This window comes from Aquarana catesbeiana, linkage group LG04 (genome assembly GCF_042186555.1).
Source record: "Aquarana catesbeiana isolate 2022-GZ linkage group LG04, ASM4218655v1, whole genome shotgun sequence".
NCBI lineage: Eukaryota > Metazoa > Chordata > Amphibia > Anura > Ranidae > Aquarana > Aquarana catesbeiana.
In genome coordinates this window covers 387,502,545-387,646,723 of record NC_133327.1, presented here as the reverse complement: position 1 = coordinate 387,646,723, position 144,179 = coordinate 387,502,545, and positions in this window count along the sequence as shown.

Here is a 144,179-nt window from a genome sequence, read left to right as displayed (position 1 = left end):
GCTTTTCCAAACCAATGCAGGTTTTTTTTTCTTTTCTTTCACGCCCACAGTACAGAAAATTATCACATCAGGTCATGGAAAAAGTAGGAGGCTATTGTTCACAAAGGATATGAATAGGCAAAAAAACATCAAGACAATGCAAATGAAAGTCATGCCCTTCATTGCAGAAGCTGAGGTATAGAAAACAAAAAACAAAAACTGGCAGCACAAGTAAGAAAAAAATCCACAGCTTAATTTTAATTAAAAGTAAATTCAACTGCGTATGAATTCTATAAACAAAAGTTAAATTATAGACACATACAGTATATGGATATAGCCTGTCCTCAGCAGCCAGTGTTCAAGGAGAGGCAATCATGCTTGATGTAAAAAACAATTTGTAAAATATTTATGCAAAGTTTAAACAAAGGGTTTCTGCTCTGCTCAACAGCCATCTCCTCACCACTTTAATAGTAGACAACAGAATTCTCCCTCAACACTTATTTTACATTTTCTACAAAGCTTTATTTAATATATTGTATACTGAATACCACAAACACAGCACAAATTCTACCTTTTATCATCATTGAAGGATTTCTATTGCCAGTACTTTCTTTTCCAGAATTGTGAAACATTTGCCAAAAAATCCTCACAAGCAGGCACAATGAATGTTTATCTTCAGACAAATGTACCCATGCTTTTTTAAACTTATTTTTAATTACCTAATGGAAGACATGGGTTAGCCTGGATATATGAAGAGCAATGGCATAACAAGTAGTGGAACTGATGGAGCACCTTTTTCAAGCTAAAACATATAGATAAAACCTGACCTGTCTCTAAATATTTATGGAAACCTATAATGAAAAAAATTCTACATCATTCATAATTTGTTGTCATTTTGATTTGTACCATCTTTTAAATGTAGTGTTAATGTTTGCAGACCCGTGCTATGTGGCATCCTACTGAAATGGAATTTGTGTTTTAAAATTGGAATAGTGGAACTACTGAAATCTTGTATCCAGTTAACCGCTTCAGTATTAGCCTGTAATATTCATCCATTATTAGGCCATTTTTCAGTATTTGGTGCTGTGATAGTTTGACTGATGATTACAACATGGTACTCAATGATGTATAGAGTGTTATATCATTCATTTTTTTATAGAGTTTTTTGTTATATTCAATAACGACTGATTTGTTTCTTTTTTTTTTTTACTATGAGAAAAAAGACCTAAAAATGAAAAAAAAAAACGGTTTCCCCCAATTTCTGTTATAAAACATATCAAATAAAAATGACAGGACAGTGCAAAACCTCCAAGATGACACTTCTTTGAAAAGTTGCCACCCCAAGATCATGATCTAATTTTTTGCTACAATTTACACTTTCTAATGAAAGAGGAGAGGGCAGGCTCACCAATGTAAACATTACACTGTTTACATTTGTGATACCTGTGATTGATCATCACAGTGATCATATGGCACAGAGCCACTTGGGTCAGCTCTGTAGACTGTATCTGTGAACTGAGCTGTCTGAGTCATTAAAGAGGAGTTCTGCCTGGCCCTATAAAAATTAAAAGTCAGCAGCTACACATACTTTAACATTAGGACACTTACCTGTCCTGGAGTCCAGCGATGTCAGCACTGCCGGAAGTGGGGACAGGGTACCTGTAAAAAACAGGTACCCGCTCCCCTCCCCCAAAACATGCCACATGTGGCACCGGAGGGGGGAGGAATCAGATAAGCGGAAGTTTTACTTTTGGATGGAACTCCGCTTTAATGAGCAAACTGGCCACCAAAGGGTGATTTTAGCAGTGCCATTTATAAACAGCACTGGGGCAATAAACATATTTAAGTGTTTAAACATGTTTATTTAATTTAAAAGTAATTTTCAATATTTGTAAATCTACAGCTTTTATTAAAATAATGTTATTCAGTCATGTAGGTTTGTAAACATGCACTTTCTATTATTAAATAACAACTGTCTCCCGATTGTGCTTCTACGTTATCACCTTGTAACAGGTACCCCTGAAGTAAACTATTAGCAGCTGTGCCAACACAAGGAACAAAGGCATTATACACTGTTCCCACTATCAGGAAGTCAGTACAGAGCAATGCTGTGCAGCCAACACTGAAGTGAGAGCATGTAGAGTGGAAATGACCAAAAAAGGCTGGTAGAAATCAGCAGCATTGAGATGAGAAATGAGAAAGGATAAATATAAAAGGCCAAAACAATAATTTTGGGGTCATTTTAGTCAAAACTAAAACTAGGTTATTACATTAAGGGCCCGCTCACACTGGAACACAGTGCTGGAAACCTGTGTTCCATGCACTGGGTGTGTGATCTGCTTTGGGTGTCCATAGATTCCTAACAACAACCCAAATGCAGATCACACACTCAGTGCGTTTGCCTGCACCAGATCACATGGTACCACAATACCATGCGATCTGGATGCAGCACATTTTTAAAAGTAGCTCATGCACTACTTTTGGTGTGATCCAGTGAAATGTATGCCCATTCAAATATATGGGCTGAAAATCACATTGCACTGAATCGCACACAAATGTGGAGCGCATTTCTGTGTGATTCTGGTGTGAACCGGCACTTAAAGAATATACAGGAACAAAAACTTGATCCATTGATTTTCTCTGAGCTTCAGCTGCATTTTTAATTTTTCGCACATCCTACCAACTAGTGATGAACCCAATGTACCTTTTTTAACAATTGAACCCTATTGAAGTCAATAGGCACTTAAAATCAGTTCTGGCCAATTCAACCCTCATTAGGCAAGAGATTGTCAAACAAAGAGCATGTGGACCCAAATACTGCCCCAGGGAGGCATGTACGAATGCTAAAAAATATTTTTTAAATATTTTGTTCACTAGGGACTGTGACGAACGCAGGTGTCAGATCCCTGCGATCCTCGCTAACTTGCGACGAAGGACTGGCCAACCTCACACCGCGCTGTCACTTACGTAACAATGCCACTCTCAGCTGCACCCAGCACAAAGATTTTCAAGCTTGCGGGACCACAATCTAGGTGCGAGCAGCCTGAGAGTGATTGTCACTGGGCTAATTACACAATTAACCCTTTATCTGCCACCACCCCTGTTTTAAAAGACCGAGCTGGGGGAGACCTGTAATTTTAGCAATACCAATTATAATTTTAGAATAAGCATCTGCACACACACTGCTACCACAGGCACGGCTGCTCAGAAGTCTTATGCCCCGTACACACGGTCGGATTTTCCAATGGAAAATGTCCGATTGGAGCGTGTTGTCGGAAATTCCGACCGTGTGTGGGCTCCATCGGACATTTTTCATCGGATTTTCCGACACACAAAGTTAGAGAGCAGGAGATAAAATTTTCCGACAACAAAATCCGTTGTCAGAAATTCTGATCGTGTGTACACAAATCCGACGGACAAAGTGCCACGCATGCTCAGAATAAATAAAGAGATGAAAGCTATTGGCCACTGCCCCGTTTATAGTCCCGACGTACATGTTTTACGTCACTGCGTTCAGAACGATCAGATTTTCCGACAACTTTGTGTGACTGTGTGTATGCAAGACAAGTTTGAGCCAACATCCGTCGGAAAAAATCCTAGGATTTTGTTGTTGGAATGTCCGAACAAAGTCCGACCGTGTGTGCGGGGCATTACTCTACAACAGTAGCGCCCTTTAAGAGGCAGGTTCATTTATAGCTTGCATTAAGAGCTTTAGAAACAAGGTTAACCCTTTTCAACAAAAGGGTTTATTATGAAAAGGTCAAAGTTGATGCAAATAAAACATTTACAGAAAAAGATGTTTCAAAAGATAAAGACAATATACAGCCACAAAAAAATAAGGTAGAATTGTGAAGGAAGAAAACTTGCAATCAATGTCCGAGGGTTGATCAGAGTTTGATCGATGAGCTAGGTAATCGGTTCTCAACTTGGCAGATGTTCCTTCTTGGATGGTAAAAGCACAACTGACCATTGTCTTGGCTTCTCCTCTTTTCTGTCAAATCAAAGAGGGTGTTGACAGCGACCAGTGACCAATCGTCTGGTCATCTTGTTTAGGGGTTGGTTGCTAGGAGGTGTCTACACTTATGACCTTGTCCCAGGTACACTTTGTGATACATATTCATATCTCTGCATTTCTACTGTTTATAGACTGCAAATATCCATATTATTGTTCAGCGTGAGATTTCCTTCAAAACAAATATAAACATGCCATGTCTATAATGTCTAGTCCACGTAGGAGGAATAAGGGTTACCAGTGGTTTCCCATATGACCTGACATAGGGGTGTCTGGACTTGAAATGTTACAAATTATCCGAGGAAACTAAATATGTCCATATTATGGCTGTGCTATTATTAAGTTGGAAGTTATGAAACATGCTGAAGTTTCAGAATTATACTAAACTGTCTGCACTCTATGGGGTTTGAGGTATTTACGACAGGTATCTGTTGGTTCTCTGGATTGAGGGGATGACAGTTTTATTAGGGGTTCTAGCCTTAAATTGTGGATTAGGTAATGGAAAAGTCTGTGTATTCTGATCACTGGACTGATAAGGTCCTGGCCTCAGTCACCAGTTTGTGTATTGGATAACTGAAAGAAAAAAGGTGGGGGCAAGGTCACGGTGGTGTGCCCTTCACTGGACAACATGGCTGGGATGAGCTGCACAATGACAAAATGGCTACTAACCACACAGCTTTGTGATATTTTTACAGTGACCAACTCTTTTTAACAATGTTTAAAGTGAAACATGCCTTAAATGTGCCTGTGAAGTGGTGCATTTGTAGTATGTACTACAGCAAAAATAACAATTCCAATGAATTAGGCCTTAGGCTGCATTTGCATGGACGTTTAGCCATAGTGTAAGTCCCGATGGCAGCAATCTACTAATTCCTGTTGCTGGGATTGACAGCTGTGTGTAGAAAGTAGCAGCCACTGAGCCTGTATACTGCAATGATAGGCTGTTGGTGACCACAGTCATTCGTTCCTGGTCCCAAAGCCAGTGATCCAGTTCACAAAGTGTGTTCAGTAGTGATCATCACAGGTGAAATGAAATTAATAAATACAGCGCTCGCAATAGTGCAAATAATATATCAAAAAATAAAGTAAAAACAATTCATAAGTAAGTGAATGTCCATATATTGGTGAATGATGTGCTCCAATTCATAAAGTGCATTCGTGCTCCAAACTCAAGGTGCACCACACTCCCTCCTGTGTCCCCACTCACCGGATGGAATGGACCCCCAGCTTTTAAGTCTAGGGGTCGTTTCAGGCTTAGAGTGTTGGCAAGCGATGCCTATTCATATCAGGATACCAGAGAGATCTCCAATGCTCATGACAATCAAGCATGGATCATAGTGCCAAAAACGACATAAAGGAAGGGGACTATATGGAAATACTGCTTGGTAAAGGTATTTATTGCGCAGATATAAAAAAAAGGTACTTGTAGATGTAGGTTAAAACAGGCATAAGTTTAGCAAATGATTGCAATGAGAAACGCCGCTGCTGGCGTGCGTTTCACCAAAAACCGGAAGTGAAGTCATGTGGATTTAAAACCCGAAATTGTGTCAATGCATTTCGCCCTCCCACAGGGCGTCATCAAGAAGTTATGAATTGTTTAATTGTTTTCACTTTATTTTTTGATACATCATTTGCACTATTGCGAGCGTGTAATTTATTCATTTCATTTTATTTGTCGAGTGTATAGCACTTTGTGCACAGCAGCTGCAACTTTATTCATATTTTTATTTAATTTAACATATTCATATTTTTCACTTCTAGAGTGAGTATATATATTTAGAATATATTCTTTTCACTGATATCATCACAGGTCATTGCTGGCTGTGCGAACAGGTGGGGATAGCTGCGGCCACTGACAGCCTGTCATTGCAGTATACGGACACACTCGCTGCTGTTATCTGCATGCAGCTGTCAATCCCAGCCTTTACGCTACATGCAGGTTTGCAGAACTGTATGATTCTCCAGGACAGCATTAACAACAGCGTATTTTGACAGAAAATTATTTGTATGTATGATACATTTTTTTCATTGTACATTATTCCTAGGCTTGCAAAAATGAGCAGCACCCCTTTTCTGATTAAATGTAACCTGGTATAATTTTAGGAAGCTTTTGCTGTCACACGTGTTTATATCTAGCAGCAATAGGCCAGAATTGAGCAGTTGAAGTAGTAAACATAACAGATCTAAAATCCATTGGAAGGTTTACAAATCAGTATAAAATAAAGCTAAATCCATCAATGTTGTAACATTTGCTAAACAGAGGCAAAACATGTTAGATAGCAATGCATGTGATCTTCTTTTAGTAGTTGTTTTATTAGTACACTCTATGGTCTGCAAAGTGCACAAAAATACATCAAAAATCCCCATTCCACATGTTAAAAGTTAAGGGACTGACAAATTAAGCACATGGGGGTCTGGGCACTGACCTGGGAGACATGTACCAATGAAATAAAAAAAAGAATTACATTTATTGTTCAACAGAGAGAGGCCATTTTGGGCGGCAATGTAAAATATGCAATTTCTTCATGTTTGGGGGATGCCTTAAAGCTCTATATGGAATAGACTATTATGATGCTCAGGGACAACGTCATAGAAACTATAATCTGGCAAAAATAAATTGCATGTCTATTCATTTACTTTACATTTACATGATTCTCGGCTTACATACAGCAGCAGCAACCCAATATGATTTCTAGCCCAAAATAAATTTGTAGCAGGTATTTTTTGCAAATAAAAAAGCTTTTTTGTGTAGAAGGTATATACTTTAAATACTATAATACTTTACTATTATATACTATTAAATACTTTAAATAAAAAATAAAAAAATCTAAAGATATCAACTTCATATAAATTGCCCAACAGGAGCAAAACATATAACAGAACATAGCTTGTTGTGATCTTCTACTCAGTAACACTATACAAACCACAATCCAAGAGCCCACATTGTAGAGCTGACAAAGTTGCCATGCCAAATAAGAAAAAAAATCACAAAGCCATGTTTCAGAGATAAAAACAAAACATGTTCACACAGTAGCTAGTAGCAGTGTAAATGGGCAGCAATGTAAGATGATTACATTTTTTCCAAAATATTGTAGAGACTCACTGCCTTTTAAGTAAGCATATTTATGTAGCGCTGTTAGATTTTCCAATCTACCGCTTCTAGGTAAATTTAGTGGATTATCTGTGCTGTACATAGTTCAGATCTAATTTACAGTTAGATTAGCCTCTGTTCCAGTTTGGCTGTGTTGTGTGCAGTTCCACATTCTGCCTTATGGTGTCGTTGTCACTCTGGGTCAGTGTTGGAAAGCAACAGGCTGAAACATATGAGTGCTCTTCTGTCCCGGTGAAAACTCGGCTGAGGTGGTCCTCCGGGTTGCATTCTGGGAGAGGGTATTTATGCGGCAGATGCCATGTTTCAAGGAGCTTTACCTCGTGGCTCTCCTGGCCTAGAGGCATGTGTTAGTGAGTGCTAGCTCGCGGCCCACCGGCCTGGAGGGTTGCGTTGCGGCAGCCGAGCGGGTAAATCCAGAAGTCTGTCTGGGGCCTGCTGTTGCTGGGATGGTCCTGTGCTCTCTGTCCTGCGGGAAGAAGCCAGGGGAGGACCCATCTTGGAAGGGACCATGCAAGGCTGGTCTTAAGAAGGGCCTGGTGACTCGATTGGAGGATGCATCCTAAACTACTCTACCGCACAAGTACTGCCGGGTTGGCTTAAAGGTTCTGGTACTGTTTGCTGTCCATTAAAAACTACTACATCCTGTGGCAGAGGATCGTACAGTTTTGTTTCATCCAAGTCTGTGGCAGAGACTTTTTGTTCGTGCTGCGTTCCGGCTGCTAGGTTGGTGAGAGAGACCGGGCGGGCAAAGATTTAATCCTGAGCTGAAGGCTCAGGATTCCAAAGATTCATTCCAAAGATTTCAATTCCTTAGTGTTATGCCAATAAAAGGTATTTGAACTTCCCTGCAGCTCTTCTTCTACCTCTTTCCTGCTACTTCTTCCAGTTATCTCCCATTAAAGCATTGGAAAAGTACTCAAGTGACTGGTGTCTACATTGTCTGATAATAAGCTCAACGGGACCCTAGACCCAGTACTGGTGAAATTACAGGTAAAAAAAGGTGACGGTAACAGCCCTCTAAAAATCAGCAGCTCCACCGTGAGTTAGTGCTACATGTGGGGGCATCGTCTGGGATTGTTTGCCGTTACCTCTCGCAGCTCTGAGAAGTATTTCACGGGGAGTTTTTTTTAACAAGAGGTTTCTGGACTTTGTCACTTTTTCCAGGAGAAGAAGGGGTTAAATTGCAGGACTTTATTTCTGACTGCGTAGGCTGCAGGTGAGAAGTAAAAGCCCGGGAGCTATGTGATCAGAGGAACAAGTAGGAGGAGCCTACTCTACTTGCTGCCGCGTGGGACGCGGTTGTGTGAGTGTTTGGCTCCAAAGGAGAGAGAAGCCTCATGATCGTACTGAGAGGATCAGAGTGCAGCCATGTCTTCTTTTCCATTGGTACCACCAATTATGGGATTCAAGATGTTTTCTACAAGTACCGCTGCGGGTGCTATGTTAGCCGGAACCCTGCTTACAGATACTGGCATTCGTTTAAACTGTAGGGGCGGTTCGTACTATCTATACACAGTTGGAGATATCGAAGGGCTGGGCATGCTTTGCCGCAAGTGTGAAGGACTGGCCATACATCTCCGTCCATTTGTTCGCTGTTTGCAGTGCGGAGAATATTTGTTCACAGTGGAGCAACCTACAATGTCGCCCCGTGCTTATTGTGTGGACTGGGCTACAGGTACTGCCACAGTGGAAACTACTGCCATTGCTGCTGGAGAGCAACAGGCCGTGACCTCGTCTGCTGCTGTGAGTGTTCCTGAGGGAGATGTCTCTGTTACTGCTTCATCAGCAGACATCACTTTTTGTTCAACTTCTACTACACCTATGCCCGCTGCACCTGTCCAAAGGAAGGTGGGATATGTGAAGGCTTCCCGCGGCTGTGGTCGAGCCCTGCCCCAGAGACTACACGAACTGGAGCCGGAGGAGTACATGGATCCGGAGAAGTCCACGTCAGGAATGGGTGAGAGATCAAAGGGGAACATATCTGGGACTCTTTGTAAATATTTGCCAGCGGAAGAGTTGAGAGACTCGGAGATAGATTCTATGTCAAATCTCTCCGGTGATGATGATTTGTTCAAGACCATGTCACAGGAACTATTGTGGGCCCAGGGGGAAGATGTTGCTTCTGCCCTTACTTTCTCAGAATGGATAGCTATGGATTCTGGGAAGACATCACCTTGTGTGGAGCCGCACAGTACTACCAAAGAGACACTGTCTAAATCTATGGTGCGCAAATCACCAAATTCTTGTGTGCCTCCTGGTTTGGGGAAAAATAGAACTTTGCCTAGACTTGCCCATCTACAGTGAGTGCTCACCAAACGTGTTGCCACAGAATATGGTCTGGAATTTCCCTATGTGACTCAGGAAATTATGCAGGAAATTGAGGCCAACCGGGAACAGTGGTACCGTGAAGCTGTTTGGGACTATTTGTCTATACCAAAACCTTTCCGGAAAGCTGGGTATTCTGCTGCTATGGATGAACGCTTCAATGGATGTTTGCTGCATTGGAACTATGGTCGGCACATCTATGCTGACAAGGTGGTCATTTGCAGACCCGGTAAAAATGACATTGTCTATTTTATCACCACTGTGGATAAACAAGGGAGGAAACTGTAGTTGCCAGATCCCCAGTTTTATTGGTGATTAAAAAAAACAAAAAACTGTTGTCTTCTGTTCTTCTAAAAAGGAAAAGAGAACTTTGGGGTGTATGGTCAGATAGTGTTAGTATTTAGAGATCTCCGTGGTCAAGAGATTTTATTTACCTCAGGGCTTATATGTTCAAAGACTTCTGTGATAACCAAAGATTTTGTTTACTGGAAAGGATATAATTTGCCCAAAAAATAGGGATGGACTTTTCAAGTTATTTCAGTTCATTTTCATTAGAAGAAAAGATGTGGGAAGAGAGTGTCATTCTTTTATGGAATGAGGCTTTGCTCCTGAATTGTTAGTGATGCTACTGTACATATTTTGTGTGTGTTTAACTTTGTTTCTTTCAGGAACAACTGGATCTCCTATCAAGCTGTTAGGCTTTTCAGCTAGGTAGATAGTGGGGTTTTGTAACGTGACTAATGTGATTTCTTTTGCTGATATGAATATGTTATTGTACAGATGTTTGAAATTGTAACCTTTCTATACTGTCTTTTCTTCTTTCTCATCCAAGTTTTAAGTTCAAATACCTACTCTCAGGCTTGAGAGTCATATTTTGCCAGACGTTGAGGACAACGTCTATTGTAGTGGGGGGAGTATGTAGCGGTGGTAGATTTTCCAATCTACCGCTTCTAGGTAATAAGCTCAATGGGACTCTAGACCCAGTACTGGTGAAATTACAGGTAAAAAAGGTGACAGTAACAGCCCGCTAAAAATCAGCAACTCCACCGTAAGTTAGTGCTACATTTACTTGACCACTAATTCAGAGTAAGGCTGGGTTCATACTAGTGTGAATTGGGTGTGGGTTTTCCAGCATCCAATTCGCATGACAGGACAGTGTGCCTGGCTCTTAATAGAGGCAGTTCGTACATCTCTGTGGCAGCCATGGAGGCAATTGCACAGGGGTCCTGTGCATCTTTGGCTCAGTTTCAGGTCCCAATTCAGGCAAAAATCCAGGCCTGATTCGTCTCTGAAAAGGAGAACAGGGAGGCAATGGATCCCTGTTGTGAGCCGTGTCCGCACTAAGTTTGAACCCTGCCTAAAAGATGAGGCATATTTTATTTAGATAAAGAAAAAAATTCAGTTTATGTCACAGGCAAGTACAAGAAATATACAGACACGCAACAAGTGTTTTTACTAGGCCACAATGTAACAAGGAGTGAATAGTCAGGTTTTACTCTCATAAAGCATAAGTTGTAGTGTGCTCTTTCAGAACAACAAGCCAGATAAACAGAATTGATTAGTAATTGGACAATGTGCTCTCCTTATATGCTAAGATTCTATGTCAGAGGAAGATCTGACAGAACTGATCTGGGATAAATAAATCAACTAAAATAAACTGGGCTCAATTCACTAAAGCATCACATGCAGCATTTGGGTCACGTAACACATTTTTCCCAAATATCGCAAAGCGATAGTGCAAATGTCAATTCACTATCCTTTTATGTGGTATTTACCTCTACAAGCAAAAATGATTGGTAAATACCATATAAAATAGCTTTAAAGTCAATTTATTAAAGGAAATAAATAAATGTATGATTTTAATAAAAAGTGGTTGAGGCATGTGGAATTTAAGGATGTATGAACTTGTAGCTGGTTGTTAAGGAGCTGACACCTGCCGCATCCTTAACAATTATAACTCATCTGCTGTCAGTGGGATTTGAGTCTAGTATGGATTTTGGGGGGACCCAACAGGTCCCCCCAATAGGTCCCCCCAAAATCCATACCAGACCTTTACCTGAGCGTGTAGCCTGGCAGGCCAGGAAAGGGGGGACAATTAAGCCAAACCCCCCTCCTGAATCATACCAGGCTATATGTCCTCAACATAGGGGGGGCTTTGGGTTGGACTCCCCCAAAGCACCTTCACTGGTCGCTAAGGATGCCAGCGTTAAAAAACGTCATAAGTTTTCACTAGTGAATACTGCATCACATCAAGAAATAGCACATATGGTATTTTAGTATCTTTTTAGTTCATTGCAAACAATTTTTTGAAAAATCACAATGAGCTATTTTACCTCTATCTTAATGTGGTTCTAAAGGCTGAAGGTAAAAAACTTTCAGTATGCAGCTTCCCCCGCAGCCCCCCTAATATTTACCCAAGCTCGATCACGATCCAGCTGTGTGCAGGAAAGCGGCTGCTCTCTCAAACCTCTGCCTTCTCATTGGCTAACAGACAGCAGTCAATCACAACCATTGAGGAGGGAATGGGGGGTCTTATGAACACACAGAACAGGGCTTGAGAGCTAACAGGTACCAAAGTGCTGGAAGCCAATGGAGGGAGGGCTCCCCTGGAGGTGAGACAGGAAGAGTCAGGCCTAAAGTAGCACAGATCGCCTGCAGAGTTGCTTGCAGAAAAGGCTCAGGAACACTGCTGATGTGCTGCGGGGCTGCTGCAGGCAGATGGTGCCTGTGAAATATAACAGGTTTGGTGCCAGGAGGGTAGCAGAGAAGACATGGTCAGGTGGAAGCAGAGGTCAAAACAGGTAGGAGGCAGAGGAGATCTGTTAAAAAAGCCAAGGTCAAGGTCAGGAGGCAGGCAGGAGACTGGAACAGGTCTGGAACAAGCCTGGTTGGTAATCAAGAATCTCAGAAAACAGGAAACACGGGAATGTTGGTAACAGCTGAAGATCAAACAGCACTTCAGCCAAGGACTGGTTTCCTTATAAAGGCCCATGTGACGTGCTGGCGAAGATTCTGGGTCCTAGAGCCCTTCTCCTGCCCTGACAGATGCTGGATCCTAGAGTCCTCCTGTTATTGGTGCCCTGACAGTGCCCCCCCATGGGCAGCCTCCGGATGTCCAACTAGGCCATCTTTCTCAGACATCTGGCATGGAATTCCCAAAGGAGTCTAGGGGCATGGATGTTGATGTTCGGTTCCCAGGAGCTTTCTTCGGGGGGATACCCCTTCCACTTGATCAGATATTGGATTTGCCTACCTGGCTTTCTGCAATCCATTACTGACTCCACCTCGTATTCTGTTTCTTCTCCAACAGTTACTGGTGGCAGGGGTGTTTCCACCCTCCCTGGGAATGGATCAGGAATGGCCGATTTAAGGAGAGAGGCATGAAAAACTGGGTGAATCCTATAAGAATCAGGCAGGGATAATTTAAACGTCACTGGGTTTACCTCAGGTTTGACTGGAAATGGCCCGAGTGTAGTGAATTGTGATATACAACCTCTACCAGTGGAAGCAGCAAATCCCAGTCGTCCTGGGAAAAGGCTGAGAAACAGCGCAGGTACTGCCCAAGGTTTGATTAGTGTGCTCTGTTTGTCCGTTTCTCTGAGGATGGTAGGCCGATGAGAGGCAAAGTTCTACTTTCAGGGCCTTTCAGAAAGCTCTCCAAAACTTGGAGGTAAATTGTACCCCCGATCGGAAACAATGCTCCTGGATAAGCTGTCTCACAATTTCCTTGATGAATGTGTGGGCGGTATTTGTTGCTGAAGGTGTGCCTATCAAGAGTAGCAAATGGGACAGGTGGTCCACCACCACCCGGATGGCGGTAAAACATTCTGAGGGCGGAAGAGACACAATAAAGTCCATTGAGATAATTTCCCACAGACAGTTAGGAATGGATAAGGGTCTCAACAGTCCCTAGGGCTTTGTCTTGTCGCCCTTGTTATGTAGGCACACTGGGCAGGCTCTGACATAGGCTCTACGGTCCCAACTAAGGTTGGGCCACCAGAAGGACCGTTGGATGAACTCACTTGTTTTACGAGCGCTAAAGTGGCCTGCTAACTGGTGGTCGTGGTACATTTTATTGACCTTACGCCTTGCCTTCTGAGGTATGAAGACCTTATCTTGATGCCAGAGTAATCCATCTTGTTTCCTTAACAAGGCCTGTTCAGATTCAGGGCATGAAGCAGAGGCTCGTTCAATGACCGATTTCAAGCTGGGTTGAATCAATAAAAAGTTCTGGGCTGAAAGAATGGTGCTTGGGGAGCAGGTTCCTTATATTCAGGGAACATCCAGGACAAGGCGTCCACCTTCTAGTTCTTGGATCCTGGTCTATATGTTATATGGAATTTAAATCTTGAGAAGAATAACACCCATCTAGCCTGTTGGGGTCTTAGACATTTGGATTTCAGATACTCCAAGTTTTTGTGGTCAGTAAAGATCATGAGTGGGTGATTGGTACCCTCCAATAGATACCTCCACTCTTCAAAGGCCACTTTAATAGCCAGAAGCTCTCGGTCACCTACATCGTAGTTTCTTTCAGGCTGGTTTCATTTCTTAGAGCAGAAAGCTACTGGGTGCAGTAGAACTTTTGGGTCCAGACGCTGAGAGAACATGGCTCCTGTTGCCACTTCAGAAATGTCTACTTCGAGAACAAAAGGGAGTGCGGGGTCTGGGTAAATTGTGGACAAGGAAAGACTACTCCTGCGTTTGTGAGGGTCTGTTTGGGTTTGAGAAGAGTAGTATTGTGGACTGTAGCAAAACTAAAAAAGATGGTGTTGCATGTCCCGCTGCCCAGAAATTGACCCCGGGGTGGTCAGGTAAGGCTATATGGAGAGTGATGGATGAAGGGCGCGTGATCAATAGCTCACATCAAAACATATAAAACTTATTCAAAGGAAATTAGAAGCAAATAAAAACAATTGAATAATACCAATACTACGTATCAAGTGAACAGGTAACAAAATATAAAAGGCATGGAAAATTAAAAATGGGTTGAAAATATCATGAGCCCATGTTGAGGCGGGTGTTTAGAGTTGGCTGACGCGTTTCGAGGATAACCTCTTCATCAGAGCCTTTTGAGAACCAGGGAGCAGTCTCTATATGCCAGTAGGCCAACATATGTACATCAACATAATGGCTAGTTGGAAAAAACGGCCTGAAGTGGGAAATGCGATTTTCTGTGTTCCATACCAGTCCACGTTCAAGCGTTCTATGTGATAGTTGATGGTGTGTGTGTTCTCCATTAAATTTGTAGAGAAAGGATAGTGGGGTGGTGTGGACCTGTCACGGGCTGGGTGGAAGAGAGATTTATTGACCTGTGTCCTCCTGGGAAAGTGCTGTCCAGTTTTTAGGAAGATGGAGGGGGGTGAAGATCTCATGAGAGAACACTGCAGCCGAGTGTGTCCGCAGCAGTCTCTCTGCCTCAAGTGGGAAGTGTTGGAACACCAGAGCAGAGGTAAACAAGGTCTTGAGTTGCTCAAAGGCTACTTGGGCTTCCTGATTCCAGAGGAAACAAGTATGGAGTCGTGTGCGTTGAGTAATTGGGGCGATGATAGTCAAGAAACCTTTAATAAATCTCCAGTAGAAGTTGGCAAAGACTACGAATCTTTGGACTCCCTTTCTGTCTGAAAGTGCAGACCAGTCTAGGATTGCTGAGACCTTCTGGGGATCCATGGAAATCCCTTCAACAGAGATTATGAGCCCCAAAAATTGAATGGATTGTTTCTCAAAATTAAAAAAAAGAATTACAGCGCTCACAAAATAAATTAATTTAACATGTGACAACGTTCATATAAATTGTGCAAATGTGCTCCAAATGATAAAGTGCAATCGTGCTTCAAATTTCTAGGTGCATCACACACAACTTGTGTGTCCCCACTCACCAAAAAGAATGGACCCCTAGCTTTTCAATCCAGGAGTCAATCAGGCTTGATCTTTGGCCATAAATGGCATATCCTTGAAGGATCCTCCACAAATCTTCCCCACTCGTGATGATAATAAGGTGAATATGGGACCAAAAAGTAAAGGAAAGGCTAATAATGAAGTACTGTTAAAAAACGCTTTATTGCGCAGTGTGGATAGGTACTAACAGACTAGCAGAATTAAACTCGCATGAGGTATTGCAGTGAAGAACAGATAAGAAATGCTGCATCCAGCGTGCGTTCCACCGAAACCGGAAGTGACGTCGTTTGGACTTGAAAAATGGAAATTACGTCAACGAGTTTTGCCCTTTCACAAGGCGTCATCAAGGACCTTGATGACGCCTTGTGGGAGGGTGAAATGCATTGATGTAGTATAGTAACTGTGGAGAGATAGGAGCTGGCAATTAGCCAACAGCTAAGTGGCCAGCTCTGAGAAGGAAGGGCTGAGCCCAACCCGTGAGCTAGTCTGAGCCTGCATGACAGGAGGACAGCTTGGTAAGCCACCCCACCACCTACTCCATGTGCTTTGGCTTTAGAATATGCCCCGTACCCAAAAAAGGGCTAACTTGCTCCGTCTGCAGATGATGGAAAATATCCATGACCACCACTTTAGCTTGTGGACACAGAGGCTGCTCACCCCAGACATGCCTTCCAGACATGATAAGGGAGGTATTCTATATTATTATTATTATTATTATTAGCTAATGGAAGTGCTATATGGTGATAGGGGAATGGTGCTTAGTTGCACTGTAAAATCTGGTGCTTCAGTGTACTAAACAACTAAACAGCACCTCCATAATATGCAGTCCTCTGCTGCAAATGAAGGGCAGCTCTTTTTCTGACACCAAGTGATTCATGTTGCTGTTGCTGCTGTTAACCCCCCATATATAACACTTGACGCGTTTCGTGAATCAACACTTTTTCAGGAGCTAATAATATTTAATAGGATATCTGTAGAGAAATCATGTCATTAATACGCCACAAAATATGTTGAGTGTTAGGATATCAACTGGATATGCATATATGTTATCATACAACTATTCATCTTTTTTTATATATAGACAGTACTTAATGATATTTTAATAAGATTTTAATCTTGTATTTGAATACAAATTTGACTTTTTAAGAATGCAGTGATTTGCTGTTTTTGGGTGATATTCCTTTAAAGTCCCTTGGGCAATTTTTATGTTTGAGAGTTCACAGAAACACATTGCACATCGTGTAAGCCTTTTTAGTTACCTAAAGCCTTGTCCCATATTTGCACACTCATTTACCTGAAGATGCAAATGCAGCTGCTGTTGCATGACCAGAGGTGAGTTCCAGCTGATTAGCATATCACATATCAGACAGTTGGCAAGCAGCTGGTGTTGCTGCTGAATTTAGGCCAGCCAAGCAGTGACTGGGTATAACCACCTGAAGAGACAGCATGATCCTCTGGCCTGCCAAAGGTCATCCTTGAAGCAAATGTACCTAACAAGGAACCTCTGCATTACTAGGCTGAGAACAAGGCAAGGTAGGTGTGTGAACTTCAACTGCCAAACAGTGTAAAACAAGTTGTTGTTTTCACACACAACCTTTCAATGATTTGCATGGGGTGTTGCAAAGTGTATGTTGGACACTAGGGTGGCACTGGTGAATTGGAAGATATAAAAATGAGTATGATGGAATAGTGGTGACTGGTCTGTCACCATCACCAAAAAGCAAAACATGTGTGAGCACAGCCAGCTCTTGTACACGAGCACTGTGCACTAGCACTATCAACAAACTTTTACTCAAAGTTGTCATCTCTTCCCTCCCCCCAACTCCAACTCCACACACTGACAAAAGGCTGATGCTAAAGATGACTTTTATAGGGAGGAGGTTGGCACATTTTCAAAGCCACATTTTAAACCATACTTTTCCACCTGACCACAATTCATCGGTCAAAAGCATTCTGGAAGTTAGCTCTTGGTGCCTGTGTGTGCACACCAATGGGTGTGCAGTTTTGCTGAGCCGTAAATATACAAAATACTCCAAGAACTTAAAGCTTTCTAGTCTCTAAACATTATTTATTGCTAATACCATTGCATGACATAAATATATGGTTCCTTCCATTATATTGTGAATTTTTTTCCATGGTAACCAGTCTAAAAATATAAGTAATTTATGATTGCAAAATTTCCATGTGTTCCACAAATTTACAACCCTTTTCTTCATGTACAGCTTTTAAAGATTTTACTTTAGGAAGAAAAGGTTCATTCTTAAGTGATTATTTGCAACTATTAGCTTTTAACCTAAAACATAAGACCTTCATTTGATATTAAAATGTCATTGCAGACTTTTCATTCTGCACAATCTTGTTATTTGGCTGTCATGCTGAGCCTTTGTCTTTAATCATTCAAAACACTTACCGAGAACAAATATATAGATAAGAACTTCTGACTTTATTCTAACTGTCCTGATCTGCTCACTTGTTTCAGGTCAGAGATGGTTGAAAGTGATCTTTGAATTGACCCCTATTAACTATTACAAAATTTAATGAACAATCTGAAATAAATGTATTTTTTTCAAACAAAAATAAACTTGTGTATGACCAGCTTCAGATTAGCTTCCTAAAGCAATCAAACTTATGCAATACAGCCATGCAATAATAAGGGTTTGTAACTTTCCATAAGTTACTGTAAGTGGTGAAATCAGCATTGATAAAAAGTTGTAATAGCAGAGATCTCTGAACAAATTGTTTGCACGTTATTACTGTTCATACATGTCAATGTATTATTTTGAAATGTTAAATGCAAAATTTCTTGTAACGCCTGATGACAGGCAGGAAAGTGAAGGTAACACATGATGTTTGTTGATTGATCTTATTGCCAGCAGAGTTGGATAACAATCAATCAAACATGCAGACAGGGAAATGTTTAGTTATGAGCAGCATTTCCCACATCACATTGGCATATTGCAAAGCATAATCTTTTTTTTTTTTTTTTTTATGTAATGGACTTGTCATTTAAAAAAGATTGCTTTACAAATTCTTAAATTACAAAGTTATAGTATATACAGAACCCTACACCCTTAGTTGGTCTACAGAAAGGCAAAAGAAATCTTTTAAACCGTGGTCCAAATTTTTTGAACAAGGGAAAAAAATCCTTCCAAATACTCTAATGCAGAGGTCTCCAAACTTTCAAAACAAAGGGCCCGTTTACTACCCTTTACACATTAGGGGGGCTGAACTGTGGTCAGTGGGGGTGGAAAATGCCCTGGCATCGGTGGGAGTAATCAATGCCATAGGCTTGGTGATGAGTGGGAGTAGAAAATGACATCATTGGTGTCAGTGGGAGGAATAGTGCCCTATCATTGATGTCTGTGGGAGACTTAGTTCCCCATCTCTGGTGTCAGTAGAAGGAATAGTACCCCATTGTTAATGTCAGTGTGAGGAATAGTACCCCATTGTTAGTGTCAGTGGGTGAATGCCCCAAGGACCAGATAATAGTGCCCCAAGGGCCAGTTAATGGCATAGCGGGTGTGTATGTGACACCGGCGCAAGAAAAACTTAAGGTTCAATCAAAGAAACATGAAAAAACATATGTAAACTGGTTGCTGCAGTCAAGAAACAAATTCCTCCAATAGGTGAGAAATAAAATTATATATATATATATATATATATATATATATATAGTGTTGACTGCGCTACCCCCAATACCATAACATCAAATACACCACTTTACCTAAATAGGTCTATGTGTAACATAAATACAATCAAATCTACATATAACCCAATGATATATAATCACTATTACATGATAACACCACTTATGCCACGTACACACGAGTGTACTTTACGGCAGACTTTGTTCTGCAGACTTTTCGACAGACTTTATGACGGACTTTCCGAATGAACGGACTTGCCTACACACGATCAACCAAAGTCCGACGGATTCGTACGTGATGACGTATGACCGGACTAAAACAAGGAAGTTCATAGCCAGTAGCCAATAGCTGCCCTAGTGTCGGTTTTTATCCGTCAGACTAGCATACAGACGAGTGGACTTTTCGACCGGACTTGAGTCCGTCGAAAAGATTTGAGACATGTTTCATTTCTAGGTCCGTCGAACTTTTGGGGAAAAAAAGACCGCTGGAGCCAACAAACGATCGAATTGTCCGACGGACTCTGGTCCGCCGAACCAAGTATGCTGTAAAGTCCGGTCATGTGTACGCGGCATTAGACTTCCAATATCTGTGTAGTTAAATTCTATTACATAAAGTCCAATTATACTAGTGTGCCAATAAAGACGTGGATCCCTGTGTGAGCTATCCACTATATACAGTGGGAACGGAAAGTATTCAGACCCCCTTACATTTTTCTCTCTTTGTTATATTGCAGCCATTTGCTAAAATCATTTAAGTTCTTTTTTTTTTCCTCATTAATGTACACACAGCACCCCATATTGACAGAAAAACACAGAATTGTTGACATTTTTGCAGATTTATTAACCACTTGCCGACCGCCTAACGCCGATATACGTCGTCAGAATGGCACGGGCAGGCAGAATCACGTACCCGTACGTGATCTGCCTCCCGCGGGCGGGGGGTCCGATCGGACCCCCCCCGGTGCCAGCGGCGGTCGGCATTTGTCTAGGAGCGTTGAGAGGCGAGGGGGAGGCCATCCGATCATGGCCCCCCCTCGCGATCGCTCCCAGTCAATGTGAATCCTCCCCTGCCTGTGTGTAGTTTCACACAGGCAGAGGATGTGATGTCATCTCTCCTCGGCTCGGCAGTTTCCGTTCCGGCGCCGAGGAGAGAAGACATGTGAGTGCACCAACACACACACACACACAGTAGAACATGTCAGGCATACTTTACACCCCCGACCCCCCCCCAATCACCCCTCCCCCCTCCCTGTCAAACTGACACCAAGCAGTATTTTTTTTTTTTTTCTGATTACTGCATGGTGTCAGTTTGTGACAGTTAGAAGTGATAGGGCAGTGAGTATTAGCCCCCTGTAGGTCTAGGGTACCCCACTAACCCCCCCTAATAAAGTTTTAACCCCTTGTTCACCCCCCATCATCAGTGTCACTAAGCGATCATTTTTCTGATCGCTGTATTAGTGTCACTGGTGACGATAGTTAGGGACGTAAATATTTAGGTTCGCCGTCAGCATTTTATAGCGTCAGGGACCCCCATATACTACCTAATAAATGTTTTAACCCCTTGATTGCCCCCTAGTTAACCCTTTCACCACTGATCACCATATAACTGTTACGGGTGACGCTGGTTAGTTAGTTTATTTTGTATAGTGTCAGGGCACCCGCCGTTTATTACCGAATAAAGGTTTAGCCCCCTGATCGCCCGGCGGTGATATGCGTCGCCCCAGGCAGCGTCAGATTAGCGCCAGTACCGCTAACACCCACACACACAGCATACGCCTCCCTTAGTGGTATAGTATCTGATCGCATCAATATCTGATCCGATCAGATCTATACTAGCGTCCCCAGCAGTTTAGGGTTCCCAAAAACGCAGTGTTAGCGGGATCAGCCCAGATACCTGCTAGCACCTGCGATTTGCCCCTCCGCCCGGCCCGGCCCAGCCCACCCAAGTGCAGTATCGATCGATCACTGTCACTTACAAAACACTAAACGCATAACTGCAGCGTTTCGCAGAGTCAGGCCTGATCCCTGCGATCGCTAACAGTTTTCTTGATAGCGTTTTGGTGAACTGGCAAGCACCAGCCCTAGGCAGCGTCAGATTAGCGCCAGTACCGCTAACACCCACGCATGCAGCATACGCCTCTCTTAGTGGTATAGTATCTGTACGGATCAATATCTGATCCGATCAGATCTATACTAGTGTCCCCAGCAGTTTAGGGTTCCCAAAAATGCAGTGTTAGCGGGATCAGCCCAGATACCTGCTAGCACCTGCGTTTTGCCCCTCCGCCCGGCCCAGCCCAGCCCACCCAAGTGCAGTATCGATCGATCACTGTCACTTACTAAACGCATAACTGCAGCTTTCGCAGAGTCAGGCCTGATCCCTGCGATCGCTAACAGTTTTTTTGGTAGCGTTTTGGTGAACTGGCAAGCACCAGCGGCCTAGTACACCCCGGTCGTAGTCAAACCAGCACTGCAGTAACACTTGGTGATGTGGTGAGTCCCATAAGTGCAGTTCAAGCTGGTGAGGTGGCAAGCACAAGTAGTGTCCCGCTGCCACCAAGAAGAAGACAAACAGGCCCGTCGTGCCCATAATGCCCTTCCTGCTGCATTCGCCAGTCCTAATTGGGAACCCACCACTTCTGCAGCGCCCGTACTTCCCCCCCATTCACATCCCCAACCAAATACAGTCGGCTGCATGAGAGGCATTTTTATGTCCTCCCGAGTACCCCTACCCAACGAACCCCCCAAAAAAGATGTCGTGTCTGCAGCAAGCGCGGATATAGGCGTGACACCCGCTATTATTGTCCCTTCTGTCCTGACAATCCTGGTTTTTGCATTGGTGAATGTTTTGAACGCTACCATTCACTAGTTGAGTATTAGCGTAGGGTACAGCATTGCACAGACTAGGCGCACTTTCACAGGGTCTCCCAAGATGCCATCGCATTTTGAGAGACCCGAACCTGGAACCGGTTACAGTTATAAAAGTTACAGTTACAAAAAAAAGCGTAAAAAAAAAAACCACACTTACAAAAATATAAAATAAAAAAAAAAGTTGTCGTTTTATTGTTCTCTCTCTCTCTCTATTCTCTCTCTATTGTTCTGCTCTTTTTTACTGTATTCTATTCTGCAATGTTTTATTGTTATTATGTTTTATCATGTTTGCTTTTCAGGTATGCAATTTTTTATACTTTACCGTTTACTGTGCTTTATTGTTAACCATTTTTTTGTCTTCAGGTACGCAATTCACGACTTTGAATGGTTATACCAGAATGATGCCTGCAGGTTTAGGTATCATCTTGGTATCATTCTTTTCAGCCAGCGGTCGGCTTTCATGTAAAAGCAATCCTAGCGGCTAATTAGCCTCTAGACTGCTTTTACAAGCAGTGGGAGGGAATGCCCCCCCCACCGTCTTCCGTGTTTTTCTCTGGCTCTCCTGTCTCAACAGGGAATCTGAGAATGCAGCCGGTGATTCAGCCAGCTGACCATAGAGCTGATCAGAGACCAGAGTGGCTCCAAACATCTCTATGGCCTAAGAAACCGGAAGCTACGAGCATTTTATGACTTAGATTTCGCCGGATGTAAACAGCGCCATTGGGAAATTGGGAAAGCATTTTATCACACCGATCTTGGTGTGGTCAGATGCTTTGAGGGCAGAGGAGAAATCTAGGGTCTAATAGACCCCAATTTTTTCAAAAAAGAGTACCTGTCACTACCTATTGCTATGATAGGGGATATTTACATTCCCTGAGATAACAATAAAAATGATTTAAAAAAAAAAAATGAAAGGAACAGTTTAAAAATAAGATAAAAAAGCAAAAAAATAATAAAGAAAAAAAAAAAAGCACCCCTGTCCCCCCTGCTCTCGCTCTAAGGCGAACGCAAGCATCGGTCTGGCGTCAAATGTAAACAGCAATTGCACCATGCATGTGAGGTATCACCGCGAAGGTCAGATCAAGGGCAGTAATTTTAGCAGTATACCTCCTCTGTAAATCTAAAGTGGTAACCTGTAAAGGCTTTTAAAGGCTTTTTAAAATGTATTTAGTTTGTCGCCACTGCACGTTTGTGCGCAATTTTAAAGCATGTCATGTTTGGTATCCATGTACTCGGCCTAAGATCATCTTTTTTATTTCATCAAACATTTGGGCAATATAGTGTGTTTTAGTGCATTAAAATTTAAAAAAGTGTGTTTTTTCCCCAAAAAATGCGTTTGAAAAATCGCTGCGCAAATACTGCGTGGAAAAAAAAAATGAAACACCCACCATTTTAATCTGTAGGGCATTTGCTTTAAAAAAATATATAATGTGTGGGGGTTCAAAGTAATTTTCTTGCAAAAAAAAAATAATTTTTTCATGTAATCAAAAAGTGTCAGAAAGGGCTTTGTCTTCAAGTGGTTAGAAGAGTGGGTGATGTGTGACATAAGCTTCTAAATGTTGTGCATAAAATGCCAGGACAGTTCAAAACCCCCCCAAATGACCCCATTTTGGAAAGTAGACACCCCAAGCTATTTGCTGAGAGTCATGTCGAGTCCATGGAATATTTTATATTGTGACACAAGTTGCTGGAAAGAGACAATTTTTTTTTTTTTTTTTTGCACAAAGTTGTCACTAAATGATATATTGCTCAAACATGCCATGGGAATATGTGAAATTACACCCCAAAATACATTCTGTTGCTTCTCCTGAGTACGGGGATACCACATGTGTGAGACTTTTTGGGAGCCTAGCCGCGTATGGGACACCGAAAACCAGGCACCGCCTTCAGGCTTTCTAAGGCCGTAAATTTTTGATTTCACTCTTCACTGCCTATCACAGTTTTGGAGGCCATGGAATGCCCAGGTGGCAAAAAAAAAACCCAAATGACCCCATTTTGGAAAGTAGACACCCCAAGCTATTTGCTGAGAGGTATAGTGAGTATTTTGCAGACCTCACTTTTTGTCACAAAGTTTTGAAAATTGAAAAAAGAAAAAAAAATTTTTTCTTGCCTTTCTTTATTTTCAAAAACAAATGAGAGCTGCAAAATACTCACCATGTCTCTCAGCAAATATCTTGGGGTGTCTACTTTGCAAAATGGGGTCATTGGGGGGGTTTTGTGCCACCTGGGCATTCCATGGCCTCCGAAACTGTGATAGGCAGTGAAGAGTGAAATCAAAAATGTACACCCTTAGAAATCCTGAAGGCGGTGATTGGTTTTCGGGGCCCCGTACACAGCTAGGCTTCCAAAAAGTCCCACACATGTGGTATCCCCGTACTCAGAAGAAGTAGCTAAATGTATTTTGGGGTGCAATTCCACATATGCCCATGGCCTGTGTGAGCAATATATCATTTAATGACAACTTTGTGCAAAAAAAAAATTTGTCACTTTCCCGCAACTTGTGTCAAAATATAAAACATTCCATGGACTCAACATGCCTCTCAGCAAATAGCTTGGGGTGTCTACTTTCCAAAATGGGGTCATTTGGGGGGGTTTTATGCCATCTGGGCATTTTATGGCCTTCAAAACTGTGATAGGTAGTGAGGAGTAAAATCAAAAACGTACGCCCTTAGAAATCCTGAAGGCAGTGATTGGTTTTCGGGGCCCCGTACGCGGCTAGGCTCCCAAAAAGTCCCACACATGTGGTATCCCCATACTCAGGAGAAGCAGCTAAATGTATTTTGGGGTGCAATTCCACATATGCCCATGGCCTGTGTGAGCAATATATCATTTAGTGACAACTTTTTGTAATTTTTTTTTTTTTTTGGTCATTATTCAATCACTTGGGACAAAAAAAATGAATATTCAATGGGCTCAATATGCCTTTCAGCAATTTCCTTGGGGTGTCTACTTTCCAAAATGGGGTCATTTGTGGGGGTTTTGTACTGCCCTGCAATTTTAGCACCTCAAGAAACGACAAAGGCAGTCATAAATTAAAGGCTGTGTAAATTCCAGAAAATGTACCCTAGTTTGTAGGCGCTATAACTTTTGCGCAAACCATGTGGCCGAATACATTTTGGCCTAAATGTATGACTAAAATTGAGTTTATTTGATTTTTTTTAGAACAAAAAGTAGAAAATATCATTTTTTTTCAAAATTTTCTGTCTTTTTCCGTGTATAGCGCAAAAAATAAAAATGGCAGAGGTGATCAAATACCATCAAAAGAAAGCTCTATTTGTGGGTAGAAAAGGACGCAAATTTCGTTTGGGTACAGCATTGCATGACCGCGCAATTAGCAGTTAAAGCGATGCAGTGCCAAATTGTAAAAAGTGCTCTGGTCAGGAAGGGGGTAAATCCTTCCGGGGCTAAAGTGGTTAAAAAAGAAAAACTGAAATACCACATGGTCTTAAGTATTCAGACCCTTTGCTCAGTATTTAGTAGAAGCCCCTTTTGATCTAATACAACCATGAGTCTCTTTGGGAAAGATACAACAAGTTTTTTACACCTGGATTTGGGGATCCTCTGCCATTCCTCCTTGCAGATCCTCTCTAGTTCTGTCAGGCTGGATGGTAAACATTGGTGGACAGCCATTTTTAGGTCTCTCCAGAGATGTTCAATTGGGTTTAAGTCAGAGCTCTGGCTGGGACATTCAAGAACAGTCACAGAGTTGTTGTGAAGCCACTCCTTTGTTATTTTAGCTGTGTGCTTAGGGTCATTGTCTTGTTGGAAGGTAAACCTTCGGCCCGGTCTGAGGTCCTGAGCACTCTGGAGAAGGTTTTCGTCCAGGATATCCCTGTACTTCATCTTTCCCTCGATTGCAACCAGTCGTCCTGTCCCTGAAGCTGAAAAACACCCCCACAGCATGATGCTGCCACCACCATGCTTCACTGTTGGGACTGTATTGGACAGGTAATGAGCAGTGCCTGTTTTTCTCCACATATACTGCTTAGAATTAAGGCCACAAAGTTCTATATTGGTCTCATCAGACCAAAGAATCTTATTTCTCACCATCTTGGAGTCCTTCAGGTGTTTTTTAGCAAAGTCCATGCGGGCTTTCATGTGAGGAGAGGCTTCCGTCGGGCTACTCTGTCATAAAGCCCCGACTGGTGGAGGGCTGCAGTGTTGGTTGACTTTCTACAACTTTCTCCCATCTCCCAACTGCATCCCTGGAGCTCAGCCACAGTGATCTTTGGGTTCTTCTTTACCTCTCTCACCAAGGCTCTTCTCCCCCAAAAGCTCAGTTTAGCCAGGCGGCCAGCTCTAGGAAGGGTTCTGGTCGTCCCAACCATCTTCCATTTAAGGATTATGGAGGCCACTGTGCTCTTAGGAACCTTAAGTGCAGCAGAAATTTTTTTTGTAACTTTGGCCAGATCTGTGCCTTGCCACAAAACTGTCTCTGAGCTCTTCAGGCAGTTCCTTTGACCTCATGATTCTCATTTGCTCTGACATGCACTGTGAGCTGTAAGGTCTTATATAGACAGGTGTGTGGCTTTCCTAATCAAGTCCAATCAGTATAATCAAACACAACTGGACCCAAATGAAGGTGTTGTCAGAAACCATAAACCAAACCGAGACAGAAGAACAGTTAAAGCACACTTGTATATTAATAAAAATAAAAAGGCAAATAGAGTAAGCGTAGTCAAGCATAGCCAGAGTCCACTAACCGGATTGGGTAGTCAGCCAAGCCAGAGTTCAGTAACCAGATTGGGTAATCAGCCAGGCCAGAAGTCAGAGATCTAAATAGAGGAACAGCAAGCAGGATAAGGAGCCAGAAGGGATGTCAGCAAGCCAGTCTTTAAACAGGAACGCAGGAGATGGTTTCTTGTGATGTGACCAAGGCGAAGGCAGGAAGGAAGTGAGCTGGACATCTTTAAGTAGGCGTGACTGACGAGCAGATCCACAACAGCTGGTTAACTGTGGAGAGAGAAGGGAGCTGGCAAATAGCCGACAGCTGAGCGGCCAGCTCAGAGAAGGAAGGGCTGAGCCAGCCCTGACAGTACCCCCCCTCAATGACCCCTCTTCCTCGGAGGACCACCGGGCTTGAGGGGAAAATGTATATGGAAATCACGGAGGAGGGCAGGGGCATGTATGTCCAAGGATGAGACCAAGGAGCGTTCCTCCAGACCATACCCCTTCCAATGCACCAGGTACTGTATGCGCCCACGGAACCTACGGGAGTCAACAATGGATTGTACCTCATACTCCTCATGGTTCTCAACCTGTATAGGGTGAGGATGTGGCACCAAGGTGGTAAAGCGGTTGCAGTCCAATGGTTTCAATAAGGAGACTTGAAACACATTTGAGATGCGCATACTAGGAGGAAGGTCCAACGCGTAAGTCACTGGGTTAATCCTGCGAAGGATATGGAAAGGCCCAATAAACTGAGGTGTGAACTTCAGCGAGGGAACACGAAGTCGGAGATTGCGAGATGACAGCCAGACCCTGTCCCCAACCTGGTAGGAAGGCGCAGGCAGGTGTTTGCGGTCAGCATGGAGTCTGTACCTATCATTAGCATGACGCAAAGCCTCCTGGACTTGTGCCCAAGTGGAATGAAGACCACGGAGATGCTCCTCTAGCGCAGGAATACTCTGCGGAACAAACGAGTCAGGCAACATGATTCACCATAAACGGAGCGATTGGGAAGCAGAATTCAAGGTACTGTTGTGAGCAAACTCTGCCCATGGTAATAGATATGACCAGTTTTTGTGATGGTCAGCAATATAGCAACATAGGAATTGCTCCAAGGACTGATTGGCTCATTCTGCAGCCCCATTTAACTGCGGGTTATGCGCAGAGGAGAAAGCAAGCTGAATTCCCAGCTGTGCACAAAAGGCTCGCCAGAACCGGGACACAAACTGACTACCCCTGTCCGAGACAATCACCTTGGGTAGCCCATGTAAGCGAAAGATCTCCCGAGCAAAAATGGAAGCCAGTTCCTTAGAAGGCAACTTTTTAAGTGGAATACAATGACACATCTTTGAGAACCGGTCAACCACCATAAGGATAACCATGTTGCCTTGGGAGTTGGGCAACTCCACAATGAAATCCATAGACAGGTGAGTCCAGGGCCTCTCTCCATTGGGTATGGGTTGTAGGAGGCCCACTGGAAGGTGTCGTGGAGTCTTACTCTGAGCACACATGGAACAGGCAGCTACGAAGGCAGTTACATCAGCATATATACTAGGCCACCAGAATTGTTGGGAAATGGCCCAAATGAGTTGATACTTCCCAGGGTGGCCAGCTGCCTTGGGAGAATGGTAAGTCTGGAGCATGGCAGTATGGAGACACTCTGCTACAAAGCAGCGGTCACAAGGTTTCTCAGGAGGAGCATCAAAGTGAGCAGCAAGAATTTTATCACCCAAAGGAGAAGTAAGACTGGTGCGAACCGTAGCCAGAATACGATCAGGAGGAATCATAGGAACTGGAACCGACTCCAACTTGGAAGTCGAGGAAAATTGTTGTGACAAGGCGTACCGGGTAAGAATGAGACAATGTAATTGAAACTTGACAAGAAAAGAGCCCATCGCGCCCTTCTGGGAGAGAGGCGTTTAGCCTCAGACAAGAATGTGAGATTCTTATGGTCAGTAAGAATGAGAATTGGCACAGTGGTACCTTCGAGGAGATGTCTCCATTCTTTCAGGACTAAAATGATCGCCAACAGCTCTCTGTCACCAATCTCGTAATTGCACTCCGCAGGTGACAATTTCATGGAAAAGTAGCCACAAGGATGCATAGCACTCTCAGAGGTAGGACGTTGAGACAGAAGGGTGCCAACACCAGTCTCAAAAGCATCAACCTCAAGGATAAAAGGTAACGTAGGATCAGGATGTGCCAACACAGGAGCAGAAACAAAGGCAGCCTTGAGACTTTCAAAGGCCTGAATGGACTCCGGAGACCAACTCTGTGGGTTACCATTCTTTCTGGTCATATTGGTCAGGGGCTTGACCAGAGACGAGAAGTTAAATAAACTTCCAAAAATAGTATGCAAAACCCAGGAAACACTGCAGAGGACGTAACCCCATGGGTCGAGGCCACTGTAGGACTGCCGAAAGTTTCTCTGGGTCCATCGAAAAACCAGCAGTGGAAATGACATTGGAATGCCCAGGAATTTAACCTGTTCCCGATGGAACTCACACTTCTCCAGTTTACAATAGAAATTGTTCTCTCTTAATTTCTGAAGCACATGACAGACATCTGTGTGGTGGCTCTCCAGCGACTTAGAAAATATGAGGATATCATTGAGATAAACCACCACACATAGCTGCAACAAATCTCGGAGGACATTGTTAATAAATTCCTGGAAAACTGCCAGGGCATTACAAAGGCCAAAAGGCATTACGAGGTACTCATAATGGCCTGTTCTGGTATTAAACGCAGTTTTCCACTCTTCACCCTCCTTAATCCTCACGAGATTGTAAGCCCCTCTCAGATCAAGCTTAGTGAAAACCGTTGCTCCCTTGAGGCTGTCAAATATCTCTGTAATCAACGGGATCGGGTAGGCATTCTTAATCGTGAAATGATTAAGACCCCTATAATCAATGCAAGGTCTCAGTTCACCGCTCTTCTTCTTCAAAAAGAAGAAACTAGCACCAGCAGGAGACGAGGATTTGCGGATGAAACCTCGAGAAAGTGCGTCTGAAACATACTCCTCCATGGCTTTATCCTTCAAGACCGACAAAGGGTACACCGGACCACCAGGGGGAGTGGCACCAGGTTGAAGGTCAATTGCACAATCATATGGCTGGTGTGGAGGCAAACTACCAGCTTGATGTTTGTCAAAGACATCGCTAAAATCACGGTACTCCTCTGGCAGGGAGGAGAGTGAAGAGGTACACAGGACCTTCGCTACCTTCTGGAAGCATGTTTCACTGCATTGTGGTAACCAGGAGAGAACCTCAGCATGGAGCCAATCAAAAGAGGGGTTGTGCCTCTGTAACCAAGGATAACCAATAACCAGCGGAAATTTAGGAGAGGAAATGACTTGGAATTGGATTATCTCATGGCGAAGAGCCCCTACGGCCATGGACAACGGAACCGTCTCATGAGTCACATAGGCAGGCTGTAGAGGTCTCCTGTCAAGAGCCTCAATGGCAAGTGGAGTGTCACGCAGCTGCAGTGGAATCGAGTGCTTTGATACAAAGGCAGCATCAATGAACAGGCCTGCAGCCCCAGAGTCGATTAGAGCTTGTATCTCGATAGACGACCTAGCCCAAGAAAGGGTGACCGAAACCAGGGGCTTATCCTACTGGATAATTGGGAATGACACAACACCACCTAAGGTCTGTCCATGACAGGGCCTCAAGGTTCGTGTGTTCCCAGGACGGGTAGGACAAGACTTCAAAAAGTGACCTGCCTGGCCACAATAAAGGCACAATCTCTCCCTTCTCCTAAAGGCTCTCTCATCAGCAGAGAGATGCGTGAAGCCCAAGTGCATGGGTTCATCTTCACTGACCGACTCGGTACCAGGAGGCATGGGAGGTGAGGGAGGCACGGGTGGGACTGCAAAGCTCGGAGGCAAACGTACAGGAAGCATATTCAAGTGCTCCTTAAAAGAAGGTCTTTCTCTGAGTCGAATCTGAAGTCAATGAGGATGGCAAAGGAAATCAAGCTCTCCAGCTCAGTGGGTATATCTCGGGTTGCTATCTCATCCTTGATGGAATCCGAGAGACCATGAGAAAAAGCAGACACGAGGGCCTCATTGTTCCAAGCAACCTCTGCTGCCAGAGTACGGAACTCAATGGCGTAGTCGGCAACAGTTCTCGTACTCTGATGGACATGAGGCACTTGGCAGCAGAAGCGGAGCGTGCGGGAACATCAAATACCCTTTTAAAGGAAGCCACAAACTCAGGGTAACTCAAGACAACAGGTTTTGGCGTCTCCCATAGAGGGTTAGCCCAGGCCAAGGCTCTCTCAGAAGGCAAAGATATCAAAAACCCTACTTTGCTTCTGTCCGTGGGAAACGCCTGGGGCAGAATTTCAAAGTATATCTCAACTTGGTTGAGAAACCCTCTGCATTGAACTGGATCACCCCCAAATCGCTGGGGAAGCGGGGCAGAACCAGACATACCTCTTAAAGAGGTAATACTCAAGGCGGGTGCCTGTACAGAGACTGACGCAGCAGCAGGCACTGCCTGCAACTCAGGTTGTACCGGAGCAGCCACAGTGGGGGATTCCAGGTGAGCCGTGCGACTCAGGAGCATTTGTAACGCAATGGCGAACTGATCCATGCAGTGATCTTGCTCATCCAATCTGGAGAAAATATTACCAACAAGTGGATTGACTGTATCTTCTGAATTCATGGCCTTCGCCTACTGTCAGAAACCATGAACCAGACCGAGACAGAAGTACAGTTAAAGCACACTTGTTTATTAATAAAAATAAAAAGGTAAATAGAGTAAGTGTAGTCAAGCATAGCCAGAGTCCAGCAACCGGATCGGGTAGTCAGCCAAGCCAGAGTTCAGTAACCAGATCGGGTAATCAGCCAGGTCAGAAGTCAGGGATCTAAGTAGAGGAACAGCAAGCAGGATAAGGAGCCAGAAGGGATGTCAGCAAGCCAGTCTTTAAACAGGAACGCAGGAGATGGTTTCTTGTAATGTGACCAAGACGAAGGCAGGAAGGAAGTGAGCTGGACGTCTTTAAGTAGGCTTGACTGATGAGCAGGTCCACAACAGCTGGTTAACTGTGGAGAGATAAGAGAGCCGACAGCTGTGCAGAACAGCTCAGAGAAGGAAGGGCTGAGCCAGCCCTTACAGGTGTAGAACCATTTCAAGGATGATCAGAAGATCAGCAGTTTAAATGGATAAAAAGGTATCGCCGTATGTTTCCTCCGCCGGCATGTGTTGCAAGTCTCGTTCCCGTTCGATTCAGGCCTTGCTTTCGCCCAACAGGAAGTGACGTAGTGATATAGCATATAATTTCCAGTGGCCTGTACGTGTTTTGCAATGGTAATTGCGTCATCAGGAAGCATCTCGCTCATGTCTGCAGTTTGGAGACCCCTGCCCTAAGGCAATCGGATATTCCATGAATTAACAATCTCTGGTGTTTTTATTTATAAACAATAAAGTCAGCCATATTTTGCAAATTTAGAAATGCAACCAGTTTTATTTTACTAATCAATTGAGCTTGCTAGAACTAGTTATTGAGGAAGTCGATTCCACATTTTTACAGCTCTTACCATGAAGAAGCCTTTCTGGATGTAGAGGGTAACCCCAGTTTTTCTTTCAAATGCAAAGAGTGCCCCTTGTCCTTTGCAATGACCCTAAAATAGATAACTTTGTACCAGGTTCACCAAATGAACCATTTATGTATTTATACATAGTGATCATATGCACTCTTAAATGCATTCTTCAAATTAGGTCTTACTAATGCTTTGCAGAGGGGCAAAATCATGTTGCTCTCTCCCCAATTAAACAGTTTAAGGTCTGCTTGTAAACTGGAGAAATTTTTTATGAATGTTACTCCACTATAATCTTTGGTGTCATCTGAAAAAACATAATGGGACTTTTAATCCCAACTCTATATCCTTTATACATAGTTTCAAAAGTAAGGGTCCCAACAATGAACCTTTTGGTACACCACTAATAACCTAAGACTGTTCAGAATATGAATCATTAATCATTACTCTCTGAATATGGTCTGTAAGCTTTTCTATCCATTTAGAAACTAACTATTTTAAGCCTATAGAACCCAGAGCCTTGTTTGTTTTTGATTTTAACCACTTCAATACCATGCACTTTCTCCCCTTCCTGGCCAAGCCAATTTTCAGCTTTCATCGCTGTCGCTTTTTAAATGACAATTGCTACACTGTACCATAACAAATTTTTTATAATCTTGTTTCCACAAATAGAGCTTTCTTTTGGTGGTATTTGATCACCTCGGGGGGGTTTTATTTTTTGCTAAAGAAACTTTTGAAAAAATAAGTTTTTCTTTGTTTCTGTTATAAAATTTTGTAAATAAGTAAGTTTTCTGCTTCACTCATGAGTACTGAGGAAAAGGCACTGATGGGCATTGATAAGACGGCACTGATGAAGTGGCACTGATAGTCACTGATGATGGGTACTAATACGCAGCACTGATAGGCATTAATAGGTGGCACTAATGGGCACTAAAAGGCTGCAATGATGGGTACTTATGGTTGGCACTGATGGGCACTGATAGGCGGCACTGATAGGTGGCACTGATGGTGATGGATAGGCACTGATAGGTGGCAATGATGGGTGATACTGATAGATGGCACTGATGGGCAGCACTGATAAGGAGGCACTGGCAGGAATTACTGATGGACACTGATTGGCATCATATATGGGCACTGATTGGCATTATTTGTAGGCACACAAGTACACTCTATTAACAGACATTACTTTTCCACGTTTTGGCTTATTTCCTCTTAAAAAAAAATTATTAGATTAAACACACTATTGTAAGAAAAGTTAGTAAACCATGAAGAATTTTCTGTAGTATTGTATGGATAAGTCTTCAAATAATCATATCAGACATAACAGTAATGAAGGGAGTCTTATTTAACTGCTTTACGACTGCCCGATTGCAGTTTTACATATATAAGTATATATATATGTGATTCTGTACACAGTACTCACCCCCTTAGCACACATTTAACCCTTTGATTGCCCCTGATGTTAACCCCTTAACTGCCAGTGTTATTAGTATAGTGGTAGTGCATAATTTTAGTGCTGATCACTGTAATAATATCACTGGTCCCCAAAAAAGTGTCAAAAGTGTCAGTTAGGTGTCCAATTTGTCCTCTGCAATATCGCAGTCCCCCTAAGACGCTGATTGCCGCCAATACTAGTAAAAAAATGAATAAATAAAAATATCCCATAGTTTGTAGATTCTGTAACTTTTGCGCAAACCAATCATTATACGCTTATTGGGAATTTTTTTTACCAAAAATATGTAACAGAATACATATTGGCCTAAATTGATGAAGAAATTTGATGAAGGGATGTTTTTACATTTTTTTTTATTGGATGTGATTTAGAGCACAAAGTAAGAAATATATATATATATTTTAAATTGTGGGTCCTTCTTTGTCTCTAGCGCAAAAAATAAAAAACACAGAGGTGATCAAATACCACCAAAAGAAAGCTCTATTTGTGGAAAAAAAGACATACTTTTTTTGGGTATAATGTCGCATGACCACGCATTTGTCAGTTAAAGCAACACAGATCCGTATTGCAAGAAATGGTCTGGTAAGAAAAGGGGGGTAAACTTTCCAGAAATGAAGTGGTTAACAAAACATGAAAAACAATATCCATTGTTATATATCTAATGAGCAAATGGCTTCATTATTCAAGGTTGGTCATAGAAAAGATATGTGAATCACATGGATAATGCCACCTAGAAAGACGGTAACTGGACTCAGATATTCCTAAAAAAAGTCACAAAGTTGTGTTTAGCTGCTCTTCAAAATAGAATGCTACTGAAAGTGTGCAGTTAGGAGCAGATGTTGGTGAAATGATTAGCACAGGCAGGGTGGATACTAATTACTAAAAATAATAATTAATGATGTAATTAACAGCTAGCCAGATTGGCACACACAGGTGTCAAAAAGGTGTGAGCTTCACACCCACTGAGCACTTCAGACATTTGAGTTAGAAACAGTGTATTGAGCTAAACAACTCAGTAGTCACAATACCAGGTATATCATTGGTGTTGTGCCATAATAAAACAAAATGTGGACTGCAGCATATAGTTACTACTGACACTGTATTCTGACTCTTTTCAATTGCTTTCCCTGCTGACTCCTGCCCAAGACAGTACCTATAAGTAGGGAGAAATTTTTAGCTACTGCCCCCAGTAACCAGTAAATGAGAACTTAATATAAGAGAGTCTAGTACATTTTATACGCATCCTGTTTTGTTCCATCTGCATACCAAATGTGAGAAACATGACTTTATTACAGAGCAATCTGCAAAGGACTTTAGCATTTGAGTCACTTACAATCTAACAGATAAACAGCATTAGCATTTCTTGCTAATATGACAAGAGTGCATTAGATTCACTAATGCACTGACGCATTGCCATTATAAATGTTTTCTTCTGGCTTTTTACCATCTAGTCTATCAGTTTCCTGGCAAGGAAATCTGAAATAAAGAATATGCACAATACTGTTAAATCAAATACCCATCACAAGAAAATTTAATTTTACCTATGTATTTACTCCATGTGATCACAGACACTTATGACTCCCCTTATGACTTATGACTGCACGCCTTTCTTTTTAGTCAGTGGTAAGTAGGTGGTAAAACCGTTGTTCAACATTTTTCCTTTTAAGAACATTTGTTCAATTTTATAATCATTTTCGACCACAGTGATGAGAAACTTCCAAGGAGTAGGATGGGAAATTTTGTGTAAGTGGTTTTTGTTCAATAAAAACCATTTATTCCAAAATTGAATATTAAAAGCAAGCAAAATTATACTTTCAAACAACGTTAATCGAGCTGTCAAATGTACTGAGAATTTCTGTATGAATGTTCGTCTGCTCTTTGGAAAATTTACTAGTGTATGGCCAGCTTAAACATTATTGGACATTTTCCAAATACATGCTGGCAGTATAAAATACAGAAACTATGATCCCCCAGCCTTTATGCACCACAGACATTCACATTTTTAGAACAGAATTAGGGCATGTTAGCGTAATTGATGATCATGCAGAGGTAATGATAAAGATTGATTAACCACTTGCCGACCAGCCGCCATCATTATACTGCGGCAGGTCGGCACGATCCCGCGAACCGTCGTAGCTATACGTCGGTCCCTTTAAGTGTGATAACAGGTGCGTGCTTCGGGGTTGCCGATGCTCATGACTGGCAGTTGCGATGACTGCCGGCCACGAGCGATCACGGGCATGAGAGGCAGAACAGGGACGTGTGTGTAAACACACACATCACAGTTCTGTGAGGAGAGGACAGAGAGAGAGTGAGTTCCTGTGAGCTGGGAACCACTATCTGTCATCTCCTATAGTCAGTCCCATCCCCCACAGTTATAACACACACATAGAGAACATAGTTAACCCCTTGATCGCCCCCTAGTTTTAACCCCTTCCCTGCCAGTGACATTTATATAGTAATCAGTGTATTTTTATAGCACTGATCGCTGTATAATTGTCAATCGACCCAAAAATGTGTCAGAAGTGTCCGATGTGTCCACCATAATGTTGCAATCTTAATAAAAATGGCAGATCGCCACCATTAAAAAAAAAAAATAATAACAATAATAAAAATGGCATTAATCTATTTCCTATTTTGTGGACGCTATAACTTTTGCACAACCGATCAATATACGCTTTTTGCAATTTTTATTACCAAAAATATGTAGAAGAATACATATCAGGCTAAACTGAAAAAATAGCTTTTTTAAAAAAAATTGGGGCTATTTATTTCACCAAAAAGTACAAAATATTGTGTTTTTTTCAAAATTGGCGCTTTTTTTTGTTTATAGCGCAAAAAATAAAAACCGCAGAGATGATCAAATACCACCAAAAGAAAGCTCTGTTTGTGGGAAAAAAAGGACATCAATTTTGTTTGGGTACAGCGTCGCACGACCGTGCAATTGTCAGTTAAAGCGAGACAGTGCGTATCGCAAAAAATGAAGTGGTTAATCTGATAATGTACATAGAAACTTAAAGCACAATTCCATCTTTTCAGTTACATTTTCAGAAAATGTTTTAAAAATATTTCTTACCTTCTTCCTGGAGAAGTTTTTAATCCCAAGACCAAGACCTGGAAAAGACAATAAGCCTGTGAACCCCAGCGGCTGATAAGTATACCTTACTCACTTATTCTCTACATAGCACTTTTGTGCGAATTGGCTTTGGCTCTGTCTGGTAGTGACAATAACACTCAGGGAGAGAATGGAAATATAAGACTGTTAAATTATATAAAAATTCACAGGGGTCCTTATGAAATTCCCCAGGAATATAGACAATCAAGATTTTTAATTAAATGTTTTTGTTTGATATCGTGTTTGAAGGCAAAAGAAAAGAAATGTAAGGGTATAAATACAAGATTATTGTCTTGTATAATATATAATGGAACTAGTTAAGGAAAAAGAAAAGCAAATCCTTGAACAGGCTCAAAGGCATGTGGTTGTGGTGAGAGAGCTGAATGAGATGATATCAGATCTCACTTTATATACCATCACAATTGGGTAGTCACTGATTGAGAAAGCTAAATTATGTGATAATTTAACACAAGACAACAAGGAATTGTCAGTGAAGATACAAAGTGTAGAGAAAGAGCTAGAAATATGTAAACATGCTTCGAACATTGCTTTGGATAAATTGGTGGAAAAATCAAATCACACATATCAAAATGTAATTTCAAAGTTTAAGAAGAATATAAGCATATTCCCTGGGAGGATTTAAATACAGCTCTCATCATGCCAACAGTTCCTGTGACTACAAAAACTGTGTTGAATACTGACAATATAAGTGAGGTTTTATTGGTCACTTAAAAACCTAAAGCCACAGGAGACAGAAGCCATTCTAAAGCTATACACTAGTAAATTTTTTCTCAAATATTTTCATTTTAAATATTTGTTTGATGAATGTTTGATTCATTAATCTTTATTGAGTTCAAATCAGCTCTCGTTTTTGACCACAGTGACAAAAAATGTCAAAGGAGTAGGATGGAACAGTTTGCTCAAACCGACAAATTTCTAGCAGAGTATGTGGATTTAGATTTGAATTTTATTCTTCCAAAAATTACATTTTAAAAGCGAATAAAATTTTGAAGTACTGTCAAACAATATTTGCCCAATCAAAAGACAGTACAAAGAATTTTCATACAAATGTTCGTATGAATATTCATGCAAATGTCCGTTTGAAAATCTACTTGCAAAAAAAGTTGTAGGCAATGGATTATGAGTAGTAATGACTGATTCAACGAACATGTGCAAAAATCCACAAATTGCGATTAATGTGAACCCTATTGGAGTCAATGGGAGAAGAATCCTGAAAATCTATTTTTGTCCATTTTCAAGACCAATAAATAACAGATTGTATAACAAAAGTGATCTATGAATGGTGGATGGACAGATAATTGCAAGGTCTGTCCCCTTCATTCATAGATTTTAGTCTCATCTGACCATAACACCTTTTTCCATGTGGCCTCTTCTAGGGAATCTTCTAGGTGCATTTAAGGTGATCAGATGAGACTAAAAGTTTATTATTTTGCCTCAACACCAACAAATGATATGTCTGGCTCACCATTCAAATAACACCATTCCTACAGTAAAGCATGGAGGTGGTAACATCCTGTTATGGGGGTGTTTATCTACAGCAGGAACTGGAGCACTTGTTAGGATAGAAGAAAAATGGATGGGGAAAAATACCATCAAATTTGTGAGGAAAATCTACTGCCCTCTGCCAAAAAGTTGTCAATGGGAAAAAGGTTTAACTTTCAACATGACAATGACCCAAAGCACACAGCAAAAATTACCACATGATGGTTGAAGGAGAAAAAAGTGAATGTCTTTGCATGGCTTAGTCAGAGCGCAGAGTTAAACACCATTGAAAATCTGTAGAATGACTTGAAGACTGCAGTCCACAAATGGACAACATCAAATTCAACTGAACTTTGAGCAGTTCTGCAAAGAAGAGTGGTCAAATATTACAAAGTCTAGTGGTGCAAAGTTAGTAGACCCAACAGACTAAAGGATGCAATGAAAGCAAAATGTGGTCCAACAAAATACTGATCTAAGGGGTGACCCCTTTTCTAACTCAGTGATTCTGTTTTTGAATTGTATTTTTTTTCTGACATATAGGTGTTATATCTTTTACTTGGATGTTATAAGTTGCATTGAGTAAATACATCTGGATAAAACAAAAACGGTGTCTATTCTAATTTCAGACTGCAAATTAACAAAATGTGATTGTTTTAAAGGGGAGTGTTTTATCCAAAAATAAAGTATGCTCCTACCTCCCCAGGTACAGGTTGTCGTATGACAGTGCACGACAAGTGCCCATCACCACACCCTGTACCTGGAGGTAGTGGGAGTCAAAATTAAACACATTTTTAGTTACTATGTGTTTCAACAAACTAAGGATGAAGTCAATAAAGGGCCAAGTAGTATGCTCTTGTTCCCTTAAAAAGTTCTCAACAATCCTAAAGCCACGTGTATGTGGAATACTGCAATATAGTGCCTCAATGACTATCGGCAAACAGGAAACAACCTGGAGATACAACATTCCCATCTATCATTTTCAAAAGGTCAGGAGTGTCCTGAATATACAAGGGCAGACTCATCACATAGGGGCGTAAGTGCCTATCAACCAAGCTACTGGCCAATTAAGTTTGGGAACCAAGTCCTGAAATGATTGGCCTGCCTGGATGATTAGAAAGGTTTTTGTGAGTTTTGGGTAATGTATAGGACAATGGAGTTCTAGGAAGTAGAACCTATATTGAACCATATATTGCCTTATCTATGATGCCAATTACAAAAGGATTGTTAACCAATTCACAAAAATCTTTGTTAAAACCCTGAATTACTTCTTTAGAAATTTGTCTGTACCAATTCCTGTTCTTTAAAAAATCAAGGCACGATTTTCTATTCTTCTGACTATCCATTAAGACTACATTTTCCCCTTTATCAGATGCCTTTATAACCAGATCTTTGTTGTTATTTAAATCAGTTAGGGCTTTACGTTGTGAGAGAGCTACTGTAGATTATCTGAATGTCACTCTATTGATCTCTAGTTCTATATTTTTAGTGGTTTGTGTGAAGAGTGCCCAGATATTGGGATTGGTTTGAAGGGGAAGGAATATTTTTAATTTCTTTTTTGATCTTGGTATTGTCTCCAATCATTGTGCTTGATCCTGCTGTGTAGAGGAGGAAGGGAGGCCCACCTCCTCCCAATCAGGGCCTTCATTCTCCTCCAGCAGCTGGATCAAATCCTTTAACGCGCCACACTATTTTATAGTGAAGTCCTTCCACTGTTCTGAAATTTCCTGATCTGACTTTTTCTTCTTATGATCTTTATCTAATAAATATTAAGGCAATTATTTCCAGGTGAATACGTTTAGGTCCTTAATGACTTCAAAGTAAACCATGTTACTTATGGGACAAAAGCTTAAAGGATAACTCCACTTTCATGGGGAAAAAAAGTAGCAAATAAAGAAAAAATAACATAGCACATATAATTGACACAAATCATATTGTATTTAATTGTTAATAAAAAATACCTTTCCTTTTCAATCTGCAGCCAATGCAATTTTCTAAAAAAATACATTGCAATATGGCTACCTGGTGTTTTCTGTACACAGAGTGTGTACTGACCACTCCCCAGAAACATAATTCCCTGCTTGTGTGATTGGCTCACCAATTTTCCCAGAAGTCTGCCTAAGATACAAGTCAGATTTCAGGCATTCCTTGCAACAAAAATTTAATTTTTTTCAGAGATACTTTCAATAGGAACCCGTCTAAAGGGATGCAGGCCCAGCAGATTTCCTCATTAGTGCCCAGTAGCTCCACACCTGACAGTTTATTATGAAACCACTCCCATTAGACCTACTCAGAACAGAGGCACAGAGAAACACACATGGATTTCTTCAGAATAACAAAAGGTAGGAATCTGCAACAAAGTTTGTTATAAACCTTGCAGTGTAGATAGATCACCCAGAGGGGAATGTTTTTTTCTCAACAAAAGTGGAGTTACGCTTTAAACCTAACTCCAAAACCTCAGCTTTGAATAACTTATAGGAGGATAGATTTATAACCCCCATTTGACATTGTATGTGTTTTTTGAACACAGATCAAGGTTGTTTGGTGTTTTTTTGTTGCCTGTCGAGGGTTTTTCTAAAAGAGAAGGGGGTCCCCTAAACTATTCCTAATTTTGGGAGTAAACCCTACATTCTATGTAGATGTATGTTTCCATATGCCTGTTCAACCTCACGTATGTATTACTTGATGTGGTTTCCACTCTCTGAACCATCCCCTGACCTTGTTTCCCTAATCATCTGAGGTGTTTGTGTATTGACTTTTTCCACCAACCGTTTCTTACCACCACCAGTTTTTCTTTTTCTGATGATCCATGATCTTTGGTATGATCCATCTGAAATCTGTGATGTATGAGAAAATTGTAAAACATTATGTAGCACTAACTCTCGGTGGAGCGGGCTGTTACCTTCACTCTCGATACCTCTGTTTCACCGGCACCAGGTCTAGGGTTCCGTTGAGTTTACCTCTGGACGATATAAGCACCAACACTTGAGTATGTTTTCAAAGCTTTTTTTGAACCAAGTAACGAAGGAAGTAGCAGGAAAGAGGCAGGAGGAAAACTGCAAGGAAGCTCAAATACCTTTCTTTAGGTTTCTTTAAAACATCCTTTAAAGTTGACTACTGTAATTGAATGCAATCCCCTTTTTGTGGGACACAATTTTTGCTCGCCTGGATAGGCCTCTCTCACTTGCCTAGCAGCCAGTACGTAGCACGAACAAAAGTCTCTGCCACAGACTTGCTTGAATTAAACCCGTACGATCCTCTGCCACAGGATGTATTGGTTTGCAATGAATGTCAGACACAGTACTTGAACCTTTAAGCCAACCCGGCAGTATCAAGCAGCAAGACTACTTCAGGATACATCTTCCAACCGAGTCACCAGGCCCCTCTCCAGACCAGCACTCTGCATGATCCTTCCATGACGGGTCCTCCCCTGGGATCTTCTCGGTTGTCCAGCTTCTTCACTCTGGGTAGACAGCTCAGGACCATTCCTCGGCTGCTGTGGTAGGCCCCAGACAGGCTTCTGGGCCCACCCATGTGCCGCACGGAGGACAGCAACGGAACGGAGGACAGCAAGGTGGTACTCTAACACATACCTGTCGGCCAGGAGGGCCAGCAGGTGGCTGAACAATGAACCCCTAAACATGGCGTCTGTCTCATAAATACCCTCTCCCAGAATGCAACTCGGAGGACCACCTCCACCGAGTTGTCTCCGGGACAGAGGAGCACTCATCCGCTTTAACACGTTGCTTTTCCAACACCCGCCGATGGTGACAACGACACCCACCGGCACAATGTGGAACCACACGCAACGTCAGCCAAGCTGGAACAGAGGCAAATCTAACTTCCTATAACGAGCAATTCACTAAATTTACCTATCAGATGGTAGATCATAAATCTACCAGCGCTACATACTCCCCCCACTACAATAGACGTTGTCCCCAACGTCTGTCCAAAAATAATGATAATAACTCCCAAGCCTGGGAGTAGGTATTTGAGCTTAAAACTTGGATTAGATAAAGAAGAAGTAAAGACAGTGGAAAGGCATTATAAGATTAACATCTATAAAACAATATTTTCACATCCGTAAACAAAACCATCCTATGACTGTACATAACCTCACTGTCTATCTAGCTGAAAAACAGCTTGATAGAGGAGCAAATGATTCCTGAAAAGGAAAGCATATTAACACACATATATCCTGTACAACTTCAGGAGCAAATCCTCATTTTAAAAATGAGACTCTCTTCCCATAATCTATATCAAAATAATCTTTAGGCGTCCATCCCTGTATAATTTTTTTTTTTCTAAATGAAAGAAATCCAGCTAGCAAAAAGAAGTCCTTGGATTTGAAACACTGAGATGAATATCTAGATCTTGACCACGAAGATCTCCTTATACTGACACTAACTAACTAATTAACTCCAAAGTTCTTTTGTCCATAATGACCAATAAAATCGGGGATCTGGCAAGGTCAGTGTCTTTCCCAGTTTATCCACTGTAGTAATGAAATATACAACGTCCTCTTTTCCGGGCCTGCAGATAACTACTTTGTCAGTATAGATGTGCCGACCAAAGTTCCAGTGCATAAAACATCCACTAAAACGTTCATCCATTTTAACAGAACATCCAGTCTTTCGGAAAGGCTTAGGCACAGACAAATAGTCCCAAACAGCTTCACTGTACCAAAGTTCCCGGTTAGCTTCAATCACTTGCAGTATGTCCTGAGGTACATAAGGGAACTCCAAGCCATATTCCGTAGCTACACGCTTGTTCAACATTCTCTGCAAACGTGCAAGTTTGGGCAAGGATCTGTTTTTCCCCATGCCAGGAGGCACACATGAATCCAATGATTTGCTCACCATAGACCCAGCCGGTGTCTGAAGTGAACTAACAACTTTTGACAATGTCTCATTTACAGTGCTGTGTGGCTCCACACAGGGTGACGTCTTCCCAGAACTCAGGGCTGTCCATTCAGGGAAATTCATAGCAGAGGCGACATCCTCGCCTTGTGCCCATAACATCTCTTGTGACATAGTCTCAAATAGGTCATCATCACCGGAAAGATCCGACAAGGATTCTATTTCCGAATCTCCCAGTTCTTCTGCTGGCAAATACTTATTTACAGTCCCAGATACATTCCCCATCAGCTGCTTACCCGTTCCTGATGTGGACTTTGTTGGATCTGGTTCAGGTAGTCTCTGGGGTAGGCCTCGGCCACGGCCGCGGGAAGCCTTCACATATCCCACCTTCCTCTGGACAGGTACAACAGAGACAGGCGTAGTGGATGCAGAAATCAAAGCAATGTCTGCTGATGAGACGGCAACAGCAGTGTCTCTCTCCGGAACATTCTCGGCAACAACAGGCAAAGTGGTGGCCTGCCCTTCTCTCTCCGTAGTAGTAGCAGCTTCTACTGTGGTGATATCTGTTGCCCAATCGATTCGATAAGCACGGGGCGACATGGTAGGTTGCTCCACCACAAACAAATACTCTCCACATTGCGGACATCGGCCAAATGGACGGAGATGTACGGCCAACCCTTCACATCGGTGGCAGATCATGCCCAGTCCTTCAATATCTCCTGAGGTATACAGAACAAACCTCCCCTGCGGCTTCAGATGAACACCAGTGTCCGTAAGCGGGGTTCTGGTCAGTACAATACTCGACACAGTGCTTGCAGGGAACATTCTTGGTCCCATTGGCTGCATCGCTGAAAAAGACATGGCCACACTCTGATCTTCTCTGGCGCCAAACACACACACGCGTCCCACGAGGTATCAAGTAGGGTAGGCCCCTCCCACTTGTCCTTCTGATCACGTAGCTCCCGGGCTTTTACTAGCGCCCGCCGCCTACGCACTCAGAAATAAAGTCCTGCAACTTTTAACCTCTTCTCTTCCTGAAAAATTGACAAAGTCCAGCTCTCACCGTAAACTCCCAGTGAAACACCTCTCTGGGTTGCAAGAATTTATGGTCAACAAATCCCGGACGAGCCCCCACCTGTAGCACTAACTCTCGGTGGAGCTGCTGGTTTAAGCGGGCTGTTACCTTCACTCTCGATACCTCTGTTTCACCGGCACTGGGTCTAGGGTTCCGTTGAGTTTACCTCTGGACGATACAAGCACCAACACTTGAGTACGTTTTCAATGCTTTATTGAACCAAGTAACGAAGGAAGTAACAGGAAAGAGGCAGAAGGAAAACTGCAAGGAAGCTCAAATACCTTTCTTTAGGTTTCTTTAGAACATCCTTTAAAGTTGACTACTCTAATTGAATGCAATCCCCTTTTTGTGGGACACAATCTTTGCTCCCCTGGATAGGCCTCTCTCACTTGCCTAGCAGCCAGTATGTAGCATGAACAAAAGTCTCTGCCACAACTTGCTTAAATTAAACCCGTACGATCCTCTGCCACATGATGTATTGGTTTGCAATGAATGTCAGACACAGTACTTGAACCTTTAAGCCAACCCAGCAGTATCATGCAGCAAGACTACTTCAGGATACATCCTCCAACCGAGTCACCAGGCCCCTCTCCAGACCAGCACTCTGCATGATCCTTCCATGACGGATCCTCCCCTGGGATCTTCTCGGTTTTCCAGCTTCTTCACTCTGGATAGACAGCTCAGGACCATTCCTCGGCTGCTGTGGTAGGCCCCAGACAGGCTTCTGGGCCCACCCACGCGGGCCGGAACGGAGGACCGCGTGGTGGTACTCTAACACATACCTGTCGGCCAGGAGGGCTAGCAGGTGGCTGAAAAATGAACCCCTAAACATGGCGTCTGTCTCATAAATTCCCTTTCCCAGAATGGAACTCGGAGGACCACCTCCACCGAGTTGTCTCCGGGACAGAGGAGCACTCATCCGCTTTAACACATTGCTTTTCCAACACCCGCCGATGGTGACAACGACACCCACCGGCATAATGTGGAACCACACGCAACGTCAGCCAAGCTGGAACAGAGGCAAATCTAACTTCCTATAACGAGCAATTCACTAAATTTACCTATCAGATGGTAGATCATAAATCTACCAGTGCTACAATTACATGACTCATATTCGGTAGTACCTTCTGTGCTATAGATTCCTATGAACTGTTGCATGTGTGCCATCTTTGTGTACCCATTTGTGGGACAATCATTTGTATATTTCTCAGTAAAGGCTAACTTATCCTATGTGAACTTTATATTTTTGTCTGAATCAAATCTTTATTGAATTTTTCCAAGTGCTCTTAAGAGCTTTGCCTGTTTCAATAGAGATAGGATGTGCCCATGATGCAGCATTCTGTGTGTACAAGTATTTGACTTCCTCATATATTCCCAAAATTTCTTTCCTATGATACTTCATGGGTAGTTCCATCATCTTCTTTGAACAATCTTGCAAATTTGCTTCCCAACAAACTTTAACATTTGCAGTTACATTCCATATGCTGGGAAAGAGCTAAACCCTTAGACCATTGGGGTTTAGGTATTGCCCCACATAAAATTCAAATAAGTTTACATGCCAGAACAGGTTTGATTTTCTTTCAAGTGCCTTAAAGTGTTTGTTACCCTAAAAAATGGATCCTGCTCCTTTAAAGCATGATTAACAACACAGTGCTTGTGTTGTGTCATTTGGCCCCTTTTATCACCTAAAATACCTGGCTGATGCTGCCTGGTTATGCCCTCCCCCCTGTAAACTGACCACAGTTGATCATGGATGCTGAACCCTGACACCTTGGTCAGTTTATGTGCCTCTGTGTCAGAAACCATGAAATCAGACCGAGACAGAAGTACAGTTAAATCACGCCTGTTTAATAATAAAAGTAAAAAGAACAAACATAGTCAAAACATAGCCAAAGATCAGTAACTGGAACGAATAGTCAGCCAAGCCAGAAGTTAGGGATCAAAGTAGTGGAACAGCAAGCAGGATCTGGAGCCAGCAGGGATGTCAGCAAAGCTAGTCTTTAAACAGGAACACAGGAGATTTTCTTGTGATGTGACCATGGCGAAGACAGAGCTCCTCTGGACTGGATGGCTTAAGTAGGCAGGTCTGGCGAGCAGGATCATCAACAACTGAGTAACTGTGGAGAGAGATGGGAGCTGGCAATTAGCCGACAGCTGAGCAGCCAGCTCAGAGAAGTAAGGGCTGAGCCCAGCCCTGACACTCTGTCATCCGTAACTATCTGCAGCTCCCCTGTGTCCTCCTCTGTCCTCCTCCCCACTCTCCTCCCTGCCTGTTAGCTCTGTGTTAGGCTCCCCCATTGCTGCTGAAATAACGTAGCAATCCCCTGTCTTTCATAATACTGAGTGCCCTGTATATATGCCTGATTAAAAATATGCTGTTTTATTCCTGATTTCCTAGTGCCACTCGGTGCTCATGTGACCGGCCGGCTTTCTTCTCCTCGTGACTGACGTTAGAGGGGGAATCTCGGCCCCTCCCACTCTAGCTGTCAGACTGGGAGAGGGGAGAGTCAGCCAGCACTATAAAATAAGGCATAGAACAGCATATTTTTTATAAGTCACTAAGTTGCATGATAATTACTAAGTGGATTAACAACCACTTTAACCTGTGTATCAAAACCTCTATTTCCAAGTCACTGTCATGAATACCAGTGCAGTTCATACATTTTTGTAACATAAAACCATCCCAATCTGTGTCCGTATAGTCCAACATCTTCAGCCAGCTATCATAGGGAGATGCTGCAGCTGTGGCGAGTAGGTGGACACATTCTATATGGATGAATGTTTCTATAAATTGGCCAATATGAGCGATTCTACATGTATTATATTATTGAACACCACTCTTTATGTATTGTTCATGTATTGTAACACATATTTTGTTCTGTATTTAGTTAGCATGGCTTCATCCTCTTTTGATCCTAAATTGGTCCTGAAGTAGCTATTTGAGAAATATGTTGACCTTAGACTATCTGTAACCACAAGGCCATGCCTCATTTTTATAGTACAAAAATATAGTAGGCCATAATTGTGGTTGGCAGTGAATGCTGACAATAGTGAAGAGTATGGAATGTTAGATTTTTGGATCATATTGGTCCATTCTGGTTTTTAATACATCCATGTAATAAAGCTTGTCTATAAAGGCCTCATTTGTACCAGTAACGCCTGATTTTTATTTCTATTTTCCTCTATGGGAATAACAAAGAAAAACTACTTAACACGTCTCTGATCTTTGGGTTCAGGCAAGGTTCCCAGATTTCAGGGTCTCTGGGCTTTCAAGAAATAGGACTCGTGCAGATATTCTTTGTTCTTTGTACAAAATATGATTAGTTTGTGTATGTCCCAAGAGTCAACCTGAAAAAGCTGTAAGACTGTATATTATTTTAGATGATTGGAGTAACATGTCAAAGATCAAAGCTTTTTGACCTGTTAAACATAACAGCAGATGCCTTACCTTACCTGTGTACCTTTGCTGGCATCACATTAGTTTCAGGCAAGAGAGCCACTGGTCGTGTAGCAGCTCCCCTGAATGTCAATGTAGAAATACCTTGCCCACTCTCATCAAGTGCAACCAATTCCAGGTAACTGAGAAAAGTACTCCACTCCTATAGGTGCCTCCCACCATTCTCACTTTAGGGGCATAGCTGACCACATACCAGCTCCTGACAGAAATTACAATATCCCCCTGCTTCCTGACAAAGACATCCTAAGGGTGCAAAGGGTTTGCCAACAAATCACACACCTGTACCTAGGCTAGAGCATCATAGGCAATGTCTCTTTAGGTAATGTCGGGAGGTCTTCCAAAGTTTCTTCTTTCAAGACAAGTGTCCAGCAAAATGGTCGCATTACTTGTTTTTAACAGTTTCCACATCAATACCATCTCAAAGAAAGACTTTTCAGTAAAGGCATGCAACAATTCTTCATGCAAGGAGATAACAAGGCCCTTCATTTTTGGGATACTAATGTTGGAACCACAGTGTTTGATGTAACGACTAAAGATAATGAGCTGGCAGGCACCATGGAAAACAAGGAGCTCCTAAAAACTATGAGAAAGGAGTTCTGTCAGGATAATTCCAATAGCTAGGTGGCACCACTGCTATTTTGTGTCTCAAGAAACTACTAAATAATGTTCAGCATGCAGAAGCACGATTTACTCCTTTACAATGCATCCTGAACAGAAAACCTGAGATGAAAAAACATGCTGAGCCTGCACCACCTCTCAAGGAAAAAGACGAATGTTGGTACATCCAATGATTTGGCATGTACTATCCTCACAAGACAGATCAGATCAGAGTGGTCATTGATTCAAGTGCTTGAGATGAAGGTGTTTCGCTCAATGATGTCCTTCTAACCAGTCCTAATCTGAACAAAAAACCCTATAAGAGTTTTGCTCCTCTTCAAACAAGAACCAGTTGCTGTAATAGCAGACATTCAAGAAATATTCAACTGTTTCCTCATTCCAGAAGACAACAGAAACTTCCCCAAAATCTGATGATATCGCAATAACGATGACAGCAATGAAGTCATAGTTTACCGAATGAAAGTACATGTTTTCAGTAACAGCCCTTCTCCTGCTGTAGTAATTTATGGGCTGATAGGAACAGCTTAAGAGGGTGAAAAAGAATTCAGATCTGATGCACATGAATTTGTGGAAAATAATTTCTACACATCTACTATGGGCTCAAATCTCTGCCTACAGAACAGAAGAAGAACCAATTATTCTTTTTAAGAGAACTCAGGATATGCTTGCTACTGCCATCCTCAGGCTTCACAAAATTGTCTCCAGCAGTAGCAAGGTAAAGAAAGCCGTCCTTCTGGTGACCATGCTGTTAGTGTAAAGGGACAAAATAGGCTTGGATTGCTTTAGGATGTCAAAGACACATTAACATTTCAAGTATCAACCTGTGACAAGCCCTTCACAAAATGGGGAGTGTTGGGCTGAACATGAAATGGGGAGTATGCCATCTACAGCATCTATGATCCTCTGGGTTTCATGGCACCCTTTACCATTCAGGGTAAAATATCTCTAAGATAGTAAAGATGGCTAGATGGTACCAGAAGATACAGCACCTCATCCCCTAAATAATCAAACGTTAAATGGGTGTGTGGACAAGGGATTATAGCGGTGCTAGGGTCAGGAAGATTAGAGAAGAAAAGATAAAACAAAAAATACTAAAATTACAAATTTTATTAATAGTCTATCATAAATACAATGTACATAATAAACAATTCATACAGTAATTATACAAATTTTGTGGATACATGTACTGTAAGTGACCCTAAGAATGGTCAAGTGGGCCAGATGGCAAATGGCCGTTGAAGGAGGGGGGGCTCATTTTCCTACATGTTTCGCCAAAACATTGGCTTCTTCAGGGAACAGGAGCTCATAGGGTGGATATATATAAAAAATTCTGTGTGGTGGACATAAAAACACATGTTAGAAATATTAATTTGACCAAACACTGCATAGTAAAAACCATAACACATTGCAACTGTGGCTGGACATTCATGCAACCCCAAGCTCCACACCACTAAACGGAACTGCGGACATACCTGGGGCGTCAGTGCCCAAGACGGGAGGGAAGAGAGGGAGAGGGGGAACACAGCCACCCAAGGAGATCCCCACAGGGGAGCAGGCAGACCGCGCCGTAAATTATGCCTGCAGGGGGCATACAGTAGACCTGGCAAAGGAATGTAAAGATAGTCATGTGTCATAATGCACTATGGTAGTTATTCCAGGAATAGAGGGTTGCGCATATGTGCATTGTATTAAAAAGAGAACGAAAAATATATGTATATAAATAGGTATAAATGTATCTATATCTCTGGAAAAGGTGCGGACTTACATGTATATCTAAAAGCTGTAGAGAGGCAAGGTCAGGAAGTGCCTGTGATATATGTATGCACACAGCAAGGAAAGGACATCAAGGTTGAACCATATCTGCAGACCACTTAAAGCAGGCCTAGTTGGAAAGATGGATAGTGTTAGGGGTCTTGCTGTTGTTAACTGGGGCCAGATATGGTAGTTTATGCCTATACTTACTTGATGGTATCTGCTGTAAGAAAAGATTCTCATAGCGGTACATTCACAGGTATATAGTACCGGTGCTGGGATGAAAAAGGGATAAAAATAACAGTGGATCCTATATGAAATATAAAGGAAAAAAGGAGGATCAGAAAGGTAGGGAAATGGAAGCTTTAAAATGTACTTGGGCACAGGTGAGGCTAGTGAAAAGGAATCTATTACCTAATTCATCATGAAGCACACCGTGTTGCTTGAGAAAATCAGTGTTAACCACCAGAGTAAGAGGCCGGTCCAAAGTAAGTTCTAAAAAGTATGTAAAGGAATAATAAATAATTCATGTAAACAACATGAAGTCAGGGTGTTTTGAAAGGCAGAAGTTTACCTTGTAGCTGTGTGCAGAGCGAATGCAGGCACGTCCCTCGTCCATGGGAACTGAGGGACTGGCCGGTTACTCATATACCCCCCACACCTGATCGGATGATGATCAGGTGTGCGGACGCTAAACGAGGGGTAGCCACGGCTGTGCACTGCACGGTGCCTAGGAACTACGAGTTCCATCATGCAACGTGCGCACATGCTCAGATCTCACGGACCGTGTGGCGATTGGAGAGGCGAACACCCCTGGAATGGGAAGTACCAAGGTGTCATCTCACCCAATCTGCCGATGGAATAAAGGACCAGAGGGTCTGAGAACAGACGTGGGCACCCAGGGGCAGACAATTGTCTGCGCCTTGGCGTCCGTACAGGCAAAGACAGCGCTAGCCATGTCACCCCCACCCGGGAGAGCCCGCAGAGCCGCCGCCCACCACCCACGCCACAGATAATCCCCCCAGTCGTGGGGCTAGCCAAGGCACCAGGGACAGCCGCAGTCCAGTGGCGGGGAACAAAGGGGCACGAAGTGTAGTGCGCCGAGACACAGGATGGGAGGATATCACAAAGGTTGCCCAACGATCCACAGGGGCCACTGGGGAAGGTGGGAATTACTGTGTGTCAGCACACGACATCCAGCCACAATGTGTGCAGTGTGCATAGAGAACCACTGGGTCCCAGTACGACAGTAAAACCTGCAACCAAAAATTGAAAATACAATGCAAAAACAATATATAGAAAAGAATATATAAAAAAGGAAACACACAGTATATGTATTGCAACAGTTGTGTCGAAAAATATTGTTCAATAATGACAAAAAAGAGTTTTAAGTCGCAAATAAATACAGGCAATATACACTTATAGAATATACAGGGATATAAGATATATTGAGTCAATTTGCCAGCTTGTCTCAGAAAAGGAAAAAGGCATTTGTAATCAATGTAGAGGGCAAGGTATTAGTCCATGTCAAAAAAACATTATATGGATGAAATACCGGGTGGAGCCATGGCAGCAAAGGGAAAGAAAGACAGGGAATACAGGAGAATGAGAAACTAAGAAGGGAATAGAAGGGGGGGGGGGGGGAAAGAAGGGATGGAAGAGGATAGGGTAGAGAGGAAAAACCACAAACGACGTTGTCTGGGGAAGGGGCAAAGAAAAGAAAAACTTAAAGGAAGGGCTTAAAACTAATATATTCATTGAGTCCTGGGAAGATGGTAGCATTTAATATATGAATCCATTTGGTTTCGAGTCGTAATAGTGAATTATCAGTACTACCGCCTCTTACATGTGAGGGGATATGTTCAAGTGCGGAAAACAAAATAACATGGGGATCGGAGTTATGTTGGGCAGCGATATGCCTATTAATGGCCGTAGTGGTGGTGTTCTTGTATAGTGGTTTGATATGGTCCCGGATACGGGTCTGAAAGGGGCGCTTGGTTTTGCCAACATAGAATGCGCCGCATTGGCATTGGGCCAGGTATACAACCCCAACAGTGGCGCAGGTGACATAGTGTCTGATGGTGTGTGTGTTTCCATCGGGTAGATTAACAACCTGAGAGTTGGCAACGAATGTACATATGTCACATTTGCCACATTGATAGGTACCGGTGGCAGTGGGCCTATGTGCAGTGTCAGTAGAATGATGACTATGAATCAGACGATCACGGAGAGAGGGAGAACGTCGATAGGTAATATCAGGATAAGTGTTAATATATTTGGCAATGGTAGGATCAGATGTGAGTAAGGGCCAAAATTGTTTGAGGACGTCTTTGATTTGGGTATGCTGATTGGAGAATTGGGTGATGAGTCGTGTGGGTTGTTTAGAATCCAATGGTTTGTCGGAGAAAACCAGGTCTTTACGGTTGAGTTTTTTTGCCTTATGGAATGCTTTCTTTAAGAGAGAGTGGCTGTAGCCTCTATCTAAGAGTCTATTATAGAGGTCGTGTGCCGCCCTGAAGAAATCTTCATCGCGGGTACAGTTACGTTTAATCCTGACATATTGACTATATGGTATACTTCGAAGGAGGGGCTCAGGATGGGCACTCTGGGCATGTAGGATTGTATTGCCCGAAGAGGGTTTGCGATATAGAGTAGTATAGACTTGGCCATTGGATTGTACACCAATCTGGAGGTCCAAGAAATGGATCTGAGACTGGCTGCACTCCATGGTAAATCTTAGATTGTATGTGTTGTCAGTAAGGCTTTGTACAAATGAGGAAAGTTCTTCCTTAGTACCGGCCCAAAACAGAAGTATATCATCGATATACCTGTACCAGGATATAATCCTGGACAGGTAGGGGTTGAAGTGAATCGAGTCAAAAAGTTCCCTCTCCCACCCCCCCAGGTACAGGTTGGCATAGGCAGGGGCACACTTAGTCCCCATAGCCACACCCTGCACCTGGAGGAAGTGGGAGGAGCCGAACATGAAATAATTGCGTGTGAGTATGAACCTCAATAATTTGAGGACAAAGTCCCCATATTCATCATATTGGGGGCCTCTGGCACGAATGAGTTTGCTGATAACTGAGATACCTCTATTGTGGGGGATTACGTTGTATAAGCTTTCCACATCTAGGGCTACCAACCATGTGCCACTGGGCAGGGATTGGCCATCTAATATACGAAGGAGATGGATAGTGTCCTTTATATATGAAGGCAAAGCTACAACATGGGGTGCCAGATATTTATCTACCAGAGCACTGGCAGATTCTGTGAGGCATTGACGACCAGACACAATTGGGCGACCAGGTGGATGGTCGAGAGATTTGTGCAATTTCGGGAGGGAATAGAAGGTAGGGGTAGTGGGTTCTTTAACATAAAGAAATTTCCATGTGTTGGAGTCTATAATGCCTTTTTGATAAGCTGCAAATATCAGCTGTTGGTATTCGGATATATAGTTAGCAATGAGTGTTTTAGAAATTGGTCTATACCACTCGCGATTGTTTAAAATATCCAGGCACATTTGTTCATAGAAGGACACATCCATCACCACCACATTGCCACCCTTGTCGGCTGGCTTAATGGTGAGTTCAGGATGGTTTTGTAGGGATTTGATGGCCCTAATCTGAGCCAAAGTTAGGTTGGAGGGATACGCGGAGTTGAAATTTAAGCCTTCAATGGTGTTAGTGACCTGATCTCTAAGATAGCTTACTTCTGAAAGCATAGACTGTGATCCCCATTACCCAGAGAGAAACAAAAAAGATGAGAATTTCAGAAAAGAGTCCCTGAAAGCACTAGAACAACCTCAGAGACCATGCTCTTACATTTCTGCATGCCTAACGAATGCCACCAAAAGAGAGATCCATGTTTCCTCTGATACTTCCATTGAAGCAATAGCTGTGGTAGCCTACCTCAAAGTTACAGATCCAAGAGACAAAGTATGTGTGGGTTTTGTCCTTGGTAAGGCCAAGCTGACCCCAAAACCAGTCCATAAAATTCCATGAAGGTAAAAAACCTTGAGCCTTTAAAATCACTTTAAGATACACATTATAGGGATAGAGTATATGGATAAATGGATTTATGGATTGGAGTGTATGGATCCTTTTATGAAATAGAGAACCTAGACTTTTAAAGGGACTCATTTGTGGGTTCTTTTATTATTATTATAATTTGTATATACACTGTTAGACCTGTCATCTGTCTCTGAGATCCAATTAACACTACACTCTCTGGAAAAGAATTGAGGTTGCCTTGAGTTTAAAGCGGAGTTCCACCCAAAAGTGGAACTTCCACTTATGTGTCTCCTCCCCCCCGGGGCCACATTTGGCCCCTTTCGGGGGGGTACCTGTTTTTGACAGCTACCCAGTCCCCACTTCCGTCAGGCCTTGTCGTGGCAAGGTATGTCACAAGTCCGGGCCCCCCTCCTCCTCCTGCCCCTGTTGCCGGGCCAGTAAGAGAGAGAAGCGCACTTCACGCATGAACAGTAGGGACCCAGGTGTGAATCCGCAGGGCTTCACTGCCGGGTTCCCTTTCCGGCAATGGCGGCGGCATTACCCGACAGCCAATGGAATCATCGGCTGCGGTGCTGACATCGCTGGATTCCAGTACAGGTAAGTGTCCTAATATTAAAAAAGTCAGCAGCTACAGTATGTGTAGCTGCTGACTTTAAATTTTTGGAGGGGGAGGCCAGAACACTGCTTTAAAGAGGTTGTGTTCTAAATCCATTTTCACACAGCAGGTTCTCAGATTAAGGCAAGCTATAGATTAATCGATTCTCTTTCCTTCCACCACAGGTGGTTGCATGTAGCAAAATCTGACAGGCTGGTTGTACCCAAGTCTATTGATGGATTGAATTGAGTATAATCAGCCTGCCCAAACATGGATCAAAATAATGACAATGTGTAACCGAGACTTCATATTAGTCAACACAGTACCAATCTATTTGCCAAACTGCCAACAAAAAAGACTGCCAGCCTTGATTGTATTGTATTTTCAACATATTGACCATGTTTTGTTTATAGTGTGTTGTAAAAGGCTTTGCTATTCTGAAAGCATCTAACAAAAAGTTGGCCACCATGCCTCTGCTCTACACTTTACATTCCACTTCCAACTATTGAAGCACCAAGCCTTGTATAGAAATGTATAGAAATGATAGAAAAGCTAAATGTAAACAAACTATAATGCTAGATGTATAATATATTCAACACAAGTTGTTTGGTTTGTACAACCAATTTTCTATACGGGAGGAAAACATTCTTTTATAAGGCATATACATATCACATTAATAATCATACTTGTTGAAGATGTGCTGGCAATCATCTCCAACATTGCTCTTGTTTCTTGCCTAGGGCTATCATGTTGCCGAGTATGGATCAGTCACGTCCTTGTTGACAGCTCTCCTTGCCTCTTCAGTCCCTTACCTTTATATATCATATTATACAGTTGTGGTGGTATGTAAGCTCAGCCATAGTGGTAGCCAAGTAGGTAACGGCACAATCCCAGAATGCTGGGTCATACATATCAGATGCACACTGCTACCAAGAAAAGAATAAAGAAAGAGAGAAGCATAGAGTTAGCATATATAGTTGTTTTTTTTTTTTTTGTAGAATTCTTGTGCCACCTCCTCCTAGGTATGTCCAATCATCCCTCCTGCTTTTCTCTTCTCCCTCCTTCCTCTGACCGCCCTTTACACATTGGGGTTGATTTATTAAAATTGGAGAGCCAATCTCCTTCTAACTTCAGCTTGTTCAATTAAGCTTTGACAAACAAAAATGAAAGCTGATTGGTTTCTATGCAGAACTGCACCAGATTTTACCTTCGCCAGTTTTAGTAAATCAACCCCGAGATGTCTCATTCATTAATCCTGCATCTTCCTCTACCCCTTGGTGCATTGTTTATGTAGGTTTGTCCTGTGTAGTTTCCTGTAACTGAGATTAACATAAGTCACGTAACAAGAACAGGAAGAACTACAGATATGATATGCATGTTGAGAAATATAAAAATTGGAAAGGATTGATTTCCTTTTTTTCCCCATGAATAGGAGGCCAGTATATTTTTATATGTTAGAACTGTATTTCTGACAAAGGTTCTGCTTTTAAAAAGATAAGTTCTAAAAATAAGTGTGTACAGAACAACAACATTTTGTTGGAAAGCTGCCTACCCCATGTTGAGGACAATATGATCTTCATGTGTTGTTGACTAACAGGCTTGAGCTTTCCCCAGTACATTAATCTCCCTGTTTTTGTTTCAGTGGCACAGTAACAGACATTTTTCTAATGCTTACTTTCCAGAGCAATCCTCCCAGCATTTTCACAGCTTGATCTTCTGAATGAGATATGTTTGTAATTGTGTTAGGTGACTGTACATTGTATTATGTACACAATAAAAGAAACACATTCACCTTTAGAACAAACTTTTAATCCCTGGTCGATACACTGTGCTAATTCTGCACATTTTATTTTGTTGACATTAAATTTTCTTACATACTTGTGCTTTCATTTAAAAAAAATAGACCTTCTATAAATGAAAAGGTATCTTTGTGGAATAGATTTTTTTCTTTAAATCAGCTGGAGCTTCAGGTCAAGCACACTGCAACAACAACTTCTGAATGAATCTTATATTGCTTCATTTAAAAAGTTCTTGGGCAGGTCTGCAGGAATAAACAAATGCTATTAGGACTGTAAAATAAAGTTTTATGTTTCACAAAATGAAAATGTAACACAGTTACACAATTCTATTTTGTGGGAATGTACATCATGATTTTGCCGTTAAATACCGTTGATATGGCAGCAGCTAGATGCCATAACCCTGGTATTGTTTTTTCCCTTAGGAGGCAGCCTCTCAAATAAAAGTGGTCCCAGTGGCGGATTCGCCACAAGATCACACTTTTACAGGCGTTGGGAGAGGTGCCCTCCCCCCCATTTTTTTCCGAGCTTACCGGAGCCCGGAATTGATCCGATGCGGCCGAGGGCTAGGCAAGAAGCCAAGTGAGGGCAAGATAGCCCCAACTCAGCTCTATGCCCTTGGAGGACTGAAGCAACCTTCGATTTTTAAGTACCGTAGTTTGTCGCCATTCCATGAGCGTGCGCAATTTTAAGGCACGACATGTTGGGTATCTATTTATTCGGCATAACATCATTTGTGATCATTTCATGATGTTACGCCGAATAAATAGATACCTAACATGTCATTCCCTAAAATTTGCGCACGTTCATGGAATGGCAACAAACTATGGTACTTAACCTCCCTGGCGGTTTTCCCGAGTGTGGCTTGGGGTTAAATTTCAGCACCATTAGCGGTAACCCCAAGCCACACTCGGGATTGCATTGCAGGAGCCTGGTGCGGTGTACTTACCTTGTCCCCAGGATCCTGCGATGTCCCCCCGTGGTGTCTGCGGGCTCTGTCCCCCGCCCGAAGCCTCTCTGTGCCAGGCTCCGTTCCCTGCGAGCGTCGGGGGCGGAGCCTGGCGGCAAATTCAAAAAAGTGAAAAATCATAACACATACACTACACTGTAATCTTACAGATTACTTTACTGTATAAAATTATTTTACATCCCTTTTGTCCCTAGTGCTTTGTCCTATGCCCTGCATGCAGTTTTATATTATATATACTGTTCTTTCTGCCTGGAAACTGGAGATTGTCCATAGCAACCAAAAAGTGTCCCTTTATGTCAAAAGTCGTTTTATACCAGCTAGAAAACAGCAATAGTAAATTAGAACACTTGCAGAATTGAGCGATAGTGAATAGTGAGGAAATTAATTTTATTATTGTTATTATATTATTTTTTATAATTATTTATATTTATTTATTACATTATAATTTATGATGTTGTGTACTAGACTCTTGGTGAACAGATTTAAGTGTGTTATTGCTAAAAATTACAGGCCTACAATATAAAACGCCAAATTTCTATGTAAAATTATTGTACCGCTTTGAGACGCAAAAATCTGACAATCATACTGCCAGGGAGGCTACAAACTTAGAGGTTGCGTTTTTTCACATTATACAAAAAAATGGGGCTAACTTTACTGTTTTTTTTTTTAATACATTAAAGTGTATTTTTTCCCAAAAAATTTGAAAGACTGCTGCTATATATATATAAATATCTCACAAAAGTGAGTACACCCCTCACATTTTTGTAAACATGTTATTCTATCTTTTCTTGTGACAACACTGAAGAAATGACACTTTGCTACAATGTAAAGTAGTGAGTGTACAGCTTGTATAACCGTGTAAATTTTCTGTCCCCTCAAAATAACTGAACACACAGCCATTAATGTCTAAACCGCTGGCAACAAAAGTGAGTACACCCCTAAGTGATAATGTCCAAATTGGGCCCAATTAGCCATTTTTCCTCCCTGGTGTCATGTGACTCATTAGTGTTACAATGTCTCAGGTGTGAATGGGGAGCAGGTGTGTTAAATTTGGTGTTATCACTCTCTCATACTGGTCACTGGAAGTTCAACATGGCCCCTCATGGCAAAGAACTCTCTGAAGATCTAAAAAAAAGAATTGTGGCTCTACATAAAGATGGCCTAGGCTATAAGAAGATTGCCAAGACCCTGAAACTGAGCTGCAGCACGGTGGCCAAGACCATATAGCGGTTTAACAGGACAGGTTCCACTCAGAACAGGCCTCGCCATGGTCGACCAAAGAAGTTGAGTGCATGTGCTCAGTGTCATATCCAGAGGTTGTCTTTGGGAAATAGAGGTATGAGTGCTGCCAGCATTGCTGCAGAGGTTGAAGGGGTGGGGGGTCAGCCTGTGAGTGCTCAGACCATATGCCAGACACTGCAATAAATTGGTCTGCATGGCTGTAGTCCCAGAAGAAAGCCTCTTCTAAGGATGATGCACAAGAAAGCCTACAAACAGTTTGCTGAAGACAAGCAGACTAAGGACATGGATTACTGGAACCATGTCCTGTGGCCTGATGAGACCAAGATAAACTTATTTGGTTCAGATGGTGTCAAGCGTGTGTGGTGGCAACCAGGTGAGGAGTACAAAGACAAGTGTGTCTTGCCTACAGTCAAGCATGGTGGTGGGAGTGTCATGGTCTGGGGCTGCATGAGTGCTGCCGGCACTGGGGAGCTATAATTCATTAAGGGAAACATGAATGCCAATATGTACTGTGATATACTAAAGCAGAGCATGATCCCCTCCTTTCGGAGACTGGGCCACTGGCAGTATTCCAACATGATAACAACCCCAAACACACCTCCAAGACGACCATTGTCTTGCTAAAGAAGATGAGGGTAAAGGTGATGGACTGGCCAAGCATGTCTCCAGACCTAAAACCTATTGAGCATCTGTGGGGCATTCTCAAATGGAAGGTGGAGGAGCGCAAGGTCTCTAACATCCACCAGCTCCGTGATGTCATCATGAAGGAGTGGAACCTGTGAAGCTCTGGTGAGCTCCATGCCCAAGAGGATTAAGGCAGTGCTGGAAAATAATCTTGGCCACACAAAATATTGACACTTTCAGCCCAGTTTGGACATTTTCACTTAGGGGTGTACTTACTTTTGTTGGCAGCGGTTTAAACATTAATGGCTGAGTGTTGAGTTATTTTGAGAGGACAGCAAATTTACACTGTTATACAAGCTGTACACTCACTTCTTTACATTGTAGCAAAGTGTCATTTCTTCAGGGTTGTCATATGAAAAGATATAATAAAATGTTTACAAAAATGTGAGGGGTGTACTCACTTTTGTGAGATACTGTATATATATATATATATATATATATATATATATATATATATATATTTGTTTTGTTTTGTTTCGTTTCTTTACGTTAGCGTTGATTCGTAACGATTCGTAATTTCGTAAGACGCAAGTTTTTATATTCAGACTCGTTCGTATTTTCGTAACAGATATATTTTCATTGATACGAAATGATTCACAATTCCATTAGTCTAACGATTCGTCATTTCGTAAGACGCACGGTTTCATATTCGGACTCGTAACAGTTATATTTTCATTGATACGAAATGATTCATAATTCTGTTTGATTCGAAATTCGTCATTTTGTTAGGTAATGATTTTCGTTTATTCAGTACACTACTCGTATTTTAGTAATTGTTACTTTTCTGAGATTGCCTTTTTCGTTGATTTGTGCTTTTTTAGGAAATAAAGAATAATAATCTATGCTTGCTTTTCTAGTAAGTCCTGTACTTACTCCAGTCCACTCCCTCAGTCACGAGACTCCTCCTAAACTCCTAAAGTTTGTCGCCATTCCACGATCGGGGGCGCAATTTTGAAGCTTGACATGTTAGGTATCAATTTACTCGGCGTAACATTATCTTTCCAAACAACAAATCTCAGAAAGAGGCTTGGTCCTTAAGTGGCTAAGAAAAATGCAGGAAACACAGTACACAGTAAATGTACTGTGGCCAATTTAAAGTATGTTTCCATTTTTGCAGCCAAATTGTGATAACACCTACGTTATTTTTTTTTAACATGTTCCCATTAATATAGCACCATTTTAAAAAATCACTGGTTCCATTTTTAAGTGCTTTGTACTCTCTTAAAATCACTTATTTGCTTTCTTTTTTTTTGTAATGTTTAGGAGGAGCTGTGGGGTAAGGCTGGCCATACATTATACAATTCTCCTCTACAATTTTCCTTTAGATTTACCAAAACCATATAATATGAGGTCAAACCTAAATTTGTATGCAATCAGGCAGGCCCTTGCACTACATAGTAAAAGGTAAATCTAAAGGAAATTGTAGAAGAATGTATAATGTATGGCCAGCTTTATGTTTAACATAATTAGCCCTGTCTGTACTGTGTTTGAAGCCCTTTGATATCAGCTGTAAATTAGATTTGAAAAAAGGGTTAAAAATTTAGAAACCACCCTCTTGCATTATATGTTAATGATGTATAACACAGTCTGTGTGGGGACAAAGACTACCCACAAATTCTTAAAGTCAACATGATACCTTCTCTCTAGAAACATCTAGAAAGTAAGACTTTTTTTTTTGTAAGAATCCTGAGGTGAATGGAAACACTTAACCAACAAATTATACAAAGTGTTCATACTCAGGGCTACTGTTAGAAATTACAGGGCTCCATGCTGCCTACCTGACAGGGCCCCCTTCCCATGGCTGAAAGTGGCTGAGGACATAGATTTAACAGTCTCTTTCTCTGTTGCCTCAGCTGCACAGATAAATGAATAGGAAACGCTCCAAGGCTTACTGATCATTCATAAACTTAAGCATAGTAATCACAGTTGACTATGCTTCGGTGATGCATGGACACAGGAGTGATTGGTACTGATCACTCACTGTGTTCTTTCAGGAAAGGAAGGGACCAGTAAATTACATATTTTCCAGCCTCTTTCCCTGCTCTCCATCTTAAAAAAAAACCTGTGTGCCTGCATCAGCTGCTGGCAAGAGAGGGGGGAAGGGGCACACAGGGGGGGGCCCAACAGCAGATGGAAGGTGGGCATGTGCTAGAACCAATCCCCCTGCTGTGCAGCCAGAGGGGAAAAGAAGAGGAGAAGTGGGCAGTGCTGCAGGGGCAGGCAGAAGAGGATCTGTGTCTGCAATAAGACAGTACAGCCGGACCTCCTGCTCAGCAGGTGCCCGGTCCCCACTTTTAAACTGATGGGGCTCGGGAGGGCTGGCTGTACTGCCTTATCAGTGGCCCTGTTCATGCTACCTGCAGAATCTCTGAGTCCAAAAGATTCCACCGTTACAATAACATTTTGAATTATCTCCAGAACAGAATTTGGTCATAATCTTAAAAAGAAACTTTCTTTTAGAACTACAAAGCTATGAACATTAAATGCACTTAAAAGAAAACAATATGCATGTACTGTAATTGTATAGCAATGCACTATACAATTTGGAGCATGCTAATTAGTTCAGCAGAAAATAAGAAGGTAGAATGCATTCTTTTCTATTTGTATTGTCTTTGACTACATAGTACATTTCTTGCCATGGAAGACAAAGGAATCTGAAGACTATACGCATGCTTTTGTGATATTGGTTACTATAAACAGAATTTGACAGCAGGTTCAGCAACAACCGTTTAAGTGGGCAATTAATCTTTGTTTTTCAAAATTATTTTTTTACTTCTGTTTATTCATTGGAAGCCTGAGGTAGCTACTGCAATGTTCTTATCCTTGAACTGCCTAAAATAGCTATCCATACACATAGCTCTACAATCTACAGGGAAACTTCACTTTTGTTTTTAAAAAAAGGTGATATAACACATGTAATTAGTGAAAGGCCATTTTGTAATTCAATGTTATAAAGCAGAGATATGCAATTAGTGGACCTCCAGCTGTTGCAGAACTACAAGTCCCATGAGGCATAGCAAGACTCTGACAGCCACAAGCATGACACCCAGAGGCAGAGGCATGATGGGACTTGTAGTTTTGCAACAGCTGGAGGTCCGCTAATTGCATATCCCTGTTATAAAGCATTACTATTATGTATCAATCTGCAGCCAGACCTGATCTTCTACAACTGTCAAATTTTGTTAATTGTAATCATGACAACACTGGTACTGTACATGTAAATTTTTGCTCATGCACTCTCTGCTTTTTCCAGCAGTATTTTCTTCATGAATACACTGGGACTGATTGTGTGACTATAGCAAAAAGGCCTTCATTCAGCACACAGGAGGCAGAAAATGTCTGCATTTCAGAGACCTTATTCTTATTTCTTTTTAATAAATTGAATTTTTAGTTTAAATTAGCTATATACATTTCTGGTGCATCAAAAAAAAAATGAAATTTCTCTTTAGAAAGCACTTAAAGCCTGAGTATAAGAGCCTATCCCCTGCCAGCATGCTACAAATTGAGACCTTTGCTTTTTGTTTGGTAGTAGTGGTCTATCTACAGTGGTAAACCCTCATTCCCCACCCCACAAACTCAGACCTAATGATCTACAATCAGCATAGTTCACACTTCCAGTTGACTGGATAGCCCTAGATCTCACTCTGTAGGAGACATGTTGAACCTCTGCAGAGAGTCCAGGACACCAGATTATTTCTGACTGATTGCTAGGGTAACTCGACTCAGTAAATATTGCCTATAGTGGAACTAAAATCCATGTTCAAATACAAAAGCCAACTCTAATACGCTCAAGTATGTTGAGTGTCAATTAAGATTAAAAAAAAGTAATAGGCTTCCTAGCGAGCTTCAGCAATACATGGTAATCCAGGTGTACCTCAGGCCTTGCTACCCTCTTTGGATATGGGGGGATCCTAGAAATTGAAAGAAACAACACAAGAATGGCGCACCAGCATCATGCATTACCTAAAGTACCATTTTTTTTAAATATATAAAACACAAATTTCAACTCTAGGTAGGCATCAGAGATATCACAAAGCTGAAGAGCTCTGATGAAGAGGGTATATCCATCGAAATGCATTAGAGTCTGGTTCTGCATTTCGATTTTTGTATTTAAGCCTGATACCCAACTGGTTTTGTGAGTATGTTGCATTGTGTTTTATATATTTAAATAAATGATACCTGAGGATGTTGGACCCTTTTTGCATTCTTTCATCCCAGAACTAAACTTTGCAAAGTTACCTTTGGTTCAATAGTTCAATGCCCATGAGCTGCAATGCCACCACCAGTATCTTACCCATGGGTTCTTTCAGGGTCTCATCCTCAGCCATCCTGATTGGCCAGTGCGAGGTGACTCTACTCTCATACATGCGCAGGAGTGCAGTCATCCCAGGTACTGTGTCAGAATGGAAACTGAGCTGTGCATATGCAGCTCAGTGTACATTCTACAAGAAGACTGTTAGCAGGCAGATAGCTTTATTTTGTTGCAATAAAGAGACTGCCTGCTCAGAGTCATCTTAGACTTTAGTTCCACTTTAAGAGTAGGAACACTTTTTTAAATAATTTTGCTGCTTGTGGTCATTTCAAATGAATAGTAGCATGTAAAATTCTGTAATGGCATTTGCAAATACAGCAACTAGTACTTGACTCAGACAGTAAGTTTAAATTTAATTAATACTTAGTACTCCTGTATCATGTGAATAAATGTTACTTTTAGGGCCTAATTAGTGCTTGGTTTGTGCTTGGCTTGTGCTTGGTTTGGGAGCAGATTTTGCTTTAGGGAAGGCACAAATGGGCACTGTTGCAAGTATCTTTAGCATTTTTTGTGACTGATCAGCTATTACTTTGTGCAACGGTAAACAGGGGGTAATAAAACATGTATTTGAGTGTTAATAGCACCTATTACCACAGACAGAGTGTGATAACAATGAGGTCTGATGATCCCAAATTGAGTGGGAAGAAGGGAGAAGTTGTGTTGCAGACAGAGCCATTCTGTTTCTCCAGGATATGCAGATCTGCAACAAATCATTTAGATTTCAAACTGACGTCTTTTTTTTTTTTATTAAAGTATTTTTAGATACATTTTTTACATTACCAAAGTGAGAAACAAAGAATAAATATAGGAAGATGCTGAAATACGTCAATCACACACATACCCACAGTACAGCAGAGACACTGATAGAAAAGTACAAATGTATACATGAATACTGGCTGGCAAATATATGAGTTTCCAAAGAATAACTAATGTATTAACTAATGTAGAATGTCTGGCACTTAAAGAAAATAACACAAAAGGTTATCCTAATGAGGTAAACAGTACAAAAAGAGGTTGCTGTCTATTTAACCAAATATCCCAAATAGAGTAAGACAGCTTAAGCTAGCCTCTAGAGTTGTATAGGTAGTGCTCCTGGGGGTTCAGGGAGCTGACTACATTGATCCATGCCTGCTTTGTGGAATGAGAAATCAGAGAGATCCAATGTTTAGCTATTTCCCTCCTGGCCAAAAAAGAGCAAAATTATGAACTGTTTAAAGATGTGCAGGGGGGAGAGGGAGGTTATCAACATAACCTGAGAGACAAAGCAGGAGGTGTAGAGCAATATCATCGAGCAACATCAAAAGCATTTCCCTCACAATTAAAAATTTAAAGTTTAAAACTTTTAAATACAGCACTAATGACTATCCTTTCAGTATGTGCAAATAAACAAATTACCACGCACCTAATAAAAATACTAGTTGCAGTGCAAGGGATAAACTCCGCTGAAAACATGCATAGAGTAACAAACAAATATCATTCACTGTGTGATATAATTGTAGAGCCCTGTCCTTGTTAGGCTAAATGTAGTTTTTGATTCTGCTGTACTCAGTAGAGTAGCAATCTGTTTCTAGGTCTTATCAGGGTTCCCTAGGCTAGGTGGTTCATTGCTCCTGCCTGCCTCTGGAGGAAGCTTCCAGAGATAGAGTAGGAGGGTCAGTCACTAAGTTTTGAATATTTATCTGACCTTAGCCAATTCCTGGAAGGAAGGTGGCTGAGGGAGAAGATAAATGTTTGGGAGGCTCGTTTAGAATTTCTTTTTCCTAGGGCTGCTGCACCTGGGATGCAGCCTGTGTATTAAAGAGCTGATGTTAGGCCTTAACATGTGCTTGGCTGAGCATCTGAAGTAATTTGTATTGAAAGATATTTTCAGGAGGGCATCACCTGTGGCAGGTGACCTAAGGAGATATCCTTTTATCACAAAAGAATGTTGCATAGAAGCTGGTGGGTGAAAGCTTTCCTTGGACATTGTGAGTAGGAACCTTGCTCCAGACTCCATGTGTGCATGTGCTTTAGAGGTTGAATGTTAGAAGTTGCTGCAAGTACTGGGACTGCTTATAAAGTGTCTCAGATTAACTGGCAATCCTCTCTAACTCCCCACAAGGGCTGCTGGTAGAGGTTCCGTGTTTAAGAAACTGTTCTCTGTGTTTTGGAGTATCTTGCACCCTCATCCTTCTCTCCTGTTTGAAGCACTACAATAAATCTATATCCCCTTTACTGAGCCTATGTTAGTCAGTGTGCCTGGAACAAGTGATTGGGCCTGGTAGCGCCTGGACAGATTCTTAGCAGCCCCTTCAGGATAGAGGACTACATAATCATAAAAACATGAAATCAAATAAGTGAAGTAATAAAAGAAACAAAGTAATATAATATCTGGCTAGGTCCACACTGTAGTATGTGGTGCAGCTCTTGTTTGCGCAGGCACAGTAGCCCATTCAATTGAATGGGCTGCGGTACATGCGTTTCCCACAGGGAAAAAGTGCCTGACCCTGTTTTAAAAATGCATGTTGTTTTTGCACCACATTTTCCAATGAATGGGGGTGCCAATAATTCTTAATGGCACTCCTGCACATCTGCAAAAAAGCAGCGCATTTTGGCTACGGGTGCGTTTGCGATTTCAACAGATTCCTGCACCCACAATAGTGTGAACCTAGTCTAATAAAACATTGTTGTAATAAGGAAAAATGTGTCCTTCGGATTACTGCAGGACAGTCCCAAACTTTGGGTATATTATTGTTCCAAAAAAAAATTAGTCCTTAGTGATTGCAGACATGCAGACAGCCACTTACCATTTCAACATGCATCACATCAGTATGTACAGCTCTGAGCTTTCTCAGTCCAACCCAGCAGTTTTTTCCCCCTGGTAGCACTAGCAGGCTTCACTTAGTCACTCATCTCTCCCAGTCAACATGTTATCCCAAGAACAAGAGGGAAATAAAGGTGCAAATGATACCACTAAAACCAAAGATTTTTATTTAAAAAATACATTTACACCTAAGCCTCTTGTCATTAACTACATAACAGAATATGATGTATATGCAAATACAGGCTGGCAAATACATGAATTTCCAAAGAATAACTAGTGTATTTACAGAGAAAATCACAGAGGATCACTCTCTGGGTCACTGTTACACCTGGAGGAGAAGAGATTTAATGCCCAAATAAGGAAAGATTTCTTCACAGTAAAAGCTGTGAAAATGTGGATTTGGAAATGGGTGGTTTTGTCCAGCTCAGTAGATTGCTTTAAAAAGGGCCAGATTCTCTCCTAAATGTACATAATATAAATGGGTACTAATATTTATAGCTAAAGTTGATCCAGGGCATATCCGATTGCCTCTTGGGGGATCAGGGAGGATTTTTTCCCCTGCTGGATCATGCTTTGATATTTTTTTTTGCCTTCCTCTGGATCAACTGTAGGTATAGGATTGTGTATATAGCATTGTATATTTTTTTCCCCCTATTATTGGTTGAACTAGATGGACTTGTTTCTTTTTTCAAGCAGACTAACTATGTAAATATGATGTGTGAACATAAGAGGATCAGTTCCATGTTTTGCCCCTCACAAAGCCGAAAGCCAGCTACTCTGTAACAGTGCTTCTTCCACTGTCTCTGCACCTACAGCCACACAGTTTTGTGAGCTGCAAATGGGAAACAGATCCTCGTATATCTACACATCAGATTCTGTTATGCAGTTAATGAGAAAAAACAGAAATAAAATAATAACAATCAGTTCAATATGAGATATGCTTACTGTATGTATATTATAATGTACAGAAGGCATATGAAACACATTAAAGTTTCCAAGCAATATATGCATTTGAGCCACATAATGTTGGATCTTTATCGAATTTGCATTTCATTCTATCCAATGATAAGCTGGTTGTCAGATTTCCAGCTTGAAATATGTATCTAGTCAGTATACTTGGCAATAAGCAAGTGTCAGCTGAAGTATAAAACACTTCGGCAATCCTACATCACACCCTATAGCACTTTTAATTGGGAGAGGATTTTTTCCCTCAAAAGGGTCAACACAAAGTTGTTGCAATTGACAGCTGCTGCTTTCATTTTCCACTGGAACCCTGCCACAAAGCCTAAAGTCATTTTTGAGGACAAGTGACTCCTGCACCATTTTCTTCTTAAACAATATTTAAAAAGTATTAAGCTGAATCTCTTAATGCTCTGAATAAGAAATAAAGAATCTTTGCCTCTTTGAAGAAAGCCTCTATATGTCACGTACCCTTATGCAGAGCCTGAGATGACTAGGGTGCCCTCATGCACAGTTCCCACAGTTAGGAGCATAGAGGTACAATGCACTGTGGAGAGGTCAAGTCCATTTGAGGGTGAAGTCAGGTCCCAAACCTGACCAAGTAGAAGGACACCAGAATATGAGCAGAATCAGTGTCAGGAACAGGCAGAAATCGGCAATGATCAGGTAGCGAGATACAGATTCACTAGGCAAAAGTGTAGTCAGTAATCCAAGCTAGGGGTCCGTAGTGGAGGCAGACAGTGAACATGAACAGACAGGGGTGATCTAAGAGCAAGGTCAGAGGAGAAGTCAGGTCAGTAACAGGATCAAAAGGCATGTAGAACTAGTGCAGAGTTAAATGGGCTGCATGGTGGCAGTAGGAATTTTTTTCTTTTTTATATATATATATATATATCTATATATATATATATCTATATATATATAGATATATCTATCTATATATATATAGATATATATATATAGATAGATAGATATATGTAACTTTGCAAAGATCTCCACAATACTAAAAAACTAAAAAACACTCAAGGAGATTCAAACCTATAGTTGTAATTATAAGGTAGAGCTGATCTAAGTGTGTATATTTGTGTATTGATATAAAAATGAGAAGGAAAAATAAAAAACATTTTTTATGAAGTAAAGAGAAAATATAGGAATGGTCTCCAACATGAGTTATTCATAGTAGAGAGTGATATCCCACTCATGGTTGAGTCCTTTTGGAATGCTGGTTTTAATCTTTAAGATCCATAAGATCTCTCTTATGCAGAAGACAGAGATGCGGTGTCCACCACGCACTGGGGCTTTATGTTTTCAAATATTTGGACTCTGAGAGTTTCTGTGTTTCGTTGGTGAAGTTGATTGAAGTGTCTGGCTAAAATCATGTTTTTTTTAGTCTTGATATCCGAGAGATGACCTGTTATCCTATCACTGAGTCGTCTCATAGTCCTTTCAATATATCGGACACTTCATGCCATACAGGTAATGACATATAGTATGTATCTGGTGCGACAGTTGACCAATTGTTTGGTGGTTAAAGACAAACCGTTGGAGCAAGAGATTATGATATGAGGATCTCCTAGAGAGTTGCAAGTGGAGCATCTCATGGTGCCACACTTGAAGAGTCCTGTGGTATTTAGCCATGTTCGTGTAGTATGTTTGGAGGTATACATACTGGGGGAAATCATGTTACCTGTAGTCTGTGCTCTTCTCGCAACATATCTGACCCCTCGCTCCAGAATGGCCTTGTAACTGTCATTGCTGTGTAGGGCAGGAAGGTGCTTTGAGATGATGTTTTTGATATTTTGGAATTGAGAACTATAATTGGTTGAAAACACAAGTTGAACAGGCAGTCCAGTTTTTTGTGGGGGTTGGCCCATTAGGAGTATAGTCCTGTTTAGTTTCCCAACCTGACAACTGACTTTTTTGATTAGTGATTTTCAATAGCCCAATTAACAAAGTCTCTGCTCTAATAGACAAGCTTCTTTGTCATAATCTGTTGAATTTAAGCAGTTTTGTCTTATACGAATGAATTGACCGCGAGGTATCGCTTTGATAGAATGAGGGGTATGACAACTTGATATGTGTAAAAGGGCAATTTTTGAGGTGATCTTCCTGTATGCCCATACTGTTACTGTATTATCTTGAATAGATCCAGACAATTAATGGTGAATCTTAGGTTTAATTCATTTGTATTGAGATATTCCATAAACTCAGTAGTTGACAACTCTTGTTTAGTGATGAAGATCAGATCATCAATGTATTGGAAGTATGAGACAATATGGTCTCTATGGGGTTTATTGGTGTTGTTCTTCCCACTAACCCATGTATAATTTAGCATAGGTGGGTGAGAATCTATCCCCCATGGAGGCCCCCTGTTTCTGTATGTACCATTTTGCGTTGAAAAGAAAGTGAAAACGCTGTTGTCAGTATATGCATTTCTGTTAGCAGCTTAATTTTTTTTTTTTTTTAATCTTTATTTTGGGAGTGCAGATTATACATTTAAATCAACAATACAATATGACAGTTATCTGTTTCTGTTAGTATTTTTCACACACAAAAAATATAAGAAATTCAAGTATATATTGGTTTAACAGCAGGCATGGTTCCTTTGAAATATGCTATTGAGGCAAGAAGTCGTAGATTAACGGTTCCAGCTTGATTTATTCATCAGTGCTGAGGAGAATGCCCTCTATCCGAAATTAAGTAATAAACATAAACTAAGCATAATTCAAACAAGGGTGCTCCAACAATGTAATGTAACTAACTATGTGACTTCCCGAGGGGTAACACCAGTCTATCCCTATTGTCCAAATAGTGCTCTGCTATCTTATGGTGAATTAATTCTATGTATTGCATTATATAAAAATTATGGTGTCCAATCCTATGAACATAGGAGTGGTACCAAAATGGGATACTGCAATCCGGGGTTTTTTTTTTCCCTCTTCCCCCTTACTGATAGGGAAGAAAGGAAAAGAACACTAGTGGTGCCAAAGAAGGAAGAAAGGAATAGGAATAAGGGGAAACAGAAATGGAAAGGCAAGAAGGAAGGGGGGGTGGGTATAGGGTTCCGGCGAGGCCGACGACCCACGGCCCCGAAGCATCTAGGGAACGGATACCTATGTATAAGAGTTGTATTCATCTGAAAAGTGGAACATATCCCAATGTGTCCAACGGGTGCCGTGTTCCTCCTCTTTTTCCCTGAGAGCACCTGTGAGGCGCTCCATTCGCTGAATATCACAGACCCTGCTAAACCATTGTGTCACTGTTGGAGGGGACTGCTGCTTCCACATGCTGGCAATACACGCCCTAGCCGCGTTCAAAAGGTGTTTCAGCAATGATTTGCGGTACCGCTTACTAGACATCGGAGTCAGATTCAGGAGTACTGCCTCTGGATTGTTCTGAAGAGCCACATCAGTGAGCTTGTGAATGATTTCCAAAACCTGTCTCCAGTAAGGAGTCAAGGCTGGACATTCCCAGAAGATGTGAATTAATGTGTCATTTTGTGTACCACATCTCCAACATAGGGGACTGTGCCCCGGGAATATGGATGCTAGCATCGAAGGTGTCCTGTACCATCGTGTCAGAACTTCTTGGTATTTGCTACATAAAGAGGATTTATGTGCAAAGAAAAGGATTCGGGTCTTTTGGTCTTCTGTAAAAGTAATGTTCAGATCTCTCTCCCACTTCACCAAGTATGAGGGATCCTGTTGGGACGTATGGGTCAGTAAGATATTGTAAGAATGAGAAAGAGATTTCTGAATTGGCTCCTCACCCATGCACAACTCCTCAAAGAGTGTTGGTTGTCTACAGAAACCGCTGACCTCTGGAAGGGATCTGAGAAAGTGTGACAGTTGTAAGATCTTCCATCTGCCCAATATGGAAGTTAAAACTAGGGTATATGTTTAGGGTCCTTCCTATATGAAGGCCCACAAAAAGAGGAGGCTCTAACTAGACTCCGATCCGAGTGGAGCTGAAAGGACCTATCAGAGAGGCCTGGGTGGAAATCCAGATGTCCAATTATGGGTGTCAGTGGGGAAGGAAAATTGGGCATCTCCGCCAATTGGAAGTATCTACGGAGTTCCTCTAAGGTGGGTTCAAGCAATGGGTGGGAAGGTGAGAATCTGGAAGAATGAGTTCCACTCCAGGGTAGACCTTCAAAGGGAAATAGAACTGTTTCCTGTTCTAACCCAATCCACAGCTTATGTGATGAGTGCCTGCACTAGTCTACAACTCTGTTCATGTGGACTGCTGTGTAATATAGAGCTGGGTCAGGGAGGCCAACACCTCCTCTCAGTTTTGGTCTTTGTAAGAGGGATCTCTTGAGCCTCGGGGGTTTGCCCTGCCAAACATATCTAACAAATACTGAGCGTAACTTACGGAAGAAGTCCTGTGGTATCCTAACAGGCAATGCCTGGAGGAGGTAGAGCAGTCTCGGCATGATGTTCATTTTTAAAACATTGCATCTACCGAACCAGGAGACCGCCAGGCCCCTCCATCTGTCTAGATCTGAGAAGAAAACGCTCAGGAGTGGTTGAAAGTTGAGTTGATAAATGAGGTGTAAATCAGAGGGGATTTTTGTGCCTAGATATTTAATGGCCTGGGGAGACCACCGGAAGGGGAAATTGCCGCTAATGGAGGCTGTGAACCAGGGGTAAGAGTGATATTTAGCGCCTCTGACTTTTGGAGGTTGATTCTGAAATAAGATAATTCCCCGTATTTACGTATTGCCGATAATAAGTTTGGGAGAGACGTGTGAGGATCAGAGATGTAGAATAACAGGTTGTCCGCATACGCGGCAATTTTATGGTGATAAGTGCTATTTAGCGCCTCTGACTTTTGGAGGTTGATTCTGAAATCAGATAATTCCCCGTATTTATGTATTGCCGATAATAAGTTTGGGAGAGACGTGTGAGGATCTGAGATGTAGAATAACAGGTTGTCCGCATACGCGGCAATTTTATGGTGATAAGTGCTCGTCTCGAGTCCCCTGATGTCCGGGTTAAGCCTTATATGTTGTAATAAGGGCTCTAATGAAATTATGAAAAGGAGCGGGGAAAGTGGACAGCCCTGCCTCATATCTTAAAGGGGCTAGAAGTAGTCCCATTTACTCTAACTGTTGCTATGGGAGAAGAATATATGGCAGAAATCCAGGATAACATGGGAGCTGGCATGCCAAGGCGTCGCAGGGTGGCCAAGAGGAAAGTCCAATTTACCCTGTCAAACGCCTTTTCAGCGTCCGTAGATAACAAAATGAATGGGATGTTAAGGCGTTTAGCCCTAGCCACCACATTTATCATCCTGATGGTATTATCTCGAGCCTCTCTGTTACGGATAAAACCTGCTTGGTCTAGAGGGATTATGCGTTGGAGAACAGAGCCTATTCGTTCAGCCAGGATTTTCGTAAATAACTTCAGATCACAATTAAGAAGGGAGAATAGGCCTGTAACTCGCGCACAGCAGCGGGTCCTTTGCAGGCTTAGGGATGACAGATATGCTGGCTTGCAGGATATCTGTAGGTATGGCGTGGTTATCTAATATGGCATTGAAAGTAGTAACGAAGTGAGCTGCCAGTTGAGTTTGGAAGGTTTTATAATAAGTGATGGTGAAACCATTGGGGCCGGGCGCTTTCCCCGTCGGGGTGTTAGCTACTGCATTTGTGAGCTCATCTGCGGTAATAGGCTGTGAGAGCAAATCTATCTCCTCCTCATTGAGGGAAGGTAGTTTCGCAGCCGCAAGATACGTTTCTATAGTTTCTAAACTATTCTGGTTCCGTTCCCCCTGAGGGAGAAGAATGTAAATTGTACAGGGCTTCATAGGATACACTGAAGGACTCAGCCATTTCTGCAGAGTCGTGAATTTTGGATCCTGTGGAAGAAGATAAGGCGGTGATGTAAGAAAGGTTGCGTTGGGTCCGTATGGCATTTGCTAGTGTTCTGCTGCACTTATCTCCGAACTCATAAAAGGTTCTGCGTATCCTCAAGAGGTTATTCTTAGCGTGAAACAGAGAATGCTCTCTGATTTGCTCCCGGAGCTTGGTTACTTCTGCCTCTGTGGCCCTGTCTGGATGGTTTTTGTGACATTTTTCACAATCATGTATTTTTGCGAGTAATTCAGATAGAGTTTTCTCTCTGGCTACTTTGAGTCTGTGGCCATGTTTAATAAATATTCCTCTTATGTAACATTTATGCGCTGACCAGATAGTTAGAGGATTGGGGACCGATTGTTTGTTACCCTCGAAAAAGAGACTCAGTTCTTGCAAAATGTCTGCTCTCACCTCAGGATCTTGGATAAGAGATTCGTTTAGACACCAGGTGGCTATCTTGGGAGCCGGGCGTTGCAAATTTAGGGTCAAAGAGATCGAAGCTTGGTCTGAGAGTGCAATGTGCCCAATCTGCACCCCCGAAACAAGTGGGATCGTAGCGTGGGAGACCAGGAAAAGGTCAATCCTGGAGTATGAGTTATGGACAGCCGAGAAAAAGGTGTAGTCTCTCTCCTGCGGATGAAGAATCCGCCATATGTCAACTAAGCGATGGGAATGCAACAGGTCCATGATTTGGTTCCGGTATCGCAAAGATAAGGCCGAAGATCCCGACGATGTGTCTTTACGGGGATCGATGGTAAGATTAAGGTCTCCCCCAACACTAATGTTCCCTCTGTGAAGGAGGCCAGGACGTTCAAGCATGATTCAAGCACCGGCAGTTGATCCACATTGAGCAAATACAGGTTCGCGAATGTGAATGTCTGCGACTGAATAGTACCCTTGACAAAAAGGTATCTACCTTCAGGGTCAGCGTGGAGGTCCCCCAGCTGCCAAGGCAAAGTTTTAGCCAGGAGGATACTTGTCCCTTTAGATTTTGAGGAGGATGAAGCACTGTGGTACACGATTTGGAAATGCTTACTGTAGAGTTTAAGGATACAGTCCGCCCGAAAATGGGTCTCTTGTAAAAACACTATCTGGGGTCTCTGCCTCCAAAGATCTGAGAGGCAACTGGAACACTTCTCTGGAGCATTTAAGCCCTTCACATTCCAGGATACAAACTTCAGAGACATGTCTGATAGGATGGGGTCGGGTCGCCAGACCCCGCCAGAACCTGGAGCTGTTAGCGGTGTGGGGGAGAGGAGGGGAGGAGGAAAACAGATTAGAGTGAGAGAGTTACAGTGAGAGGGTGGAGAGGGACACAGATAAGGGCAAGAAAAGAGAAAAAGAAGAACAGGAGAACAAGAAGGGAGAAGTAAGAACATACTAAGTCTCCAATCGGAGGACTACTGCCTATTTGGGCAGCTAGGGCCAAATGGGGGCAGAGGTAAGGCACTTCAGAGGTCGGACTCCCGGAACGCGAGCCCCCCCCCCCAACCCACTTCTCAGTAGGAGCGGTCCTGTCAGGAACCGCATTATTACATTAGGCTTCTTTAAAATGAGATAGCTCCTTAAAGACACATAATATATAACCTTGTGTCATTCAGTTTAACATAACACGTCTTAACATTATAACCGGCCAAAATAAGACATTAAGTAATACCTTAATTGAGAAAACTATGTCAATTTCTGATCTCTTGTTATCAGCTCTGTTTACTGAATGGACCGCTAATCCCACCAGGTCTAAGCCTAATGAGAGCGATCCATAGCTCCTTACCCGAGTCAACATATCTGAAGGGGTCAATTTCCATCCGGAACAATCTTTGGGTCCCAAGATAGGGTAGTTGGCAAGAAGGGGGGGTGGAGGAGGGAGGGGGTGAGGAGAAGTAGAAGGAGGGTAAATGTGGGGGAGGATAGGGAGGGAAGAGGGGGAGGGAGGGAAGAGGGGAAGTAGGGGACCATTAGTAGGATGATAACATCTCTAGACAGATATTCATCTCTGGTTGTTATTAGAATTTCCACCTTTGTTACTAACTAGCCCCTCTGAATCCCATCATAGAAATTAAACGCATGTCAGTGGTAGGCATCAACACTATTAGGCAGTGTGAACTATGTGTACCCATTTCTGTGTCGTGTAGTGCGGTACAAGATGAAAAAAAAAAAAGGAGGGACCTAACAAATGAGTGATTGCTAAGCAACTATTCATAGCGTCCGTTATCTCTAGGTTATAACAGTAAAGTCAATTGTATCGGTGTCTTCTCAAGGACGATCCCACATGTGGGACCCGTTTACCAGACTGTGTACTTTCCCTCCGCTCCTGGTCAAAAAACAACTAACCGAGATACTGGAAACTTAACATGTCTCCATGAGACCAACAGGCCAGAGAGGGACGAGGAAGTCAATCCAGATGGGCCAGAGGTTACAGAAAAAAAAAGTGTCTTTTGGCTAGCCGATCAAAAAGAGAAGGTAAAGTACCATCAAAACAAAGGTAGGGAGTACTTACATACGAAAGGAGACAACCAAAGAGAAGTAAGTAGTCATGTTCAGACTTAAGAGCAACTTATCGCTATGGATTCAAGGTTCGTTGTCCTGAGGGGCCAGCGGTCTTCTACGTTGTGATCGGTGGTTGCGTCGAGGCCTTTGAGGTCTGCCCGAAGGGTTCACCGCCGGTATATTGGTAGCGGAATCAGGACAAACGCCAGCCAATTAGGTAGTGACATCGGTGGTAGCCCGAGGGTATTGAGAAAGGTGGGAACCTCCCTAGGTGTGTCGGAGGGTATATGTGCGACCTCCCTTCCTTGCGATTAGATGAAAAGGATGACCCCACTTGTAGGTGATTCCTTGTTCACTGAATTTCTCTAGCAGGGGCTTCATGCAACGGCGCATCTATAGGGTCCTGCAGGAAATGTCTGGCAGGAGAGATATCTGGGCCCCATCAAAGTCAATATGCCCTCTATGCCAGGCCCTTTGGAGAATGTCCTCTTTGATAGAATAATTATGCAGGCAACAAAGGACCTCTCTAGGTCTGTCCTCCTGTGTTTCTGGGGCCAAGGGTTCTGTGGACCCTGTCTATGTTTCCGTCGGGCGCTCTAGGCAGTCGTTAAATAGAGCAGTCACCGTCATCCTTAGGTCCGCTTGCTGAGTCGCTTCTGGCAGACCTTGGATTCTTATGTTGCGCCTATGGCTACGGTTTTCCTGGTCATCCAGCATCAAATGTAGCTGTGCGATTTGGTCTGCCATCTCCTCTTTTGTGTCATTTAATTCTGTAATGCCCTGGCGAAGGGTTGTAGTGTCTTCCTCAATAGAAGTGACTCGTGAGGTAACCTCTGTTACAGATTGTTTAATTCCAGCAATCTCTCCACATAGCGCTGCCTCCATTCTAAGTGCTACAGAGTCCAGATCATCTCTGGTGGGCAGCTTTTGTAGTAGAGCCCATAGAGACTGCTCTCCAGTAAGCACAGATGGGGGCACATGTGAAGGCAGAGTCAGTGGGGCAGAGCTCATGGAAGCCTGCAGTAAAATGGGCAGAGGCGCACCAGGTGTTAAGCTCCGTGACTGGGAGCGCTGGATGTCTTGTGAAACCCACTGTGGAGAGCAGCTGGGTTCTCCTCCTGGGCTTGCAAGTGATGCGAGGGATAGTGAACGGGGAGGCAGGGGGAGAGATCACTATTCAGGGAGAACGGCAGCATATCGTTACCATGGTCTTGTCTTCCTCCTCCTCCTGCCGGCGCGCCATGCTCCTCTCCCACGTCTGAGCCTGGCGCCATCTTGGAGAAATCCGGTGTAGAAGCCGCCGGCTGTTTCGGCACAAGGAATCTCTCCATCTGTATCCCCGCTTACGTAGCACAGCGGAGCAGTCTTCTCTGCAGAATGGGTGTGCTGAGAAGCCACAATATGAGGTTTTTCTGTGCGGGTGGTCTGTGAATGAGCCGCGGAGCGGGAGCCCTCTGAGAAACATGGCTTCATTCCACCATGCCGAGACCACGCCCCCGAGCAGCTTAATTTTAACATTTTCTGTTGTGTAAGACATTGTTTAAGACATGATTAAGTCCTATTAAAGTGATTGTAAAGTCTTGTTATTTTTTTTCCTTTTAAAATAACAAACATGTTATACTTACCTGCTTTGTGCAGTGGATTTGCACAGAGCAGCCCAGATCCTCCTCTTCTCGGGTCCCCCTTTTGTGCTCCTGGCCCCTCCCTCCTGTTGAGTGCCCCCACAGCAAGCAGCCGAGTCACAGATCCCTGTGTCCATTCTGTGGCCATGACCAAGCCCCGCCCCCTCTCTCTCCTAACTGGCTACCTGACTTTGATTGAGCCAATGGTGCCCCTGCTGTGTCTAAACCAATCAGGAGGGAGAATCTCGGACCACCGAGACACTCATGGACATTGATGGACAGAGATGGGCTCAGGTAAGTATTATGGGGGCTGAGGGGAGCTGCTGCACACAGAATGCTTTTTATCTTAATGCATAGAATATTAATATTAAGATAAAAAACCTTCTGACTTTACAACCCCTTTAATAAAGATATTTGATTCGGCATGGTACACATGTTGCATCAGTCTTTAGGGAAATCTCACCAAATCTGTGACAATAATGCCCCGTACACACGGTCGGATTTTCCGATGCAAAATGTCCGATCGGAGAGTGTTGTCGGAAATTCCGACCGTGTGTGGGCTCCATCGGACATTTTCCATCGGATTTTCCGACACACAAAGTTGGAGAGCAGGAGATAAAATTTTTCGACAACAAAATCCGTTGTCGGAAATTCCGATCGTGTGTACACAAATCCGACGGACAAAGTGCCACGCATGCTCAGAATAAATAAAGAGATGAAAGCTATTGGCCACTGCCCCGTTTATAGTCCCGACGTACGTGTTTTACGTCACCGCGTTCAGAACGATCGGATTTTCCGACAACTTTGTGTGACCGTGTGTATGCAAGACAAGTTTGAGCCAACATCCGTCAGAAAAAATCCTAGGATTTTGTTGTCGGAATGTCCGAACAAAGTCCGACTGTGTGTACGGGGCATAAGGGTTTTCATTTGAAGTCTGTAAGAAGATATACTGTATTATGTATCGTTGTATTTATTGTAAGGGAAAGATGATTTTTCAAAATACATGTTTTTCTTCATTTTTACAGGTCAAATTACCTTTCAGTTTTTTTATCACTTTTAACCGGTTCCCGACCATGTCACGCAGATATACTGTGGCACAATGGCTCTCTTGGGCGAAATCCCATACGGGTACGTCCTACCCTTTTTCGGCCACCAGAGAGCGGTGGGGGACCCGATGCACGTGGCCGGTGGGCACGATTGCCGCCGCCCACATGTGATTGTGTGCACGTGCGCCAGCACAGGGATTTGTGTGTGTAAACACACAAATCCCTGGGCTGTCAGAGGAGAGGAGCCATATCATTTGTTCCTACTGAATAGGAAGAATGATATGTCTCCTCTCCTAGTCAATCCTATCCACATACAGTTAGAACACACTGAGGGAACACACAATTAACCCCTTGATCGCCCCCATAGTGTTAACCCCTTTCCTGCTAGGGACATTTGCACAGTAATCAGTGCATTTTTATAGCACTGATTGCTGTATAAATGCCAATGGTCCCAAAAAAGTGTCAAAAGTTTCTGATTTGACCGCCGCAATGTTGCAGTACCACTAAAAATCGCAGATCACTGCCATTACTAGTAAAAAATAAATAAATAATAAAAATGCCATAAAAATGCCATAAATCTTTCCCATAGTTTGCAGATGCTATAACATTTGCGCAAACCAATCAATATATGCTTATTGCAATTTTTTTTTACCAAAAATATGTAGAAGAATATATATTAGCCCAAACTGATGAAATGATTTTTTTTTTTTAAATTGAGGATATTTATTATAGCAATAAGTAAAAAAAAATGTTTTTTTTTAAATTGTGGATCTTTTTTTGTTTATAGCGCAAAAAATAAAAAACGCAGGTGATAAAATACCACCAAAAGAAAGCTCTATTTGTGGGGGAAAAAAAGGACTCAAATTTAGTTTGGGTATAGCGTCGAACGACTGCGCAATTGTCAGTTAAAGTGATGCAGTGCCAAATTGTAAAAACTGCTCTGGTCTGGAAGGGGATAAAACCTTCCGGGGCTGAAGTGGTTAATTACAAAGAGCTGTAACAGAATTTTGGCCTCAATGGCTTTCTTTGGCGAGGTTCCCCACCCTCAGAAATGTGGATCTGTAGCACATATTGCTTCTAATACTTGCTCTTACCTATTTCAGTAGTACTCAATGGCCATTAAGAACTGAGGTTGATACTATATGATTGTACACCTCACAAGGGTTAACTGAAGTCAGTATGCGCAAGAGTGTTAGCAGAACTGTTGAGAATTAAAATTTAAAGATGTGAAAGCAAAATACTATGGAGTTGAGTTACAAAAAGCAAATAGGCTGGTTACCTAAGCAAGCCATAAATTAACACAGTGACCATGTATTTTATATTCAGTTTTTTAATATTGTATGCTGGCTTGGTTGCATGTTACCTTCAAACTGCTTCAGATTGACATCCAGTATGTGTAAATTATGTCTGGCTAAATGTTAAAAGATAATGCTTTGAAACATGTCATCAATGTCCCTGATCTCGGTATAGACCTGCTGTATTGTTGTACAAAACACATTACTTGACGCTTAGGACATAGTGACATATTGGGTCAATAGAATTTAAAAGCTTCATCCTTTGTCACCTCCCATTTTCAAGGTGTTCTTCATTATTTGGTATACTATAGAAAAATCAAAGCATTTTGGTAAAAGAAAAATATAATACAGTTTCTATTTACTTATCAGTGTGTTTTCTATTGATACCCAATTTTTTTATTAAATTCAAATATTATAGTTTATGTATTTGTGCTCATGTGTTAACATATATTTCTAACAAAAACTTTGGGGGAAATATCACTAACAGGAACATACTTGGGCTAATTTACTAAAAGAATATATTATTCACTTAGAAAAGTGAACTCTGACTATGGAATGTATATCCATAGCACTGGTCAGCTATTTGAATACCCAACCTTGTGGGAAATGAAAAAAAAACAGGCTTTTGTTCACATATGTTTGGATAACTGATATAAACACAGCTTCCCCATTATCCATTTAGCTAAATCAGTCTATCTAGAAGTAGTTGCAAAGGTTTGAGTCATGACTAGGGCCACGGGGCTCCTTGAGACCAGAAGACTCTGTATTTGGCCCCCAATCATTAAGAAGGACACACTTGCCAATTTACGTGCCTGCTGTGCATGCAGGGGCTTTCAGGGACCCATGATACTCCAAGATATACTGAGAGCAACCAGTTTTAGCAGGAGCAGTTGTATGCAAACCAACTGTGGGAATCCTAATGAGCATGATAATACAACTGTATTAAACATAAGATAATGTTAATATAAGTTCATCAGTGGACCCTAGCATATTGTATTTACTAAGCTATGTGACATGTATCCTGCATTAATGTATTATACTCATGATGCATCCATGGGAGGTGTCCCCTTGACTGCAGCCTTTACGAGATGACAGCTGTTATATAGCTGAGGGTAGGGCCACCCGGTGACATAAATGGGTGACCCCGCCCCCTCTGATGTCACGTGGCATCACACGATGTCACATGACTTCAGAAGGGGCGGGTTCATCCAGTTACATCACCGGGTGGCCCCACCCTTGCCTATATACCCTTGTCCCAGATTTCAAAGCAAAAACACGGCAGTCACTGAGACACCTCCCATGGAGGTGGAGTGTTTCCTTTTTTTTTCTCGGGACCATTGGACGCCATGATTGAAGATGAATGGACATTGCGGGAATTGTCAAAAACTGCCAGGTTGCATGCTCGGATAAGGGTCTGGTATGGATTGTGGGGGGACCCCCTTGCCATTTTTTTGTGGCTCAGGGTTCCCCTTAAAATCCATACCAGACTTGAAGGGCCTGGTATGGATTTTGGGGGGACCCCCAAGCCATTTTATTTATTTTGGCGTGGGGTTCCCCTTAATATCCATACCAGACCTGAAGGGCCTAGTAATGGACTTAGGGGGAACTCACGCCGTTTTTTTTCAATGATTTTTATCTATATTGCCGGGATCCGACAATACATTACAGCTGCGAGTAGTTTTAAATGACATTTTTTCCTTTAGAAATGTAATTTTGCTGTGGTACTGTTATGAACACGGGAAAGATGCGCTAGTTTACAGGCAGACTAAGGAGACCCCCCAGTCACGATATTTAATTGAATATTTAATTTTTATTGTTTCGCTTCACTTTAAACATTATTAAAATCACTGCTCCTGAAAAAATGAATAGATTGCATAGCTACATGTCCCCTGGGACAGGACCCAGGTCCCCAATACACTTTTTATGGCAATAACTTGCATATAAGCCTTTAAAATGAGCACTTTTGATTTCTCTTGTTCCTGTTGAATAGACTTTTGTCTGCGTGTTCTGCTGCACCCAACACGGGGGGGGGGGGGGGGGTGTTTGGCTCATCCCTAGTAATGAGGGAGGTGTGGTCCAGAGTGGTAAGCATGCCCTATTCTGTGATGCAAAAGGAAGTGCATGATGGGATATGAAGTTTCCTGGAAAGTCACATGATGATACAGGAAGTCAGCTATAAGAATGCATTTTTTTTACATTTTGAACTGAGAGGTGAATATTCAAAGCTTCTGTTGATTAGGTAAGTGAGAAATAAGAACATTGAGATGGCTTGGGCAGAAAATATACTAGAAAAGGCTTCTATTTAATATGAAGAGTTCTGCCTGATAAAAGATTAACTTAGCCCTTAAACACTTCAATGTTGGGTACTTTTACCCCCTTCCTGCCCAGGATCATTTTTAGCTTTCAGTGATGTCGCACTTTGAATGACAATTGCACGGTTATGTAACACTGTACCCAAATGGAGGTTTTGTCATTTTATTCACACAAAGACAATTTTCTTTTGGTGGTATTTAATCACCACTGTATTTTTTTTTCTTTTTTGCTAAATAAATGAAAAAAGACCAATCATTTAGAAAAAAATGTTCTACTTACTTATTTTTACAAATAAATAATTTTTCTTCAGGGGGCGTGGCTACCGTGCTGTGAGATGAAAGGCTGACCGAGCAGCTCCTCACTAGGGATGAGCCGAACACCCCCCGGTTCGGTTCGCACCAGAACCCGCGAACGGACCGAAAGTTCGCACGAACGTTAGAACCCCATTGACGTCTATGGGACTCGAACGTTCGAAATCAAAAGTGCTCATTTTAAAGGCTAATTTGCATGGTATTGTCCTAAAAAGGGTTTGGGGACCCGGGTCCTACCCCAGGGGACATGTATCAATGCAAAAAAACTTTTAAAAACGGCCGTTTTTTCGGGAGCAGTGATTTTAATGATGCTTAAAGTAAAAAAAAAAAAAGTGAAATATTCCTTTAAATATCGTACCTGGGGGGTGTCTATAGTATGCCTGTAAAGTGACGCATGTTTCCCATGTTTAGAACAGTCCCTGCACCAAATGTCATTTTTAAAGGAAAAAATCTCATTTAAAACTGCTTGCGGGTTTAATGTCATGTCGGGTCATGGCAATATGGATGAAAATCAGTGAGACAAACGGCATGGGTACCCCCCAGTCCATTACCAGGCCCTTTGGGTCTTGTATGGATATTAAGGGGAACCCCGCACCCAAATTAAAATAAGGAAAGGTGTGGGGCCACCAGGCCCTATATACTCTGAACAGCAGTATACAGGCGGTGCAAACAAGACAGGGACTGTAGGTTTGTTGTTAAGTAGAATCTGTTTGTAATTTTGAACATTTTTAACGTGTTTAGCTCCAGCCAAAAAATCTTTTCTAAGCTTTTTGGAAAACATAGGGAAGGGTTATCACCCCTGTGACATTTGTTTTGCTGTCTTTCCTCCTCTTCAGAAGATTTCACCTCACTTTTTTGTCCCAATGAAAAATGTTTTTTGAAAATTTGGGTTTTTTTGTGGAACAAGGATTGGAAAGCATCAGTGGAAAGGAGAAATTGTTTTCCCATATTAACTCTTACAGGAGAGAATTTCCCTTCCTAGGGGTAGATTTCATCTCACTTCCTGTTGTCTCCTTCCGTTTGCAAGTAGGAGTCATTTGTAAGTTAGATGTTTGAAAGTAGGGTCCTGCCCTATATACTCAGCAGAAATTTGGGCCTTAGGTGTTGCTGTGGCCACAACACTGTAAGCCCTCACAGGGCCCTGCTGTGAAATATTAGATCAAGAATTGTAATTACATGCCCCTGTTGAACAGGAGCTGAAAAATTAGGCCTTAGGCACTGGTGCTGGTGCCACAACACTGCAACCCCTCACAGACACTCTAGTTGGAACGCAGGAACGAGCCCTGCTGCAAATTATTGCTTCAAAAATTGTAATTACACGCCCCTGTTAGACAGGGGCAGAAAAATTGGGCCTTAGGCACTGGTGCTGGTGCCACAACACTGCAACCCCTCACAGACACTCTAGTTGGAACGCAGGAACGAGCCCTGCTGCAAAGTATTGCATCAAAAATTGTAATTACACGCCCCTGTTAGACAGGGGCAGAAAAATTGGGCCTTAGGCACTGGTGCTGGTGCCACAACACTGCAACCCCTCACAGACACTCTAGTTGGAACGCAGGAACGAGCCCTGCTGCAAAGTATTGCATCAAAAATTGTAATTACACGCCCCTGTTAGACAGGGGCAGAAAAATTGGGCCTTAGGCACTGGTGCTGGTGCCACAACACTGCAACCCCTCACAGACACTCTAGTTGGAACGCAGGAACGAGCCCTGCTGCAAAGTATTGCATCAAAAATTGTAATTACACGCCCCTGTTAGACAGGGGCAGAAAAATTGGGCCTTAGGCACTGGTGCTGGTGCCACAACACTGCAACCCCTCACAGACACTCTAGTTGGAACGCAGGAACGAGCCCTGCTGCAAAGTATTGCATCAAAAATTGTAATTACACGCCCCTGTTAGACAGGGGCAGAAAAATTGGGCCCTAGGCACTGGTGCTGGTGCCACAACACTGCAACCCCTCACAGACACTCTAGTTGGAATGCAGGAACGAGCCCTGCTGCAAAGTATTACATCAAAAATTGTAATTACACGCCCCTGTTAAACAGGGGCTGAAAAATTGTGCCTTAGGCACTGCTGGTGGCGCCCAGAACCAAAAATGTTCTTACAAGCTATCAGCGTGATGATTGAGGAGGAAGAGGATAATTACTCAGGGATAGTCACTCAGCATCAGCATAGGCAGTCTTTGAAGGGATCTGAGATTTCAAAAAAAATTATTCGGTTACATCAGCATCAGGTGCTTGGTAGCTGGTGGTGATCCAAGACTCATTCATTTTTATGAAGGTCAGCCGATCGACCGAGTCGGTGGACAGACGCACCCTGTGATCGGTTACCACGCCTCCAGCAGCACTGAATGTGCGTTCCGAAAGAACGCTGGATGCAGGACAGGCCAGTAGCTCAATTGCATACTGTGCAAGCTCTGGCCAGTGATCCATCCTCAAGACCCAGTAACCCAGAGGATTTTCGGTGGGAAAGGTGTCCAAGTCTGATCTTGCCCCTAGGTATTCCTGCACCATGTAAAACAGACGCTGGCGATGGTTGCTGGAACCGATCATACCTTGGGGCTGCGGACCAAAAAATTGTCTGAACGCATCGGTCAGACGGCCACCTTCTCCACCGCTCCTTCTTTGACTGACCGAAGCCTCAGCAACACGTTGTCCAGAAACAGGAGTTTGTAACCTCCCAGTCTCTGGGAACGCGTTGCACAGACCTTTCTGCAAGGCCTCCCGAAGATGTTTCATCCTCTGCTCCCTCTGCGATGGCAAGATAAGGTCCGCAACCTTACCCTTGTAACGTGGATCAAGGAGGGTTGCCAGCCAGTATTGGTCCTTCTCCTTGATACCACGAATACGAGGATCCTTACGCAGGCTTTGCAGGATCAGGGAGGCCATGCAGCGTAGGTTTGCTGAGGCATTTGGTCCGGAGTCCTCTGGGTCACTAAGAACGACATGGTCCGCAGCCACCTCCTCCCAGCCACGTACAAGTCCATGTGTTTCTTGGGACTGATCCCTTAAAGACTGCTGCTGATGCTGAGTGCCAGGCTCCACCTCCATACTGACACAATCTTCCTCCTCCTCCTCTTCCTCCTCGTCCTCTTCCTGTGTGATCGGCGGGCACGCAGGAACACTGTCTGGATAAAGGGGGCCTTGAGAGCTAAGGAAGTCCTCCTCTTCCTGCCTCTGTTCTGCCTCAAGTGCCCTGTCCATTATTCCACGCAGCGTGTGCTCCAACAGGTGGACAAGGGGGACAGTGTCACTGATGCATGCACTGTCACTGCTCACCATCCTTGTGGCCTCCTCGAATGGTGACAGGACAGTGCATGCATCCCTGATCATGGCCCACTGGCGTGGGGAAAAAAAACCAAGCTCCCCTGACCCTGTCCTGGTGCCATAGTCGCACAGGTACTCATTGATGGCCCTCTGCTGCGTGTGCAGCCGCTGCAGCATGGCCAACATTGAGTTCCACCTGGTGGGCATGTCACAGATTAGGCGGTTCTTGGGCAGGTTAAACTCCTTTTGGAGGTCCGTCAGCCGAGCACTGGCATTATATGACCGGCGGAAATGCACACAGACTTTCCTGGCCTGCCTCAGGACATCCTGTAAGCCCGGGTACCTGCCCAAGAACCGCTGCACCACCAAGTTAAGGACGTGAGCCAAACAGGGCACATGGGTCATTTGTCCCTGTCGGAGGGCAGAGAGGAGGTTGGTGCCATTGTCGCAAACCACCATTCCTGCCTTAAGTTGGCGTGGCGTCAACCACCTCTGAACCTGCCCCTGCAGAGCTGACAGAACCTCTGCCCCAGTGTGGCTCCTGTCCCCCAAGCACACCAGCTCAAGCACCGCATGGCATCTTTTGGCCTGCGTACTTGCGTAGCCCCTTGAACGCCTACGGAGCACCGCTGGTTCCGAGGAAGAGGCCATGGAGGAAGAAGAAGAGGAGGGGGTGGAGGAGAGAGGTGTGTCACAATCAGCATTTTGGAGGCGTGGTGGCGGAACAACCTCCAACACTACTGCACCTTGTCCTGCATCCTTCCCAGCTGCCAGCAGAGTCACCCAATGCGCCGTGAAACTTAGGTAACGTCCCTGTCCATGCCTGCTGGACCATGAGTCAGCGGTAATATGCACCTTACCGCTGACCGCCCTGTCCAGCGAGGCATGGACATTGCCTTCCACATGCCGGTAGAGAGCCGGAATCGCCTTCCGTGAGAAAAAGTGGCGTTTGGGTACCTGCCACTGAGGAACCGCACATTCCACAAACTCACGGAAGGGGGCAGAGTCTACCAACTGAAAAGGCAGCAGTTGAAGTGCTAGCAATTTTGCCAAGCTAGCATTCAACCGCTGGGCATGTGGATGGCTGGGAGCAAACTTCTTTCGGCGGTGCAGCAGCTGGGGCAGGGAAATTTGCCTGGTACAATCTGACGTCGGTGTACCAAAAGCAGATTGCCCACAAGTACTTGGCTGTGACACACCTAATTCTACACCTTCATTCCTCTCACTGCAGGTCTCAGAGAGGACTGAAGGTCTAGTGGGGTTGGAAATCTCAGCTGATGAGGAGCAAGGAGAGATCCTCTTTGTTCTTTGGTGTGGGTCTTTTAGATACGCTTGCCAACGAACTGCATGGCAGGTCAACATATGTCTGGTCAAGCATGTGGTACCCAAGCGGGAGATGTTTTGGCCACGCGAGATACGCTTGAGACATATGTTGCAAATAGCAGCGGTGCGATCTGATGCACTCGTCTCAAAAAAGGCCCACACCAAAGAACTTTTTGAATAACGCGCAGAGACTGCAGCGCCCTGCACATGTGGAGCTTTGGGGTGTGATGCAGTCAATGTGCTGCCCTTAGGCTGGCCCCTGGAGGGCATCCTGCCTCGTTGGTGATGTGCTGCCGCCTCCTCCTCCTCCTCCTCCTCCTCCTCCTCTCTCCTATCAGGCACCCACGTTGAGTCAGTGACCTCATCATCCCCTCCCTCCTCATCACTGGAGCAAACCTGGCAGTATGCTGCAGCAGGGGGAGCATGACTGCCAGATTGCTGTCCTTCTTGGGCACCCCCTCTGTCCGCGCTCATGTTACTGCCTTCATCGAGCTCAGTATCGTCATCAGAGCCTTCCAAACGCTGGGCATCCTCCTGGAGCATGTACCCAACACTGTGGTCAAACAGTTCGAGGGAATCCTCATGAGGACATGGTGGAGCTAGGGAAGGAGTCACTGATGACATTGAGCTGAGGGAAGAGGCCGCTGCTTTGCCAGACAAAGCACCCTGGGCATGGGTGAGAGAGGATGAGGAGGATGAGGACGGCTTGGTCATCCACTCGACCAAGTCTTCCGCATGTTGCGGCTCAACGCGGCCAGCTGCCGAAAAAAAGGCCAAGCGTGTCCCATGGCCACGTGCTGATGAGGATGCACCGTCTCCACGACCAGCACTAGACACAGAGCCTGCTTGCCCTCTCTTATTGGCTTGTGACTGTCTGCCTCTCCTTCTTGGCCTTCCAGACATACTAATGGCCTGTAGCTGCACTAAGCTGGGATAGAACACCTGTAATTTTCTTCAAGTAGCTTTATATACTGTAACCAGACAAGCCTGCCTGTCAGTAGGAAGATAACAGGAACGGATCTAGCTGAACACTGTGAGCAGGACGCACTGTACTAAATGTAAATAGTCTAGCTGCCTGACCGTGGTACTAATAGGATCAAATAGAACACCTGTAATTTTCTTCAGGTAGCTTTATATACTGTAACCAGACAAGCCTGCCTGTCAGTAGGAAGATAACAGGAACGGATCTAGCTGTACACTGTGAGCAGGACGCACTGTACTAAATGTAAATAGTCTAGCTGCCTGACCGTGGTACTAATAGGATCAAATAGAACACCTGTAATTTTCTTCAGGTAGCTTTATATACTGTAACCAGACAAGCCTGCCTGTCAGTAGGAAGATAACAGGAACGGATCTAGCTGAACACTGTGAGCAGGACGCACTGTACTAAATGTAAATAGTCTAGCTGCCTGACCGTGGTACTAATAGGATCAAATAGAACACCTGTAATTTTCTTCAGGTAGCTTTATATACTGTAACCAGACAAGCCTGCCTGTCAGTAGGAAGATAACAGGAACGGATCTAGCTGAACACTGTGAGCAGGACGCACTGTACTAAATGTAAATAGTCTAGCTGCCTGACCGTGGTACTAATAGGATCAAATAGAACACCTGTAATTTTCTTCAGGTAGCTTTATATACTGTAACCAGACAAGCCTGCCTGTCAGTAGGAAGATAACAGGAACGGATCTAGCTGTACACTGTGAGCAGGACGCACTGTACTAAATGTAAATAGTCTAGCTGCCTGACCGTGGTACTAATAGGATCAAATAGAACACCTGTAATTTTCTTCAGGTAGCTTTATATACTGTAACCAGACAAGCCTGCCTGTCAGTAGGAAGATAACAGGAACGGATCTAGCTGAACACTGTGAGCAGGACGCACTGTACTAAATGTAAATAGTCTAGCTGCCTGACCGTGGTACTAATAGGATCAAATAGAACACCTGTAATTTTCTTCAGGTAGCTTTATATACTGTAACCAGACAAGCCTGCCTGTCAGTAGGAATTTAACAGGAACGGATCTAGCTGAACACTGTGAGCAGGACGCACTGCACTAAATGTAAATAGTCTAGAAGATAACAGGAACGGATCTAGCTGAACACTGTGAGCAGGACGCACTGCACTAAATGTAAATAGTCTAGAAGATAACAGGAACGGATCTAGCTGAACACTGTGAGCAGGACGCACTGCACTAAATGTAAATAGCAGGAACGGATCTAGCTGAACACTGTGAGCAGGACGCACTGCACTAAATGTAAATAGCAGGAACGGATCTAGCTGAACACTGTGAGCAGGACGCACTGCACTAAATGTAAATAGCAGGAACGGATCTAGCTGAACACTGTGAGCAGGACGCACTGCACTAAATGTAAATTGCAGGAACGGATCTAGCTGAACACTGTGAGCAGGACGCACTGCACTAAATGTAAATAGTCTAGAAGATAACAGGAACGGATCTAGCTGAACACTGTGAGCAGGACGCACTGCACTAAATGTAAATAGCAGGAACGGATCTAGCTGAACACTGTGAGCAGGACGCACTGCATTAAATGTAAATAGTCTAGATAGAAGATAACAGGAACGGATCTAGCTAAACTGAATACAGTGTATATATATATATATGCAACACCTGGGATGCATATATATACACAATACACTGTAAGTGCAGCTAACTGACTGACTGTTCTGCCTAATCTATCTAACTCAAATCAAATGACACTGTCTCTCTCTCTCTCTATCTCTCAGCACACCGGAACACACACTACACAGGGCCGCCGTGCAGGCGGCCTTATATAGTGTGGGGTGTGTACTAAATCCCCTGAGCCATAATTGGCCAAAGCCACCCTGGCTTTGGCCAATTACAGCTCTCTCTACTGACGGCGCTGTGATTGGCCAAGCATGCGGGTCATAGTGCATGCTTGGCCAATCATCAGCCAGCAATGCACTGCGATGCCGCAGTGAATTATGGGCCGTGACGCGCCACACGAATTTAGCGCGAACGGCCCATAACGTTCGCAATTCGGCGAACGATCGAACAGCCGATGTTCGAGTCGAACATGGGTTCGACTCGAACACGAAGCTCATCCCTACTCCTCACTACCTCCAGAGATAACAGATAGCTGAGGCAATCCACAGTGGCAGAAGTGCTCGCCTTCACCCACGACACCTCTGTGATACACTTAGGGATGGCTAGGAAGAAGAAAACCATGACGCAGCCCACTAAGCTCCCTAATTTCTTTCTCCCTGTCTAGTGGCCACATGTCCAAGATGGAGGCGGCGGCAGGCAGCTTGCTCGCCTCTTCCACAGTCCACAGAGCCCTAAGTCGGCTGGCTCCCAGAAAAAAACACAGGCAAGAGCTCGAGCAGCCACTACTCCGCTCTCCCAGAGCCCTCAGGCTCTCCACAGGATCTCCCTCATTTGAGGTAAGCAACAGCTGCAACTCACTGAATACCACCAGAACTTAACTGACACCATTAACTCTTTCCCTACTGCTAACCAACCCATATCTGACACAACCCTGAAGGCTATGCTGGTATCCCTGTGTGCCTCATTACACGCTGACATGATGGAGTGTGTACAGAATTTTAAAGAAGTGCAGGAGCTTGGGGGTGGAGAGTGGATCACCTTGATCTACATACAGTTACAGGCCGTGAGTATTTTTCAGGTAATTGGGTCATCTTATGGAAACTGGACATGAGTTGGTCCTTGATGTGGTAGAAATAGACATGCATTATAACGTCTCTTGGGATATTATCAGGGAGATGGGATGGCTTGGGTAGGTAGTGAATCCTGTCAATCACTATTTCAGGGACTGGACTTGATGGCAGTACGGTGTGAATCAAGTCACAGGCGTATTGATCTAGGTGCGCATTTTGGACTGATTCAGGCATGCCCCTGATTTTCACATTGTTCCGCCTTGAACAGTCCTCTAAATCTGACACTTTTGCTTTCAGTTTCTCCATTTCATCTTCCTGGTCATTATGCACATCTACAAGGGTGTCGTGTGATGATGCGAATTCCCCCATTCCCCCATCCCCCCAAAACACGTATGTGTGCACTGTAATCTTGCTCTGTCTGTATGGTCTTATGGCTGCACCATCTTTGATGCATTTTTTAGGGTGTGCCCCCCAAATATTTGTTTGTCTAGTGTATGGATTCTGACCAAATCCCTTTGGGCTGGAGCACCCCCCCCCCCATCATTGCCTCTTATTAGTGTCCACCAGTAGGGATGAGCTTCGTGTTCGAGTCGAACCCATGTTCGACTCGAACATCGGCTGTTCGATCGTTCGCCGAATTGCGAACATTATGGGCCGTTCGCGCTAAATTCGTGTGGCGCGTCACGGCCCATAATTCACTGCGGCATCGCAGTGCATTGCTGGCTGATGATTGGCCAAGCATGCACTATGACCCGCATGCTTGGCCAATCACAGCGCTGTCAGTAGAGAGAGCTGTAATTGGCCAAAGCCAGGGTGGCTTTGGCCAATTATGGCTCAGGGGATTTAGTACACACCCCACACTATATAAGGCCGCCTGCACGGCTGCCCTGTGTAGTGTGTGTTCCGGTGTGCTGAGAGATAGAGAGAGAGAGAGACAGTGTCATTTGATTTGAGTTAGATAGATTAGGCAGAACAGTCAGTCAGTTAGCTGCACTTACAGTGTATTGTGTATATATATGCATCCCAGGTGTTGCATATATATATATATACACTGTATTCAGTTTAGCTAGATCCGTTCCTGTTATCTTCTATCTAGACTATTTACATTTAATGCAGTGCGTCCTGCTCACAGTGTTCAGCTAGATCCGTTCCTGCTATTTACATTTAGTGCAGTGCGTCCTGCTCACAGTGTTCAGCTAGATCCGTTCCTGTTATCTTCTAGACTATTTACATTTAGTGCAGTGCGTCCTGCTCACAGTGTTCAGCTAGATCCGTTCCTGCAATTTACATTTAGTGCAGTGCGTCCTGCTCACAGTGTTCAGCTAGATCCGTTCCTGCTATTTACATTTAGTGCAGTGCGTCCTGCTCACAGTGTTCAGCTAGATCCGTTCCTGCTATTTACATTTAGTGCAGTGCGTCCTGCTCACAGTGTTCAGCTAGATCCGTTCCTGTTATTTACATTTAGTGCAGTGCGTCCTGCTCACAGTGTTCAGCTAGATCTGTTCCTGCTATTTACATTTAGTGCAGTGCGTCCTGCTCACAGTGTTCAGCTAGATCCATTCCTGCTATTTACATTTAGTGCAGTGCGTCCTGCTCACAGTGTTCAGCTAGATCCGTTCCTGCTATTTACATTTAGTGCAGTGCGTCCTGCTCACAGTGTTCAGCTAGATCTGTTCCTGTTATCTTCTAGACTATTTACATTTAGTGCAGTGCGTCCTGCTCACAGTGTTCAGCTAGATCCGTTCCTGCTATTTACATTTAGTGCAGTGCGTCCTGCTCACAGTGTTCAGCTAGAGCCGTTCCTGCTATTTACATTTAGTGCAGTGCGTCCTGCTCACAGTGTTCAGCTAGATCCGTTCCTGTTATCTTCTAGACTATTTACATTTAGTGCAGTGCGTCCTGCTCACAGTGTTCAGCTAGATCCGTTCCTGCTATTTACATTTAGTGCAGTGCGTCCTGCTCACAGTGTTCAGCTAGATCCGTTCCTGTTATCTTCTAGACTATTTACATTTAGTGCAGTGCGTCCTGCTCACAGTGTTCAGCTAGATCCGTTCCTGTTATCTTCTAGACTATTTACATTTAGTGCAGTGCGTCCTGCTCACAGTGTTCAGCTAGATCCGTTCCTGTTATCTTCTAGACTATTTACATTTAGTGCAGTGCGTCCTGCTCACAGTGTTCAGCTAGATCCGTTCCTGTTATCTTCTAGACTATTTACATTTAGTGCAGTGCGTCCTGCTCACAGTGTTCAGCTAGATCCGTTCCTGTTAAATTCCTACTGACAGGCAGGCTTGTCTGGTTACAGTATATAAAGCTACCTGAAGAAAATTACAGGTGTTCTATTTGATCCTATTAGTACCACGGTCAGGCAGCTAGACTATTTACATTTAGTACAGTGCGTCCTGCTCACAGTGTACAGCTAGATCCGTTCCTGTTATCTTCCTACTGACAGGCAGGCTTGTCTGGTTACAGTATATAAAGCTACCTGAAGAAAATTACAGGTGTTCTATTTGATCCTATTAGTACCACAGTCAGGCAGCTAGACTATTTACATTTAGTACAGTGCGTCCTGCTCACAGTGTTCAGCTAGATCCGTTCCTGTTATCTTCCTACTGACAGGCAGGCTTGTCTGGTTACAGTATATAAAGCTACTTGAAGAAAATTACAGGTGTTCTATCCCAGCTTAGTGCAGCTACAGGCCATTAGTATGTCTGGAAGGCCAAGAAGGAGAGGCAGACAGTCACAAGCCAATAAGAGAGGGCAAGCAGGCTCTGTGTCTAGTGCTGGTCGTGGAGACGGTGCATCCTCATCAGCACGTGGCCATGGGACACGCTTGGCCTTTTTTTCGGCAGCTGGCCGTGTTGAGCCGCAACATGCGGAAGACTTGGTCGAGTGGATGACCAAGCCGTCCTCATCCTCCTCATCCTCTCTCACCCATGCCCAGGGTGCTTTGTCTGGCAAAGCAGCGGCCTCTTCCCTCAGCTCAATGTCATCAGTGACTCCTTCCCTAGCTCCACCATGTCCTCATGAGGATTCCCTCGAACTGTTTGACCACAGTGTTGGGTACATGCTCCAGGAGGATGCCCAGCGTTTGGAAGGCTCTGATGACGATACTGAGCTCAATGAAGGCAGTAACATGAGCACGGACAGAGGGGGTGCCCAAGAAGGACAGCAATCTGGCAGTCATGCTCCCCCTGCTGCAGCATACTGCCAGGTTTGCTCCAGTGATGAGGAGGGAGGGGATGATGAGGTCACTGACTCAACGTGGGTGCCTGATAGGAGAGAGGAGGAGGAGGAGGAGGAGGAGGAGGAGGCGGCGGCACATCACCAACGAGGCAGGATGCCCTCCAGGGGCCAGCCTAAGGGCAGCACATTGACTGCATCACACCCCAAAGCTCCACATGTGCAGGGCGCTGCAGTCTCTGCGCGTTATTCAAAAAGTTCTTTGGTGTGGGCCTTTTTTGAGACGAGTGCATCAGATCGCACCGCTGCTATTTGCAACATATGTCTCAAGCGTATCTCGCGTGGCCAAAACATCTCCCGCTTGGGTACCACATGCTTGACCAGACATATGTTGACCTGCCATGCAGTTCGTTGGCAAGCGTATCTAAAAGACCCACACCAAAGAACAAAGAGGATCTCTCCTTGCTCCTCATCAGCTGAGATTTCCAACCCCACTAGACCTTCAGTCCTCTCTGAGACCTGCAGTGAGAGGAATGAAGGTGTAGAATTAGGTGTGTCACAGCCAAGTACTTGTGGGCAATCTGCTTTTGGTACACCGACGTCAGATTGTACCAGGCAAATTTCCCTGCCCCAGCTGCTGCACCGCCGAAAGAAGTTTGCTCCCAGCCATCCACATGCCCAGCGGTTGAATGCTAGCTTGGCAAAATTGCTAGCACTTCAACTGCTGCCTTTTCAGTTGGTAGACTCTGCCCCCTTCCGTGAGTTTGTGGAATGTGCGGTTCCTCAGTGGCAGGTACCCAAACGCCACTTTTTCTCACGGAAGGCGATTCCGGCTCTCTACCGGCATGTGGAAGGCAATGTCCATGCCTCGCTGGACAGGGCGGTCAGCGGTAAGGTGCATATTACCGCTGACTCATGGTCCAGCAGGCATGGACAGGGACGTTACCTAAGTTTCACGGCGCATTGGGTGACTCTGCTGGCAGCTGGGAAGGATGCAGGACAAGGTGCAGTAGTGTTGGAGGTTGTTCCGCCACCACGCCTCCAAAATGCTGATTGTGACACACCTCTCTCCTCCACCCCCTCCTCTTCTTCTTCCTCCATGGCCTCTTCCTCGGAACCAGCGGTGCTCCGTAGGCGTTCAAGGGGCTACGCAAGTACGCAGGCCAAAAGATGCCATGCGGTGCTTGAGCTGGTGTGCTTGGGGGACAGGAGCCACACTGGGGCAGAGGTTCTGTCAGCTCTGCAGGGGCAGGTTCAGAGGTGGTTGACGCCACGCCAACTTAAGGCAGGAATGGTGGTTTGCGACAATGGCACCAACCTCCTCTCTGCCCTCCGACAGGGACAAATGACCCATGTGCCCTGTTTGGCTCACGTCCTTAACTTGGTGGTGCAGCGGTTCTTGGGCAGGTACCCGGGCTTACAGGATGTCCTGAGGCAGGCCAGGAAAGTCTGTGTGCATTTCCGCCGGTCATATAATGCCAGTGCTCGGCTGACGGACCTCCAAAAGGAGTTTAACCTGCCCAAGAACCGCCTAATCTGTGACATGCCCACCAGGTGGAACTCAACGTTGGCCATGCTGCAGCGGCTGCACACGCAGCAGAGGGCCATCAATGAGTACCTCTGCGACTATGGCACCAGGACAGGGTCAGGGGAGCTTGGTTTTTTTCCCCACGCCAGTGGGCCATGATCAGGGATGCATGCACTGTCCTGTCACCATTCGAGGAGGCCACGAGGATGGTGAGCAGTGACAGTGCATGCATCAGTGACACTGTCCCCCTTGTCCACCTGTTGGAGCACACGCTGCGTGGAATAATGGACAGGGCACTTGAGGCAGAACAGAGGCAGGAAGAGGAGGACTTCCTTAGCTCTCAAGGCCCCCTTTATCCAGACAGTGTTCCTGCGTGCCCGCCGATCACACAGGAAGAGGACGAGGAGGAAGAGGAGGAGGAGGAAGATTGTGTCAGTATGGAGGTGGAGCCTGGCACTCAGCATCAGCAGCAGTCTTTAAGGGATCAGTCCCAAGAAACACATGGACTTGTACGTGGCTGGGAGGAGGTGGCTGCGGACCATGTCGTTCTTAGTGACCCAGAGGACTCCGGACCGAATGCCTCAGCAAACCTACGCTGCATGGCCTCCCTGATCCTGCAAAGCCTGCGTAAGGATCCTCGTATTCGTGGTATCAAGGAGAAGGACCAATACTGGCTGGCAACCCTCCTTGATCCACGTTACAAGGGTAAGGTTGCGGACCTTATCTTGCCATCGCAGAGGGAGCAGAGGATGAAACATCTTCGGGAGGCCTTGCAGAAAGGTCTGTGCAACGCGTTCCCAGAGACTGGGAGGTTACAAACTCCTGTTTCTGGACAACGTGTTGCTGAGGCTTCGGTCAGTCAAAGAAGGAGCGGTGGAGAAGGTGGCCGTCTGACCGATGCGTTCAGACAATTTTTTGGTCCGCAGCCCCAAGGTATGATCGGTTCCAGCAACCATCGCCAGCGTCTGTTTTACATGGTGCAGGAATACCTAGGGGCAAGATCAGACTTGGACACCTTTCCCACCGAAAATCCTCTGGGTTACTGGGTCTTGAGGATGGATCACTGGCCAGAGCTTGCACAGTATGCAATTGAGCTACTGGCCTGTCCTGCATCCAGCGTTCTTTCGGAACGCACATTCAGTGCTGCTGGAGGCGTGGTAACCGATCACAGGGTGCGTCTGTCCACCGACTCGGTCGATCGGCTGACCTTCATAAAAATGAATGAGTCTTGGATCACCACCAGCTACCAAGCACCTGATGCTGATGTAACCGAATAATTTTTTTTGAAATCTCAGATCCCTTCAAAGACTGCCTATGCTGATGCTGAGTGACTATCCCTGAGTAATTATCCTCTTCCTCCTCAATCATCACGCTGATAGCTTGTAAGAACATTTTTGGTTCTGGGCGCCACCAGCAGTGCCTAAGGCACAATTTTTCAGCCCCTGTTTAACAGGGGCGTGTAATTACAATTTTTGATGTAATACTTTGCAGCAGGGCTCGTTCCTGCATTCCAACTAGAGTGTCTGTGAGGGGTTGCAGTGTTGTGGCACCAGCACCAGTGCCTAAGGCCCAATTTTTCTGCCCCTGTCTAACAGGGGCGTGTAATTACAATTTTTGATGCAATACTTTGCAGCAGGGCTCGTTCCTGCGTTCCAACTAGAGTGTCTGTGAGGGGTTGCAGTGTTGTGGCACCAGCACCAGTGCCTAAGGCCCAATTTTTCTGCCCCTGTCTAACAGGGGCGTGTAATTACAATTTTTGATGCAATACTTTGCAGCAGGGCTCGTTCCTGCGTTCCAACTAGAGTGTCTGTGAGGGGTTGCAGTGTTGTGGCACCAGCACCAGTGCCTAAGGCCCAATTTTTCTGCCCCTGTCTAACAGGGGCGTGTAATTACAATTTTTGAAGCAATACTTTGCAGCAGGGCTCGTTCCTGCGTTCCAACTAGAGTGTCTGTGAGGGGTTGCAGTGTTGTGGCACCAGCACCAGTGCCTAAGGCCTAATTTTTCAGCTCCTGTTCAACAGGGGCATGTAATTACAATTCTTGATCTAATATTTCACAGCAGGGCCCTGTGAGGGCTTACAGTGTTGTGGCCACAGCAACACCTAAGGCCCAAATTTCTGCTGAGTATATAGGGCAGGACCCTACTTTCAAACATCTAACTTACAAACGACTCCTACTTGCAAACGGAAGGAGACAACAGGAAGTGAGATGAAATCTACCCCTAGGAAGGGAAATTCTCTCCTGTAAGAGTTAATATGGGAAAACAATTTCTCCTTTCCACTGATGCTTTCCAATCCTTGTTCCACAAAAAAACCCAAATTTTCAAAAAACATTTTTCATTGGGACAAAAAAGTGAGGTGAAATCTTCTGAAGAGGAGGAAAGACAGCAAAACAAATGTCACAGGGGTGATAACCCTTCCCTATGTTTTCCAAAAAGCTTAGAAAAGATTTTTTGGCTGGAGCTAAACACGTTAAAAATGTTCAAATTACAAACAGATTCTACTTAACAACAAACCTACAGTCCCTGTCTTGTTTGCACCGCCTGTATACTGCTGTTCAGAGTATATAGGGCCTGGTGGCCCCACACCTTTCCTTATTTTAATTTGGGTGCGGGGTTCCCCTTAATATCCATACAAGACCCAAAGGGCCTGGTAATGGACTGGGGGGTACCCATGCCGTTTGTCTCACTGATTTTCATCCATATTGCCATGACCCGACATGACATTAAACCCGCAAGCAGTTTTAAATGAGATTTTTTCCTTTAAAAATGACATTTGGTGCAGGGACTGTTCTAAACATGGGAAACACGCGTCACTTTACAGGCATACTATAGACACCCCCCAGGTACGATATTTAAAGGAATATTTCACTTTTTTTTTTTTACTTTAAGCATCATTAAAATCACTGCTCCCGAAAAAACGGCCGTTTTTAAAAGTTTTTTTTGCATTGATACATGTCCCCTGGGGTAGGACCCGGGTCCCCAAACCCTTTTTAGGACAATACCATGCAAATTAGCCTTTAAAATGAGCACTTTTGATTTCGAACGTTCGAGTCCCATAGACGTCAATGGGGTTCTAACGTTCGTGCGAACTTTCGGTCCGTTCGCGGGTTCTGGTGCGAACCGAACCGGGGGGTGTTCGGCTCATCCCTATCCACCAGTGTTATAGGAGGAGTCCTTTAGTTCTCCCATATAGAGGAGTATATTTCTCCCATGGTTCAGAGAAGCAGGATCTTCCATTCTATGGATAGCATAGGACCCACTAATAATGTGGTACTTTGACGTAGCAGTGGGCTTAGCACTATATGGCCATATGGTGTAACTAAATCCCCATATTTTCTGAATATGCTCAGGTGTTTTAAATAGCCTTGCAGAAGTTAAATGTAATTTTGTATGTGTGCGCTGTAATCTTTTGTTCTTTTGTTCCAATTGCAATCATTAAACGCACCTATCACATCTCAAGCGATTGCTAAAGTGATTAGATCCCTCCGAAGTGGGAAATCCCTGGGACCTGATGGCCTATCGAACACCTACTACAGACTACTGACAATTCTGCTCTACCCTCACTCCCACTCTATCTTTGTTATGCGCGGCCGCAATGTCCTCTTCCTCCTTCCCACCTGAGATGCTCCAAGCCCATATAGTAATGATACCAAAGCCTGGTAAAGAACCTACCTTCCCAGCCAACTTCAGGCCAATTTCATTATTAAATACTGATGTCAAGTTGTATGCAAAAATATCAGCACATAGGCTGACCCCTATTCTTCCGGTTTTGATCAAACCGGATCATCTCTGGACACCAAGCTTCAGATGCCACAAGAAGAGTCATTGACGTTATCCAACATGCTTTTTCACAGGACCCATATTTTCAGCCATACTGGCATTGTACTCATCTCCTTCTGCAAGAGTATATACCTCAAAAATGTTTTCCCAGCTGTTTCCAATCTCCAGTGGCACCCGCCAAGGGTATCCGTCACCTCCATCCATTTTCATCCGTCACCTCCATCCATTTTCATCCGTCACCTCCATCCATCTTCTCACAGAACCCCTGGCGGAGGCCATCAGATCGTCCCCATCGTCCCCATTACAGGCTTTCAGATTCAACATGCCTCTCACACCATAAATTTATTTGCAGATGAAATAATCTTTTTACATAAATTTAGTTCAAAATGTATACTGCTACATTTTTTTGGTGAAAATAACCAAAATCAGTGCATATTATTTAATCTGTAAGAAAGTTATGGAGTCCATAAACTATGGTATATACGGTGCCTTGAAAAAGTATCCATACCCCTTGAAATTTTCCACATTTTGTCACGTTACAACCAAAAACGTAAATGTATTTTATTGGGATTTTATGTGATAGACCAACACAAAGTGGCACATAGGGATGAGCTTCGAGTTCGAGTCGAACTCATGTTTGACTCGAACATTGGCTGTTCGCAAGTTCGCGGAACAGCGAACAATTTGAGGTGTTCGCGGCAAATTCGAATGCCGCGGAACACCCTTTAAAAGTCTATGGGAGAAATCAAAAGTGCTAATTTTAAAGGCTTATATGCAAGTTATTGTTATAAAAAGTGTTTGGGGACCCGGGTCCTGCCCCAGGGGACATGGATCAATGCAAAAAAAAGTTTTAAAAACGGTCGTTTTTTCAGGAGCAGTGATTTTAATAATGCTTAAAGTCAAACAATAAAAGTGTAATATCCCTTTAAATTGAATACCTGGGGGGTGTCTATAGTATGCCTGTAAAGGGGCGCATGTTTCCCGTGTTTAGAACAGTCTGACAGCAAAATGACATTTCGAAGGAAAAAACCCATTTAAAACTACTTGCGGCTATTGCATTGCCGACAATACACATAGAAGTTCATTGATAAAAACGGCATGGGAATTCCCCACAGGGGAACCCCGAACCAAAATTAAAAAAAAAAATGATGTGGGAGTCCCCCTAAATTCCATACCAGGCCCTTCAGGTCTGGTATGGATATTAAGGGGAACACCGGCCAAAATTTTTTTAAAAAATGACGTGGGGTTCCCCCTAAATTCCATACCACACCCTTCAGGTCTGGTATGGATTTTAAGGGGAACCCCGCGCCAAAAAAAAAAAAAAAAACGGCGTGGGGTCCCCCCAAACATCTATACCAGACCCTTATCCAAGCACGCAACCTGGCAGGCCGCAGGAAAAGAGGGGGGGACGAGAGTGCGGCCCCCCCCCCTCCTGAACCGTACCAGGCCACATGCCCTCAACATTATATATAAATGTGACCTTGGTGGTGTGGATGTGTCATTGCCATCATCCCAGATACATGTGAAAAAAATATATAAACCTCTAAAGGGATTTTAAAGGCAATGAATTTAGGTTAGTTTAAAATAAATTTTAATTTATTGAGTAACATTTAACATAAAGAAAATGTATACACATATAGCATTAAAAGGTGATATATAGATATAGGTAAGAATTCAAGACATGAAAATGTATTGTATATATACATCCAACGACAGTTGTAATAACAGGTTTGCATATAAAGGAATTGTTAGAAACAACCAGTGATGTGTCACGCTACCCAAAACGGTCGCCCTGTGTGGCTACTCAAATATGGGGTAGTGGGATTCCAACGCGTTTCAACATTTATCAAGTCTTCTTCAGGGAAATTACATCACAATCTAGACAATCAGAAAAAACACAGACATCAAAAAATAATCATACTATTACAATTTGTACACAAATGCACCATACGAATCTCCTGCATAAGTTGGATTCTCCAGTGACTTACGTTCTCCCAAGGCAACCCGGGTTGAGCATGTTACATGCCAGGGACCAGAGATAGCCCGCACCAAAGATAGCCTGAAAGGTCCTATAACTCTACAAGGCGGCTGGATATACAGTCAAAAAATCCCAAAATGTGGCGTCCTCAGCCCTGAAAAAACAGTGGCTGTCTGTAGTGGGGCAAAAAAATAAATAAACATAAGTGGTATCCTTAGATGATCTGCGGACCAAGCCGCCTGTGAGTACCACATATATAGAGAAACCCCCTGAGACAAAAATCAGGTATGAAAAATGGACCTCCCAAATAGGGGGATCCAATTCCTTCAAGTTATAGAGTAGGAGAGACTTACTATTAAGTAGAACGCCTGGCTTGTGGCAGGGAGGATTCGTAGAGTCAGAGCCAGTGGTAACCCAGATATCAAACGGAAGATGTCTTGGGAAGAATGGCGCCATTTGCCGTCTCTGGCGTCCTATATATGGTGTGGGTCAGCCAGTGGGCGGGGGCAAGACGCTGCGCTGACCAATAGCGCGGTTTGCCTGTGGTTGCTGCTGTCAGGAGAATCCAGCGTGAGGACGCTAGGTGTTACCTTGGCAACCAACTACCGCTCACTGGTCCCCGTATGCGCGACGTGATGGCGCGCATCTAGTGACGTGTTAACGCCGCGTGACCTGATACGCGGCTCGCCCGTGTTAGTTGCCATTGGAGGCATTCGACGTGAAGATGCCGGACGCTGCCAAGGCAACCAACTCCGCTCAGAGGCCTGCGCATGTGCGGCATAGTGCCGCGTACCCAGTTAAATGCCTTCGTAGCGGTGTATCCGCAAGTAAGCAAGAGGAATATTGGTGAAAGCTAGCCACCATTCTCAAAAGGGGCCATGCCCTTAAGGGGAAAGTGTCCACCATGGTAAAGAATTAAATTAAACCCACGGTGGAGAAACACTGGAAAGCACCCATCCCAGGGGAAAATATTATTGAAATTGAGATTGCAGATAAAATGATAAATTCGGGCCTTAGTATATACTAAACCATATGGAGTCCCCCCTCACATCTCCCTCGCCATGGTGGATATAGCGATGAAGAGTGAGAGGGGGGAGACAGAACTAGTGACCACCGACACAGATGTACCTGCCTGGCATATAGGCAAGGCAGAGCAAACAGGAGGGCCCCAGAGTGAAACTGCGGGGCCCCCCCTGTGTCGGGTAGGTATAGAACCTTCCAGGGCATAGCTCCGGAGCTAATGGGGACCTGGAATCTCCGCATGACTTGGCCCCCCCCGGGGGAGGAAAAAGGAGCCCAAGGGGACAACAGAACACCAGAGATGAATAAACCAAAGCATGCAGTGACGTTGATGGAAACACCTATGGACAAGATGAATAGATAAACAAACACTGTAAGGAAGAGATAAACAAGAAAAAAGAATAATTGTATTTATAACGTAATTACACAAGGTGATGTTTTTGAAGGGATATAAACATAATCCTTGTTATAACATAGTCACAGATTAAATGTGTTATTCAAATATAATCAATGAAAATTAGAAACCCCTAGGAAAGGCTGAGCAATCTCCAACTAGTGTTTGAATGACACCCATGGGGCGGATGGTAAAAACATAAAAGAGGGGGAGGGGAAAAAGAAAAAAAAAAAAAGGGAGGAGGGGGAAAGGGAGGGAGTGAAAGGTCTGCATTCGGGATGAGGTGGGTACAAGAAGTCCCCTTAGTCAGTTTTACCCGATCTGAAGCCTTCCAGAAAGGGCCTAAAGCTCTCTGTTTCGTTTAAACCAGGGGGGGTGGTGGCCCTCAACATTGGGAGGGTGCTTTGGGGTAGCCCCCCAAAACACCTTGTCCCCATGTTGATGAGGACAAGGGCCTCATCCCCACAACCCTGGCCGGTGGTTATGGGGGTCTGCGGGCGGGGGGCTTATCGGAATCTGGAAGCCCCCTTTAACAAGGGGACCCCCAGATCCCGCCCCCCCGTGTGAAATGGTAAGGGGGTACTTACCCCTACCAGTTCACTAAAAAACTGTCAAAAATTTTAAAAATGACAAGAGACAGTTTTTGACAATTCCTTTATTTAAATGCTTCTTCTTTCTTCTATCTTCCTTCATCTTCTTCTTCTTCTGGTTCTTCTGGTTCTTCCTCCGGCGTTCTCGTCCAGCATCTCCTCCGCGGCGTCTTCTATCTTCTTCTCTTCGGGACGCTCTGCACCCATGGCATGGGGGGAGGCTCCCGCTCTTCTCTTCATCTTCTTCTTCATCTTCTTCTCTTCTTCCTTCTTCTCTTCTTCTCTTCTTCATTTTCTTCTCCGGGCCGCTCCGCATTCATGCTGGCATGGAGGGAGGCTCCCGCTGTGTGATGGCGTCTCCTCGTCTGACGGTTCTTAAATAAAGGGGGCGGGGCCACCCGGTGACCCCGCCCCCTCTGACGCACGGGACATGACGAGACTTCCCTGTGGCATTCCCCGTGACGTCACAGGAAAGTCCCATCAAGTCACTGTGCGTCAGAGGGGGGCGGAGTCACCGAGTGGCCCCGCCCCCGTTATTTAAGAACCGTCAGACGAGGAGACGCCGTCACACAGCAGGAGCCTCCCTCCATGCCAGCATGGGTGCGGAGCGTCCCGGAGAAGAAAATGAAGAAGAGAAGAAGAGAAGAAAAGAAGAAGAGAAGAAGATGAAGAAGATGAAGAGAAGAGCGGGAGCCTCCCCCCATGCCCAAGGAGAAGAAGATAGAAGACGCCGCGGAGGAGATGCTGGATGAGAACGCCGGAGGAAGAACCAGAAGAGCCAGAAGAACCAGAAGAAGAAGATGAAGGAAGATAGAAGAAAGAAGAAGCATTTAAATAAAGGAATTGTCAAAAACTGTCTCTTGTCATTTTTAACATTTTTGACAGTTTTTTAGTGAAATGGTAGGGGTAAGTACCCCCTTACCATTTCACACAGGGGGGGTGGGATCTGGGGGTCCCCTTGTTAAAGGGGGCTTCCAGATTCCGATAAGCCCCCACCCGCAGACCCCCACAACCACCGGCCAGGGTTGTGGGGATGAGGCCCTTGTCTTCATCAACATGGGGACAAGGTGTTTTGGGGGGCTACCCCAAAGCACCCTCCCAATGTTGAGGGCATGTGGCCTGGTACGGTTCAGGAGGGGGGGCCGCACTCTCGTCCCCCCCTTTTCCTGCGGCCTGCCAGGTTGCGTGCTCGGATAAGGGTCTGGTATGGATTTTTGGGGGGACCCCACGCCGTTTTTTTTTTTTTTTTTTGGCGCGGGGTTCCCCTTAAAATCCATACCAGACCTGAAGGGGGAACCCCACGTCATTTTTTTTAAAAATTTTGGCCGGGGTTCCCCTTAATATCCATACCAGACCTAAAGGGATATTACACTTTTATTGTTTGACTTTAAGCATTATTAAAATCACTGCTCCTGAAAAAATGGCCGTTTTTAAAACTTTTTTTGCATTGATCCATGTCCCCTGGGGCAGGACCCAGGTCCCCAAACACTTTTTATGACAATAACTTGCATATAAGCCTTTAAAATTAGCACTTTTGATTATTCATGTTTGTGTCCCATAGACGGTGTTCGCGTGTTCGAACAAACTTTTTTCCTGTTCGCATGTTCTGGTGCGAACCGAACAGGGGGGTGTTCGGCTCATCCCTAGTGGCACATAATTGTGTAAAAGGAAAATGATAAATGATTTTCAACATTTTTTACAAATATGTGAAAAATGTGGCATGCATTTGTATTCAGCCCCCCTGAGTCAATACTTTGTGGAGCCACTTTTCGCTGCAATTACAGCTGCAAGTCTTTTTGGGTATGTCTCTACCAGCTTTGCACATCTAGAGAGTGACATTTTTGCCCATTCTTCTTTGCAAAATAGCTAAAGCTCTGTCAGATTGGATGAAGAGCGTCTGTGAACAGCAATTTTCAAGTCTTGCCACAGATTTTTCAATTGGATTTAGGTCTGGACTGTGACTGGGCCAATCTAACACATGTAGCTCTGGCTGTATGTTTAGGGTCATTGTCCTGCTGGAAGGTGAACCTCTGCCCCAATCTTTTGCAGACTCTAACAGGTTAGAGGCTCCATCTAACAGGATGGAGCCTGCATTTGGCTCCATCCATCTTCATATCAATTCTGACCAGCTTCCCTGTCCCTGCTGAAGAAAAACATCCCCACAACGTGATGCCACCATTATATATCATGGTGGGGATGGTGTGTTCAGGGTGATGTGCAGTGTTAGTTTTCCGCCACACATAGCGTTTTGCTTTTAGGCCAAAAAGTTTAATTTTGGTCCCATCTGACCATAGCACCTTCTTCCACGTGTTTTCTGTGTCCTCAACATGGCTTCTCGCAAACTGCAAACTGGACTTTTTATGGCTTTCTTTCAACAATGGCTTTCCTCTTGCCACTCTTCCATAAAAAGCCAGATTTGTTGAGTGCACGACTAATAGTTCTCCTGTGAACAGATTCTCCCACCTGAGCTGTGGATCTCTGCAGCTCCTCCAAAGTTACCATGGACCTCTTGGCTGCTTCCTTGATTAATGCTCTCCTTGCCCAGCCTGTCAGTTTAGGTGGACGGCCATGTCTTGGTAGGTTTGCAGTTGGGTCATACTCTTTCCATTTTTGGATAATGGATTGAACAGTGCTCCGTGAGATGTTCAAAGCTTGGGATATTTTTTTATAACCTAACCGTGCTTTAAACTTTTCCACAACCTTATCCTTGACCTGTCTGGTGTGTTCCTTGGCCTTCATAATGCTGTTTGTTCACTAAGGTTCTCTAACAAACCTCTGAGGGCTTCACAAAACAGCTGTATTTATACTGAGATGAAATTATACACAGGTGGACTCTATTTACTAATTAGGTGACTTCTGAAGGCAAATGGTTCCACTAGATTTTAGTTAGGGTATTAGAGTAAAGGGGGCTGAATACAAATGCACGCCACACTTTTCAAATATTTATTTGTAAAAAAATTTGAAAAACATTTATCATTTTCCTTCCACTTCACAATTATGCACTACTTTGTGTTGGTCTATCACATAAAATCCAAATAAAATACATTTACATTTTTGGTTGTAACAAGATAAAATGTGGAAAATGTCAAGGGGTATGAATACTTTTTCAAGGCACTGTATATCTGAAAATCAATCAATCCTGATGTACTGACGGCAGTTCTTGAGGCCAAAACATGCCATGACAGCACAAATATCTTTTAAATACCCCTTTTTGGAACCTAGACAGTCCAAGGCGTGGCTAGTTTTTTGAACTGACTCCTCCTGTCCCTTCTGTATTGGCACTATATAAAGCGTGTATAATAATAATAATAATAATAATAACTGATGATTTTAAAAAACAAATAGATTTTTCAATGTTTTTTTTTTTTCATACTGTCACTAATGCAGTACAACATCATATAACAGGTGTGGCAGTGATCGGGGGCACTGACTGGTGACTGGTCAATTTTTTAAATATTTTAAAATTTTTCTTTTTATTGTATATTTTTTTCTTTTTTTACATTTTTTTTGCATACTGTGACCAGAGCAATACAGTGTTGCCAGAGTAAGGTAATCAGTAACCATTTTTTCTGAATAAAAAATAGTCATTCAGTGTTTACTATTGTGATTAGCTGTGATTGGCCACAGCTAATCACATGGTACAGATGGACTGTGATTGGCCCTATGTGTACCATGTGATCACTGTGACCAATCACAGAGATCAACCCAATAGTACACAATGAATTGCATGAATGAAAGCCATCCATTGTGTATAATTGTCATATGATCTGCTGTAATTGATCACTGTCAGATCACATGGTACTGGCAGCGGGTCTGTGGGCACGCGTGAGGCGCGTTCTGGGGAGAATGTTATATGATGTCCACACAGAATGAGAGAGCTCCCACCCGGCCGTCATTTGACTATAGGCCAGGTGGGAAGGTGTTAAGGTTATCTACAAACTGAGCATGGTGGAGGGAGGAAGAATACAGACTTGAGCAGAAATCATTTAGGGTGTTCGGTCCAGTTTTTTGTTTTGCTTGTTGTTTGCAGATCACATGGCAATACACCCTTGCAGAAATGTGGCAGGCATGATCAAGAGCATCTCAGAATGCATGGAACATTCATTTATATGTAGCATTCGTTATTTTGGATAATTCATAACTTCGGATAAATTTGTATTCATTAAGTTCACTAACAGCCAAATTTGAAAGGAAATTCCAATACCTGTAATTTAATAGTTAGTTATTATTAGTTATTATTTTGGATTTAGGAATTTTAGGATTTTCATTCTTATTTTCGAATTTTGGAATTTCTGAATTTCCAAATTTTCGAATTTCCAAATTTTCAAAATACCGCATCTAAACGAATGGAACAAAATAAATTCAAATTTTTTCGAAATTATAAATTTATTCAAAATAATGAATTTCAATCATAACGAATGACCCCCCCCAAAAAAAACAATGAAACGAAAACAAACAAACAAACAAACAAATTATTTGTATTAGCAATACACACATACATTTTCAATTGTAAAGAGTACAAATCACTACTATGAGAATTAATCAACATTAATTGTCTTTAATGTCATTAATCTTCATGACATGATCAAAATCATTCTCAGGTTGCATTAGCTGCATGCTTTGTGATTCTTATTATCTTGAAATTTTAACTTTTTAACCAAAATAGACTCTTTAAAACTATTTATAAGAAAAGAAGTCAGAAATTCTGATCTGCTTACTAGTTATAGAACTGTGACTCTAAAAGTATTAATGTTAGTTCATCAGTATAATAGTTGGGTAACTAGTCTTTTCAGTGGGAGGGTTCAATAATAGCAGGCTACCTACAGTACGTCTCATTCAATATATTTATAATAAGCCTGATTAAAGCTTCAACATGGGGTATTCAGTGACACTGTAAAAGAACCAGAAGTAACGGCAACTAATGCCGTGTACACATGGGCGGACTTTTCAACCAGATTGGTCCGACGGACTTTCCGGCGGACTTTCGACGGACTTTTGGTGGACTTCTGACAGACTTTTTCACGAACGGACTTGCCTACACACGATCACACCAAAGTCCGATGGATTTGTACGTGATGATGTACACCGGACTAAAATAAGGAAGTTGATAGCCAGTAGCCAATAGCTGCCCTAGCGTTGGTTTTTGTCCGTCAGACTAGCATACAGATGGGTGGATTACTGGGTCCAGTGGAGTTACGACGTAAAGATTTGAAGCATGTTCCAAATCTAAAGTCCGTCAGATTTTCGACTGGAAAAGTCTGCTGAAGGTCCGATGAAGCCCACACACAATCGGATTGTCCGCCGGACTCGGTCCGTCGGACCAGTCCGGTCAAAAAGTCCGCCCGTGTGTACGCTGGATTATAAGCACTTGGCCCTGGGTGCCCAGAGCTAGCACTTATTAAAGATTACTTACCCACACACCCCAATGTGCACCAGAGGAGGACACATCATGGTACATTTTTATTCCCTACAAATTGTTTTTATTTTCCAAGATTTTGGGGTTTAACAATTTTTATTGTATGTGATAGTAGTAAAGAATTATATTTTTTTAGTCCTTATTTCTATGTAGCAAGGTCTCCGGCCTCCTTCAGTCTAATGAGAACCTCCAGGGCCAGAGATAGCTGACATCCTTCAGTATGTGGTGGGTTGAGAGGCAAGGTGGAAGTTATTGGGCACCAGACACTTCTTGAATGCAAAAAAAGATGTTTATGTTTATTTCTCTTACAAACTTTTATGGGGGGGGGAAAGAGGGTTAGGGCCAGGACACCCCTGAATAGTTGCAAGTTCAATTGGCAGACTCCGAGACTTCAATAAGAGGACAGCCATGCAGGGATGCTGTCTCTTATGGCAACAGTCTTTAACAGTGCCTAACACCAAATGTAACAGTTCCTTCACTTTCACTACAACTTCTTATTGTAGTTCTTCAGCCCAATGAGCTCCCGGTCTCTCACTGGACCCTCTGATTCACTGCCACTGAATCCCTTGAGCTCTTCCAATCTTTACGGTGGTATCTTCCTCAAGTGTCACCCCCGCTTCTCTGCTGGGTCCCTAGCTTGGCACTCCCGATACATCTCAAGCTTCACCCTGCTGGCCTGCTCGGTCCCTGACTTGGCACACGAGACTGCTCTGCAAACGTCACCGCCGTTGGCTGGGTCCCTGACTTGATCCTCACCTGAAGTTTCCCGATTCTCCACTGTGCCCATTCGGTGAGAATGTGACTCCGTTACTTGCTTCAGTTACTCACTGTTGTCCCTGGTAAAAAGGCGCATGGTATCTTCATGGCGACAGCTTCCACCTCTACCTCTGACAGGTTCTCCGGCCAGCAGAACCGTTGATTCTAGTTGGACTGGAGGCCACAATCCCAACCCTGCGCTGCTCTCTCTTGCTTCTGGATAGGCTTCAGATAGCCTAGCAGCCAGATGCCCCCGGGATAGGCCCAATCTCCGGCCTAGCAGCCTGGGGCAACACGACACCCGTCTACCCAGACAGCCGTCCGGGTGGCACAGATCATAGATCACCTGACTCCACCCGAATATATAGGTTCTCCCAGCAGGCCAAGGAATCCAAGAAAACCCCTGCCCATTGGCTGAGATACCCCATATATCCATAACCTGACCTTGAGTTGCCCTTCTCATATCCAGTACCACCAAGTACCCGGCCACCTAGTGGTAGAAGAGAAAAGTGCAATAAGGCCAAACTTAGGGAGAAATCAATGGATCTCTAACAATCGACCAGGTGGACTACTCCTGGCAAGTAAATTTGTGAGGAGCATCCCTGCCTGAACTCCAGGGTGCTACTTCTATATTTTCGTTCAAAAACGGTTTGTTATGAGCCTTGAGGGAATGCAAGTAAATTACTTTTTTTCCCTTAAATATGTTAATTAGCAAATTAAATATTTTATTATATGTAATGTTGCTGTTTAGTTTCTTTTTCAGTATCACTAGAAAACAAAGGTCATCTATATAAACATAAAAAGATAAAGCAGAGGCATGTGATTTATTTGACTTGGTAGTAATAAAATAAGGGTAAAAGTTTCTTTCTGACCCTGTAAAATAAGGGTAGAGATGAAATTTATAGACAGATTCCCAAGACACGTAGGGAATGTATAGCCTTTATAGATATTTGCAGAGCCTTCGACATGTCTTATCTCCGTGCTACTGCTGATTGTGGAGTTATAACCATAAACAAACAGGTGACAAAGGGAGCGTTTACTGTACTGCTTATATTACCTACATTAAAGAACAAAGTTCAATGCCAGATAAATGTTAGAAAACAAATTGTGCTCTATTCAGCCCTTGAAACATTTGATGTAAAGTTCCTGCTGAAAGCATCACATATGATGCATTATTACTAGGCAGTTACTTCATTAAATAGCGAACATGACTTACGGTATTTTAAAAACATTTTTTTTTTTTTACTTATAGTGTATGAACAAGATACACTGTTCAAGGCTTGCATCTGTGTCAATTTGAGGGACAAAAAAAAGAAATTGTCTTTTGAAGATGATGGACAATTATCTAAAACTATTTTCCCTAAGTGTGGTAAACATTTGTTTGAAAATGGGTTCAATAGAGAGTAATTATCTGGAGATCCTGCTAGTGCATAATGCTTCCTTATTCAGAGTGGCAACATTGTGCCCCTCAATCCTCAGTCTTCTGTGTTGCCACTCTCTCTGAACATGCTCCTCTTTCAGGCCGGGTTCACACTAGTGCGACAAACGCTCCGACATTGGGAGCTCATGTCGCATGACGTGTGAAAATCAATGTTTCCCTATGGGAGCAGTCCTAACTGGTCCGCACAAGTCGGTCCAACTTTGAAAATGCTCCCTGTACTACTTTGGTTCGACTTTGATCCTACCTCAGCCCATTGACTGTCATCGAAGTCGGATCAAAGTCGGATCGCCGTCTCGCATGATCCGACTTTGGCATGCGACTTGTGCTCAGATGATCTTGAGAGGGAACTCCGCGCCAAATTTTAAATAAAAAACCGGCATGGGTTCCCCCTCCTCCAAGAGCAAACCAGGCCCTTGGGTCTGGTATAGACTTTAAGTGGAACCCCTACGCCGAAAAAACGGCGTGGGGGTCCCCCCAAATCCATACCAGACCCTTATCCGAGCACGCAGCCCAGCCGGTCAGGAAAAGGGGTGGGGACGAGAACCCCCCCTCCTGAACCGTACCAGGCCTCTTCTCCCGGTCTCCAGTCCCCATACTCATCCACATAGAGTGTGGGGCTCCCGGATTCTGATAAGCCCCCCGCCCGCAGACCCCGACAACCAAAAGCCAGGGTTGTCGGGAAGAGGCCCTTGTCCTCATCAACATAGGGACAAGGTGCTTTGGGGTGACCCCCTGCCCGATAGCACCCACCCCCCCATTTGAGGGTATGCGGCCTGGTACAGCTCAGGAGGGGGGCGGGCGTTCGCCCCCATACCAGATCCAAAATCCATACCAGACCGAAGGGCCTGGTATGTTCTTGGAGGGGGAACTCATGCCGGTTTTTTATTTAAAATTTGGTGTGGAGTTCCCCCTCAAGATTCATACCAAACACAGTGCCTGGTATTGACGGGGATCCAAGTTGGATCCCCGTTCATTGAAAGTCGGACCTATGTCGGCTTGAAGTCGCAGGGCAAAGTCGGATCCAAAGTAGGAGGACTGTCGTGTCGCACCAGTAAAAGGTGGATGGCTCCAGTATTATAATTGTTAATAGAGGTCTTCTGTGCCAATCACATGACTGATAGTTATCAATAAATTGATCTAAATATCAATACCATTCTTTAAAAAAAAGCCTATATAAGTATTGTTTTCTTAGTTTACTTACTGTTCAATTACAGTACATGAAAACTAAATTATTTATCATCTTCTCAGTCACCTCACATGGAACTCCTGCAGTCTTCTGAGATGGCTTCATCACTCTGATTGACAGAGACATTTCCTTCTTGTCATCCACCCTACATGACACACCTGCAGTCTTGTAGGGCAGCTCCAGAGCCATGATTTATCCAGTGGAGAACTTCCTATACTCAGAAATGCTTTTTCAGGAGTGTCACATGGGACAGATGACAAAAAAGAGAAGCCTCTGTAAATGAGAAATTAGGAGCCACCTATAAGACTGCAGGACTATCATGTGGGACAGCTGAGAATTCAGTTTTCATGTAAATTATTGGTAATTAAACTAAGCAAACATTATGACCTTTTTAAAAGAATGTTATTATATTTAGATCATATTTTTTACAAATAGTAATTTAACCGCTTCAGCCCCGGAAGATTTTACCCCCTTCCTGACCAGAGCACTTTTTGTGATTCGGCACTGCGTCGCTTTAACTGACAATTGCGTGGTCGTGCGACGTGGCTTCCGAACGAAATTGACGTCCTTTTTTTCCCACAAATAGAGCTTTCTTTTGGTGGTATCTGATCACCTCTGTGGTTTTTATTTTTTACGCTATAAACAAAAAAAAGCAACAATTTTGAAAAAAATGCAATATTTTTTATCCCCCAAAATATATTAAAAAAACTATTTTTTTCCTCAGTTTAGGCTGATATGTATTCTTCTACATATTTTTGGTAAAAAAAAATTTGCAATAAGCGTATATGGATTGGTTTGCGCAAAAGTTATAGCGTCTACAAAATAGGGCATAGTTTTATGGCATTTTTATTATTATTTTTTTTTTACTAGTAATGGCGGCGATCTGCGATTTTTATCGGTACTGCAACATTATGGAGGACACGTCGGCCAATTTTGACACATTTTTGAGACCATTGGCATTTTTGCAGTGATCAGTGCTATAAAAATGCAGTGAAGGGGTTAACCACTAGGGAGCAATCAAGGGGTTTATGTGTTCCCTAGTGCATGTTCTAACTGAAGGGGGGAGGGGACTGTGTAGGGGAAGAGATAGATTGCTGTTCATACTCTGTATGAACAGACGAACTGTTACTTCTTCCCTCAGAGAACCGGAAACTGTGTGTTTACACAGACAGATTCTGGTCCTCTGTGTGCCCCAAGCAATTGCGGGAGCCCGGCGGTGATCGCGACTGCCGGGCACTCGCATTGGCTCCATGGGCGAGCGCGCACGCACCCCCTAGTGGCTACAGGGTGAAGAGACGTTACATAACGCCGTTTCGCCCAGCCGTGCCATTCTGCCGCAGTACAACTGCGGCAGCTGGTCAGCAAGTGGTTAACTGCCACAGCACCAATCATTAGGGATGGGCGAGCGGTTGAGGCCAAGCATAAGTCAGGCCTAAACATTGCCCGAACACCCAAATTTTCTGTGCACTCGGCGGGATAGCTGTCCGCCAAGCGCACAGTGAATAAGTTATTGAGCAGTGGGGCCGGTGATGTGGCCAGCATTGTGATTGATGATAGATCTACATCTAGGCAGGGGACATTGTTTTTTTCTTTTTCTTTTTTAAAGGCATTGTCAAAAAAACTGCCTCCTGTCTATTTATTTTTGACACTTTTTTGGTTAAAGAATAGGGGTACAATGTACCCCAAACTTCCAGATTATGATAAGCCCCCTGCCCGCAGACCCCCACAAGCCCTGCCCAGGGTTGGTGGGAATAGGCCCCTACCCAAAAGCACCCCTATGTTAAGGGCATGTGGCCTGGTATGGTTAAGGAAGGGGGGGCGCTCGCTCGTCCCCCCCCTTTTCTGGCTTGCCAGGCTGTATGCTCGCATAAGGGTCTAGTATGGTTTTTGAGAGGGACCCCACACCAATATTTTTTTTCATTTTGTTGTGGGGGTTCCCCTCAAAATCCATAACAGACACAGAGGGGACCCCACACCATTTTTTGTCTTTTCTTTTCTGCTGCAGCTTTATTGCTGCTGTTTTGTCAAATTAGCCAACTCATCAGAAACTCCAACCACCTCACTTTAGGTTTCTTTAAACCATCATTAATTGGAGATTTCGACAATTTGCTGTTTGGACACAACACCAGGAACAGAATACATTCCGGTACAGGAAGATTTTGCTGTTTTGACACCACAGTGGCTAACGAGGACAAAGTTGTCCCTGCCTCGGAGGCAGCCATTTTGTTGGTTAGTATCGGAGCGAGTAACAATTTCCGCTCATTATATCATGCAACAGACTGCCAGTGTTGTATTTAAACAGCAATTCATCAAAATCTCCATTTACTGATGGTTTAACAAGTTGCCAACCAGCCGCCTCAGTTATACTGCGGCAAGTTGGCACGGCTGCCTGAATCAACGTACTGCTACGTCGGTTAGTGCACTGGCTTTTGCGGGTGTGTGCGTGGGAAAGAGAGCCAGAACGGGGATTTGTCAATGTAAACAAACAGATCCCAATTCAGACAGGGGAGGAGAGAGAGATCTGCTGTTTCTAATGATCAAGAACAGCGATCTCTCGCTTCTTCCAGGCGGCCCATTCCCCATACAGTTAGAAACACCTCTCAGGGAACACAGTTAACCCATTGATCACCCCCTAGTGTTAACCCCTTCCCTGCCAGTGTCATTTATACAGTAATCAGTGCATTTTTATAGCAATGATCACTGTATTGGTGTCACTGGTCACTAAAAAGTGTCACTTAGGGTCTGATTTGTCTGCCGCAATGTCACATTCCCGCTAAAAAACTCAGATCGCCGCCATTACCAGTAAAAGCAATAAAAAAAATAAAAAGTCTCCAAAAGCCCCTATTTTGTAGACGCTATAACTTTTGCAGAAACCAATCAATATGCGCTTAATGCAATTTTTTTACCAAAAATATGTAGAATATATATTGGCCTAAACTGATGAATACATTTGTTTTTTTATTTTTTTTTTTTTTGGATATGTATTATAGCAGAAAGTAAAAAATATTGGGTTTTTTTCAAAATTGTCGCTCTTTTTTTGTTTATAGCACAAAAAATAAAAACCACAGAGGTAATCAAATACCACCAAAAGAAAGCTCTATTTGTGGAAAAAAAAGACGCAAATTGTGTTTTGCCAGAACACCGGCAATGGCTTGCAGCCACAAAAGTCAATTTAAATGTCATTTTTTTTTCTTTACATATGTCAGTTTTCCTGCAGCAGGTTCTGCAGACGGTACAGGTATATAGGAGCAAGGTTTGGAACTTTATATAAAACGTGCAACCAGGGGGGCACTACAGCATAAAAATGTCTGGTGGGTATACCACAGATTGTAACCATAAATTTTTGCATGGTAACATAGTACATCCAACATAATATAGTCAAATAAAGAAACTTTATTCCATAACAAGGTACATATGGACATATTATAGATATCCATACCGCATCTTCTCCTGAAGCGTGGCACTTCAGCCATGAAACGCGTCAACCTATTAGATGCCTTTCCTTTCATATCCCAAACCTGTTACTAATATCATGGTCTATTGTATCCTACCAATTTAAATTATGTTTTATTGTGGAGGCACACAACGAGTCTGGCGTTTTTATGATGTTATTATTGTGTAACCATTATGTTGCTAGGCCAATATGTTACTATTTATTATGTGCCTTGTTATTGAATAAAGTTTCTTTATTTGACTATATTATATTATATTATTGGATATACTATGTAACCATGCAAAAATGTATGGTTACAATCTATGGTATACCCACCAGACATTTGTATGCTGTGGTGCTCCCCCGGTTTCATGTTTCACATAAAGTCCCAAACCTTGCTCCTATATACCTCAATTGCCGGGGATGGAGGCACATGTATTTGGTCCCATATAAAGTCCCAAACCTTTTCTTCCTTTCACTATACACGATACAGATGCACCACTTTACAGAGTTTCACTTTAAGCATCATTAAAATCACTGTTCCTTTCAAAATTATCTTTTCAAAAAAATGTTTTGGTATTGATACATGTGTCCCAGGGCAGTACCCAGGCCCCCATACCCTTTTTATGGACAATAACTTGCATAAAAGCTTTCAAAATGGGGACTTTTGATTTTTCATGTTTGTGTCCCATAGAGTTTGTGGTTTGGGTCTGAAATTTTTCCCTGTTTGGGGGGGTGTTCCGCCCATCAATTCCAATCATCTCTGTGTGGCCCCAGGGCAAAGGTCAGGATCATGCAGTGATGTGTGCAAGATGTGTCACAAGCACGGAATGAGGTCTGCCCACATATTGTTCATTGAGTTGTGGAGATGCTGGAAAATTATCATGTGACTGTATTACAGAAAATCTAAAGAAAGATTTTTAGAATTATTCAAATAATGTGATCTTTGGATCATGATGTTAAAGTGCAATTAAAGGGAGGGGAAGGGGAGGAGGGGAAGGGGAGGGGGGGAGGGGGAGTAGGAAGAAAAACAGAAAAAAAGAAAAGAAACAAGGAAGTAAGATGGATGTACAGACTATAAAATTTTTGTTGGATGTGAATTCAACATTTGATTTTCGTTTCATTAGTACAGTTTTTGTCCGAAAAAAAATCGTAAGAGCATGACTACGCATGCTTAGAAACAAAAGAATATATACAAAACTATTCAACACATTACGTCACTTCTGACATTTATTCTGTCGTATGAAAATGTTCCTATTGTTAGTAACATCTTCACTTTCGACATGAGACTAGCATGCCACAAAAATCGGACGTTCGGTCATCCAAAAATCTAAGTGTGTGTACGAGGCTTAAGAATGCATGTCGTATTGCTATTTGGATGCAAACAAGGAAGCAAGAAATATAAAATGGATTGACTAAATATAAACTCTTATCTAATTCTTAATAACAGAATGCAAGTATGGTTACAATGCAGCGCCTTGCTGGGTCCAATTTGAACCTCAAGGATATAGTGGCTTGTCACATACCATTTGCTATTGAACACAATCTTGAATGCATCGGTAATCCATGCTTAAACTATGTAACCGTACTTGCATTCTGTTATTAAGAATTAGGTAAGAGTTTATATTTTGTTTCAAATGGTTTTTATTGGTATTTTTCACAGTACAGATATTTGCAAACATACAGTGTGAAATAAGGTAACTAGGTAGTTCTTAGCGTTTGCTATCTTTAGCCAAATACTGAACTAAGTATAATAAAACTGTTACAATCAATGCATATTTCAAAAACTGGATAACACACAACTTTGTCCCGTAATCACACCTAACTATTTAGTGTGGTATACATTTCTGTTCCAAATACTTATCCAAGCATATTGGGTATGGAGGTGTCATTTATACAAATTTAAGTTGTTAAATTGTTGACGGGTCTGGTGCCCTCGGCCCTTCCCTGGCTCTCAGACGGTCAGGGGGGGCCTGAGTTGCCCAAGTGAATCAGAGGGAATCATTTAAAGTCTATTTCAGAAGTAGGTCAAGTTATATTCCTGGGTCCAAGACATCCATTTTATATCACACGAGTGAATTGAGTTGTTTTGACTTGCTATGTGCTTTTCACATAGGTAGTTTGCATTTACTCTACGTATAACTTTGGCTACATTGGGAGCTGTCGGTTGTTTCCATTTATTTGTTATTGCCATTCCGGCTGCTATTAAGATATGGGAGACTGTTGTTAAGGACTGTTTGGGAAAACTGTCTAGCTGCATTCCAAAGATGGCCGTAGTTTGGCTTAGTTTAGTGCTCGTTTTAGTAATGTGTGAAATGAAAGTGGACACTGATTTCCAGAATGTTTTAATATTCCTGCATGACCATAAAATGTGGAGTAGGTCACCATTTTGTCCGCAGTTGCGCCAGCATACCGCAGGTGTATATGGGTATGTACGATTAAGTTTGGCTGGTTTCAAATACCAATTGTAGGTTATTTTTATAGCATTCTCCCAGTGAGAGGTACAATGGGTACAATGGGAAGAGCTCAAGGTCACATTAAGGGCTTTATTCCAGTCTGCTAGGGGGTATTCCTTTTTTATAATTTTTTCCCATTTAATAATTTGAGGAGGTTTGAATGTGGCCTGTTGGTTGTTCAGGTACTTATAGAACCATGATATTCGTTTCTTGGGTGGTGCCATACTCTGATAGTATGTCCAGATTGCATTATTCACTTTGACATAGGGATTGGGGTGATTTCTGTGGAAGTGTTTTATTTGTGCTGCTTTATATAAGGTTTGCATGCCTTGGGACTTTAACATCTTGTCTTTGGATAGTTGATCCATACTGGATCTGGGGACTATTGAAAATGAGGGAATGAGGTATTCATAGGCTGTTGTAGGGATGGTTATGGCTCTGAAGGAATCATTGTAGAGAAGCTCTCGTAGTGATGTGTTCCAAGCTTCAAGTTCTGCCAGGATAGTGGCTGCACTGTCTATATAAATTTTCTGATGTGTGGCACTCGCGATCAGTAAGGAAGTTAGGTTCCTATTTGATAGAATACTTTTCTCTATATTGACCCAGCGCTTGGTAGGAGTAGGTTCAAACCATGCTTTTAGTTGGTCCAGCATTGTTGCTTTGTAGTAAAGTTGAATGTTAGGTAGGCCCACTCCACCTTGTTGTTTCGCTCTAAAAAGGATGTTACGTGCCAGTCTTGGCTTACCTGACTTCCAAACATATGCGTTAATATACTTATTTACAGTGGTGAAGAAACTAGTCGGGATTCTGATAGGTATAGTGCGAAAGAGATAGAATATTTTGGGGAGGGACAGCATTTTGAATGCCGCTATGCAGCCTAACCAGGAGATTTCAGTTTTCCTGTATTTAAGCAAGTTGCTTGATATCCTGTAGGAGTGGAGGGAAGTTTGCTTTGTATAGTGTACAGTGGGGATGAAAAATATTCAGACCCCCTTAAATTTTTCAGTCTTTGTTATATTGCAGCCATTTGCTAAAATTATTTAAGTTCATTTTTCTTACTCATTAATGTACACACAGCACCCCATATTGACAGAAAAACACAAAATTGTTGACATTTTTGCAGATTTATTAAAAAAGAAAAACTGAAATATCACATGGTCCTAAATATTCAGACCCTTTGCTGTGACACTCACATATTTAACTCAGGTGCTGTCCATTTCTTCTGATCATCCTTGAGATGGTTCTACACCTTCATTTGAGTCCAGCTGTGTTTGGTTATACTGATTGGACTTGATTAGGAAAGCCACACACCTGTCTATAAAAGACCTTACAGCTCACAGTGCATGTCAGAGCAAATGAGAATCATGAGGTCAAAGGAACTGCCTGAAGAGCTCAGAGACAGAATTGTTGCAAGGCACAGATCTGGCCAAGGTTACAAAAAAATTCTGCTGCACTTAAGGTTCCTAAGACCACAGTGGCCTCCATAATCCTTAAATGGAAGATGTTTGGGAGGACCAAAACCCTTCCTAGAGCTGGCCGCCGGCCAAACTGAGCTATTGGGGGAGAAGAGCCTTGGTGAGAGGGGTAAAAAAAAAAAACAAAGATCGCTGTGGCTAAGCTCCAGAGATGCAGAGAGAGATGGGAGAAAGTTGTAGAAAGTCAACCATCACTGCAGCCCTCCACCAGTTGGGGCTTTATGGCAGAGTGGCCCGATGGAAGCCTCTCCTCAGTGCAAGACACATGAAAGCCTGCATGGAGTTTGCTAAAAAACACCTGAAGGACTCCAAGATGGTGAGAAATAAGACTCTTTGGTCTGATGAGACCAAGATAGAACTTTTTGGCCTTAATTCTAAGCCGTATGTGTGGAGAAAACCAGGCATTGCTCATCACCTGTCCAATACAGTCCCAACAGTGAAGCATGGTGGTGGCAGCATCATGCTTTGGGGGTGTTTTTCAGCTGCAGGGACAGGATGACTGGTTGCAATCGAGGGAAAAATAAATGCAGCCAAGTACAGGGATATCCTGGACGAAAACCTTCTCCAGAGTGCTCAGGACCTCAGACTGGGCTGAAGGTTTACCTTCCAACAAGACAATGACCCTAAGCACACAGCTAAAATAACGAAGGAGTGGCTTCACAACAACTCTGTGACTGTTCTTGAATGGCCCAGCCAGAGCCCTGACTTAAACCCAATTGAGCATCTTTGGTGAGACCTAAAAATGGCTGTCCACCAACGTTTACCATCCAACTTGACAGAACTGGAGAGGATCTGCAAGGAGGAATGGCAGAGGATCCCCAAATCCAGGTATGAAAAACTTGTTGCATCTTTCCCAAAAAGACTCATGGCTGTATTAGATCAAAATGGTGCTTCTACTAAATACTGAGCAAAGGGTCTGAATACTTAGGACTATGTGATATTTCAGTTTTTCTTTTTTAACCTCCCTGGCGGTATGATTATTTCAGATTTTTGATGCTGAAAGCGGTACAATTATTTTGCACAGAAATTTGGTGTTTTATATTATAGGCCTGTACTGTAATTCTTAGGAATAATTCACTTAAATCTGTCCAAACATGAGTCTAGTAGACATCCCGGGTATGATAAAGTTTGAAAAACGAAATAAAAAATTATAATATAATAAATAACTATAAATAGTTATAACAAATAATAATATAATAATAATAATAATTATTCAATAATGTAATCAAATCAAAAACACTGAAATTTGCTCAGTTGCAGAATTGTCGCTTTCGTTACTTTCAGTGTTTGATGATGGATCTCCCCACAAATCACTATTGCTCAATCCTGCAAGTGATTCTAATTTATTATTGCTGTTTTCTAGCTGTTCTAAAACCACTTTTGATGTAAAGGGACAGTTTTGGTTGCTATGGACAATCTCCAGTTTCCAGGCAGAAAGAACAGTTTTTATAATATAAAACTGCATGCAGGACACTAGGGACAAAGGGGATGTGTAATTATTTGATACAGTACTGTAATCTGTAAGATTACAGTATACTGTATCTGTACTGTGTGTCTTACTTTTTGAATTTGGTGCCGAACTCCATCCCCGTGCGTCGCAACGCTTGCAGGGAACGGAGCTCGGCACTGTGAATCGAGCGAGACAAGGCGGCTCGCAGATCACAGCGGGGAGACATTGCAGGATCCAGGGGACAAGGTAAGTATCCTCTACAAGGATCCTGCGATGCAATCTGGCTCGGGGATACCGCTTTTGGTATTGAAAATCCACCCTGAGCCAGACTCGGGAATACCGCTAAGGGGGTTAATAAATCTGCAAAAATGTCAACAATTCTGTGTTTTTCTGTCAATATAGGGTGCTGTGTGTACAATAATGAGGAAAAAAAATGAACTTAAATGATTTTAGCAAATGGCTGCAATATAACAAAGAGTGAAAACTTTAAAGGGGGTCTGAATACTTTCTGTCCCCACTGTAGGTGGTGGGAGCACTGTGGGGCCTTGGATGCATGAAAGTGGGTGTCCTGAATGCAGAAGATGTCTGCTTCAGAGCTTCTTTCCAAGCTGCTTTGTGCTTAAAGGGAATATTCAGCCCGTGAGCGTTAAGTGAAACAAGTGATATGGCCATGTCATAGGGTTATAGTTATAAAGCTTAGTAGATTACCGAACACCTTGTGTAGTGGGTGTGCGAATGATCATCTCGAGCCATGAGATACTGGGGTCCTCTTGTAGGTAATGCAGGTACCCGACATTCTCCAGAGTGTGTGGGCATCGGTTCAATGGAATTGATGTCATCTGAGAACAGAAAAAGTTAATGCAAGATACATGTACAGGTGATCTTGTCTCTGTGGGTGGTGAGATCCAGATAGCAAGGAATGAACAGAGCAGAAAAAGAGAAACTTGCGCCGTTGTTGCGCTAACAAAAGAACAAAAAGAAAACATATTTCCAAACTTAGTAAACATTAAACTATGTAGCTAATCATCCGGTGGATTACTGAGTAGTGGCTGCTACTCTACGGGTTTGTGGGGATAACTACCAGCCCTGTAGGGACAGCTTCCTTAGAGTCATTCTGTAGGGGAGTAAGAACTAGGAACAGAGAAGTCCTATTAATTCATGTGTGAACTGAGGCTCTCTCTGAGTGAGGGTTGTGTAGATCCTCAGTAGATTATCAACGGTCTGAGATGTCATCAGGGTGTCTGGGCTGAGTATCACTTCTTCGCTGATCGTGGTCGTCGGAGGGTGGGAGGAGGTTCCATGATCGGAGGAGGTTGAGGCCATCTGCAAGTGTAGTGATTATATGTTGTCTGTTGCCTCTGTTAATCACTAGTTTAGCTGGGGGCCCCATCTATATAAGATCTTGTGGTTTTGTAGCATTTTTGTCATGGAGACCAGTTGTCTGCGGGCCATCAAGATGTGTTGGGAGAGAACCGCGAATAGTTTAATCCCTGCGTAAGGGTCTGGGAGCAGGTTCGCTTGTCTGGTGAGTTGGAGTAACTTCTCTTTGACATGAAAAAAAAAGGATTCCCGCGATGACATCTCTAGCAATGTTCTGAGAGATATGAAGGTTTGGGCAGCCTGTGTGCCCTATCGATAACAATTTCTTGTGCTGGGATTTCTGGTAGTAGGGTGGTCATTTGATGTATGTAACGTTTCGGGTAGCCCGGCAGTACAGACTTAGCCACCCCTCTGAATTTAAGGTTGTTGCGCCTAGAGCAGTCTTCGAGGTCTGCGGTTTTCATTTTGATCTGTGTGATGGCATCCCCTGCATCTCTGTGTGCATCCACTAAGTCATTGTGGGCCTCTGCATGCTCTCCCATTCTGTCCTCCATGTGGTCGACCCTGTCTCCCAGCTCTGCTACTTCAGCTTTTAATGAGGAGACTGCTGAAAGCATGTCTCTGTGCAGTGTGCTGCAGAGAGCTACTAGAATGCTTTTTAACATAGTGTCCACAATTGGTTGCCCTGTGGTGTCATGCAGGGCAGGGTCCAGTCTAGGTCTGGATTTCTGGGGGCTGTGGGAAGGGGAGCTGTGGTTACTTGCCTGCCCCGAGTGACGAGGAGTCTGTCTCATTTGTGTGTCCAGCCTGTGTGGTCCGGAGCGATTCTTGCCTTGTGTTGCAGTGGCTGAGGCAGCATCGCCATTTTGGCTACTGGGGTTCCAGACCTGAGTGAACATGTCCGGAAGCTTGCGGGGGCTGCTCTGGTATTCTCGCTTGCTCATTTCTGCTCCGGTGTTGGGCTGAGTGCTTCTCCTGTACAGGGATGAGATTTTCTAAGCCCTGAGTCGCTGTGTGCCGCTATAGGAAGCTATAGGAAGCCTGTGTGTCCCAGCATTTTCAATACTTATATGTTTTTTTTTGCTACTTTAAAGGCCCTGACGAAGCAGGATTTCCCGTGAAATGTGTAGGCCACACCTTTGACACTTCATACCAGGACTTGCACACCCTGGACCAAAGAGACAGAAAACTGTACTTTTTTTCAGATTGTAACATGTTTTAAATCTCCCATCCATGGATGGCAAATAAAGGTTTTCTACGTTGTTTTAAAATTGTATTACAGATTGTTATTTAAACCCCACCGAGGCACATTTAAAGTGCCATTCTACCCTACTTCTAGTTTGAATTTTAAATTCCCTAACTGCTGCATATTCTATTTTATGTAATATTTACATCAGGAGGAGCATGGCACCATGATTTGGCTTTCTACTTGTCTTAGCATTTGGGCAGAACTGACTATTCTGGATATGGTTACCTCACTTCTGGAGTTCACAAGAGACATATGAAGATGGTATGTAATACAACTAGCAAGCAAACACACAAAACTTAAATATATGTTTTGAGGGAAGTGGCCTTTAATCAATTTTTAAAACCAAGCTCTGATTTTTGAAGTAGCAATATAGCTTACTGCAGCTATACCACTGCTTTTGGAAAGAAAAATATTTTTTCAGCGGGAACGTGGTGGAACACAGTTCCAGCATCACCATGTAATAGCAAGGGGTGTAATATGTAATATGTAATAGCAAGGGGTGCTGGGATGTGCTGGAGGGTCCATTGATGCTCGCTGCTGGGGGGTCAATTATTACAGGGAGTCTATTGTTGCTGGGAAGGACTTTTGTTGCTGATGGGAGATCTTTTGTTGCTGGGGGCTTCTTATGTCGCTGGGAGGAATTTACAGTTGAAGGAGATGGTATTGTTGCTGGTTGCTGGAGGGTCTATTGATGCTGGCTGCTGGGAGACCTATTCTTACTGGGGTGGATTTATTGCTGCTGGTGGGGTCTACTGTTGCATGATGGATATATATTTACTGGGGGGTCTATTGCTGCTGCCTGCAGGGGATTTATTTTATTGCTTTTCTTGTTCTCATTAAAATATTTCATACAAATTACTTAGCACCACAAAATGATACTTGGTTCTGTATTCTCTAAAAGAAGCAATGCTAGGGGGTGGGTAGGGGTTAGAACCAAGTGACAGTGCTCAGGGGTGGGTAGAGGGTGGAGACAAGGGGTGACCCAGAACTGGGGAGAAGTACCTGTACCTATTCTGTGAGAAAAAAAGTCCTGGAAAAATGTAGCACAATGCTGTACTCTGCTTGCTTTGAGGCTTGGTCACTATGTTACCATATATCCTTTAAAGTAAATAAATGGCAAAAAAAAAATCTGTAGTAGGACAAAAACATTATATTATTCAACGTTCCTACCAAAACAGCAATGAAATTTATCCTTGGAATCTACTTAATTAAAAAAAGAAAAAAACACAAACCAACTAACTGACAAACAACTGAGCAGTCATAAAACTAAAAAAAAGAGAATTATATTAGGTATGGTTTACTACATGTAAAAAATAGCACTCAACAATATGAACACTTTTTTGAATAGGGCCATAAGTGACAAGCAAAATAGACAAGAGTTATAATTATCTGTAGCCAACTATGCTAATGATCGTGCTCAAATCTGTTCGTAATATTCTCGTTTCACTAGTGTAAAGTCTAGAAAAACATGGAGGTAATATAATAGGATCTAACAGGTAACAAGCATACCTAAAAAAATAAAAAACACAACAAAAGCATATCCAATGACAAATCACATTAAATTCACAAAGATAAATTTATGAGACTAGCAAAGAGAATACAGGCTATCAATCATTTCTTGAATTGTACACAATGGCAGCACACAGTGAGGGTTTGATGTGCATAAGTGAGTCTTGATAGATAAACCTTGATAGCATCTGAAGGGAACACAACGTACTAGCTGTCAGGGGACAAAATCTAGCATTTCGCTAACTTCCATGCAGTTCCAAATTTAATTCTTGCAGTGATGTTTTGCTTTGAAGAGTCAAGTCTTCCCTGCTGCTTGTTATAGCAAGGGCTACAAATATTGTGTGCATTCTTCCTAGAGAATAGTCTATTCATCAAATTAAACAGGTTATGTTATCTCAAGTCACGGCATATCATGATGTTATTCTATAGTGTCGATCCATCAAGCTTTCAGTTGTTACAGACATGGATTCATACATGCCATTAAATGTCAAAGGCTGTATAGATATTATCTTTCATTAGACCTAACCTTTCTGACCATTTAAGGAATTTTTATGTTTGTGACATTTTTCTTGTGATTTGCAGTTTCGTCCATGTCACAAAACAGCCAAGAAAGATGTAGGCTGTGTTAGTGAAAAGGTAATTTTATTACCGTTATGTCTCCAGAAAATGGATTTGTTTGAAATGTCAAAATAATTTAAGGACAATTTAAAGAGGATATGTCAGATCTGAAGTATATTATTCATCAAACTTATACAAGCAATGTCATTTTCTAAAATACATTTTGTGACAGTGGGAGGAATTTCAAAGGGCATAGTTAAATACCACTCCCCCTATACTCTGCTTACATATTCCAAAGACCTTTAACCCACAATCAGTGCTGGGAAGAAGTCACCAGTGCCCAGGGTGAAAATGCCAAACTGTACCCCCCCCCCAGTTTATTGTGAATTCACAATGTAACCGTATTTATTTTAGTATTTCCACTGCTCCCACAAATCTATTATAAGTGTGTTCTACTTGTAAAATGTAATTCCTGCTGTATTAAAAAAAAAGTCAAATAAGACCCATTGTTGCAATAATAGTAACCCCCAGAATTGATGTCAGTGAAGTTAAAAATAACCTCCAATATTGATGTCAGTGGACATAATATTAACCGCCAGCATTGCTGCCAATTTTTCAAAGTAATACCCTCAGAAATAGTGCCACTTTCTGCTGTAATAACCCCCAGCACTGGTGTCAATTTGTAGGTAGGCGTAGTCTATATTCTCCATTGCAGGTGGTGCTCATCTGACAGCTGACTGCCTGCTGACTTTTAAAAGTTCCTTGGTGTGGGCCTTTTTCGACACGTGTTCAGCAGATTGCACCGTTGCTGTTTGCAACCTATGTCTGAATGGATCAAGCGTGGCCAGAACAGCAGCCACTTGGGCACCACATGCTTGAACAGACATATGACAACCTGCCACGCAGTCTGTTGGCAACAGCACTTGAAAGACCAACATCATAGAAAAAGGCGGACTTCTCCTTGCTCCTCATCTGGGATCTCCAACCCTACTATACCTCCAGTCCTCTCAAAAACCTGCACTGAGAGGAATGAAGGTATAGCAATAGGTGTCCCAAGCACTTGCAGCCAATATGCTAGCAGTACACCACCAATTGATTTTAGCAGGCAAATTTCCCTACCCCAGTTGCTGAACCGCAAAAAGAAATTCGGTCCCAGCTATCCACATGCTCAGCGTCTAAATGCTAGCTTGGCCAAATTGATAGCACTGCAACAGCTGCCTTTTCAACTGGCAGACTCTGCCCCCTTTCGTGAATTTGTGGAATGTGCTGTACCACAGTGGCAGGTTCCAAAACGCCATTTCTTTTCACGGAAGGCCATTTTCACGGAAGGCTCTCTACTGGCATGTAGAAGGCAATGTTTTGGCTTCATTGGACAGGGCGGTGAGCAGTAAGGGTAGTATTACCGCTGACTCATGGTCCAGCAGACATGGGCAGGGACATTACCTTTCCTTCACAGCGCACTGGGTAACTCTGCTGGCAGCTGGGAAAGATGCAGGACAGGGTTCAGTGCTGTTGGGGCTTGTTCTACCACCACTCCTCCAAAAAGCTAGTGGTGATTCTGCCACTGCTCTCTCCTCCACCCCTCCTCTTCTTCTTCCTCTATGGCCTCTTCTGCAGATTTGTTCTCTGAACCAGCAGTGCTCCGTAAGCGTTCAAGGGGCTACGCAAACAGTCAGGCTAAAAGATGCCATGTGGTGCTTGTGTTGGTCTGCCTAGGGGACAGGAGCCACACTGGGGCCAAGATTCTGTCAGCTCTGCAGGGGCAGGCTCAGAGGTGGTTGACGCCATGCCAACTTCAGCCAGGAATGGTTGTATGCAACAATGGCACCAACCATCTCTTTGCCCTCCAACAGGGACACTTGACCCATGTTCCATGTTTGGCACACGTCCTGAATTTGGTGGTGCAGTTCTTGAGCAGATACCTAGGCTTACAAGTTCTCCTGAGGCAGGCCAGAAAAGTCTGTGGTCATTTCCGCTGTACATATAATGCCAGTGCTCGGCTGGCTGACATTCAAAGGGAATGCAATCTACCCACCGCCTCATTTGTGACATGCCCACAAGGTGGAACTCAACATTGGCAATGCTGCAGTGGCTGCACACACAGCAGAGAGCCATCAATTAGTACCTGTGCAATATATATAAAGTGAACAGGTAGGCTGTGGGGGTACCTCATCCTATATAGAATTTATAAACAAAGAACCCACATGACGGATTATCACGGCACCATAGAGGAATTCATACACTTAATAGTTTTCATGCAATTTATTTTACAAAAGTTAATACGTAGAAAACACTGTAAAATCAATGAATCTGTTCTCATAAGGTTCAACAGAAATAGTTTTTTCCTTTTTGAAATTTTTTGTAACTATTACTGTTGAACCTTATAAGAACAGCTTCGTTGATTTTACAGTATTTTCTATGTATTAACTTTTGTAAAAATAAATTGATTGAAAACTATTAAATGTATGAATTCCTCTATGGTACCCTGATAATCCTACATGTTGGTTCTTTGTTTATAAAAATGAGTACCTGTGCGAGTATGGCACTAGCACAGGGCCAGGGGAGCTTGGCTTCTTTTCGCCATGCCAGTGGCTACTGATCAAGGATGCATCCACTGTCCTGTCACCATTTGAGGAGGCCACAAGGATGGTGAGCAGCGACAATGCATGCATCAGTGACACTGTCCCTCTAGTCTTCCTGCTGGAGCACACGCTTCGTGGAATCATGGACAGAGCACTTGAGGCAGAACAGCGGGAAGAAGAGGAGGACTTCCTTTCCACTCAAGGCCCCCTTAATCCAGATAGAATTTGTGCGGGCCCACCAAACACACAGGAAGACGAGAAGGAGGAGGAGGATTGTGTCAGCATGGATGTAGAGGATAACACTCATCAGCAGTCATCAAGGATTGGTTTTCAGTCCCCAGAAACCCAAGGAGTTGTATGTGGCTGGGAGGAGGTAGTTACGGATAATGTGATCCTTAGTGACCCAGAGGACTCAGAATCGAATGCCTCTGCAAACTTACGCTGCATGGCCTCCCTGATTTTGCAAAGTCTTTAAAAGGACCCTAGGATTTGTGGTATCAAGGAGAGGGATCATTACTGGCTGGCAACCCTTCTTGATCCATGTTACAAGGGTAAAGTTGCAGAACTCATCCTGCCTTTGCAGAAGGAGCAGAGGATGAAACATCTTCAGGAGGCCTTGAAGAAAGATTTGTGTAACGCATTCCCAGACCCTGGGAGGTTACCATTTCCTGGTGCTGGTCAACATGTTGCTGAGGCTACGTTCAGTCAGAGGAAGAGCGGTGGAGAAGGTGGCCGGCTGACCGATGCCTTTAAACAATTTTTCAATCCCCAGCGCCACGGTCTGATTGGTTCAAGCAACCATCGCCAGCATCTGCATTATATGGTGCAGGAATATCTAGGGGCAAGAGCAAATTTGGAGACCTTTGCAACAGAGCATCCACTGGGTTACTGGGTCTTGAGGATGGACCACTGGCCAGAACTTGCTCAATGTGCAAACAAGCTACTGGCCTGACCTGCATCCAGCGTGCTTTCTGAACGCACATTCAGTGCTGCTGGAGGGTTTGTAATGGATCAAAGAGTGCGTCTGTCCACAGACTCCATTGATAGGCTCACATTTATAAAATGAATCAGTCCTGGATCAGCAGCTATCAAGCACCTGATGCTGATGTAACTTGATATGGATTTGGGATCCCTTGAAGACTGCCTGTGCTGCCTATCCTATTCCTCCTCAATCTTGATGATGCTAGCGATATTTTTGGTTTAGGGCACCACCACCCCCCAAGGCCCAATTTTTCTGCCCCTGTTTAACAGGGGCATGTAATTACAATTTTTGATATAATATTTCATAGCAGGGCCCATTCCTGCGCCCAACAAGAGTATCTGTGAGGGGTTACAGTGTTGTGGCACCACCACCCAAGGCCAAATTTTTCTGCCCCTGTTTAACAGTATTAAAGTATATAGTGCAGTCCGTATAGTATATACTGCTGTTCAGAGTATATAGTGCCTGGGGGCCTGTGGTTCCCCTTAATATCCATACCAGACCTGAAGGGCTTGGTATGGATTTTGGGGGGCATCCACGCCATTTTTTTTTTGTATTTTTGGTGCGGTTCCCCTTAATATTCTTACCAGACTCAAAGGGCCTGGTAATGGACTGGGGGGGACCCACGCCGTTTTTTTAAATGATTTGTATCTATATTGCCAGTATCCGACAATACATTACAGCCACGAGCAGTTTTAAATTACATTTTTTCCTGTCATTTTGCTGTGGTACTGTTATAAACATGGGAAAGATGAGCTACTTCACAGGCAGACTAAGGAGACCCCCCAGCCACGATATTTAAAGGAATATTTCATTTTTATTGTTTCACTTTAAGCATTATTAAAATCACTACTCCTGAAAAAACGGCAGTTTTTATAATTGATACATGTCCCCTGGGGCAGGGCCCGGGTCCCCAAACACTTTTTATGTCAATATCTTACATATAAGCCTTTAAAATGAACACTGATTTTTCACGTTCGCGTCCCATAGACTTTAACAGTGTTCGCACAAATCTTTTGCCTGTTCGCATGTTCTGCTGCGAACCGAACCGGGGTTGTTCGGCTCATCCCTGGTGCCTGGTAATAACACCTACATTGGTGGTCAGTGGCGTTATGATATTTCAACCCCCCCTTCATTGGTAGCCCCCCAACCTTCCTGTATTGATAGTCAGTGGCAGTTTTATTTAACCCCTTCATCATGCAGCATGAAGGGGTTTATTAACACTGCCACTGCCCACTATGCAGCAATGGCCACTAACAGTGTTTATTTTACCCTTTCATGCTGCATTAGCAGTCATTGGTAGTGTTTATTAACCCCCTTGCCTTACTGGCTAGTAGCAATGTTAAAGCGGGAGTCCGGCGACTATTTTAGGTCATTGAGACACTTTGCTAATCCCAAAATGATACTCACAGTTTGGGTGTAATATTTCCACCTCTGTCTGTTTTCGTACTGAAGAATAACTTGTTACTTGAAAAAATGTGATGCTGGCTGTTTCCATCTTGCTTGTGGGCATATGAAGGCCACAAACATTGATTTCCGGGATGCGGTGAATGCTGTTCATTCACAGCTTGTTCACGCGCATGAATATTGTTTCCGCACTGAATCTTGGGAAGCCTGACACTAAGCTCCCAGGAGACAGTGCGGTGCCGGGGAAAGGCAATAAACATGCCTACTCCCATGGGAGGAGAGACAGGAAGTGCCACAATAAAGTACAATATAAAGGTAATTACAGCGATAAAAAAAATTTTCGTGCGGCATTTGAATATCTATGGAATTAACTGAAGGGGGTAAGATTAAGTTAAAAATTTGAGTGGAACCCCGCTTTAATTAACTGCTTCAATACTAGGTACTTTCTGCCCAGGCCAATTTTCAGCTTTCAGCACTGTCAAACTTTGAATGACAACTCCGCAGTCCTGCAACACTGTGCCCATATGACATTTTTATCATTTTTTTCACACAAATAGAGCTCTCTTTTGGTGGTATTTAATCACCGCTGGATTTTGTATTTTTTGCAAAACAAAATGAAAAAAGCAGTTTTGTCAGAAATGTTTGTAAATAAGTAATTTTTCTTCACTGATGTGCACTGATGAGGCTGCACTGATGGGCATGGAGAGACTGCACTGATGGGCACTGATAAGATGACACTGAAGGGCACTGATGAGGCGGCACTAATATGCAGCACTAATGGGCACTGATAGGCGGCACTGATGGGCATTGATGAGGAGGCACTAATATGCAGCACTAATGGGCAATGATAGGTGGCACTGATATGCAGCACTGATGAGCACTGATAGGTGGCACTGATAGGTGGCATAGATAGGAGGCACTGATGGGCGGCACTGATAGATGGGCACTGATGGGCTGCACTGATGGGCAGGCACTGATGGGGACTGAATGGCAGCACTGACTGGCATCACTGATGGGCACAGATTGACCTCACGGATGGGCACAAATTGACATCACTGATGTTTACAGATTGGCATCACTGATGGGCACAGATTAGCATCACTGATGGGCACTGACTGGCATCACTGATGGGCACTGTTAGGGCTGCATTGATGATCAGTTCCCTGATTATCTGTTACAGTCTCCCCTATGTGGAGAGGTACTGATTGGCTCTCCTCGCATTCTGTCAGTATGAGGTGAGGAGAGCCAATAACCAGCATTTCCTTGTTTGCATGTGATCAGCTGTGATTGGACACAGCTGATCACATGGGTAAAGAGTTGTGTCATCGGCTCTTTACCGAGATCAGGGTTGTGCCGCATCCTGAGGACACAGCGCACCCGGGATCGTCACGCTGTGGGGGCACAGGCACGGTGAAGCTGGGGCGACGTCATATTTTTTGGTCAGCACCCCTGGCTCCGCACCCTCAAGCAATGCCCCCAGAGAAAGCTGCTTGCCCTGGGGGCACTGCTGAGTGCTCACTCCTGAACTGCTGCTCTATGCATCCATAAGACGCATAGAGCCGCAGCTCAGCCCTGCCCCCGATCTCCTCATTGGCTCGCTGATTGTGATTGACAGCAGTGGGAGCCAATGGGTTCCCGCTGCTGTCTCAGTCAATGAGGAGGGAGAGGCTACTGAGGCTACTGTGAACATCGCTGGGTTTGGAGGGGCTGGGGGGTGCTGCAAACAGAATGTTCTTTACCTTCACGCAAAGAAAACATGAAGGTAAAAAAACCTTCAGCCTTTAGAACCACTTTAAATGTCTGCATTTCTACCTTAAATCCACCCCACTTCCATGTGGCAGTGCTCTCTTCCTACCCTGGAAATTACGTTTTATCAGAAGCAGGCTGGGACTAACCTCCACCTGTCGGGCAGAGATCATCCCTGAACAAAGAATGTAACATTCTTAGGGTACAGAATTAAAGAGTATGGAATGTAAACCACAGTGCAGGAAAATTATCAAAACTGGAGCAGACAGAATATGGAGCAACTATGCATAGTAACCAATCAGCTTCTATCTTCAGCTTGTTCAGTTAAGCTTTGAAAATGAAAGTGACACAGCTGGTCATACACCACACAATCATATTGTACAATTTTCATACAATATTCTTTAGAATTACCAACACTATGTAACATGAGGACCAACCTAAACAATCCATCCAATTTGTGTCCAATCAGCCAATCAGGTGATTGCACTACATAGTTGATGGTCGATCTAAAGGAGATTGCACAGCTGCTCCAGATTCTGGCTAAACCCATTTCTCCCCTAAGTGTCTATAATGCAGGGGCCAGGAGTGCATACTACACAGGTCACTTTACACAATACAACCAAAATTATCCCTTCATGTCAGTATAAATCAAACCCCTAAGCCCATATCCATACTGCAGACCTAACATACCTAAATCCCCCTTCCCAGCCTACCCACACATTACAGAGTCCCCCCCTCAGTACAGACTCTCCTTTCAGCACAGACAGAGTCCCCAACACAGACTTCTCAGCACTGACTTACCCCCCCCCCACGTACATACCCCTTAGTACTGACCAACCCCCCAGCACAGACCCCTCAGTACAGAATGATGCCTCTAGCACAGAACCATCAGTACAGACCGACCCTCCCCAGTACAGACCTCTCAAAACAGACTGACCCCCCCCCGGAAAAAAAACCCTCAGTACAGAAACATCCCCCAGCACAGACCCCTCAGTAAAGACTGACCCTCTTAATCGCCCCTCAGTAGTACAGACCCCTCAGTACAGACAGTCCTCAGTTCAGTACAGGGACCTCAGTACAGAAACCCTGGCCCCCCTTTCCAGTACAGACACTCCCATTCCCCCTCAGGTACAGAACCCCTAGTACATCCCCCCCTCCACTAGGTACAGAACCCTCAGTACAGAATGACCCCCCAGCACAGACTCATGTGCACAGACTGATCCCCCCCAAGCACACACCCCTCAGCACAGACTGTCCCCCCCAGCAAACACAAACCCCTCAGTATAGAAACACCCCCCCCCCAGCAAACACCCCTCAGTACAGACTGGCCTTCTTAGCATTCCTAATATTCCGCCCTGCTCACCCCCTCGGTAGTACAGACCTCTCAATACAGGCACCCCTCAGTCCAGTACAGAAACCCCTGCCCCCTCCCCTGTACAGTTACTTCTATTCCTCCCCCCGCCCAGGTAGAGATCCCTCAATACAGACACCTCCCGCCAGGTACAAAAACCGAAGTACAGACACCCCCATTGCAGTGCCCCACCACACCCCACTTAGTAAATTACTGCCTTGAGCTCATCCCTAATGCCTGCCAGTCACTCAGGCACTATGGAACATTATACTCTCTATAACCCAGAAAAAAATTGTCTTTACCATGAAAGTGCCGCTTGGCCGAAGTTTCCCACCCCTAGATCTTTGGTCCCTGAACAATTGGCATTCACTTCCACTCTTTATCATAAGCCTTAGGCAGGTAAGAAAAAAGAGAAACCCATAACTGGGATATGTAAGAGGAATATTTTCCTAAAAAGTCTCTTTTGTCTGTCAGACAAAATGTATTTATGGAAAGAGATCCAAAAACTGAATTACGTGCAGCTTTAGGCTGTGGAGTTAGAAATGCTTTGGATAGTCATGTCATTGGCATTTGGAGTTCACAATGTTTTTGTTATGCCTGGGATTTTTCTGTTTTTCTGCCCCTTCAAACAAATAAAATATAGTAGTAACATTAAAATAAAGTCATAATGTACCCAAATTGATTGATGAAGAACACATTTCAAAAGCAAAAGATCTTAAAAATAGACATTTCTCCAGTGAAGTGAATATAGGTTCAACTGATTGCAGTGAAAACTTCAACAATGTCTGGTACTTTTGATCTTGGTTAACACATCTAAGCAATCAGAAGTTTGATGTGAAATGTCCACTGACCACTGCATCTATATATGTCTAAGCTTGATATTTTTTACCAGCTTTGAAAGGTTCTCTTAGGAAATGCAGTCTGTAGTAATCATTGTCAAATTCCACTTCTTCTATATTATGCACATATACTCTTTTGCAAAGTCTCTTGCCTCATAGTAATATATAGCATACAAAATGTCCTTAACAGAGGTGCAATTATAAAAAAAAAAAGTTTCATATGAAACATTAATCAATAAGGAGAAGTCAAGTGTTACAATCTACAAAAGGCAGTTTTTTGTAATGACTCTACTCTTATGCCATGTACACACGGTCAGACATTGATCGGACATTCTGACAACAAAATCCTAGGATTTTTTCCGAAGGATGTTGGCTCAAACTTGTCTTGCATACACACAGTCACACAAAGTTGTCGGAAAATCTGATTATTCTGAATGCGGTGACGTAAAACGCATACGTTGGGACTATAAATGGGGCAGTAGCCAATAGCTTTCATCTCTTTATTTATTCTGAGCATGCGTGGCACTTTGTGCATTGGATTTGTGTACACACGATCGGAAATTCCGACAACGGATTTTGTTGTCGGAAAATTTTATAGCACGCTCTCAAACTTTGTGTGTTGGAAAATCCGATGGAAAATGTGTAATGGAGCCTACACACGGTTGGAATTTCCGACAACAAGGTCCTATCACACATTTTCCGTCAGAAAATCCGACCGTGTGTACGGGGCATAAAAGGTGTATTTATAAAGAAAAAGTTTGCATAACATAGAACTTACATGTACATTTGTTTAGTGAATGTTATACTATTTCCTGTGCTAGTCGAATGCTTCTCATTGATTTAAAACTGAAAATACCACACTTGTGCACCAGATGGAGCTAAGTATCATAGAAATGTACTATGATACTTAGTGCCATCTACTGCAGTATTTCCATTTGTATTCAGTTTTTGTTTCCATTTGTATTGTATTTTTTGTTAATATGTTGGAAAATGTCTTACCTGGTGATCCTGACAGTAAAAGCACTTCCTGTTCCAGGTTGACAATGCTACTGAATCCTACTAATTTAGCCAAATTTGAGCTGTGGGTGGCTCAGCAAATTTCATCTTGCTTGACAAAAAGTTGATTTAAAAACTGACTGAACCAGGTGGAAAATTTACGGATGAATCTTGAGTGCATCCAGAAGTGCCAATGTATGAATACAATAAGTCAGCAGTGAAGATTTCTTTATGAAAGTTGTTAATGTGGATGGGGGAATTGATTGATTATCGTGCCATGTATAGTGGTCTTTAGCCTGTCATGAGAGCTCATTCTGAAAGACCTGATAGGCAGCCCAACGGCAAGCTGACAACACTGCTGCTATTCACAAGGCAGTGGCTTAGCATTGTCAGCCTACCACTGTTTGATTTTAGGGGACCTTGCAATTTTTATTTTGTTTTTTGCATAGTATCCCCACTTAAAATCTATTGCAGACCTTAGAGTGGTTATAAACCCCATCCATGAAATTTGCATATATATCTGTAGTGTTTACTTATCTCTCTTGAAAGCTCTGAATGCCCTTTCTCTCTGGTGCTTTGCTCCTCTGTTATCAGCAGAGTTACTTCTGACAAGCTCTCCGACACATGAGATAACAGCAGCTGAAAATTTGTGTCAGGAAGGGTGCTTAGAGGGAGATTAGCAGGGAGCTTGTCTATTCATCATACAGTACAGATCTCCATGTTTCTTTCGTTCCTATGCCTATGTGGAGGAGGGGTGTGTGCCTTTCCTCCAATCAGCTCTCACAGTGTATGCCCAGACTCCCCCCCCCCACTGCTGAAACAGGAAACAAGATTTCTAACACAATCTGCACTTTCCAAAGAGTGTAGAAAGGGAAAGACAGCAGATATACAGTATCTTACAAAAGTGAGTACACCCCTCACATTTTTGTAAATATTTTATTCTATCTTTTCATGTGACAACACTGAAGAAATTACACTTTGTTACAATATAAAGTAGTGAGTGTACAGCTTGTATAACAGTGTAAATTTGCTGTCCCCTTAAAATAACTCAACTCACAGCCATTAATGTCTAAACCGCTGGCAACAAAAGTGAGTACACCCCTAAGTAAAAATGTCCAAATTGGGCCCAATTAGCCATTTTCCCTCCCCGGTGTCATGTGACTCGTTAGTATTACAATGTCTCAGGTGTGAATGGGGAGCAGGTGTGCTAAATTTTGTGTTATCGCTCTCACTCTCTCATAACGGTCACAGGAAGTTCAACATGGCACCTCATGGTAAAGAACTCTCTGAGGATCTGAAAAAAAGAATGAATTGCTCTACATAAAGATGGCCTAGGCTATAAGAAGATTGCCAAGACCCTGAAACTGAGCTGCAGCATGGTGGCAAAGATTATACAGCGGTTTAACAGGACAGGTTCCACTCAGAACAGGCCTCTCTATGGTTGACCAAAGAGGTTGAGTGCACATGCTCAGCATCGTATCCATAGGTTGTCTTTGGGAAATAGATATATGAGTGCTGCCAGCATTGTTGCAGAGGTTGAAGGGGTGGAGGGTCAGCCTGTCAGTGCTCAGACCATATGCCGCACACTGCATCAAATTGGTCTGCATGGCTGTCGTCCCAGAAGGAAGCCTCTTTTAAAGATGATGCACAAGAAAGCCTGCAAACAGTTTGCTGAAGACAAGCAGACTAAGGACACGGATTACTGGAACCATGTCCTGTGGTCTGATGAGACCAAGATAAACTTAACTTATTTGGTTCAGATGGTGTCAAGACTGTGTGGCGGTGAGGAGTACAAAGACAACAGTGTCTTGCCTGGTCAAGCATGGTGGTGGGAGTGTCATGGTCTGGGGCTGCATGAGTGCTGCCATAACTGGGGAGCTACAGTTCATTGAGGGAACTATGAATGCCAATATGTACTGTGACATACTGAAGCAGAGCATGATCCCCTAGCTTCAGAGACTGGGCCACAGGGCAATATTCCAACATGATAACACAACCCCAAATACACCTGCAAGATGACCACTGCCTTGCTAAAGAAGCTGAGGGTAAAGGTGATGAACTGGCCAAGCATGTCTCCAGACCTAAACCCTATTAAGCATTTTTGGGGCATCCTCAAACGAAAGGTGGAGGAGCGCAAGGTCTCTAACATCCACCAGCTCGGTGATGTCATCATGGAGGAGTGGAAAAGTACTCCAGTGGCAACCTGTGAAGCTCTGGTGAACTCCATGCCCAAGATAGTTAAGGTAGTGCTGGAAAATAATGGTGGCCACACAAAATATTGACACTTTGGGCCTAATTTGGACATTATCACTTTAGGGGTGTACTCACTTTTGTTGCCAGCAGTTTAGACATTAATGGCTGTGTGTTGAGTTATTTTGAGGGGACAGCAAATTTGCACTGTTATATAAGCTGTACACTCACCACTTTACATTGTAGTGAAGTGTTATTTCTTCAGTGTTGTCACATGAAAAGATATAAAATATTTACAAAAATGTGAGGGGTGTACTGTACATGTAAATCTTATGTAGGAGGATTTGTTTCATCCCTGTGTATCATCTGAGGCCAGTCACTGGGTATAGGAGAGGGTTTACAACCACTTTAAGGTTAATGGCCTGGTATATATTTTTACGGAGAATGCCACACAGTTTTCTTTTTGTTTTCTTTAACATCTATACCAGACCCTAAACTAATATAAGAGTCTGGTATAGATAAAGAGAATCCCCTTCTGCTTTGTTGTACAAACAAAGCAGCCGAGCTCTGTCATTTCAAATGGTTTTGCTGTAGTAAGTTGTATACAACAAACACATGCATCACTTCACAGGTAGATAAAGGACATCCCCCTGGCATGGTATTTAAATTGATTTTGCATTTTTTAATGTTGCTCTTTAAAGTGGTTGTAAAGGCAGAAGTTTTTTTTTATCTAGATGCATTCTATGCATCAAGATAAAAAATATTTTGTGTGTAGCAGCCCCCCTCAGCCCCCTAATTACTTACCTGAGCCCCATCTCTCTCCAGCGATCTCCACGAATGTCTAAGCCAGTGGTTCTCAACTCCTGTCCTCAGGACCCACTAACAGGCCAGATTTTAAGTATTACTTTGGGGAGATGCAGACTAGAGTACTGCAATCACTGAGCAGCAAATGATATCACCTGTGATCTATTTCAGTTATCTTGCAAACGTGGCCTGTTAGTGGGCCCTGAGGACAGGAGTTGAGAACCACTGGTCTAAGCCATCTGGGGCCCTCCGCCTGATTGGCTGAGACACAGCAGCGGCACCATTGGCTCCCACGTCTGTCAGTGAAAGTCAGTCAGCCAATCAGAGGAAGAGGGGGTGAGGCCGGGGCAGGGCTTTGTATCTCTACGGATACACAGAGCTGTGACTTGGCTCAGGTGCCCCCATAGCAAGCTGCTGACTGTGGGGACACTGAACAGGAGGAAGGGGCCAGGAGCAGCAAAGAGGGACCGAGAAGATGAGGATCTGGGCTGCTTGGTGCAAAACCACTGCACAGAGGAGGTAAGTATAACATGTTTGTTATTTTAAAAAAAAGTAAAGCGAGACTTTACAATCACTTTAAGCACTGTAACCTTTTTTTTATTTGGTACCACCTGTTCCCCAGGGCAGTGCCCAACTCCTATGCCATTTATTTGACAATATTTTGTCTATTAGCCTATAAAATGGCAATGGCTGGGGTTTTTTTAACATTTGGCTCCTGACAAACTCATGAAGAAGTGACAGTTATTTGGCTGAAGAGCTAGCATTATTTAAAAAAAAACATGAATGTATTGAAATATATAAAATGAATAATGTTATGGTCGTATACAGAAAATTAGCTGGTCAGTGATATTTTCATTTTATGAACAGCGATCTGTCATCTCCCCTGCACAGTCCCCTCCCCCTTCAGTTAGAAGACACACTAGGGAACACATTAACCCCTTGATCGCCCCCTAGTGTTGACCCCTTCACTGCCAGTGACATTTTTACAGTAATCAATGCATTTTCATAGCACTGATGGCTGTAAAAATGCCAATGGTCCCAAAAATGTGTCAAAATTGTCTGACAAATCCGCCATAATGTTGCAGTCCCGATAAAAATCGCAGATCGCCGCCATTACTAGTAAAAAAAAAAGAATAAAAAAAGGCCATAAAACTATCCCCTATTTTGTAGACGCTATAACTTTTGTGCAAACCAATCAATATACACTTATTGCGATTGTTTTTACCAAAAATATGTAGAATAATACATATCGGCCTAAACTGAGGAAAAAAATAGTTTTTTTATATATTTTTGTGGGATATTTATTATAGCAAAAAGTAAAGAATATTGCGTTTTTTTCAAAGTTGCCACTCTTTTTTTGTTTAACATAAAAACCGCAGAGGTGAGCAAATACCACCAAAAGAAAGCTCTATTTGTGAGAGAAAAAGAACGTCAATTTTGTTTGGGTGCAACATCGCACGACTGTGCAATTATCAGTTAAAGCAACACAGTGCCGAATCGCAAAAAGTGCTCTGGTCACGAAGGGGGTAGAATCTTCCAGGGCTGAAGTGGATAAATACAACCTGTTGCAAGTGGTGCTTTAAAAGTTCAAATACTTATAAAAGTATTTTTGTACATTTAGTGCTGACTAGCCCAGTGCTGTCACATGGAATGTAACACATACCTCTTAAAATCCAATAGTACCAGGCGATTCCTTCAGCTACCAACACTAAGCAGCAGAGGTAAAGGAAATTAAAGTATGCCCTGCGGGGCATAGGGGGTTAAAGCAAACCTGTTGATTTGCCCTGAATAGGAAAAACACAGATTTGCTTGAAAAACACCTAGATATATTCATTCACATTCTAATTGTTTTTTTTTTTTAAAGTCTTGACATGGCTTCACAAATAAAAAAAAGATATAAGTATACATACACTATATTGTCAGAAGTATTGGGATGCCTGACTTTAAATGCACATGAACTTTAATGGCTTCCTAGTCTTATGCCGCGTACACACGGTCAGATTTTCCGAAAGGAAATGTTCAATAGGAGCGTGTTGTCGGAAATTCCAATCGTGTGTAGGCTTCATCAGACATTTTCTGTCCGAATTTCCGAAAACAAAATTTGAGATCTGGATCTCAAATTTTCCGACTACAAAATCTGTTGTCGGAAATTCCGATCGTGTGTACACAATTCCGACGCACACAATTTCACGCATGCTCGGAATCAAGCAGAAGAGCCGCGCTGGCTATTGAACTTCATTTTTCTCGGCTCGTCGTACGTGTTGTACGTCACCGCGTTCTTGACGTTGATTTGTGTGACCATGTGTATGCAAGACAAGTTTGAGCCAACATCCGTCATAAAAAAAGCATGGATTTTGTTGTCGGAATGTGCGATCGTGTGTACGCGGCATTAGTCTGTAGGCTTCAATATTGAGTTGGCCCACCATTTGCAGCTATAACAGCTTTAAGGCTGGGTTCACACTATTGCGAATTGGATGCGGATTTCTCCACATCCAATTTTCATGTCAGGAGATTGTGACTGGCTCTCTATGGAGCTGGTTCACACATCTCCGTAGCAGTATGAATTGCACAGGAGTCCTGTGCATCTTCTGGTCCATTTCAGGTCAGAATTCAGCCAAAAATTCGGACTGAAATCGGACCTGAAACAGTGAACAGGGACGCACCGGACCCCCTGCTGTGAGCTGCTCCATATGGCAGTGTGAACCCAGCCTAACTCTTCTGGGAAGGATGTCCACAAGGTTTAGGAGTTCTTTCATTTCCATTCTTTCAGAAGTGCATTTGTGCATTTGTGAGGGCAGGCACTGATGTTGGACCCGCAAGCCTAGCTCGCAGTCTCTGCTCTAATTCATCCCAAAGGTGTTCTATCGGGTTGAGGTCAGGACTCTGTGCAGGTAATTCAAGTCAAGGCCTCCACCCCAAACTCGCTCATCTATATCTTTATAGACCTTGCTTTGTGCACTGCTGCGCAGTCATGTTGGAACAGGAAGGGGCCATCCCCAAACTGTTCCCACAAAGTTGGAAGCATGAAATTGTCCAAATTGTCTTGTGCTGACACCTTAAGAGTTCCCTTTACTTTAATTATAGGGCCCAACCCCTGAAAAACAACCTCACACCATAATCCCCTCTCTACCAAATGATTTGGACCACTGCACAAAGCAAGGTCCTTAACAACTTCCCGACCGGCTCACGTACATATATTGCGACAGGTTGGTAGCCCTGCGCGAACCGACAAATAGGTATGTCGGCTCCTTTAAGGTGCACGCGTGTTCTCTGCACCATGGGGGAATAGATGTTCGTGGCTGGCGGTTGCGATGCCCACTGGCTATCTGCAATCACAGGCAAGAGAGTCAGAATGGGGATCTGTAAACACACAAATCCCGGTTCTGTCAGGGGAGGATAGACAGATTGTCTGCTCCTAAGAATTAGGAACAATGATCTGTCTCCTCCTGTAGTGAGTCCCATCCCCCCACAGTTAGAAACACCTAACAGGTAACACATTTAACCCCTTGATCGCCCCCTAGTGCTAACCCCTTTCCTGCCAGTGACATTTACACAGTAATCAGTGCCTTTTTATAGCACTGATCGCTGTATAAATGCCAATGATCCAAAAAAAGTGTCAAAGGTGTGCGATCTGTCTGCCGCAATGTTGCAGTCACCGCCATTACTAGGTAAAAAAAAAAATAATAAAAATGTCATAAATCTATCCCCTATTTTGTAGACGCTATAACTTTTGCGCAAACCAATCAATATATGCTTATTGTGTTTTTTTTACCAATAATATGTAAAAGAATATTTATCAGCCTAAACTGATGAATACATTTTTTTTTTTTTTTAAATCGGATATTTATTATAGCAAAAAGTAAAAAATATTGTTTTTTTTTTTCAAAATTGTCACCAAAAGAAAGCTCTATTTGTGGGAAAAAAAGGCACTAGGCAGCGCTGAGGGCTATCACAACATGGCGGAACTTCCTACAAAGCCGCTCATTGTGATGGCAACTGGAGCTGTTGACGGCCCTCCGATTTCCCTCTACTGGGCATGCGCGAGATCGTGAATAGAACGGCGGTGCATGCTGGTCGATCAGCAGCACCATATCCCGGAAGAGGATGCCTGTGGGCTTCACATGCCCACAGGCAAGATGAAAACCCTGATGAGCATATTTTATAAGTTTTTTTTTATGGAGAAAACGAACAGCAAAGATCTTTAAAATCAGAATACGTGAGCTACTTATTCTTAAATCTTAATATTTGTCATTGTGCCAAAAAAAAAAAAAAACTCAGAGACAGTGGAATTCCGCTTTAAGGGGAAAATCCTTCCAGGGCTGAAGTGATTAAAGAGATGGATAAGCGAGTTTGGGGTGGAGGAACTTGACTGGCCTGCACAGAGCCCTAGCCTTAACCCAACAGAACATCTTTGGGATGAATTATGCCCCGTACACACTGTCGGATTTTCCGATGGAAAATGTCTGATCGGAGCGTGTTGTCGGAAATTCCGACCGTGTGTGGGCTCCATCGGACATTTTCCATCGGATTTTCCGACACACAAAGTTGGAGAGCAGGAGATAAAATTTTCCGACAACAAAATCAGTTTTTGGAAATTCCTATCGTGTGTACACAAATCCGACGGACAAAGTGCCACGCATGCTCAGAATAAATAAAGAGATGAAAGCTATTGGCCACTGCCCCGTTTATAGTCCCGACGTACGTGTTTTACGTCACCGCGTTCAGAACGCTCAGATTTTCCGACAACTTTGTGTGACCGTGTGTATGCAAGACAAGTTTGAGCCAACATCCCCTGGAAAAAATCCTAGGATTTTGTTGTCGGAATGTCCGAACAAAGTCCGACCGTGTGTACGGGGCATTAGAGTGGAGACTGCGAGCCAGGCCTTCTCCTTCAACATCAGTGCCTGACTTCTCAAATGCGCTTCTGGAAGAATGGTCAAACATTCCCATAGACACACTCCTAAACCTTGTGGACAACCTTTCCAGAAGAGTTGAAACTGTTGTAGCTGCAAAGGGTGGGCCAACTCAATATTGAACCCTATGGACTAAGACTGGGATGTCATTAAAGTTCATGTGCGTGTATAGGCAGGTGTCCCAATACTTTTGGCAATATAGTGTAATTCTCATATGCAAAGACTAATATGTTCATTCAAGCATGGAAAGATATTTAATTATAGCGGGAAATAAAAACCATTCATAGAGGTTCATGAATGTGTACCGCCTCATACTTCTTTTCAGTTCCAGAATCTCTGGCATTTATTCTCTGCTGTAATTTAAAAATCTTTTTAACAAGAACTGTTCAGCGCTGCAAATGCAGCATTGAAAATATCTAGACATTTGCTGAATCACTTACATCAGAGAGGATTATATATTGAGAAATTATGCAGGCTGAATTTCATTTCAGTTTAGTGGCTTATTCCACAAACAAATATATTTTACTATACACAATATTAACTGTATAAAATATTAGATTACATAAATAAGTTTTCAAAAATTTGTGTTTTAACATTTGCAACTGTGCACATGTTACTACCTCATTATACAATCTGCTTTAGATTTACCAGCAGCTATAAAGTGAGCGCTACCACCTAACTGGATATATATGGAATGGATTGTTTTAGGTAAACCTTTACCTACAACCCTTAATTGAAAAGATTGTGCAATAAGACTAAGTTTTGTGGCTAGCTTTAGTTGACTGGTTCAGCACTTATTTTCTGATTTTCTGTTTCTGATGTCGTTCTTTTTAAACACATAGGGCATTATATTTTACCTCTGTAGCACCAATTGTTTCCATTGGCACCCCCCATTTTACCAGATCCACTGTGTTCAGGGGTGATTTAGGAAAAAAATAGCAACATATAACATTTACTGTAACCTGATTTCATTTTTAGCATGTGCCCTGAGACTTCAATTGGGATTGAAAACAAAAATGTAAGAAGCTAACCCAAAATTATTGCATTTTTTTTTTAAACAGACTGAATTGAAAAATAGGCATAAATATTATTTTTATTTTTAAAATGATTCTGCAGGCATGTTATGCTTACCAGCTTTTTGCAATGGTTTTGCACAGAGCAGCCTTGATCCTCCTCTTTTGGGGTCCCTCTCTGGTGCTCCTGGCTCCCCCCTCCAC